This window comes from Gallinula chloropus, assembly GCF_964237585.1.
Source record: "Gallinula chloropus genome assembly, chromosome: 21".
Lineage (NCBI taxonomy): Eukaryota > Metazoa > Chordata > Aves > Gruiformes > Rallidae > Gallinula > Gallinula chloropus.
Window position 1 is genome coordinate 9,103,398 of NC_140106.1, and position 128,502 is coordinate 9,231,899.

General features: G+C 54.4%; 7 protein-coding genes across 7 annotated transcripts in view; 5 read left to right on the forward strand and 2 right to left on the reverse strand.

Annotated features, from left to right (window-relative positions):
• Window positions 1–3,101, forward strand: part of TACC1 (transforming acidic coiled-coil containing protein 1) — a gene marked incomplete at both ends in the record, with an annotated part of 21,525 nt that extends 18,424 nt beyond the window's left edge. Inside the window, 5 exons of the mRNA XM_084273923.1 lie at window positions 20–63; window positions 165–325; window positions 771–877; window positions 1,750–1,870; window positions 3,033–3,101. Coding sequence (XP_084130049.1) covers window positions 20–63; window positions 165–325; window positions 771–877; window positions 1,750–1,870; window positions 3,033–3,101 — 502 coding nt within the window. The remainder of the gene's footprint in view (window positions 1–19; window positions 64–164; window positions 326–770; window positions 878–1,749; window positions 1,871–3,032) is intronic.
• A 20,920-nt stretch (window positions 3,102–24,021) lies between these two features.
• On the forward strand, window positions 24,022–37,587 carry PLEKHA2 (pleckstrin homology domain containing A2; the record flags this gene model as incomplete). The annotated part of the gene is made up of 11 exons (XM_084273824.1): window positions 24,022–24,162; window positions 25,084–25,140; window positions 26,864–26,912; window positions 27,714–27,811; window positions 30,500–30,646; window positions 33,171–33,317; window positions 33,502–33,570; window positions 33,721–33,791; window positions 35,010–35,073; window positions 36,164–36,241; window positions 37,153–37,587. 11 exons carry the CDS (start codon window positions 24,022–24,024, stop codon window positions 37,495–37,497), a joined length of 1,266 nt encoding a protein of 421 aa, XP_084129950.1. The 3' UTR covers window positions 37,498–37,587.
• A 4,576-nt stretch (window positions 37,588–42,163) lies between these two features.
• TM2D2 (TM2 domain containing 2) lies at window positions 42,164–44,556 on the reverse strand. The gene is made up of 4 exons (XM_084274043.1): window positions 44,338–44,556; window positions 44,099–44,186; window positions 42,989–43,104; window positions 42,164–42,806 (listed from the first exon to the last, which is right to left on the reverse strand). The coding sequence occupies exons 1-4, from the start codon at window positions 44,541–44,543 to the stop codon at window positions 42,593–42,595; spliced, it is 624 nt and encodes a 207-aa protein (XP_084130169.1). The 5' UTR covers window positions 44,544–44,556; the 3' UTR covers window positions 42,164–42,592.
• Window positions 44,557–49,994: 5,438 nt separating this feature from the next.
• Window positions 49,995–80,186, forward strand: LOC311199894 (disintegrin and metalloproteinase domain-containing protein 9-like). The gene is made up of 22 exons (XM_084274033.1): window positions 49,995–50,123; window positions 58,623–58,720; window positions 60,516–60,580; window positions 61,598–61,676; window positions 63,603–63,679; window positions 64,357–64,546; window positions 65,297–65,362; window positions 65,939–66,010; window positions 67,218–67,387; window positions 69,204–69,285; window positions 70,610–70,743; window positions 70,951–71,122; window positions 71,244–71,336; window positions 71,580–71,775; window positions 73,003–73,108; window positions 73,664–73,847; window positions 74,837–74,917; window positions 75,398–75,503; window positions 76,458–76,596; window positions 77,542–77,635; window positions 78,406–78,527; window positions 80,012–80,186. The coding sequence occupies exons 1-22, from the start codon at window positions 50,021–50,023 to the stop codon at window positions 80,124–80,126; spliced, it is 2,544 nt and encodes an 847-aa protein (XP_084130159.1). The 5' UTR covers window positions 49,995–50,020; the 3' UTR covers window positions 80,127–80,186.
• A 2,357-nt stretch (window positions 80,187–82,543) lies between these two features.
• LOC311199776 (disintegrin and metalloproteinase domain-containing protein 18-like) lies at window positions 82,544–94,352 on the forward strand (the record flags this gene model as incomplete). The annotated part of the gene is made up of 23 exons (XM_084273907.1): window positions 82,544–82,580; window positions 82,727–82,791; window positions 82,990–83,051; window positions 83,310–83,388; window positions 83,504–83,580; window positions 84,221–84,302; window positions 84,761–84,826; window positions 85,080–85,151; window positions 85,596–85,762; window positions 86,354–86,435; window positions 86,595–86,731; window positions 87,135–87,321; window positions 87,604–87,693; window positions 88,035–88,233; window positions 88,412–88,520; window positions 89,007–89,187; window positions 89,560–89,640; window positions 90,532–90,649; window positions 90,749–90,899; window positions 92,140–92,144; window positions 93,685–93,830; window positions 93,945–94,002; window positions 94,336–94,352. 23 exons carry the CDS (start codon window positions 82,544–82,546, stop codon window positions 94,350–94,352), a joined length of 2,268 nt encoding a protein of 755 aa, XP_084130033.1.
• Window positions 94,353–103,523: 9,171 nt separating this feature from the next.
• On the forward strand, window positions 103,524–106,779 carry VDAC3 (voltage dependent anion channel 3; the record flags this gene model as incomplete). Its single annotated transcript, XM_084273908.1, has 5 exons — window positions 103,524–103,597; window positions 105,121–105,348; window positions 106,155–106,304; window positions 106,419–106,484; window positions 106,734–106,779. 5 exons carry the CDS (start codon window positions 103,524–103,526, stop codon window positions 106,777–106,779), a joined length of 564 nt encoding a protein of 187 aa, XP_084130034.1.
• Window positions 106,780–107,351: 572 nt separating this feature from the next.
• IKBKB (inhibitor of nuclear factor kappa B kinase subunit beta) lies at window positions 107,352–121,660 on the reverse strand. The gene is made up of 21 exons (XM_084274019.1): window positions 121,541–121,660; window positions 121,345–121,439; window positions 118,956–119,073; window positions 118,238–118,307; window positions 116,680–116,768; window positions 116,505–116,594; window positions 115,701–115,825; window positions 115,267–115,374; window positions 114,860–114,989; window positions 114,234–114,428; window positions 113,911–114,025; window positions 113,447–113,570; window positions 113,105–113,256; window positions 112,929–112,990; window positions 111,851–111,960; window positions 111,238–111,287; window positions 110,092–110,191; window positions 109,743–109,890; window positions 109,416–109,543; window positions 108,433–108,523; window positions 107,352–107,951 (listed from the first exon to the last, which is right to left on the reverse strand). The coding sequence occupies exons 1-21, from the start codon at window positions 121,643–121,645 to the stop codon at window positions 107,883–107,885; spliced, it is 2,274 nt and encodes a 757-aa protein (XP_084130145.1). The 5' UTR covers window positions 121,646–121,660; the 3' UTR covers window positions 107,352–107,882.
• Between the last annotated feature and the right edge of the window lie 6,842 nt (window positions 121,661–128,502).

A 128,502-nucleotide genomic window follows, 5' to 3' on the forward strand; every position in this document is an offset into this window, starting at 1 on the left:
TTCCTTCCTTTCCTTCTAGGAAAATCGTGGCTGAGTATGAGAAGACCATTGCCCAGATGATAGGTAAGGTGCCATCACCCAGCTGGGTGTGTGGGGCAGGGGGCTGGCTGCTGCAGCCATCCCCACTGGGTCACTGTGTCCCCACTCCTTCTCCTCCCTCGCAGAGGACGAGCAGAGGACAAACATGACATCTCAGAAGAACCTGCAGCAGCTCACCATGGAGAAGGACCAGGCTCTGGCAGACCTCAACTCGGTGGAGAGGTCACTGTCGGATCTCTTCAGGAGATATGAAAACCTGAAGGGCGTCCTGGAAGGCTTCAAGAAGGTTCTTACCTTGGTTCCCTCTTCCTCAGTCCCTGGGCTCAGGGTTCCTGTGCCAGCCTTGCCCCTGCTTCACCCCGTGCTGCAGCTCTGTGGCTCTCCCATCCCTGCTCCAAGTGCAGGGATCCCTGATCCTTGCTCAGAGGACCACTACCTCCCTTTCCTCTGCCTGCTCTCTGACAGACAACCTCTTTGAGCCTTTCCCATGCCAGAGGAAGGCATTGCTGAGAGCCTGCTTGCTCCTCCTGAGCTGCCAGCAGTGGGATGTCACATCCCAAGCAGGGAAGAGCAGCTTCCAGGGCACTGTGTCCTGGGAAAGCCCAGCTCCACCTGCATAAGGGAAAAGCTGAGTGAATTTAACCCCTTCTTCTTTCATGCTCATCCCATCAGAGCAGCTGGGTCCCAGCACAGACAGATGCACTTTTTAACTCACTCATCTTTCTCCCCAGAACGAAGAAGCCCTGAAGAAGTGTGCTCAGGATTACTTAACCCGGGTCAAGCAAGAAGAGCAGCGTTATCAGGCCCTGAAAGTCCATGCAGAAGAGAAATTAGACAAGTAAGGTCGTGCAGGAGATTGCTGGGAGCGCTGAGGAGCTTCCTGGGATGCTGAAAGACCTTGTTAGGGCAGCGTGGCTTTCCTGAGCTTGGGAAGCAGGAGTTTATTGATGGGAACAGTGGCTTTTTCCAACCTCAGGCTCAAGCAACTTGAAACTGCCATACCTGAGCTGGTGCAGCAGCCCTGGGTGGGCTCTGGGCTGGTGCACCAGCCCTGGTTGGGGTCTGGGCTGGTGCACCAGCCCTGGGTGGGCTCTGGGCTGGTGCAGCAGCCCTGGGTGGGCTCTGAGCTGGTGCAGCAGCCCTGGCTGGGCTCTGAGCTGGTGCACCAGCCCTGGGTGGGCTCTCTGATCTCTGCCTCTTTTTTTTTTCTCCCACTGGGGAAACTGAGGCTCACAGTCAATTTACAGCCACTTAACAAGTTCCCCCCCCCCAGTTCAGCATGTGGGATGAGCAGTAGCTCACCAGCCCATGGTAGCTCCTAGTGAAGTAGGTGAGGAATTGGCTTGGCTTTGCTCTGAGAGAGCAGAGTTCCCATGCAGGGGTCTGGAGGAGCCGAATTAATCCCACTCCACGCAGCTTTTTCCATATGGAACAGGCTGCCCAGGGAGGGGGTTGAGTCACCCACCCTGGATGTGTTTAAGAAAGGGCAGATGAGGCGCTCAGGGCTCTGTTTCAGCACAGGATGGGAATGTTTGGACTTGATGATCTTAAAGGTCTTTTCCAACCTGGTGACGCTGTGCTGGACAATCCACCTCTTGGTGCATTCCAGGAGCCAGGCTCTGCCGGTGCCATGCGGTCCTGGCGTGTTGCTGTGCTCCCCAAAGACCTGACCCCTCTCCCCTCCTCTCCATCCCCCTCCACCCCTTGCAGAGCCAACGAGGAGATCGCCCAGGTGCGCACCAAAGCCAAGGCGGAGAGCGCGGCGCTGCACGCCGGGCTGCGCAAGGAGCAGATGAGGGTGGAATCCCTGGAGAGAGCCCTCCAGCAGAAGGTACCGGCCACCCTGCCTCACCCCTGACAGCTGTCAGGGCTTTGCTCTGGGTTTCCTGCCTTTGAGCATCCTTTCTGTGTTCTTCACTTGTTTTATGGGGTTGTTTTTGGGGGGTTTTTTGGGGGTTGGGGTTTTTTTGGGGGGGTTTTTTGGGGGTTCGGTTTTTTTTGGGGGGTGGTATTTCTTCACTTGTTTTATGGGGTTGTTTTGGGGGGTTTTGGGGGGTTGGGTTTTTTTTTGGGGGGTTATTTCTTCACTTGTTTTATGGGGTTGTTTTTGGGGGTTGTTTTTTTTGGGGGGGTATTTCTTCACTTGTTTTATGGGGTTGTTTTTTGGGGGTTGGTTTTTTTTGGGGGGTTATTTCTTCACTTGTTTTATGGGGTTGTTTTTGGGGGGTTTTTTGGGGGGTTGGTTTTTTTTGGGGGGGGTATTTCTTCACTTGTTTTATGGGGTTGTTTTTGGGGGTTGTTTTTTTTTGGGGGGGTATTTCTTCACTTGTTTTATGGGGTTGTTTTGGGGGGTTGGGTTTTTTTTTGTGGGGGTATTTCTTCACTTGTTTTATGGGGTTGTTTTTGGGGGGGTTTTGGGGGTTGGGTTTTTTTGGGGGGGTATTTCTTCACTTGTTTTATGGGGTTGTTTTGGGGGTTTTTTGGGGGTTGGGGTTTTTTTGGGGGGTATTTCTTCACTTGTTTTATGGTTTTGGGTTTTTTTTGGGGTTGGGTTTTTTTTACTTGGGGGGGTATTTTGGCTGCTTTGTTTTCTTGTTCTTGATTGTGTGTGGTGGTGGGGGATGGGGGGTGGGGTGGGTGTACATCCTCTTGTAAGGGAGGAGGGGTGAGCTCTGCCCAGGCCCTGCTCAAGGCTGGTGTGTGTTTGCTGACTCAAAGCATGGGCAGGACCCCTTAACTGACACAGAGCTTGAGGGGGGGGCTGCAGCTGAGAGGGGGGGGTGTCTCTGTGCAGCACTGGGATGTGTTGGGGGCAAGGAGGGGTGACCACAGGGATCCTTGCAGCACCTGGATGATGCGCAGAGCAGCTTTTTGCAAGGGCTGGGGGAGGAACCAGCCACCCCATCCTGCACTGGCTGGGTGGCAGATGGACTGGGGTGTTTATCCCCCATCTGTGCCTCTGCAGGGATCCACAAGGTCTGCTTTTCTTCCAGAACCAGGAGATTGAGGAGCTGACCAAGATCTGCGACGAGCTGATCGCCAAGCTGGGCAAGACAGACTGAGTGACCCCCCCTACCCCCACCCCCCCACCCCCCAATGCCCCTCGTCCAGCACTCTGCACTTGGCTGCTTTCCTCGTAACGTCAAGCACCTTGCCTTATCACCCAGGAACCCCCCCACCCCCCCAGCAGAGAAGCACATGTGTCCAGCTGCCTGCTCCCCTTGGCTGCCGGACCCCACACCCCTCCCCACTCCCCCCCACACTGAGCAGAGCCCAGCCCTGCCTCAGTTTCCCCAGGTCTCTAGGCACTGGGTCCCTCCCTCCCCACCCCAGTTTGGCTGGGGGGGTGTGTCCCTCCTGGTCTCAGCAGCAAGTGGCCACTGTGCCATCTGTCTGTTGGGGGGTGACACCCCCCAGCTCTGTCCCCCTTGGCTGGGGTGGGTTTAGCTGTGCCCTTACATGCTCTGTCACTGACCTCATGGGTGATGCACAAGGGAAAGGAGACCTGGCACGTGGGGAGGCAACACAGGGGCTGTGGGACCCCACTGTAGGTGGTTTGGGACCACTGGTGTGGAGCCCCTGGCTGCAGCAGCCTGATAGGTTTTGGGGGAGGCAGCTGGTCCCAGTCTCTGGCACGTGGGTGATGCGTGGCACGGCACATCCTTGCCCCTGGCCCCGCTGGCCTGGGAGGAAGGAAGCCATCATCTCTGCATTGGTGCACTTTATTAGCATTCATGAGCACTCAGCCTCTCCCCTGGCTTCTTCCACCCCCCCCCCCTACATGTCTCAGTTCACCCAGGAGCACGGATATGTGTAGTAACTTAAGTCCTCTCCAAGGAGAGCCTGGCCAAGGGGAGCGCAGGAGCCTTCTGCTCCGAGGGTCTGAGGCAGGGGGAGAGCTTGGCTCTGCAGAGCTGGGACTTGTCCATCCTCCCCACACACACCCTGGCACTGCCCAGGGCTCGTTAACCTGGGGTTATCAGTCTGCTTTAACAGGCACAAAGCCAAGCCCCCCCCCCCCCCCCCCCCCATGCCCCCTCCTCACCATTGGTCCCCACTCTGTGGGGAGGTGAGTTCTCTGCTTTGGATGTTGCAGGGGGAAGGAAGCAAACCCAGAACTGCTTCCCAGTTCTGCTGACTGGGAGCTCTTTTCCCCTTACAGAGAAGCAGGGAGGAGCGTGGCACTGCCCTGGGTCTGGTGCTGCTGTCAAAAAATACCCTTCCAGCACTGAATATTGAGAGAACCACACAAAAAACCAGCCTTTTACAGGCCAAGGCAGAGCCAGGCAGTGGCAAAATACGCTTTGAAATCCCTCTGGATGTGGCCCAAACCCTGGCATTCCATGCAGAGGGGTGCAGAGGGGTTCACTGCTCGGGATGCTCCCAGCTCCAGCTGACACGCTGAGGTTGCTTTGCACTGTGCTGGGATCCAGGATGGGGTGTGTGGGTGGGTGTGTGTGGAGGGAGGGGGTTGGCTCAGCTTTAGGGCATTTAAATCCATGTGTGGATGCCACGCTGTGCCCCCCCATACCTTCCCCCAGGCCCTCCCAGTAACACCACTGCCCGCACCAGCCTTGCCCAGTGCATCTTGCTGCTGCACACACCACTCAGCATCACCTTTTCCTGGCGTGCTGAGGGCTGGGTGCTGGTGCTCTGGGCACGGTTGTGCCATGGGTGCTGCACCCGGTGTCAGCACAGAACCATCCCCACCCCATCCTGCCCAGGGCAGGTGGATGGGATGGGGCAGTAGCTGTAGTGTTGGACAGATCACCATGAAGCAGCAAATAAGGGGAATATTTGCTCTTAGGACCCGTTTCCTACCCAGCCTGAGGCTTTCACAGACCTTTTTTTTGCTGCTACGTGTTTTGTAAAGGAATTGAGCTGTTCCCCTGGTATTTTCTAATCCCTCCCCCAACCCCCCCACCCACCCCGTGCTCGGTGAGCAGTGTGGACCCCTTAAAACCAGAGCTCTACACCTGATAGATATTTTTATTAGTTAGATGATGTATAGAGAGAGTTTATCACAGGCAGAAGCAGACAAGGATGCTGGCAGCCTGCCCTAGCACGCGGAGCCCAGGCCTGTTTACCTTGCTCCCAGTTCTCCCAGTGACCAGACTGGTAAGCTGGTGAGGAGGAAGCCGATGGCTGGTGCTGCTTGGAGCAGAGTGCTTGCAGAATATATCCCCCCTCCTCCTTTAGGCAGCTGGCACAAAGGGAAAACCTTTATTTCCCCTCTTTTTTCCCCTCCTTTTTTGGTGCTTATTTTCCTTTATCCCACTCCCCACCCAACATCCCACTAATGGGCTGGGTGAAAACCCCCCTGTCTGATCTACAAAGATGATTTCTGCCTGGGGAGCCCCCAGCCCGCTGCAGCCTGACTGCCCCATCCCCTCCCCTTTGCCAGCCTTTGGGGTTTGCAGCGTGTGGCATCACATCGCTCCCCTCTGCGTGTCCAGCTCTGCCTGGCTCCCAGTGGCCCTTTGCTGGGCTTCAGGAGGTGCTGCCCCACAGGACCTCCTGGGGGGGGGTGTGTGTGTGTCTGTACAGGTAACACACCCCCTCCCCAACCCCAGGCTTCCTGTGGGAGTTGGGTTTTCCCCTTTGAGCAGGAGGGAGCCCACGGGGCTGTGCGGGCTCTCGGTGCTCCCAAGGGGTTTGTTTGGGGTGGGGGGAGTTGAGGTCCCAGCAGGAGGCTGATGGAGGCAGTTCCTTGGGGGGGGACTGTGTGTCACAGCATCCCTCAGCCCCATCCTCTGTGCAGGACCTTTATGTGAGGTACTACAACCCCCCCAGTCTGTCTGTGCAAGCGTTCCCCTCCTGCTCTACCCAAGGGATGAAATCTGGTTCCTGTGGCCAGCCTGGGCCAGGGCTGCTCGGTTCTGGGGGTGCTCCAGAGAACACAGCATCTGGCTCTGGGCGTTGGGCTCACTGGGAGCCTGACCTGAGCCTGTTGGAGCTCAGTCTCTCTCAGGAGGTGTGGGGGGTGTCATTTTGGACCTTGGAGTTGGCAGAGCCCCTGATGCCACCCTAGCACTGACCCAGCCCCCCAGCCTTGCACCCAGGGTCTTCCCTCTCCATCCAAGAGGCGCCACCTGGAAGTCCAGGCTGTCCATGGGGAGCAGCTCTCTTGGCAATACCCCCCCTCCTCCAGAAGTACCCCACCCCTCCCCTGCTCTGCTCCCACTGTCTCCAGCGGTCGCTGCCGCTCTCACCCCGGTGCCGTTGTGTTCCCGTGCCTCTCAGCATGCACTTCCAGTCTGGGCAAAGAAGATTCCTAAGGAATGATTTATTAACTATAATATGGTTATAGTTACATTATATATAAATATATATAACGGTTATAGTTCTCTCTTAGAGGAGGTGTGTGTGTGTCTGTAGCTGTCGGCGGGCAGGGCTCTGGCAGCATCATCGGCGCTCGGTGACCGATGGCATCGGGGCAGGAGGGATGCTCAGGCCATTCCCACTGGGATAACGGCGTTCCAACTCCACTGATCCAGCTGAGGTGGTGTAACCCAGCGCAGGGATACTCCCTGCGTGGAGGGAGGGGTTGGGGGGTGGGTGTGTGGTGTGTCCCAGCTTGGTTGTGGTTGTTGTTTCTAGTGGTTCCCCCTTTTCGGCAGCGGCGGGGACCTGCCCGTAGCCCTTAGTGATGCTGTTTCATTTGCCACCAGACCTCTGTCTATGACAAAGTGCCAAGGAATAACCACCCTGACTGCAAAATACTTCCCTCTGCCATGCCCCCCAGTCCCCCCCCCCCCCCTAAAAAGGCAGGAACTTTCTCTGCATTGACTACTACCCCCCTTGCTTTGTACCATGGGTGTAACTCCATCGCCATCGATTTTCTATGTACAATACTTTCCCTTTTATATGTCAGGTAAATATTTGTAAGAGTTATACTCACACAAATGAGATTATTATAATGATTACTAATATATTTTTTCCCCCCCACGCCACCACCATGGTTCGTTGCCTGAATAAAAACTCTGGTTATCACTCTTGAGAGCTTTTCTGGGTGTCTGTGAGGATGGGGAAGGGGGTTTTGGGGCACACTGGCTTCTTGGTGAAGGGTTTTTGGGGCACACTGGCTTCTTGGTGAAGGGATTTGGGGGAAACTGGCTTCTTGGTGAAGGGTTTGGGGGCACACTGGCTTCTTGGTGAAGGGTTTTGGGGGCACACTGGCTTCTTGGTGAAGGGTTTTATTTGGGGCACACTGGATTCTTGGTGAAGGGGTTTTGGGGCACACTGGCTTCTTGGTGAAGGGTTTTGGGGGAAAGCTGGCTTCTTGGTGAAGGGTTTTATTGGGGGAAGCTGGCTTCTTGGTGAAGGCTTTTATTTGGGCACACTGGCTTCTTGGTGAAGGGTTTTTGGGGCACACTGGCTTCTTGGTGAAGGGATTTGGGGGGAAACTGGCTTCTTGGTGAAGGGATTTGGGGGAAAGTTGGCTTCTTGGTGAAGGGATTTTGGGGGAAAGTTGGCTTCTTGGTGAAGGGTTTTATTGGGGGAAGCTGGCTTCTTGGTGAAGGGTTTTATTGGGGGAAGCTGGCTTCTTGGTGAAGGGTTTTATTGGGGGAAAGTTGGCTTCTTGGTGAAGGGATTTTGGGGGAAAGTTGGCTTCTTGGTGAAGGGTTTTGGGGGCACGCTGGCTTCTTGGTGAAGGGGTTTTGGGGCACGCTGGCTTCTTGGTGAAGGGGTTTTGGGGCACGCTGGCTTCTTGGTGAAGGGGTTTTGGGGCACGCTGGCTTCTTGGTGAAGGGGTTTTGGGGCACGCTGGCTTCTTGGTGAAGGGGTTTTGGGGCACGCTGGCTTCTTGGTGAAGGGGTTTTGGGGCACGCTGGCTTCTTGGTGAAGGGTTTTATTGGGGCACGCTGGCTTCTTGGTGAAGGATTTTGGGGGAAAGCTGGCTTCTTGGTGAAGGGTTTTTGTGCCAAGCTGGCTTCTTGGTGAGGGGTTTTGGGGGCATGCTGGCTTCTTGGTGAAGGGTCTTATTGGGGCACACTGGATTCTTGGTGAAGGGTTTTATTGGGGGAAGCTGGCTTCTTGGTGAAGGGGTTTTGGGGCACACTGGCTTCTTAGTGAAGGGATTTGGGGGCACACTGGCTTCTTGGTGAAGGGTTTGGGGGCACACTGGCTTCTTGGTGAAAGGTTTTTGGGGGAAAGTTGGCTTCTTGGTGAAGGGTTTTGGGGGAAAGTTGGCTTCTTGGTGAAGGGATTTTGGGGGAAAGTTGGCTTTTTGGTGAAGGGATTTTGGGGGAAAGTTGGCTTCTTGGTGAAGGGTTTTATTGGGGGAAGCTGGCTTCTTGGTGAAGGGTTTTATTGGGGGAAGCTGGCTTCTTGGTGAAGGGTTTTATTGAGGGAAGCTGGCTTCTTGGTGAAGGGTTTTATTGGGGGAAGCTGGCTTCTTGGTGAAGGGTTTTGGGGGGAAGCTGGCTTCTTGGTGAAGGGTTTTTGGGGCACGCTGGCTTCTTGGTGAAGGGTTTTATTTGGGGAAGCTGGCTTCATCAGCCGTGTTCCTCCTCACCTCGATGAAGATGATGATAACGTGGCTGGTTTCAGAGAAGCAGAGATACCACCTGAAATCTGTGTTCAGACCTGAGAGAACCTGGCTGCCCCGCTGACTCCTGTGATGCTCCCAGCAGACTCCGTCGAGCCGTGGTGAGTTTGGCTGGGGTAGGGAAGAGCAGAGGGCAGTGGTGAGGTGTTGGGTGGTGGGACTTGGCTTAATCCCTGTGCTGACCCTGATACCTTTGGTGGCTTTGGGGTAAATCCCCCTGTAAGGATGGAGACCGCCCTGCCCAGCTGCAGGATGGGGAGTTGGTGAGTACAGGGATGGCTCTGCTGGGCTCCCAGCCCCATAAGGGTCTTTGGTTGCTTCTCTTCTGGGTGGGTTGGATGCTTTGGAGAGATTTTCCTCTGATGAGGCTGCTGCAAGCAGCAGGAAAGAGGTTGTTCTCAGGATGGAACGGATGGACTTGGGCAAGACCTTCAAAAGCCAACCCAGGTAACACATCCAGAGATGGAGAGGGTTCCCAAAGCAGGCACAGTGCAGAGCCCAGCCTGGTGAGCATGGGCAGGTCCAGCTGCCTCCACTTGCACCGTGCAAATGCCCAGGGCTGGTCTGTGTCCTTGGGGAATCACACCCTGTCCTCCCCAGCTAAGAAGGCATTAGCCAGGGGCTGCAGTAAGTGTGTTATCCCCAGCCCAGTGATCCAATCACCCAAGCAGATTAGCTGTAAGACCTTAAGACAAAACACAGGCTTCATGCCCTGTGCTTCACACTGCTGGGAAATGTCCACCCTGAAGACCCTCCTGGCCCTGGCCATCGTCACATCCCTGGCTGGAGAAAGTAAGTGTCTCATGGCTCAAAGCAGATGCTTGGCTGGGTAAATCGCTGTACCTGCTCTTCTGCTTGCTGGCTGCCCATCTCTGCCACCTCCCTGCAGGCTTGTGTGTGTCCTTTGCACCCCTGCCCCATGCTGCTCCCATCCCTGCAGAGAAACAGAGGGATTGGAGGGGTGGAATGGTGGCTTTCCCCCACCCCTCAGAGCATCCCTGCCCCTCTCCTCTGCTGCATGCACAAGGCACGGGCATGTGGTGCACATCAGGGACCTCAGAGCATCTTGGTCTCTCTCTTGGATGGAGCCAAGGAGGTACCTGAGCCAAAGAAAAGCAGCTTCTCAGGGCTGGAGGGGTGTTTCCCAGAAAAAAAAGTGGGTTTCTCAAAGGCAGAACGACCAAAAAAAGCCTGCTGAGGGTGATGCTGGGAAGTGTGGTGGGGTCACAGATGCTTCTCAGCACCTTTGCGCCAGGAGATGGAACCACAAACCGTTCGTAGCTGATGGCAAACGAAAGGTGGTACCCTGGCTGCAAAGAACCACAGAGGAGGAGCAGGAGCTCAGCAGTCCCGTGGTGGGAGTGGGGGTCAGAGTGAGTTACAGGCAGGTGTTTGGCCCGTGAAATCCCAGTTTCCTCCCAGAAGTGGGGTTTTTCTTCCTTTCCCATGTGAGATGGAGGTGGGGAGATCCACCACCCTGCTTGCCAGGAGAGGGCTCTGCCCCACAGCATTGCGGTGGGAATTTATCCATCACTGTCCCATGGACAGACCCTCAGCCTTGGGTTCTTTGATGGTTTTTGGAGGGGGGGGGGTGTGGTGGTGCCTGTGCCTTTTGTCTGCAGCTATTTAAACCAGAGCTGCTGTTTAAAGCCTCTTGCTGATGATAACGATGCTTTCACATTTGCTCAGGAGGTTTCTAAACTCAGCTGGGACCTCAGGCAGCTCCCACGTTTCCTCTCCCAAAGGCTCAAGCTGCCCTTACTCCTGTCAGCAGCTCTGATGCTGGTAGAATCATAGAATCATAGACTGGGCTGGGTTGGAAGGGACCCCAAGGGTCACAGAGCTCCAACCCCCTGCCACAGGCAGGGACACCAACCTCCAGCCTGGAGCTACACAAGGTTGCCCAGGGCCCCATCCAACCCAGCCTTGAACACCCCCAGGGATGGGGCACCCACCCCCTCTCTGGGCAGCCTGTTCCAGCCCCTCACCACTCTCTCTGCAAAGAACTTCCCCCCAATATCTCATCTCACCCTTCCCTCCTCCAGCTTCACTCCATCCCCCTTGTCCTGCCGGTCTCTACCCTCTTAACCAGCCCCTCACCTCTGCCCTTTTTATCACCCAACGTGCTTTTGACCCCCTTTGAGGACAATTCAGAAGGTGACTTGTCCTTCTGTGGGGCACTTGTGTCCCCCCACCCCGGGGCTGTGCCTCTGGGTGTGCTTTCAGAGCCTTGGCACGGGGGAGCTGCTGGACTTCAGGCACACAAATGCACAGGGCTGGCTTTCCCCCCTCCAAAAAATGCTCATTAAAATGAAGTTTGGCACAAGAAGAACAAGGTTTAGGGCAGTTTTGGTTTGTTTTTTTTTTTTTTCTTTAAAAATATGATGCATCCCTGTTTTGACAATAGGAGAGACACCTCCTATTGCCCAGGGAATTACAAGCTGCTCAAGTCTCCAGAAGTTTCTGCAGAGCCAAGGACTCAGCAGAGCCAGCCTTCCCAGTTTGGCTCCTTGGTGTTTTGACTCATGCTTGGATAAAGCCTTGCATGGATTTCAGGGGCAGGACAGACTCCCACCCTGAAGCCTTGCCAATCCCTGTGGCTGGTGGGTGCTGCCTGGCTCTGAGCCCTGCAAACCCTGGCAGTGGGACCGTAGAGCCCCCTTGGAACGCCAAGAGCTCGTGGGGCTGCAGGAATGGCACATTGCCTCTGCTTCTACCCCTTCCTCCTCTTCCTCTTCCCCTTCCTTGTGCAGGTAAAGGGCTGAAATGCCACAAATGTGTCGCATCCAACGAGAACGACTGCAACAAGCAGGGGTCCCACAGCTGCCCCCAGTACGCCGACGCCTGCTCCACCATCACTGCGCCCAGTAAGTCCCTTGGTCAAGGTGGGGGGCACAGAGGTGCTGGGGAGGGGGCTTGAAGGACCGTGGAGAAGCAGAGAACCTGCTGGGACAGACCAGGAGCTGGTTTCCTCTCATCCCCTGGAAGCAGGGAGGAGCCAGCTGCTTTTCCCCCAAGTTCTCAGTGCTCAGAAGCAGGGGTTTGCCCCACAACAACTCGCAGATCCTTCCCTGCCAAAGGGAAGGGCTGCTCTGGGGTGTGATGCTCCCACCCTCCAGAAATGCTCCACCACCCTCAGCACAACCCTGTGGCTGCAGGGGAGCAGGAACAGTTCCCAAAGCCACCCCCACCCCCCAACCTCGCTCCCCTCCACCCCATAACTTGGGCCATGGCTACAGATGCATGGCTGCTGTCAGGAATGGCACGTTGAGTGTGATGACTCATGATTATTATATATATATATAATTAGCATTGACTATATTATATTGTATATCATTGACTATATTACATATATCACAGAATCACAAGGTTGGAAAAGACCTTTGAAGATCATCAAGTCCAACTATTCCCATCCTTTGCTAAACCAGATCCCTAAATACCTCATCTACCCTTTTTTTGAACACATCCAGGGATGGTGACTCAACCCCCTCCCTGGGCAGCCTGTTCCAGGCCTTGACAACTCTTTCAGTAAAGTTTTTTTTCTAATATCCAATCTAAACCTGCCCTGGGGCAGCTTGAGCCCATTGCCCCTTGTCCCATCTCCTGTCCCCTGGCTGAAGAGACCATCGCCCACCTCTCTACAACCTCCCTTCAGGTAGTTGTAGGTGGTGAGAAGGTCTCCCCTCAGCCTCCTCTTCTCCAGATCATTGACTATATTATCTCCATATCATTGACTATATTATCTATCTATATATATTGATATAATAATAATGAGTCAAAACACCAACTCACAGGGGCTGAGTGTGATGCTCCAGGGTGACTTGGAGCAGTGTGACCCTGAGGATCATTCCCTTGGCTGCTGGGTAGAAGGGGAGACCCTCATCTTCCCCATGGACAACACAACCTGCCAGGACACCCCTCCTCTTTCTCCCTTTCCTCCCACAGACTAACGAGGGGTGGGCAAGGGGGAAGGAGGGGGGGGGGGGGGGCAAAGCCCCCAATTGCCTGTAACCACCTGACCTTCCCCCCTGCCTTGTGCACATCTCTCCTTGCAGACAGCATCATTAAATCTTGCTCCTACAAATCCTTCTGTGACCAGGCACGGCGTGGCAGCTCTGGCTCAGCCACCCTGAAGTGCTGCTTCAGTGATGACTGCAATGGGCCCCCCCAGGGCTCCCGAAATGGGGGGGGGGCCAGGCTGCTGCACCTCCCCAGTCTGCTGACTGCCGCGCTGGTGGGGAAGCTGCTGCTGAGCTGGCTGTGAGGGTCCCAGGTGGGATTTGGGGGGGTTAGGGGGGGTGTGGGGGGGGGGTTGGCCAGCCTGGAGTAGCTGCTTGCTGCCATAGCCTAGGTGGGTGGCTGGTGAGAGGCTGAGCTGCTGCTGGACTAATAAATGCTGTAGGTGAAACTCATGTTCCCTCTGGCTGCTTCTCATTCCCAGGAAAGCCAACGACCTCTGGAGAATGGATTCAGCTTCCCGGGGTTCCCCACCCCCATGGCAGCTCACCCACCCTGGGAAGCTTGGCCAGGTGGAGCCCTGGGGGACCTTGGGGCAGAGTGGTCCCCCCCCCCCCCCGCCTCCCAACACGCTGCACGAACAGAGATGCTAAGGAGAGGTGCAGGGATGTGGGGAGTGGGTTTCTTCCCTCCTGAGGATGCAAAGATGCAGCCATGGCCAGAATATAAATGGATTTGGTGTGGAATATCATCTGAGCCTGCCCAGTGCAGCCATTTGGGCTGTTTCACAGAATCACAAGGTTGGAAAAAAGACCTTTAAGGGTTGTCAAGTCCAACCATTCCCCATGTGGTGGGAGAAAACCATCCACTGGGATCCCATCACCCCCGAGGTGATCCCTGGGTGCTGGGATGGGTCTCTCCAGGGATGAGCAGTGCCCCGTGCGTCTGCAGTCACAGAGATCAAACTTTTGGGTGACTAATTCATCCCCCAGCTGCCACCACTGCTGCTGCTGGGACATGTTGCTTGTCCCCTTCTGCCTGGCAGGGTGTGTCTCACAGGCTGCTCCCTGCTCGAGTGGGGTCTTACATAGAAGCCCCCCCACCCTGCAGCCCAGAGACCCCCAGGGAGGGTCTGATGTAGGTACAGGGTGTGTGTGGGGGTTGGTTTGGGACATTTTGCTGTCTGAGGAGAAGCAAAGCAGCGCCTGGCTGAGGTAAGGAGGAGATGAAACCGGGGAGGGGGGTGGTGGGGTGGATGCAGGGTGTGGTGGGGGGGTCTCTAGCAGAGCTCATGAGCTGGGGGAACCTCAGCTGTATGTTGGGTTAAGATCCAGCCTTCCAAGGCTTGCTGGGGGCTGGTGGGGTGTCCAGGGCCAGGCAGCAAGCAACCCCCTTTCCTGCTGATTTTCAGTGGCTGCAGCGAGCCAAGCAAGGACCAGGGCTCTGTTTGCTGTGGGGGGCAAGAGCATCTTGGGGGAAGTCATCCCAGGAGCAGTCAGCCAGGCACAGGGAGGCTCCTCTTCCCCCCCACACCATGGGACTCCTTGGGGCAGTGAGGTTCTGGGTTAACCAGCTGGCCTGGTGCTCTGCAGAGGGGGGCACTGGCATGGGGCTGGCTCTGAGATCTGGGGCTGATCTGCTGCAGAGACCCTCCCCCAGCAGCGTTGTTCTTGTAACAGAGAGTGGTGAGAGCAAGTGAGGAGGAGAGAAAGGGGAACAGTGGAGGGAGGAGACAGAAGGATGGCTGGGAGCAGGGTGAGGGGAGCAGGGATTTAACTACAAGGAACGTGATGCTGGGCAAGGCAGCAAAGTGCTGACTGGAAGCCCAGGGGCTGCTCCTCAGGCTCAGCAATCTGCTGGGAGTTTCCCTGAGTCATAATGCAAGAAAAAAAAAAAGGGGAACAGGTACTGAAACTGAAAAGAGCAGATTCAAACAGAAGGCAAGAAGTCATTCAGGGAGCTGGGGTCCAGCTGTGGAACTCCCTGCTGCAGGATGCTACCCAAACACAGACCTTCCTGAGTGCTGGAGGGTCAAATGTCTCTGAGAACGTGGATATTGAGTCTGGCTGGGGGTTAACACCAACTAGGGGGGGGTGTGAGGGGCGTGTGGCTCCTGCAGCTAGTGGGGAGAAGGCTGAAAGCTGAATATTCCATGCTTGCTGTGGGCCCTGCTCCTTCCCTGGGGCACATGAAGGAATTTTCCAGCTGGGGACCCTGGTGGGATCTCCGAAGGAGAAACGTTCCCTGCTCTGGCAATCCCCTCCTGGCCCTGGCTCTGCTCATGGGGTGGCTCTCTGAGTCCGAGGGGCTGCTCACAACCCCCCCAGCCAGGCTAAGAGCAGCCAAACACATTGAAAACTACAGGAGGAGAACTGAAAGGCTCCCTAAAATAACGGAAGAGCAGCAGTGTGACTAGCTGCCGTGTGACCGTGCCCAGAGCAAACAGAGCTGCTTCAGAGCCAGGCTCTGGGGCAAGTCACACGGTCCATGAGAGATGCTCCAGCACAGAAATATTCCATGGAAGAGTTTAGTGTTTGAAAAGGAAGCAGGGATGGGGATGGGGAGTGGGTGGGGGGGGAAACAGGGTAAGGGTAGAGAGAGCTCTGGGAGGGAGGGCACAGATGGGTGAGGGGTGGAAATCCCAGCATGGAAGCTCTGCCTCTTGCCTCTGCTGCTCTACCTGCACCTCGGGGAGGGGGAGATGTGTGTGTGTGTGGGGCGGGGGTTGTGATGCTCCAGGATGTGGGAATACCCAGCCTGCTCCATACAGGCACAAACATGGCTTCAGCAGGTTGGTGGGCATCCACCTTGGCTTGCCTGGGCATGGTCCAGTCCTCATGCTGTGGGGTGGGCAGTGCTGCTTTGAGGCAGCAAAGCTGCTTTCCCCACCACCTCATTTGCTCATTATTTGCTTATTTACTTCTTGGTTGGCTGGTTTTTGGGTGGTTTGAGGGGTGTTTTTTTTTTTCAAGTCTAAGTATAACCCAGTTGCTGTGGCCACGTGTGTTGCCAGAACTAGTGGCTTGTCATGCATCAGGTTTTGGTTCCCTTCCAGCACCAGCTCCGTCAGGGTCCGTGGCTGGGTGAGGATGGGCTGCAGGGTCCTGTGTGGCGTGGGCAGTGCTGGGAACACCACACCAGCTGCCCTGTGTGATGGTCCTTCCCTTCCATAAGAGGCAAGGCCAAATAAAATCCTGCTCCATCCTGCAGAGGGGAAGGAGCACGGGGGCCAAAGTCACCCTGGGTGTAACGGCGTGCGATTAATCACACCCAGCCCCGCTCCGTGGGGCTCTGTGGGAGTGTTGGCAGGAGGAGATGCAGAGGGCTGTAATCGCTGCTTTTCTCCTGATGTAATTAATGAATGATGGGCTTTGGGCTGCAGTTTCTGGGTGGGTGGTGTGGCCGGGCTTGGATCCCTACGGTGGAGGGGTGAGAGCTGGGCTGGGGTGGAGGCTGCTCCTCCGACACGTGGCGGCCGGACAGTGCGTTTCAGGGCACTGGATGTTGTGCTTTGAATGAGGGTAGATGAGGGAGGGGGGAAAACCAGCCCTGGCAGGGTCTGCAGGGAGGGAAAAAAAACCCCAATAACCTCTTGTGCAAAATGCTGGGGTCACAGACACGGTGTCTGTGGGAGCAAGGCTCCCTCCGCCGGGATCGGTTTCGCCCGCGCTGGGAGAAAGTGCTTGAGGGCCAGAGGCAGCTCTAGAGAGAAAGTGGGGACTTCCCAAGGGTGCAGCCGCAGGGTCCCCACGCTGGCCTGGGTGCTAAGGGCTTGAGGGGATGACACCAAGTGTTTTGTGCTCCCCAAAACCACCCCAGCTTTGGCACCAAGGGATGCTCCTGTGACCCAAACTGTGTGTCCCCATTCGAGACTGCTCTCTGGCACGTGGGGGGAGTGGTGGGAGTGAGCCCTGGGTGGCTGTGCTCCATCGTGCTGTGTCTGTGGTGGGCTGGACCTGCTCTCTGCTGTGACAGACTGTGGTTTGCCTGCTCCTGGGGTGCTGGCACAGGGCAGAGCTGCGTAGCACCAAACACGCATGGTTTCGGTAACAGTGTTTGGGTGACCTTCTGAACACCCCCCCCCCCCCCCCCCCCCATTTCCCCCCTCCCCCAAACACCTTTCCTAATGACCCAGGTCATAGGAAATGCTGGGGGTTGGGGCAGTGTGGTGACTTAACACCACCTCACACAGCAAACTGTGCGCAGTTGCTTGGGGATGAGGACAGGGGGGTGGGGGGAGCATCTTCAACTGCATAGTGCTGGCTCCTTGAAACTCATCTGCGTTTAAATTGAGGAGGAGACCTCCAGAAACACCATCAGTGAAGGCATGGACCTGGATGCTGGGATGCTTCACACTGCCTGGGGATGAGGCAAAGCTGGATGCGGGCTCTAGGCAAGGACCCTGCTGAGCCCATTCCGGAGGGGGTGGGAGCATCGCTGACTTTCTGTGCCTGCATGATTTAGGTAGGAACTTCTCAGGTGTGTGTGTGGGGGTGTGACAAGGTCAGATGCTCGACTGACAGGCAACCATGAGGTTTTTCTGGGTGCTGGGCTTTAAAGTGAGGAGCAGCTTGACTCCAGGCACGATGCCAGAGGTTCAAGGAGGCAGCGAGGAAGGACCCTGAGACTGTCAGAGAGGGGAAGGGTGATTTGCACCTTCAGTGGGCTGCCCCCCTCAAAGCATCAACCGTGACCTCCAGGCTTTATCTGTGGAAGGTTCTCTGGTGAGGAGGAGCCATGGGGCTGGCTGAGCCTGGGCGCTGTGACACACCAGTAGCTGCTCACAGGTTTCACTGCTGGCTCACCAGACACCTCGCCCACTGTTCACCAGAGTTCTGCTGCACACCAGGGTTTGGACACCCATGGTAACTGCTGCAGGGTTTACCCCTCACACCAACCCCACTGGCTGCTTGTTCCTTCCCAGCAGTGCTGCTGCTGGTGGTACTGGTCCAGAGTGGGGCTCATCCCCTCCTATCTCCCTCCCTGCTCATGGTGCCGGCTCTGAACTCAAGCAGGAGATTGGGGTGCATCCTCAGGCTGGTTTGATATCACCCAAGCTCCCACCAACCGCTGTCTCGGGGTGAAACTCACAGGCGTTGCTGGGTTGACAGGGCGGGGATGGGAACTGCTGACAGACGTGGTGCTGGTTGGCTGAGCCTGACGCGGAGGCTGCGGCAGTTCACCGGGGACACGCGCTGCGCCCACCCACTCACTCCGATGCTGCTGTGTCCAACCTTAGGTGCTGTAATAAGGCCTTGGGTAGCCCCAGTGCCCTGTGATGTTTGTAGTGTGGTCAGTAGGTCTGGGGAGGGGATTGTGCCCCCTGGACTGGGCACTGGTGAGGCTGCACCTCGAGTGCTGGGTCCAGTTCTGGGCTCCTCACCATCAGAAGGACACTGAGGTCCTGGAGTGAGTCCAGAGAAGGGCAACCAGGCTGGGGAAGGGGCTGGAGGGCAAATCCTCTGAGGAGCAGCTGAAGGAGCTGGGGGTGTTGAGCCTGGAGAAGAGGAGGCTGAGGGGAGACCTTCTCCCCACTTCCCCTGCCCTGCCAGGAGGGTGCAGAGAGGTGGGCGATGGTCTCTTCAGCCAGGGGACAGGAGATGGGACAAGGGGCAATGGGCTCAAGCTGCCCCAGGGCAGGGTCAGAGCAGATGTGAGGGGAAAGTTCTTCACTGAAAGAGTTGTGGGGCTGTGGCACAGGCTGCCCAGGGAGGGGCTGAGTCACCCCCCTGGATGTGTTTAAAAAAGGGCAGATGAGGTGCTCAGGGATCTGGTTTAGCACAGGACAGGGACAGTTGGACTTGATGATCTTAAAGGTCTTTTCCAACCTGGTGATGCTGTGATTCTGTTTGGAAGCCCCGGGACTTGGTGGCCCCGTGGGGACTGAACTTTGCACGAGAAGCCACTCCCCTCTCCGAGCACCCCAGCTGCTGGCCAAGCTGCGGGCCGGGGTCGCCGATCTCAAGGGATGCAGGTTCACATGGGGGGGATGCTGCCGTCCCCGTGGACACCCAAGTGGCAGCTCACAGGACAGGCATGGGAAACTCTGCCGAAGCGTCCCCGGTGATGGAGCGGGCGTTGCTTGGGGGCCGCTGATTTACTGAGCAGCTTTCTTACTGAGGGTTTTTTGGGAGGGAGGGGGCTTCTGCCAGGCAGGACCCCACGCGGGGGCTCTCGGAGGAGCTCCCCCTCCCCGCTCAAGGCGAGGACGGGGCTGCTACCCCCAGCCCCGCTCCGAAGCGGGACCACCCCCCCCTCCCCCGAGGGCACGGACCGAACCGGTGCCGCTGCAGGTGCGCCAAGGGGAGGGGGTGGGAAAGGCGGGCAGCACCCCCAATCCCCCACCCCCTCCCTCCCTCCCGGAGCTGCCCGGGCTCCCCGCACTCACATCCGGGGCCGGGTTTACTAATGGGAGACGTAATTAACCCGGAACAAGCGGTGGCTGAGCAGCCAGGGGCACACCTCCTCGGCCCTGCCCTCCCCTCGCCTCCCGCAGCCCCCCGCCCGCAGCCGCTCGCCATGCGCGGGGCGCGCAGCCCAGGGACGCCGCGGGGTGAGTCTCGGGTACCGCGTCCCCCCCCCCGCCCCCAGCCCCGTGGGGAGCCGAGCCCTCTCGGAAGGATCCCGTGGGGAGGGTTGGGGACCGCGTCCATCCTCCTTCCGTCCCCTCCCCGCGGGGGCTGCCTGGCCGGACTCCTCCTGCCCCCTTTCCCCTTCATCCACCCCCTCCCCACCCCTCTCCCCAACCTCCACCGCCGGCCACGGGGTTGGGGCGACCGGAGGCAGCTCCGCCGCTTCCCAGCCTGTTCCCGGCTCCTCCCGCCCTGGGATGGAGCAGCCGGTCCGTCGGTCCGGGACTGTGGCAGTGTGTCCTGGCTCAGCGGAGGGCAGCATCCATGCCTGGCCCGGTGTGTGGGAATGGGGGGGGGTTTGGGGGGTCTCCTCTCCCCTCCGCAGGGGTTTCAGCGGTGCGGGTGGTTTCTACACCCAGCTGAGGATGGAGAGAGCTGCAGGTGGGGGGGGGGGGACCGCTCCGGGTTTGGGGAGCGGGGTCGCTGTGGGGCACTCGGGGTGCTGCATTACATCCTTCCCTGGCTCTGGGGGATCGGTGTGGGTACAATTCGGGACCCGCAGCTGCTCAGCGCGTTCCCCTGGCTGCATCGCTGCTGTGAGATGAAGAAACGCACCCTGGCCACTCCCAGCCTGCTTTTTTCAACAGGTTAATTACTTCATTAAGGCCAACGTCTGGAATTAGCTGGAGTTTCTTGCTGGGTGCTGCCTACGCCGTCTGCCTGGCGTGTCAGCTGCCGGAGAGACGTTGGCAGGGTGAACCCTGGAAACTCCTTTTGCAAGGCCAGGTAGAAGGAAGTAGGGCTGCAACCGCCGTGGCTCATCGCAGCCATCATCACCCTGCATAGCCAGGGCTGCCTCAGAGCTGTGTGGGGGCAGGAGGCATCACAGTTTGAAGCCCTTCAGGGGGTCACCCTGCGCCCCTAACCAATACCCAGGGCAGCTCGGACAGGCGAGCGTGAGAGAGGAAGAGGAGGAGGAGGATGCTGTGGCTGCCTGCAGGTGTACTGGGTTGTGTGGGGGGAGTGAGGTGGATGCTTGGAGGATGCTGGGTGTATCAGGTCTCCTCTTGCCTTGGCTTTTTCTGCTGTGGGTTTCTGTGGGTTGGCTGCAGGGTGAGTGCTGAGAGCTGGGCAAAGTAGGGCAACGGGCAGCCGTGGTGGTGTGGTGAAGCCCTGGCCATCCTGTGAGGTGCTTCCTGGAAAGTCTGGCTGTGTGGCTGCACACGAGGCCTTTGAGCCAGCGGTGACCACAGGGACGGGCTTGGGGGTGCTGTGTGGATGGTGCCTCTCCCCTTCTGCATCCTCCTTGGAGGCAGCCAAGAGGGTATTTCTTCTGTAAACCTCCTTCTCTACCTTAATTGCTCTTGCCAAGCAGAAAAGGGAGATTCTGACTCTGAAAAAGCTGGGAAGTGAGTTGCTTTAGTGGTGGGGAAGAGTCCAGGAAGCCTCCGATGTGCTTCGCTACGGATGGGTGGGAGTTCATAAAGGGGAGCTGGTTAATGAGCTCCTGGGGACCTGGTTCAGTGCAGCGCTCAGGAAGTTCAAGTCCTATTTCCACAGAGGATGTCCTCCTGTCCTCCTCTCTGTGCAGCCTTCAGGGACTCATCTGTGCTTTTAAATGATGCTGTCTTTCTGAGAGGTCCCTCTTCCTCTCCCCCCACTCAGGTTTAGGGTTGTGTCCTTCCTGCAGCAAACACAACTTTGGGTCTCATATACAAGTATTTGTACTTGGAGTTTACAAAGGGATGTATGAATAGGAGATGGTAATGCCAAGGGAGGGGTTTTCTCACCCTCTTGGAGCTCCTGAGCAGGAGAACCAGGTACCCATGTGCTGGTGGAGCTGGTGATGTTGCTTTTAGCCTTTTTCCTCTAGAAAAGTGCAGTTCTCAGTGGCTGGTTGAGCACTGCAGGCAGGGGATGCCAGGGGACAGGGAGCCTGGCTGGCTGAGGGATGCAGATGGGGGCAGGGCTGGGAAGGGGATGGAGGGCAGTTGCAGTCCCTCCTGCCCAAAGGTTTTTGCATATCCAAGTGCAATCTAAGGTCAGTTGAGCTAGTTTGGGGGCTTTTCAGTTGAACCTGTATTAATTCAGGGTGGTGGAGTGTCCCATGAGGGGGTCTGGCACCGCAGCCCCCAGGGGCTGGGGGCTCATCCCTGCGCTGCCCGTGGCACAGCTCAGCTCTTTCTCATCCCACTCACAAGGGGAAATCTCTGGACTTTTACTAGCAGCAGGAGGAAGAGGTAATTTATGAGGCTCGGGGTGGCTGAATACCCTTGGGGATCTGCTTTCTGCGTGCATCCCCCCCCTCCCACCCCCATCCCCCAACCAAAAAAAAAGCCGTAAAATGCAAAGTGCCCCCACCACGCCCCCTCCCTCGCATCAGGGCAGATGTGGTGGTTTCAAACAATCCCTTTCTACTGAAGCAGTATGATTTCCCTCTCAGAAAAGCCCCGATACCCATCTCTCCGCGATGCTGGTGATAAAACTCTTGAGATCCTGACAACAGGTTGAGCTGTTTTCTGCCACCTCCACCTTTGCAGCTGCACCACAAGCCTTGCGCAACCTTCTGCCTCTCAGGGCCCCACTCCACTGCAGCTATTCGGCTCAAAAATAGTATTTCCTCCTTTTTTTTTTTCTGCATGAGTTCTTTTTCATTTGTGTGTGGCCTCTGCTGCTGCTTCTTCTTCTTCTTCTTGGTGGCACCTGCAGGAGTCACCCCCTCTTCTACCGGACAAACCGCCCTGGGTTCAACTCGCATCCTTTCGGTAACTGCTGTCCCCATCCCTCCCTTGCCTGTCCACCCCAAAGCTGTGGTGAGGTTGGGGGGGGCTCTGCCCTGGGTGCAGGGATGCACCCTGCCTGCCCACAGCTCTCAGTGCTGCTCTTCTTCCCCATACGGGGCTGGAAGTGATGGTGCAGGCACCCAGTCTGCTGGGCAGCCCCCATACAGGGGTGCTGGGGTGGGGAATGGGTGGGTGGGTGGGTGGGGAGGGGGGTTCCCCTCCCTGTGGCTCTGCAGCTAGTTCTGTTGTGTGAGGTGGGTGGGAACTGCTGCCAAATTCAAAGTGTGCCCACTCCTGCTGACTCAAAGCAGGCTTAAAGCGATGCTCAGGCACCCTGTGTCGTGCACCCACGGGGGACACTGGCAGAGCCCCATTTAGGGTCTCCACAGCTGCCATGCTCCCCAGTCTGGCTGCTTGGGGCTGTCATGCTCATGCCATGGTCCCAGCAGACAGCATTTCTCCCTGCCTTTGCAGCATGGGGGCTGCCTGGGATGTCAGGGTTGCAGCCCAGCTCCTCCTCCCATGCAGCCCATGTGAGCTCAGATGAGACCTCCTGGCTGGGGGGGCAATGCTGGGGGTATGTGTGTGTTTGAGGGGGGGGGGGGGGGTTGTGGGTGCCCACAGCAGACCTGGTGACACAGCTTGGCCCCACGGGGATGGGTCATTGTTTTCCCTGCTGACTCAGCATCCTGGCTGCACAGATTTTTCTGCTGGAGTTGCAGATTGTTTCCCATTTCCTGGGAGTGTGCTTGGGCTCTCTCTCTCTCTCTCTCTCTCTCTCTCTCCAGCACACAGTCAGCTTTGGGGCTATTTTTTTTTCTTACAGTTCCCAGGGCCCCTGGTGTCTCCCATCAAACCCTCTGTGGCTACTTTGGTGTCCCTCCATGGGCTGAGCTGTGGCACAGGGCAGCCCAGTGCAGCAGAACTCTCTGCAGGGCATCCCCCACCGCTGTGACAGGGCGGTTTGAGACCCAGGGCTGTCACTCCATGTCAGGCTGTTGCTGCTTTTGGACATCCCCCGTGGCTGTGGCACTGCCCTGTGTCATGAGTGGCCCCGGAGCTGGGCTGGTGAGTGTTCACTCAGCAGCGTGCCAGTGATGGAGCCCATCTGCATCTCCAAATTCTCACTGAGCTATTTCAGTCTGATCTGACCTGCCCTGTGCCTGGGCACGCTGGGCACCCTCTTATCGCCGCGGCGTGATGGGTGGTTGGGGGTGTTGGGTGGCTGCAGGCTGAACATGAGCCAGCAGTGTGCCCAGGCAGCCAGGAAGGCCAATGGCATCCTGGCTTGTGTCAGAAATAGTGTGGCCAGTAGGTGTGGGGAGGGGATTGTGTCCCTGGACTGAGCACTGGGGAGGCTGCACCTCGAGTGCTGGGTCCAGTTCTGGGCTCCTCACCATCAGAAGGACATTGAGGTCCTGGAGTGAGTCCAGAGAAGGGCAACCAGGCTGGGGAAGGGGCTGGAGGGCAAATCCTCTGAGAAGCAGCTGAGGGAGCTGGGGGTGTTGAGCCTGGAGGAGAGGAGGCTGAGGGGAGACCTTCATCCCACCTCCTCTGCCCTGCCAGGAGGGTGCAGAGAGGTGGGCGATGGTCTCTTCAGCCAGGGGACAGGAGATGGGACAAGGGGCAATGGGCTCAAGCTGCCCCAGGGCAGGGGCAGAGCAGATGGGAGGGAAAAGTTCTTCCCTGGAAGAGTTGTGGGGCTGTGGCACAGGCTGCCCAGGGAGGGGCTGAGTCCCCACCCTGGATGTGTTTAAAAAAGGGCAGATGAGGTGCTCAGGGATCTGGTTTAGCACAGGACAGGAATGGTTGGACTTGATGATCTTAAAGGTCTTTTCCAACCTGGTGACTCTGTGTTGGTGGCACTTGGCAGCTCCCTGCAGCCCCAACTGTTTAGCTTTGCTTTTCCTGGGGGCAGTGGGGCTGCAGTGGGGGTTGGGGAGTGATGCCCTGAGCTCTGTGGGGAGGAAGCTGTTTATGCAAACATGTTTTCCAGCCAGGGGAGGCAGCCGAGGCGCTCACTGGGGTCAGGCAGCACCCTGGGGGTGGCTGAGGGAGCAGAGCACCCACCTCTCCCTGGCTGTGTCCCCTCTGCAGGGTGATGTGAGCAGAGCCCGGCATGCCGTACTTGGATCGACAGAACCGTATCTGCGGCTTCCTGGACATCGAAGAAAATGAGACCTGCGGCAAGTTTCTGCGGAGGTATTTCATCCTGGACACCCAGGCCAACTGCCTCCTGTGGTACATGGACAACCCTCAGGTAGGCTCCCTTCTGAAGTCCTCAGTGAGGCTTTAGCTGTGTCTCATGCTCTGCCTGGGAGGAAGCATCCCCCTCTGGGTCCCCGAGGGATGCTGCTGGCTGTCTGGGTCTGCCATAGCTGTGTGTGGCCATGACCAACCTCCAGCAGAAGGAACCCCCCCACCCTGTGACTTCCTTGGTTTCCAGGAGTGTCTCAGCATCATCTTACACCTCCAGGAGCCATTGGCACCCCAGAGGAGCATAAAGAAGTGCTGTGGCTATGTGAGGTGTTACATGTCCCTAGTGCCTTAGCTTAGAGATGGTGATAAGGAGTGAAAGAAGAGCTTATCATAGAAACACTTATCACCCTGGAAGCAGGGTCGTACAGCAGAGGCATTTAGACCAGGAGCTGGGCAGCTGGGGTAACTGGAGTCTGGGCAGGTTGTACCCAATATCTGTGGGAGCTGCCCCTGTGCTCGTGGATGAGCTGAAAAGAGCAAAAGCCAAAGCTCAGCTCTAGGAAAACGGTCCTGGAAACCCTGCCGTGCCTGAGCACTGCTTGTAGGCTGGGGAGGCACCAGCCTTCCTGAAGAGCATCTCACAGCAGGTTCTTCACTGCCCTGTTAAAAGGGGAAGAAGCAGCACCCGTCTGCCCTCCTGCAGCCTCCTGGCTGCTGCTGGCACAAACTCCTGCTCTCTGGGCCGTGCAGGGTGGGAGTCAGAGCCTGTCTTGCACCAGAGGTGCCTCTGCATGGGGTGGTGAGTGGGGCTGGCAGGTCAGAATGGGACCGAGCGTGGCCCATCCCAGCTGCGTTGCAGGGTTGTGGGGTGAAGGGAAGCGGCTGAGGCTGGCGGCGTGTCTGAGCCCAGGGATGCTCAGTGACAGCCTGGCTGGCCTCTTCCACCTCCTCCCTTGTCATCTGCTCCTTAAATGTCTTGCAGAACCTGGCTATCGGCGCGGGCGCTGTGGGATCTCTGCAGCTGACCTATATCTCCAAGGTAATGTCGGGCTGGGGGTGGAGGGAATGCTCCCTGTTTCTCCAGCCTTCCCAGGATGGGTGATGCTCCTGCCCGAGCCTGTGTCATCCTCCCTGGGATGGGCCCCTGAGTGGGTCTGTGGGAGCGGGGAGCATCCCCCCCCAGCCCCCAGCATGTCCCATACGGGTGTTTGCCTTCACCCATGGACCAGTGCAGGATGGGCTGTGAGGTCAGGGTGCAGGAGGAAGAGGAACTACCCTAAGGAAGGACACGGCGCAGCCGGGGAGGTGGGGATGGGAGCGGGTGTCAGGCTGAGCTGGACGCAGTGGGGGTCACTGGAGCAGTGGTGCTGCTCTGGCACTGGACTGAGCCAGGGCAGAGACTGGCAGGACAAGGGGGATGGAGTGAAGCTGAAGGAGGGAAGGGTGAGATGAGAAATTGGGGGGGAAGTTCTTTCCAGAGAGAGTGGTGAGGGGCTGGAACAGGCTGCCCAATGAGGGGATGGATGCCCCATCCCTGGGGGTGTTCAAAGCCAGGTTGGCTGGGGCCCTGGGCAACCTTGTGTAGCTCCAGGCCTGGAGGTTGGTGTCCCTGCCTGTGGCAGGGGGGTTGGAGCTCTGTGACCCTTGGGGTCCCTTCCAACCCAGACCAGCCTGTGATTCCATGATTTGCCCTTGTACTGTGGTGCCACTCTCCCTTTGGCACTCAGTGCCTGTAACCCCCAGCATGGTGCATCCCACAGTCTGCAGGAGCGTCCTCCCCAGCCCCAAAGAAGCTGGGCAGGCAGAGGGAGGTCCTGAGGTCTTTTGAATGGGTTCAGAGTGTCCCCACCCCATCACCATCCTGTTCCTGTGGATGCTGCTGGGGGGGAGCAGAGCGGGGGGGGGGAGCTCAAGGCTGCCAGGTTCAGCTCCGTGTCGGAGCCGGATAAAGAGCTGGACAGATCTCCGTGTTCCTGCTGAATCATGATTTATAAATTAAGCACAGATGAAGCAACACCAGGAGGCTGAGCCTTCCCCATTTTGAAAAGAGCCTCACTTATAATTTATATACATTTCCCTCTGGATGGAAACTGCTCCAGGACAGACAGTGTTTGGGTCGGGCTGTGCCCCAGCGGCTCTGGCTGTCAGTGTGCCAGGAGGATGGGGGTTTGCTTGAGAAAACATATTTAAAGCATTAAAGACTGACTCTGAAGGAGGAATCCTGTCAGAGTAAATACTCCCTGAATGCTCTGCTCTGAGCCCCCAGGGTGTATTATTCTTATATAAACGATCCTGGCTCTTTAGGGAGAAACCATGGCTGTTTTCCCTCTGTTTCCTTAATTGCTGACAAGAGCGACTGTGTTTGCCCAGCAGAAACTGGGGTCCTTGAGACCTTTGAAAGCTTTCCCTTTGCTTTACCATGCAGCCAGCACCAGGGGGGGTGGGACGTGGGGGGACAGCAGGAGATGAAAGCCCCATCTCCATGCTGACCTTCACCTTGGGACCCCACGTTTGCTGCCCACAGCATCCTTGCAGTGTGGGAGCAAAGGGAGGGGTGGGGGCTGCTGTGAGTGGGCTGTGTGACATCCCATACGAGCCGGTTCCTGAGCTGCAGCTCCTGGACTCAGAGTCATGGATGTTGTCCTTGTGGGTGTGGGTGGGATGCCAGCACTCCAGGGTGGGAGCAGCACCCTGTGGGCACGTGGCAGGGCTCTGAACGGGGTGTGCAGGGTTACCCCTGACTCTCACTTGCTCTGTTGCAGGTCAGCATCGCCACCCCGAAACAGAAGCCTAAAACCCCCTTCTGCTTTGGTGAGTGAGGGGACCCCAGACCACACAGTGGGGGTCTTAGGGGGTGGACACCCCAGCTCAGCTGCCTCCCCATGGGCTCCTGGCCCGCCTGATCCACAGGATCTGCCCACAGCATCCTTGCAGTGGGGAGGTGAAGGGAGGGGGAGGGTCTGCATCACACAGTGCAATACTTCAGGGGGTTCTTTTTCCTTCTTGATTGCCTCCTTGAGCTCCCATTAGTGTGAGGAGGAGGTGTCCATATCCAGTTCCCCCACAGCCCAACCCACGCTGGTGTAGCCCACCAGAGAGGCCAGCCTGAGTGCCCGTTGTCCCAAGGGAACAGCATTCCCTTTCTGGTACTTTACTACCAGGGATGTAGCCCATGACAAAGACCTGAGCATGTGGCACATCCCTTGGGGGTGGAGGGGGTTCACAATGCATATTTGGGGTGAAGGTTAAAACCCCAGTGCTGAGTGAAGCAAGTCCCAAGGGGGGGAACCCCACAAAGGGGCTGCCTTGGTACGAGGTTAAGCCCTTGTTTGAGCCATGCCACAGCCTTGGTTTCAGCCTTAGTTTCAGCCTGACTTCAGCTTTGCCCTCCCCAAGCTCTGCTCCAAGTATCCAGCCACTGCACCCCCCTTCCTTTGACACCCTTGGCCACTTCTCCATGCGAGGGGTTATGAGATGATACCCTCAGGTAGCTCAGGGAGCAGGAGCTGAGAGATGCTGTCCTGCTGGTTGATGGTTTGATGTGCTTCAATAAAGCAAAGCACTCAGCTGGGTTCCCTAACTCCTCTGTTCGTTCACTCCCTCCTCCCACAGTCATCAACGCTTTGTCTCAGCGGTACTTCTTACAAGCCAGTGATCAGAAGGACCTGCAGGACTGGGTGGAGGCGCTGAACCGGGCCAGTAAGATCACGGTAGGTTGTGTTATGCTCCTCTCTGGTGTTGCTGTGGCCTCCGTGGGCTGCTTGATAAGCACCTGGGAGAATCACAGCATCACCAGGTTGGAAAAGACCTTTAAGATCATCGAGTCCAACCATCTCTGTCCTGTGCTAAACCAGATCCCTGAGCACCCCATCTACCCCTTTTTTAAACACATCCAGGGAAGGTGACTCAGCCCCTCCCTGGGCAGCCTGTTCCAGACCCTGACAACTCTTCCAGGGAAGAAATTTTCCCCTCACATCTGCTCTGCCCCTGCCCTGGGGCAGCTTGAGCCCATTGCCCCTTGTCCCATCACTCAATGTAAGGGAAGACGATGAGGAGCAGCTCAGGATCAGGTCCTGTCTGGTACCCTCTGCTCCTTGCCCTTTTTTGTGTTTAAAATCACTCGAGTGTTGGGTTGTCTCTGTGGGAAACACGTCTGTGAGACCAGACCTGCCTGGTAATTTGTTTTTCTTGGGTGTTTTTTTTTTTCTCCTCTCATCTCTTCACATACATTAAACGTGACAACCGCTGGGCCTGAAGCCACCAAGCTGCCTGCGCAGGTTCCTGGCTTGCACCTTCTCTTTTATGGGTTTGGGTGATACTGGCCACATAAAACCCCCCCCAGCACCTCCTAAACCTGGGTAGGAGATGCAGCCAGCGCCTGCCAGGGATGTCTGTGTACTTACCACTGGGGTAGCTGACTGCAGGCAGCTATCTGCCAGGCTGGTTGATGCAGGAGCTGGTGTGGGGGTAAGGAGAGACACATCTTTTGGTTTCCATCATAAACCACTGTGATTTTTTTCATAGCCTGATGTCAGCCAGCCCTGCCTGATTCCAGCTGCATCCCGGCTGGCTGACCGGCTCATCCAGCCCTGCAGGGAGGACTTAATGCAGCAGGGATGCAGGGTGACGCTGCTCTGCCCTGCGTGGGAAATCCCTCTTCCCCTCTGAAAGCTCTGAAGCTTTCCTCTAGGTCTGTTTGCACCTGGGTTTCCTTGGGCTGCTCCGAGCTGTGGCAGGCGGCTTCCTCACCTTGGCGTGGGTGGAGGGGTGCGGAAGGGCACAGGGTGATGTTCTGGCTCTTGGCAGGCTTTGGGCTCCTACCAGCCTCTGGCTTTGAGAGGTCTCCCTCTTCTTCCCCTGGGCTCTGCAGGGCAGGTGGGCTCCTGGGTGTGGGGCGTGGGGGGTCCTCCCACCAGGCTGGCTGGTGCCTCCTCGCCGCGGTGGGACAGGAAGGATGGGGCAGTGGTTTAGGGTATTGCTCCTGGCCTGGAGATCCAGGTTTGGCTTCCGCTTCTCACCCAGAAGACTTCTCCTCTGCTCTTGGCAAACGGGTTCCTGTGTTTCCTCACCACACCCCCCCCCTCCCTCCTTGCACGCCGCGTCCGTAAGCGGTGGCTGAAGGCACGGGAGGTGTGTGGCTGGCAGGGTGGTGGCACTGAGGTCTCTGAGAGGATGGAGCTGGCAGCGGCGCTGCCCCACGCCAGGCACCCAGCAGCATCTTTCCCCCCCACCCTGCCCCTTCCCTGACGCTGCTGCCCGCAGAGAGAGAGAGAGAGAAAGAGAGAGAGAGGCGGCTGCTTCTTCCCTCTGCCCCCACGCACGCGATGTCTCTGCATCTGCCTTGTGAAACCGCTTCCTCCGGCCGGGCTGTCTGCACCAGCTCCCCAGCCTCGCCGTACGCCCACACCGTGCTCCCCTCAAGGTGCTGAAAGCCAGTGGCCGATGCTTACTGGTCCCCGTGGGTGCTCTGCCCTGGACTCTGCAGCCAGACGTCATCTGGCCCCTCATTCTTGTGGCAGCATCTCTCAAGGAGGAAGTGATGATGCCTGAACGTGCTGCCACAAGTCCCGTGTCCCCCCCCCCCCTCCCCACCCCCTGCCCACTGCAGAGCACGTGGGGCTCATGCAGGCGGCGTGGCTGTGGGGTAAATGGTGTCTCAGCCCTGCTGGCCTGTCACCCCCTCTTCCAAAACCTCTGCACCCCAAAGCTTTACCCTAAGCAGGAGCACAGCCATCCACCTCGAAGGGTCTCTGCTCTGCCCAGCGTGGCTCTCCTGGAGAGGACCACCAGTCGCTCCAGTGGGCTTTGCAGTGGGGAGGGGTGGGTTGTGGCCACAGTCTCCAATTAATGGCATTAGAGACTCAGGAAGGGAAGATTGGAAGCCCACCTTTCCGGCCAGAGCTAGGCGCTGGAGGGAAGGAGCTGGGAGTGGGGTGGATGCCGGTGCTGGGAGCCAGGTCCCCGCAGTGAGCCCCTGCCCCAGGGATGCGGGGCTTGCTCACAGCAGAGGCACAACCGCTCCCCGCAGGCGTTCGGGGTGAAAATAACGCCTGGCTGCCCGCTGCGGCACATCAGCCTCGTTAGGCAGACAAAAGCTGCTCATTAAGCTCGAGTTGTTAAGTGGAGCGGGGACAATTAAAGAGGCGAGCGTCCCACAAACTCGCAGGCTGGAGAGGATGCTCCATTATTCAGCACCTCTCATCTCCCATCTGGTTGCCTTCCGAGAAGTGTCTGGGTGGGGCCCGCACCCTCCCTAATTGGGGTGGCTGGTTCATTTAGGCTTTTTAAAGGGATGTGGCTGCATTTAGGGAGGATGGAGATGCTGGTGCTCGCTGTGGGCGTTGGGGCTGCACGGCGTGGTCGCGCTGGTGCCCTTCATCCCTTTCTTTCCCCTGCAGGTACCAAAGGGTGGCAGCGCCCCACCTGCTGCAGAGATCGTGAAGCCACCCGTGTTGCCCCAGGCCCAGGAGAGGAAGCCCCCCGTGGCTTACAAAACAGAGATCATCGGGGGGGTGGTGGTCCACACGCCCATCTCCATCAACCAGGTGAGCTGGCAGGATCCACGCACCATCCCACATCCCTGGGGGAGGGGTAAAATCCCTGAGACAACAGTCAGCACCTGGCTTTGGAATCCCTGCTCCTTGTGAGAGCCACTCCAATGGGGAGAAGCAGAATAGGTGGCAGCATTCCCACCAGGTCCTGCTTGGATGTTCCCACTCCTCGCTGCGGGGTGCCTGAGCTTTGAGGGGTCCCACTGGGTTTGTTGCCTGGCTCCTGCTGCTGTCGTTGCCAGCAAGGATGTGCTGCTGCCTTGGAGTTGAGGGTGGCCAGGTCTGCAAATCGCTTGTGGGAGATGATGCTCAGGTTTGTGCTTTAGGAAGGGAGACCATGGAGGGAGCAAGTGTGGGGTGATGTCATTGCTGCAGCATCCTGCTGTGCCCCTTTGGTACCGAGCAGGGCAGGGGGTGGAAAAACACTGTTAAGGCACGGTAGTGATGGGCTCTGTCCTACTCTGACCCTGCAGCAGAGCTTACAGGCATTGGCCCCCTGGCATGGCACTGGGCTGGGGTGTGGGGGGCTCTGGAGGGGAGGCTGGGGTCTGGGGGAGGCCCAGCCGTGGGGCTGGAGACAGTTGCTGTTGGGGACACTGCTTTGTGCTTTCATCTCTGGATGCTGGCTGGGTGGCTGCAAACCCTTCCTGCTCAGGGGTGTATAAATAGCTGCTCTTAGCACCCTGGAGCTCCTCTCCTTTGGCTCTCAAGTGCCCTGTGAGGGGGAGAAGGGGAGGAGGGGAGGAATCTGCTTGCATTAGCCATCCCGCACCATCCACCCGCCCATCCTGGGTCCAAATCCCTCATCAAGGTGCCAGGGGGCAAAGGGACCCCCACATTGCCACCTGGTCAGAGCAGCCAAAGGGATTGATGTGTCCCAAAGGCCCTGCTTGCTGTGACTCCGTGTCCCTTCCCTATCCCTGGCTGTGTGTGTGGCCTTTGGGTGCTTGTCTGGCTCTGGGTCACACTTCAGCTCTTATCTCTGGCAGCCCTAAAAATAGAGCTTCAGAGAGCAGAGCTCCTTGGGATGGGTTTTTCCTGGCAGACACTTCCCATGGCTTCCCCAGTGTGTCGGGATGCTGCGTGGTGCTGAGCTGTGTGGGGTCACTGGGCTGGTACCCCAGGGGTGGTGGGGAGGAGGATGCTGTGTGATAACTGCCCTGTGGGATGCTGCTGGCCCCTCAGCCCTGTGCATAGGAAGGGCAGAGAAGGCTCTGCCTCCCCACCCCGTGTCACACAGCCCAGGCAGTGTGGTTGTGGGCTCGCAGAGCAGCAGCCAACCCAGTGACTTTCCGCTTTCATTTCAACCAGTTCAAGCTGCTCTTTCCTCCCAAATCCTGTGTGTCTCCTCCCTCTCCTGCCCCACCACTGCCTCCCAAGAGCCACGAGCTCCACCCTCAGCCCTCCCCCAGCTTCTTTCTTTCACTGGGGGGTTTTTTGGAGGCGCTGTGTGAGCTGCAGGACTATTTTTCCCTTCTTTCCCTGCTCACCCCCTGTGGAATGGCTATTCCTCTGCTGCAGCTTCCTGGGTGAGCCCGTGGCTTTCCTCTCTGTCCCCCAGCCAGTGCTGCCCCTCTGCAGGGAGCCGGCTGCACCCCCAGCCCAGCCAGCAGCATCCCCTCATCCCCCTGGGTGTAACAGCCCCAGTTACAGCAGCATCCCCATCCCCTCGCCCGCTGCTGGGCGCGTTGGGCTGCGATGCTCAGCAGAGCTGGTGCAGCCGAGGAGGAGCAGGAAGGTTTCCCCTTCCTGCTGCTCTGCAGCTCCAAGGCTCTCCAGCCGTTTGGGATCAGGTCAAAGGGCTGCTTGGCTCTGGCCTGGAGAAGCTGAAGCAGCATCTCAGAGGAGCTGGGAGGAGCAGCACAGGCAGGTGGCTGGTTAACCACACCGGCAGTCGCTCTGGTGTGGGTACCATATAAGGCTACCGGTGACAAGAGGCACCCTGGCTGCCATGGCAATTCTCAAACCTCAGCCTGGAGCTGGAGGAAGGGGTTGGAGGGACCTGGGTGGGGAAGGAGATGGGCGGGGATGTTTCACCTCAACCATCCTGAGGGGGAAGGAAGGAGGGAGGGAGGGTGCTGCTGGGGATGATGGGGGAGGGTGATGCTGGCAGCAGGGCAGAGCCTGGCCTTTGGGTTGTGCTCAGGGTGAGCAAGGAGATGGGTGCTGGGTGCACAGCCTGGTTGTGCTCGATGTGTTTGGGGAGAGGCAGCTTGGGGCCAGGGGAAGCAGGGTTCTTTTTCTACCTGGGCTCCAAACATCACAGCTACACTGGGGAGAATTTGGCAATACAAACGTGGAGTGGAGACTTTGCACCTTTCCTGAGCAGTTTATTCCTGTGATACATTGCCTTCTCCAGTTGGAAAGCATCCCTGCTATCCCCAGCTAGCCCTTGGCACGCAGCACCGCTCATTTCTGGATGCTTTCCCCCTCCAGCTCAGCCATCCTACCTTCCAGCAGGGAATTCCCCTCCCTGCTCTCTCCCTGCTCCCTGTAACAGCCTGTGTTTTGGTTGCAGAACGGGGGCCAGGGAGGGGAGGGCAGCGACGTGGCCGCCCACCCGCTGCTGCGGCGCTCCCAGAGCTACATTCCCACCTCGGCTGCCAAGCCGCCTGCTGGGCCCCCCGTCCTCAAGAGTGGCTACTGCGTGAAGCAGGGGAATGTGGTGAGTGCTGGGGGACCCCTGCGCTGCGGGCTGGGGCGGGGGGTGGCTCAGCTGGGTGGGTGGCCTTGGGCTGCCCATTCCTGGGGGGTTGGGGATGCTCCAGGATGCTCTGGGATGCAGGACATGACAGTGTGGGGGGAGCATTGGAGCCCAGCGCTGAGCATTTCCTCCTCTCTTTTTCTAGAGGAAGAGCTGGAAGCGTCGGTACTTTGTCCTGGATGAGTTTTCCATCAGTTACTACAAGTGTGAGCAGGTGAGCAGCCCCCCACCTCCACCCCCAGGACTGGATGCCCTTGACCAGAGGTCTGGGGGGCTGGCACTGGGGGCTCTGTGAGAGGCACATCCCAGCGCTGCCAGCCCCAGGGACCAGCAAGCCCATCACCATCTCCTCTGGTCTCTGCAGGACAAGGAGCCCTTGCGTTCCATTCTCCTGAAGGACGTTTGCAAGACCCACGAGTGTCTGGTCAAGTCTGGGTAATGCTCCTGTCTGTGTTTCCTGCCACAGCTCTGGGTCATGCTGGGGGGGCTGGAGCAGCCAAAGGGAGCTCTGACTGCTGGGGAGGGGGGGGAAGCAGCTCCCCAAGGAGCCTAACCAGGGGAGGGCAGGAAGGAAACTCTACTCCCTCCTTTGGGGAAGCCCAGAGGGCCCCAACCAGCAGCTTCTGCTGCCGGACGGTGCCAGGCTGAGCTGTGCTTTCATCTCCCAACCCCATGACTGAACCATCATCCTCCTCAGTTTGCTTCCAAGAAACTTCTTCCCCTCCAGCCCACCCTTCCCTGAGCAGAGCAGGATATTGCCCATCCCTTCTTCTCTGGGTGCTGATAGCCCATCTCTGCTCCTCCAGCTCTGCTCTCCGTAGATAGAGGAGCACGGGGCCCCAGGCAGCAAATAGCATCATCTGGTGGGAGAGCAAAGGTCTCTCTAGAGCAGCCAAGAGCCATAAATAGGTGTTTTCCTATGGTGGCTGTGTAAAGTCTTGGGAGTCATTTCCACTGGTAAGATGGAAGCAGCTCAGAGGCTTGGAGAGAAAAACCAAACTGAGGACACAAAGCTCTTGGCTGCAGTAAAACCCGTGTGCTGGACGTGTCTGGGAGTTGATTGTGCTTAAGTAGCACATAGAAAGCTCCTGGTTTGGATGAGCTGGAAATCACAGCATCCCAAGGTTGGAAAAGACCTTTAAGATCATCAAATCCAACTGTTCCTGTCCTGTGCTAAACCAGATCCCTGAGCACCTCATCTGCCCTTTTTTAAACACATCCAGGGGGTGACTCAGCCCCTCGCTGGGCAGCCTGTTCCAGGTCCCCACAACTCTTTCAGGGAAGAACTTTCCCCTTACATCTGCTCTGCCCCTGCCCTGGGGCAGCTTGAGCCCATTGCCCCTTGTCCCATCTCCTGTCCCCTGGCTGAAGAGACCATCACCCACCGCTCTGCACCCTCCCTTCAGGTAGTTGTAGGTGGTGATCAGGTCTCCAAATGAGATGAGTGCTTGGGGCAGGGAAGGGGGTTTGCCAGGGGAGGCTGGAGCGTGTGTAGCAGAAGGTCTCTGGGGAGCTGGGGTCTTCTCAAAGCCCTGCTGAGATCTGCAGTTTGCCTTCACGCTCAAGAGATGCAGATAAACACAGACCTTTGTTCCCCCTCCACCCCACACTGACCTCTGGGTAGTGACCATCTCTCTCTCTCTCTCTTTCTAGCGACCTCCTGATGCGGGACAACCTCTTTGAGATCATAACAAGCTCCAGAACCTTCTACATCCAGGTGAGGCAGCCTAAGGGAGACACACTTGGCTTGTGCACATCACGGTGCCACTGGTGGGCTGCTCCCCTGGCAGCCCCTCCCCAGCAAACACCAGCAGCTGAGTCTGTAACGGCTTCGCCCAGGGCAACCAGGGAGAACCACCAGCCTGTTTCACTTCTCCCCTTGGGCCTATTTATAAAGAGCAGCTATTTGTGTGAGCAGGAAGAGGCAGAAGCCAAAGCACAGGGTGATCTGAGCACCCTGGGTGCACGGGGCTGTGTCTGCAGATGTAGCTGGTCCTCTGCGGTCCAGAGGGTCCTTAATTCTGAGCCAGTGGGAGGAGGCAGGGCTGGGGATGCTCTGCACAGAGCTCTTGGTGCTGGCAAGACCCTGTGGCACGTGCATGTGCCCAAATTGCTGCATGGCCCCATGTGCGCACAAGCAAAACCCCCAAACCCTGAGAGCTGGGCAGGATGCAGACCCCCAGCCTCTGCTAGGGCAGGGATGGTCATAGAATCCCTCACTGGTTTGGGTGGGAAGGGTCCTCAGACCCCTCAGTGCCCCCCTCAGAACACCATTCAGAACACCCCCCACCAGCCCAGGGTGCCCCAAGCCCCATCCAACCCAGCTCTGAACCTTGCCAGGGATCCTGGGGCAGCCCCAGCTTCTCTGGGCACCCTGTGCCAGGGTCTCCCCCCCTTCCCTGGGAAGGATTTCTGCCCCCCAGCCCCTCTCCATCCCCCTCCTGCAGCTGAAGGCTGTTCCCCTGGGCCTGGCCCCCCTGCCCTGGGCACCAGCCCCTCTCCAGCTCTCCTGGAGCCCCTTGGGGGGCTGGAAAGGGGCTCGGAGCTCACCCCACAAGCATCCTTCTCTTCTCCAGGCTGAGCCAGCCCATTGCAGAGGTGCTCCAGCCCTCTGAGCATCTCCCTTCCCTCCTCTGGTCACACCTGGACAATTAATTTTTCCTCCTTAAATTCTTTATCCATTCTTGATAGAAAAATGCTGTGGTGTGGAGAGCCTGTCCCTCTGTGTGTCCGTGGGGAGGGTGGGGGGGGATCAAGTCTGGCTGCGTGGGGGGCAAAATCTCACTTGGGTTTGGGGTGTTTTGCAGGCAGACAGCCCTGAGGACATGCACAACTGGATCAGAACCATCACAGGGGCAGTCCAGGCCCTAAAAAACCGCCCCAGGGTAGGTCACATCCTTTCTGCTTTGTGTTTCAGTGTCAAACCTGTGCTCAGCTCTGGGGAGGCTGCACCTCGAGTGCTGGCTTCACGTTTGGGCCCCTCACTCCCAAGACAGACATCAAGGCCCTGGAGTGTGTCCAGAGATGGACAACCAGGCTGGGGAAGGGGCTGGGACACAAGTCTGATGAGGAGAGGCTGAGGGAACTGGGACTGGCTCAGCAGAGACCTCCTTGCTCTCTCCAACTCCCTGAAAGGAGGTTGTGGGGAGCTGGGGCTCAGCCTCTTCTTGCAGATATCCAGTGACAGGATGAGAGGGAATGGCTGCAAGTTGAGCCAGGGGAGGGTCAAGGTTGGAAATGAGGAGAAATTTCTCCTCAGAAAGAGAAGTTTGGCATCAGAACCGGGTGCCCAGGGAGGTGGGGGAGTTGCCATTGCTTGAGGTGTTTATGGAAGGGTTGGATGAGGGACTGGGGGATGTGGGTTAGTGAGTGGTGTGGGTGATAAGGGGACAGTTGGACTGGATGATCTTGGAGGTCTCTTCCAAGCTCAGTGGTTCTGTGAAAGGCTGATTCTGACAGTGAGGAAGATATTTAGGGGGGTGGCTTGTGTGACTCTCAGTTAGCTCAGATGAGATCCGGGGCTGCTCTGTGCCTGTTGGCCAACTGCTGGCTAAGTTTCCTTGAGGAAGATGGAAAAGTGTGATTCAGGGGGTGATCTGGGTCTGCTTGAGCCCTGTTCTGCTCCAGGGCATGAGTGAGAGCCCGAGGGATGCCAAAGGGCAGTTTAGCTCTCCCCCTTGTTTTGCTCCCTGGTTTTCTTCCTGTTCTGCAGAGCGTGTCGAGTGCCTGGGCCGGGTCCCCAGAGCTTTGCAAATCACTCCAAGCACAAAGCTCACCCTTGTGTGTGTCCTTGCAGGAGATGGCCTTCATGAGACCCACCTCCTTGGCCAAGGCCGGGGCCTCCTCAACCCCTTCCCGCCAGAGGCCGGCAGCAGAGGAGCGCAGAGCGTTGTGTAAAGCCCCTTCTTCCACCTCTTCCTGGCAGCCTTGGACGCCGGTACCACAACCAGAAGGGAAGCAGGAGGAAGAGGTGGCTGCTGCTGTGCTCAGAGACTCGGTGTTTGCAGCGGCCTTCAGGGAGCGCGACGCTGGGGCCGCGCCGGGCAAGCGCCTGCGGCACAAGTCGGAGCCGCAGCACGGCAAGGAGAAGGCGTTCGCCTTCAACCTGGACGATGAGAGCATCCGGACCTCTGATGTCTGACTGGGTGTCCAGCCAGCCCCCCTAACCCCCCCCCCCCACCACCACCACCCTACCCTGGCTCCATGTGCTGAACTGCTGGGGGGGGGGTGTGGGGGTGTCCCTGAGGGGTGTTTTTGGGGTGGTTGGGGTCTGCTCTGTGTGAGCAAGCTCACCCCATCGCCTTCTAGAGGGGGTGTGGGTGTGTGTGTGGGTGTGTGTGTGTGTGGAGTGCCCCCTTCCCTCTGCTGCCACCCTCCCCTGTGATGCTGCAGGATCCAGCCAGACCCATATCCTGGCATCCCGCTCAGCCAGGGAGCGGGGTCCCTGCTGGATCCTTGCCTGGGCTTTGCCTCTGTGTTTTGGGAGCTTGCTGTGTACAGGGCAGGGAGCACTGGTCCCAGCACAGCCTGGATTAGGGGCATCCTCTTCTCCCACCCCATGATTTCCTCCAAGGCTGGAGGAAGCGGTGGGAGCTCTCAGAGGTGTGAAGGGGAGTGTGGCTGTTCTTGTGTTTGGAAGGACACTTTCCTCCCCTTTTGTGCTGCACTGGGCAGCTGGGCAGAGCTGGGGAGATGCCAGCCTGCAGCTGCCTCCCTAACCCAGCTCTTCACCCTGCCCTTATCAGCAAACCTCTCAGTGTTTAATTGTGGCTTTTTATATCTCTAGCCAGTGTTACTCCCCAGCACTGGCAGGCTCCCTGCTCAGCCCCTCCAAAAAAACCACTTCTGAGCAGGACCCTGGGCAGGCAGCTGGTGTGACAGCAGCTCCCAGGGCTGGGAGGATCCTCAGGTCCAGCATCAGTTTTGCACTGCATCCATCTGGGCACCCAAAGCTCTGCCTGGCTGGTGAAGGGCTTGTAGCAAAAAGGGCTTGAGCCTGGGAAGACTTGTCCAGCCAAGTATCCTTCCTGGTTTATATCTGCCTGGTAATGAAAACGAGTGATGGGAACATGTTATTTCCATAACCAAATCAGCTCCTGGAGGAGGGGCTGGTGGGTAAAAAGATCAAGATGATTGGGCACTGCCTAAGCAGTGAGATCATCTTGATCTCTTTACCCTGCAGCACATGTGGTACCCAACAAGGATGCACATCTCCATCCCTGCTGCTGGTGTGACTTCATGGGGTGGGGAATGGGAGGGAATCAATGCAGGTGGTGCAGGGCGAGTGTTAATGTTCATTATCTAATTGCAGAGGACTTGATGGCTCTGTTCCTTTTTTCTTCTCCTTTTTTTGTCCAGAGAAGGGCTATGGAGATGCTCAGAGGGCTGGAGCAGCTCCCCTACAGAGAGAGGCTGAGGGAGCTGGGGTGGCTCAGCCTGGAGAAGAGAAGGCTGTGGGGGGACCTCATTGCAGCCTCCCAGTCCCTGAAGGGAGCAGAGGAACAGGAGGGGAATCAGCTTGTTAAAGGGCAGAGACTGGCAGGACAAGGGGGATGGAGTGAAGCTGAAGGAGGGAAGGGGGAGATGAGGTATTGGGGGGAAGTTCTTTGCAGAGAGAGAGTGGTGAGGGGCTGGAACAGGCTGCCCAGAGAGGGGGTGGGTGCCCCATCCCTGGGGGTGTTCAAGGCCAGGTTGGATGGGGCCCTGGGCAACTTTGTGTAGCTCCAGGCCTGGAGGTTGGTGTCCCTGCCTGTGGCAGGGGGGTTGGAGCTCTGTGACCCTTGGGGTCCCTTCCAACCCAGACCAGGCTGGGATTCCATGATTCTAGCTTTATTTGAAATGGATTCTCTTCCATAGGCTGCCAAGCTGTTTGGCTCCTAAAACTTGGTGTTTCAGAAGTGCTTTAGCAACTCAGTCCATCGTGGTGATGATGCTCTGACCTCATTTCTGGAGAACATCAAAGGCAGAGGGATGATGGTTCCTTTGTGCAAGGCTTCCAAACCACCCAGTACCCGAGTCCTTTTGTTGCTTGGTAATTGCAAAGTCTCCTCCTCAGGCCTGGGCTGGTAAAGGCTGAAGCTTGTTGCACAATTAGGGTTAATTATCTGGGAGGAGAAACCACCAGTGGCTCCAGCACTCTTGTGACATTCCTGTTTCTCATTCCCACCCTCCTGCATCCCCAGGATGGCTCCCAGGGTGAGACTGAAACGTGGAGGGGTTCAAAGTCGAGCTGAGCTCTGAACCCACCCATGATGCAGGTGGTGGGGTGGGAATGTCATCCAGGCAGATGCAGTTGGACCTCAGTGGAGCTTTGGAGTGTTTAGAGCATGTTGGTAGCCCCTCTGCCTCCAGGCTCTTGAGTGTGGGGATGGATGTATCCCCCCCCCCACCTCTACAAAGAGCTGCTCCCATTTGAAAATGAATTTGGTGAGTGCTGGCTGTGGATTTCAAGTGCCCTTAGGGCTGGGGTACCTCCCAGGGGAGATGCTCCCAGCCCCTCTCCGATGGATGCTGGCTGCAGGAGAGGGATGCTGGCTGCAGGAGAGGGATGCTGGCTGCAGGAGAGGGAACCCTTTTCCCTGTGTTTTAAATAAAGAAGGAAATCCCAGTTGCTTTTCCAGGCTGCCTGCTGGTGTTGTGGATCTTGGGTAATTATTGCTGGGGTTGGGGTGGTTCAACACTGGCCCTCATGGAGGGTGGGGGGACTGGTGGGTGTTCCCCACCCTGTGCAAGGGGCACGTGTGCTGGGGGAGCTTTAGGGATGTGGCACAGAGCTGCCTGAGTCTGGGGAGGTTTTTGCAGCAGAGCTACAGCCAGCTGGGCTCACAGACACCCTGACAGACACCCTGACAGACACCCCAACAGCCACCTCGGCCCCACAGTCAGCAGCAGCAGGGAAAAGCACCAAATGGGGGGGTTGGGGAGGGGGCAAAAGGGAACCTCCAGAACCTCCCTGGGGGAGAAGCATCCCTTGTTCCCAGCACTGGTTTGGTGAGGACCAGGACATCTTGGAGCAGCAGCAGAGCATCCCCTTCAGATGATGTGCATCCTCCCAGCCCAAGGAGCACGTTGAATTTTAGCACTGGTGGTGTTAAGTCCCCTCCAGCGCCCACTTACCAAGGTAAGAGCATCCCAGCACAACTCCTGCTTGAAGTGTTCACCCTTCTAACTGCTCTTTCAGCATCCCAGGGGTGCCAGCAGGGAAGCCAGGACTGTCTTTGCCTCCACAGGCAGGCAGGAGGAGAGCTGCCCTGGCATTCCTCTGTGTGTTGATGACAAGCTTGGCTCATCCACCCAAGGAATTTGAGGTCCTGCTGTTAGTTGGCAGCTGCTGGGCTGAGGACAGTGGGGAGATGTTAATGATGATGAGCTTTTGTATGTGGAAGTGTTTGTCCTTTCTGGCCCCCACAGGCTCCTCAGCTCTGTTGCTGCACTGGTCTGAGGAATGCTGTAGTTATGAAGCTTTTCCCCCCATCCCAGTGCCCTGAGACCTGATGGAAGCTGCCAAATTCACACTATGTGTGACCTAAATGGGATATAAACCCCTTTCCCTGGGGGGGAGGAGGAGCTGTTGCAATAAACCACAAACCCAAACTGGAATAGGCAGAATTCCCAGCTGGCCAGGACCCTGTTGTAGCTTCCTCAGAGAAGTAACAGGCAGAAAATTTCCAAGTGAAGGCAGCTGGAGGGTCCCAGGTCTGGTTCTGACTTAGTGCAGCTTCCTTTTCCCGTTTTCATTCAGCTGGGTAAGTTTTCAGACAGCATCTTGTGGGGCTTCCTCTTTTGGGTGTGAGGCTGCATGAAGCTCCCAGTCATTTCAGTACCACCCACACCCCCTGCTGTGGGTTGGGGAGGGGGGGGTGACCAGCACACAGACCATGGCTGCTCTGAGCCCTTCCCACCCCTCTGACAGCTCCTGGCTGCTCCAGATGGAAGAGAGCCCTGGAGATAGTGGAGCAAAGCTGCTATCAGAATGTCAGAGGTTGGGGTTATAAAGAATACACCACTGTCTGGTGGCAGGGAGAGGGACTGGGACCTGCTGGCCCAGGCAGCATGAGGGGGTCTTTTGTGAAAGCACTTATTTACTACTCATTTACTACAAAGGGCAGGGGATAGGAGGAGAAACAGGGAGTTTTCATAGAATCATAGAATGGTCTGGGTTGGAAGGGACCCCAAGGATCACAGAGCTCCAACCCCCCTGCCACAGGCAGGGACACCAACCTCCAGGCCTGGAGCTACACAAGGTTGCCCAGGGCCCCATCCAACCTGGCTTTGAACACCCCCAGGGATGGGGCACCCACCCCCTCTCTGGGCAGCCTGTTCCAGCCCCTCACCACTCTCTCTGCAAAGAACTTCCCCCTAATATCTCCTCTCCCCCTTCCCTCCTCCAGCTTCACTCCATCCCCCTTGTCCTGCCAGTCTCTGCCCTTTAACAAGCTGATTCCCCTCCTGTTCCTCTGCTCCCTCCAGGGACTGGGAGGCTGCAATGAGCTCCCCTCACAGCCTTCTCTTCTTTAACCAAACACATGTCCTTTGGGGGAGCTGCAGAGCCCTACAGTGGACCATTCTAGAATATGAGCACAGCAAGGTGGATGCAAGAGCTTGGAGAGACCTGTACAGTCACTTTATTTGCTGCCCCATGGCTCTCTCTCCGCCTGCAAGAGCAGCAAGTGATGTTCTCTAAAGGTCACAGCTCTATTCCCTCTAGCCCAGCTCTCCCTGCAGCTGGTGAACATGTTTTTTAAATGAATAACACAGAATTAGAGCTCATTGTTTTGCCAGGGGCTGTTTGACCCTCATGCTGGGGTTACCTCAAAGGTTTGCAAAGTCTAGAAACACCAAAGCACGTGCCAGCTGCCTCCAGCTCTCTGTATTTTACTCCTACTGAAAGGACCTGGAGTCAGCTCCTTCCAGACTTTTATTAAGAGTTGTTTTGCCCACCTAAATTTGCAAGATCTGGTTACTTAAAGTGTCACTGCCTGAAAGTGGGGGGGTGGTGGTGGGGGAATCCAGGTTATTTGAAACAAGCAAAATATATACTGGATAATTTTATATCCTGGGTTTGTACAGAGGAATTAATTAACAGGAGTTAACTGTTGTGCAGATGAAGTTCCAGCTCTGTAAATCCACCTCTGTAGGAGGCAGAAAGTCCTTTCCAGCGCTGGGGAAGAAGCAGAGTCCATCTCCAACCCGGTGGAGATGCCGTGAGGCTCTTCGGGGTGCAGCTCTGCCCCCTTTCAGTACACCGTGCACCAGTTGCTGCCATCGCTGGGCATGAGCCCACCGGTGATGAGGAGAATCAAATCCACGAACCACCAGATGCCCAGTCCTCCCAGCGTCAGCAGCTTCCCCACGGCGGTGCCGGTGTGGCCCAGGCAGAACCGATCCACCCCGAAGCAACCCAGGAAGAAGGAGTAGAGCAGGGTGGTGATGAAGTAATGCCCAGTGTACCTGCAACGGGAGCGTTCCCAGCTGGGCAGGGGGCAGCAGGGAAAGAGGGGGGGGGTAAAGGGTTGGGGGGCTGAGGGTAAAAGCCGGGTTGGCCCCCGTTCCTTGTGGCTGGGGGGGTCCCTCCCGTGAGGGGCCCAGGGGGTGGGTTGAGGGGGGAGAGGGGCCCTCCCACCCCGTCCTACTTGACGCAGGGCCGGCTGCCCCGCAGGAAGCTCCGCGGCTCGGCGCACTCGATGCCGTCCAGCGCCCGGCACTGCACCCGCGTACGGTCCACCTCGCCGTAAGCCTGGCCGCCGAACTGCGGGCAGCGCGGGTGAGCTCAGCCGCGGGCAGGGCCCTTCCCCCTGCTCCTGCCCGTCCCTTTCCCATCCCCCCCGTTCTCCTTCCCTTTCCCATCCCCTCCCCTTCTTCTTCTCTTCCCCTTCCCCTCCCCCTCCTTCTTCTCTTCCCCTTCCCCTCCTTCTTCTCTACCCCTCCCCTTCTTCTTCTCTTCTATTCTCCTTCCCTTCCCCTCCTCTTCTTCTCCCTTTCCCTTCCCCTCCCCTCCTTCTTCCCTTCCCCTCCCCTCCTTCTTCCCTTCCCCTCCCCTCCTTCTTCCCTTCCCTTCCCCTCCCCTCCTTCTTCCCTTCCCCTCCCCTCCTTCTTCCCTTCCCTTCCCCTCCCCTCCTCCTTCCCTTCCCCTCCCCTCCTCCTTCCCTTCCCCTCCCCTCCTCCTTCCCTTCCCCTCCCCTCCTCCTTCCCTTCCCCTCCCCTCCTCCTTCCCTTCCCCTCCTCCTTCCCTTCCCTTCCCCTTCCCTTCCCCTCCTCCTTCCCTTCCCCTTCCCCTCCCCTCCTTCTTCCCTTCCCCTTCCCCTCCCCTCCTTCTTCCCTTCCCTTCCCCTCCCCTCCTTCTTCCCTTCCCTTCCCCTCCTTCTTCCCTTCCCTTCCCCTCCCCTCCTTCTTCCCTTCCCTTCCCCTCCCCTCCTTCTTCCCTTCCCTTCCCCTCCCCTCCTTCTTCCCTTCCCTTCCCCTCCCCTCCTTCTTCCCTTCCCCTTCCCCTCCCCTTCGTCTTCCCTTCCCCTCCCCTTCGTCTTCCCTTCCCCTCCCCTTCGTCTTCCCTTCCCCTTCCCCTCCCCTTCGTCTTCCCTTCCCCTTCCCCTCCCCTCCTTCTTTTCCCCTCCCCTCCTTCTTCCCTTCCCCTTCCCCTCCTTCTTCCCTTCCCCTTCCCTTCCCCTTCCCCTCCCCTCCTTCTTCTCTCCCCTTTCCCCTTCCCTTCTCTCCCCCTTCCCTTCCCTTCCCCACCCGCCCTTCACCTTCACGCAGCCGTGGCCCAGCTCCTGCTGCGCCGTGGCGTTCCCGCCGTGGTCTACCGGCTCCTCGCACTCCACGAACTCCTCGGGGCTGCGGGGAAGGGAAGGGAAGGGAAGGGAAGGGAAGGGAAGGGAAGGGAAGGGAAGGGAAGGGAAGGGAAGGGAAGGGAAGGGAAGGAGCAGTGAGGCGAAGCCCGTCCCAGCCCGTCCCGCTCCCCCCTTTCCCCCCGCCCGGCGCTCACAGGTAGGTACAGAGGACGAGCGGCGCCCGCGGGTCGGTGTAGGCCCAAGAAGCGGCGGGCGGGCCCGGGCCGGGCTCCTCGGTCTCGGTGCCGTTGTTGGGGAGGCCGCGGGAGGCGCCGTGCAGCAGCAGCAGGTTGCCGAGCAGCAGCAGGGCCTGGCCGCACAGCAGCGCGTAGCCCACCGGCCCGCCGCGCCGCGGCGCCATGGCGGCGCCCGCCCCGACCTCCCGGCCGCGCCGCCGCCCCGCTGCCTCCAGCCAATGAGCGGCCGCTTTCTCGCCTAAGGGGGAGGGGAGTAGGCGCCTCCAGCCAATCAGAGCGGAGGTGGAGGAGGCTGAGAGGTGGTGAGGTGAAGGGATGAGGTAGCGGGGTTGGGCGTGGCCTCTCCGGGCCCGGCCCCGCCGTGAGGCCCGGCCCCGCCTGCCTGGCGCTCCCCGGGGGCCGGGCCCAGGCCCAGCTCGGTGTGAGGTGCTGGGCCGCGGTGGCAGCTGTGTGCCGCCGGGCGGGAGGAAGGGAGCTGGCCGGGGCCTGGTTGCTGGCGGAGCGAGGCCTCCCCTCGCCGCCCTCGCCTGAGATCCCGGGGTGCCGGTACCGGAGGATCCTTCTCTCCAGGCGGCCCCGCCCCGTGTTTCCACCTCCTCCTCCTCCTCCTCCTCCTCCTCGCCGGGGCTCTGCGGGCACCGCTGCCGCCTGCCGTTCGCACCGGGGGAAGGCCTTGCCTCGGCCTGCTCGGCCTTGGGTCATCCTGCCGCCGATACCCGGCAGGGACAGGCTGCCCGAGCCCCCAGGCTGTGGCGGGGGGTTCGGCGTGAGGCAGCAGCCCCGGTGCCCGGAGCCGCTCTGGGGGGTGCGGAGAGCTGCGAGTGAGGGTTTAATACGAGCAGACCCAAAGGACCCCCCCCCCTGCTGTGGGGTAGCACCGCCTTTCCTGAAGGAACCGGGGCTGTGGTGGTTCCCTGGTAGCTCAGGGGCTCTCTCGTGGGGCTGGGAGGCTCCTGCGGTGGTGCTGCCAGAGGGGGATTTCCAGAGAGCTGCAGGAGGACTTGGTTGGTTTGCTGGGTGTGGTGGCCAGCTGGCCCTTTGAACCCTTCTCCAAGGGTTAAGAGGCTTCCAAGTGGCTTAAAGGTTCCATAGCCTGTGGGGTGGGCAGCACATTTCACTCACAGCAGCAGTGGAAGGCACAGAGAAGCGTGGAGAGTGTGTTTGTTTTACTCTGGTTTCACGCTGCTCCATCAGCACAAAGCATCTTTGAAATGGGTGTCAATAAAACTTCAGGGCCTGATGTTTCAGACCTTACTACATTCATTGCCAGGGAGAGGTGGTGTCCAAAGGGGCTGGGAATGCAGCCTGAGATGAGAGGTGGTGGTAAGGAAATAGCCAGGGCAGCAGCAAGTCAAGGTCCAGAGGAATCTGGACAGCCAAGTGCTGCTTGGAAGAGGCTCAGAGCCAGGAGAGGTGAAACTTGTGCCCTGTGTTCCCTGGAGCATGACTCTGGAAAGGGGACTCAACCCCCTGAGCAAACTTTGACCCAAAGGAGAACAGGGAAGGGATTTCAGGAATTGCCTGGCCCATCTCCCTGCCCAGAGGAAGAGCTACTCCTGCTTGGATAGGCAAGTAGCAGTTTCTTATTTTTTAATCCTAGCTGCCCTACCCTTTGTACAAAGTGATTGGCATGTAGACATCCACCTCTGAGTGCTTTCTGGATTGACCCAGTCATTGACTGAAGAGAACAGCATGCTCAGCTACATCAGAGTAGAGAGTTGGAGCCTGGGATCCTGCTATTGACCCTCTACACATGCACAAGGTGCTGCCTGTTTCCATCAGCTTTCTTCTGCCTTGTTTAATCCCCCCCTCCCAGTGTCTTGAGGTCACTAGATTAGAAATGCCAAGCCTGGTTTGAGGCAGGTGCAGTAACTCCAGCTGGAGCCCAGGCAAAACTGTAGTTCCAGAAGAATCCCTTTGGGAGAGAGCCCTTCCTGGGGTTCCTGGGTGCCCGTTAGCCAGGCCTCTGCTTCCTGAGCCAGCTGGGCTGTTCCTGGTGATGTCAGTTGAAGGCAGAAGGAGATTTCTGCATCCAGGATTCTTCATCTGCCTTAGAGTGCTTCTAACAAGCATATGTGGTGTGTGGAGAGGCTGGAGGAGCCAGCAGGGCTGAGGCTGGAGGAGGAACACGGTGTGTCTGGCTTGGCTGTTTCAAGCCACTGTTAACATGTTCAGCCACTTGAGTTGGAGTCCTTGTGCCCCTTCAGTCTGGCACAGCCTGACTAGAAAAGGGAGGGTAATGGCCAGCCCCAGCAGGAGGATTTCTGAGAAACATCTTTTCTTGCTGATTCCACAGCTTTGTTTCAAACAACTGTGGAAACAACGAGCAGCAGCTGTTGTTTGGGTGATTCATTCTGTAGCCTTTCCCCTGGACTCGCTCTCCTCCTCAGCACCACATGGCTCTCTAAACCACAGCCCAGCAGCATCTCTCTTGTCCTGCTCATGAAGTGTCAGTGGACTCTATGAATACCCTGGCTGTGCTGTCACTTGTTTTGTGTCATTGGCCTTGTACCTGGAGTGTTGTGTCCAGTTCTGGGCTTCCTAGGATAAAACAGACAGGGATGTCCTGGAGAGAGTCCAAAGGAGGGACACAAAGATGCTGAAGGGCCTGGAGCATCTCCCCTGTGAGGAAAGGCTGAGGGAGCTGGGGCTGTTCAGCCTGGAGAGGAGAAGACTAAGGGGGGACCTTATTCATGTTTATCAATATCTGAAGGATGGGATGCAGGGGGAATGGGCAGCCCCTTTTCAGTGTCTGTGGGGACAGGACAAGGGGCAATGGCTGCAAGTTGGAGCACAGGGAGTTCCACAGCAACATGGGGAAGAACTTTTCCCCAGTGAGGGTGAGGGAGCCCTGGGACAGGCTGCCCAGGGGGTGTGGAGTCTCCATCTCTGGAGAGATTCCAGACCTGTCTGGACACCGACCTGTGTGCCCTGTCCTAGGGAGCTGCTTTGGCAGGGGGTTGGACCCCATGGGCTCTGGAGGTCCCTTCCAACCCCTGTGATTCCCTTTAGAGACCAGATGAATGTTGTAAAGCCCCCAGAGGGGATGGGCAGCAACAAAACCCAACAGAGGAACTCCCTCTGTGCCAGGATTTACTGGATTGTTTCAGCTGATTCTTCTCCAAGACCATCTACTGCTGTGTCTGATGGCTCTACTGATGGGGGCACTTCAGGTGTCAGATGAGCAGTTCTCCAGCCTTTTTGTTCCCCAAGTTGGGAATTTGACCCAAACTGTGTGTTCAGGAGCTGTCCTTGTTTTCCTGGTTCATTTCTGGAGCGTTGAGGTGTGTTGTCTTCAATTCCTTGTACTGCAAGGATGCTGTAGTGGTGCTGAGCAACAGAAGTCAAGGGAGATGGATTGCTAAATATGTTTCCTCTTGCTAAATGCAGACCTGGGAATCTCACGCCCCACAGGCAGCAACTGTGGGGTCATTCATGTTTGTGTGTTGTTTGTACAGTGGTATCCATGTTTGATCCATGGTGGTATCGTGGGCTTGTTCAGCTTGGAGAAGAGAAGGCTGTGGGGGGACCTCATTGCAGCCTTCCAGTGCCTGAAGGGAGCAGAGGAACAGGAGGGGAATCAGCTTGTTAAAGGGCAGAGACTGGCAGGACAAGGGGGATGGAGTGAAGCTGGAGGAGGGAAGGGTGAGATGAGATATTAGGGGGAAATTCTTTGCAGAGAGAGTGGTGAGGGGCTGGAACAGGCTGCCCAGAGAGGGGGTGGGTGCCCCATCCCTGGGGGTGTTCAAGGCCAGGTTGGCTGGGGCCCTGGGCAACCTTGTGTAGCTCCAGGGCTGGAGGTTGGTGTCCCTGCCTGTGGCAGGGGGTTGGAGCTCTGTGATCCTTGGGGTCCCTCCCAACCCAGACCAGGCTGGGATTCTATTATAATCCATGGGAAGCCTCCTGTAACACCCAGTTGATGGGAAACTGGCTCAAACACTATGTGCAGCTTCCATAAGGGATGGAGATAGAAAAACCTCTGCTGCTTCTATCATCAGGTGGGAATAAAACCCTCTGTCCTGCCTTGCAGCGCTCTGTGATTCAGCGTGCCAGCCTCCTGGGCTGCTTTGTGGTTTGGTCTGTCAGGATACAGAAAACTGGCTCCTTCCAACAGGAACAAGAGGTTTTCTGGTTGCTGGAAGCTGTGATGAGGGGGGTAAAAACCTGAGTTGTGGGTCATCTTCCTACAGCTCCTGCAAAAACCAGATGCAGTTTGGGGATGTGAAGGGCCAAATGATTCTTCCCTCTTGACTTGCTCAAACAGCAGTATAAACCTCTTCTCAAATCTTCCAAGAACTCATGGTTAAGGAGAGGGGGAAGACCTGTGCCAATTGCTCAGCCTGTTAGGTGGGTATTGATGCCAGCTTCTGCCAGATGTGCCTTCAAAAGCATGATGTTTCTAACACATCATAGGTGTTGGTGAGAGCCCTGTGAGAAACTGGGCTCTGTAGGGATGCTTCTGGCTGAGAACCCTCGAAGGGCACTCACATGCTGCTGTCTGTGCTGATGAGGTGTGTGGCTGGTGGGGTAGGTCTGGCTCTGGGGCTGTGCTGAGGGATTTTGCTGCATCTGTTTTGTTTGAGAGCAGCGACCTACGAGGGGAGAAGAACGTGGATGCTCGAAGCAACCTGGGAAGTACCACAGCCAGAAAACAAGAGAGGTTATCAGTATATCAGAGTGCTGTTGTTGGTAAAACTGGGGTTTATGGTGAGGCAGATAGAGCCCTGGGACAGGCTGCCCAGGGGGTGTGGAGTCTCCTTCTCTGGAGAGATTCCAGCCCCGTCTGGATGCCGCCCTGTGTGCCCTGTCCTAGGGAGCTGCTTTGGCAGGGGGGTTGGACCTGATGATCTCTGGAGGTCCCTTCCAACCCCTGTGACTCTGTGATTTGTCTGGGTTCTTGTATGCTGCTTATCACTGTGGCATGAGGGTGCTTCCCCATCACCCTTCCCTAACGTGACCGATGCCTCACGTGTTGTTTATTCCTCCTCCATCCTGAGGAAGACACCGTGTTGTTTATTCCTCCTCCATCCTGAGGAAGACACCGTGCTCCCAGGAAGGGTGTTTAATGGGTTCCTGTGCTGGAGCAACACACGTGATGCTGGGACCAGAGGGCAAAGCCCACGATGGTGTCTCCATGCCGGGGAGGTTCTGTCTTACCCACCCGCACCCCGCGGGGTTGTGGGGTGATATAAGGTGAAGCCCGGTCTCTGCACGCTTCACATACACCGTGAGGGGGCTGTGGGAGAAGGCAGAGGGGCTGCAGGGTGTGGGCCGTGCTGGCAGCCCTTCCCTTCGGCCAGCTCGCAGGGAACTGGCTGGGTTCATCCCTGGGGGCTCCGCCGGCCTCTGCCACACGAGGAGGGGTCGCTGGGTACTTGGCACGGCCGGGCGAGGGGATGGAGCCCCGGCGGGCGGCTGGGTGATGTCCTGCAGCCCCCCAAACACACACATACACCAAGGCCCGGGGCTACCGCCGCCCTTGTCACCCTCCGTGAGCCGGGGCCGCCCCTTGTCCGCCGCGTTCCGAGCGGCAGGGGCGGGCGGAGCGGCCCCGCCCGGGGGCGGCGCGGCGCAGGCCCCGGCCCGGCTCCATAAGGCCGCGGGGCGCCGGCCGGACCCAGCGCCCCAGCCGGGAGGGGAGATGCGGACGCCGAGAGACATGGCCTGGGCCCGGGCGGAGTGGAGCTGCCTCTGCCTCCTCCTCCTCCTGCTGCTGGCCGCGCCCGGGCAGCCGGGCCGAGCGGGTGAGTGAGGCGGGGACGGGGCCTGGGCCTGCCGCCGGCCTCCGGTAACCCCCCCCCCCCCCCCGCCCCTTCTTCGCCTCCTCCGGCCTCCCCTTGCTTTCCCGGTCCCTTTTCCCAGCCCCTCTGTAAGCGCCGGGCCCCCTCCCCATCCTCGCAGGGCCCGGCCTAGCGCTGGGTCTGGCAGCCCCTTTCCCTTCCTCGGGGCTGCCGGGGCCCAGCCTGGCCCCGAGGGCGGGTGGGTGGGTGGGAGGGAATGGGGCAGCTTCTCTCCCCTTCCCTTTGCCGGAGCTGGGGGTCCTGCTTAGCTGTCCCTTCTCCTCGCCCCGAGAGTGGGGGGTCTCCCCCTTTATGGGCAGCCCTGGCAGTACGTGGTTATGGTGTGTGTGGGGGGTTACAGGTGGCTGAAGGGCTCTGGTGAGGAGGGTGCTGTGTGGTGACACAGCCTGGGCCCTGTCCAGGACCGTCCCTTCCAACATGCCCTGCTAAATATTGCTCACATTCAGAGGGCCTGAGAGGACAGCAGAGCCTTTGTCTTAACCCTGAAACGTGAGGAGCCAATCTGGGCCGGTGAGCTGCTGGGGTCCCCTTACACCTGCTCTGAGATTGCTGGTGTCCAGGGAACGCTGCTGCTGGGCTCTCCAGCCCTCCTGGCCAGGCTGGACAATCTCTCCAGGTGCTTTTCTGGGCTCTCTTAATGGGCTTTTTATGAGTTGACGTTGTGCTCTCTTTATGGGCTGTGCATAAATTGAAAGTGTTCCATTTATAGGCTTTTATGATGCTGATTCTGATGTGATATACATACGTGATAGACAGAAATGTCTCCTCTGTTGGCATTTCCCTCCCCCTGAAGGGATATATGCATCGTGTTAAACTTGTGCATTTATCATTAATCCATAGTTTATAATCAGGACTTCCTAACTGAGGAATCTTCTAAACCTCATTTTGATGCTGAGAAACAGTGCTCTTGTGGTGGGTATCCCTCCCTGAAGGATCCTGTGCTGCACATCTCTTCCCCTCTCACTTGGTTTGCTGTCACAGGCAGTCGTGAGCCGTGTGCTAGATGAACACCAAGCTTTGAAAGGTGGCTGCTGGCTTGTGGCAGAGGTAGGGTGCTGTCCTGGAAACTCTGTGCTGAGGTGGGAAGTCCTCAATGATGCACCTCCTGACAGTGGATGTTTGTGCTTCCAACAGAGCAGTCGGTGTTGAGGGGGTAATATTTTAGCTCCTACCTGTGGGTGGGAGGAACCATGGTTCACTGTGTCACTGGTGGTGGCTGGTGGGGTTTCTCTCTGCCTTCTGGAGTCTCTGGCCTGGCTGAGAATGCCAAACCTGTGATGAAAGTTCAGCTGTTCATCTGGACCTTCGTGGACTCGGGGCTGAGCATGAAGGAGGGGAGAAACGAGTGGCCCTTTTTCAGTTTATCCAGGAACTTCCAGCTTTTGGAAGTGCTGAAAATACCTGAATGAACATAATCATACAGTGGTGAGTAGCCTTAAGGGGTTTGGATAGTGTAGCCTTTCCCCTTCTAGTTGTGGCCTCAAGTGTTTGGCTGTGTGGATACACATAGAAAAGGTCTGTCAGGGACTCTGGTTTTTGCTGCTCTGTCCCATTCCTGATACTTGGTGTCATGCACGTACTGGGATGTTGCAGCCCTGCTTTATCAGCTTTTAAAGGAATCCTTAAAGCTTCTAATCACTTTGGGTTGAATTTTCTTGGAAGATGTGATGTTTGGATAACTCCTTTGTTCAGCTCCTGAAAAACACAGCGCTGCCTCACCCACATTTCAACGAATCTGGGACAATCATTCAGCAGAGCCAAGAGGGTTTTGATGGTTATTTCCTCAGTGTGAAGAGTGAAAAGAGAAAAGACATTTCAGCATGGCTAATCTTGCCTCTGGTAGTGCTTTATTTTTGGAAAAAAGGAAGTTTGAAATGTGACTTTGTAGTTTCCATGCATCTCGATCATTATCGTTTCTCAAGATAAAATGAAAAAGAGAAAGAGTTTATTTGCTCAACTCTACTGAGTTCTGTGATTGAATTTGTTTTGTGTGGTTTCCTTTGGAGGCCAAATTTAAAGATAGCAACATCTCTGAAGATGAACTGTTCCCACGAGCCTTCAGTGTGTGAAGAGAGTTGACAGCCGCCCAGCTGCGAGACGTGGAGGAAGCGAGTGGGCTCAACGTGTGATGAGCTGCAGTCTGTGGGCAAAGCTGTCCTGGGTGGGAGGGCAGAGACTCCAGGACCATTCACCCAGAGGGAAATGTGTCCCAGTGAGATGAATCCTCTTGGAATAGAGGGCTGTGTGGCAGCCAGGAAAGCCAATGGCATCGTGGCTTGTGTCAGAAATAGTGTGGCCAGTAGGTGTGGGGAGGGGATTGTGCACCTGGACTAGGCACTGGGGAGGCTACAGCTTGAGTGCTGGGTCCAGTTCTGGGCTCCTCACCATAAGAAGGACATTGAGGTCCTGGAGTGAGTCCAGAGAAGGGCAACCAGGCTGGGGAAGGGGCTGGAGGGCAAATCCTCTGAGGAGCGGCTGAGGGAGCTGGGGGTGTTCAGCCTGGAGGAGAGGTTGCTGAGGGGAGACCTTCTCCCTACCTCCCCTGCCCTGCCAGGAGGGTGCAGAGAGGTGGGTGATGGTCTCTTCAGCCAGGGGACAGGAGATGGGACAAGGGGAAATGGGCTCAAGCTGCCCCAGGGCAGGGGCAGATCAGATGTGAGGGAAAAGTTCTTCCCTGGCAGAGTTGTGGGGCTGTGGCACAGGCTGCCCAGGGAGGGGCTGAGTCACCCACCCTGGATGTGTTTAAAAAAGGGCAGATGAGGTGCTCAGGGATCTGGTTTAGCACAGGGCAGGAACAGTTTGATTTGATGATCTTAAAGGTCTTTTCCAACCTGGTGATTCTGTGATTTGCTGCTTCCTCTTGTAAGGAGGTTCCAGAGTGGAGAGGATGTCGTGACAGTACCAGAGGAGAGGAGCAGGGGTCCTTTCCAAGGAAAAAAGAGGAGCACTTGTCTTGCAGACAAATTAGCATGGCTTTAGGCAGGGCAGAAGGCATAGTAAGAGTCTAGACAGGAAACACTTACAGCACTTGTCAGGATTTCAGCAAGAGGAAGGTAAGAATGCTTTAGGAAATGTTGCTGTAGAAGAGCCCAATATGCTCATTAACGTCCAACGCCTCCTGGAATATTACTAATAAAAAGGATGTTAACTGTTCTTGCCAGCTTTAATGTGAAAGGAATGTTCCAGGTGAGGAATAAATCAAGTTAGAGGAATTTGCTTCTCTTGCTGTGATAGTTGGGTCATCTTTTCCTACCTTCTAAACCAGCACTGTGACACAAGGGAGACCCCTCTGTGCTGTTTGTTAGGGAAGATGAACCTGTGGAGATACATGAACAAGTGAACTTTGATGCTTGTGAGGTCTTGCTGGGTGGTTGTGTCCTGTTTGGGATCCTTTTTCAGGACAGGTGTGGCCTAACTGGAGAGTAGAGCTGGTAGAGCCTAATGGGACTGGTCAGAGATCTAAGGACTAGAGTGTGCAAGGAAGAACTCAATCTTGGCCTTTCCTTAGTGGAAGGAAAGGGGAAGGAGGATGTGACAACAAGCTTTGAAAGCCTAAAAACCTGTAGGCATGCAGAAGGGGAATAAACTGCCCACCTCCTTTGGAAAAGAAAGATGCTATTTCAATCACAGTGAGGGGAATCTGTTGGACATGGGGGGGTTGTTGGGGCTGCTTGGAGTAGAACTGGTCCAGCCCTGGGCCCAAGGATGGACTAGCTGGCCAGCTTTTAGTCCTGCCTAAATGTTGGATGACTGGTGTGTCAGACCTCATCTGTTAATTGAAATTGATCATAACAGTGGCTAATTTAATGAGTCTGTGTATTTAATGCTTTAGCAATGTCTATCTTCTGACTCAGGCATGCCCATGGCTCGTAGGAGAGTAAAGCTCATTGCTGCTGACTGATGCTCTAGGTTGAGTGTGGTTTAGGTCAAGCCTTACACTTACAGTAAAAGGACTCAGTGTTTCTAGGGGGAATGCAGGTGAAGGGAATGTTAACATCATCTTCTGTGCAGTGCTGGGTTTTTTTCCTGGCTCTATTTCCACTCTCACTTGGGGATTGAGGAGATGGAAGTGGGTGAATGCAGGTAAATGGTCATACTGGGTGTTGCTGGTAGACAGCTGCGAACACATCTGGGTAGTGCCAGAGGGATTCCAGTGTCTGCTTGTTGTAGGGGATGATGCTCTTTGGTATTGTGTGATGCTGAAAGCAGCAGGGGATCCAAGAAGGGTTGGTGGGAGCAGAAATTGAGCCTCACAGCCATCACTGGCAGGCTTAGGTGGGGTGGGCTTTGAGCTTTATCACCACAAATCCAGTCCTGGCTGTGGGAAGGGTGGCTTTTGTGCACGTTCCTTGTTAGTGTCTCTCTGCTGCCAAGCTGGTCACATGCAGACAGGCTTGTTTTCATGGAATGAGTTCCTATTGTGGTGTGATAGGCTGCAGCCTCAACTTTCCCATTTCTGCTTTGGTTTTGGTTTTATTTTTGCTTTCTTTGAAGGGTGTATCTTTCACTTCACTTTACCAGGCTGGGGAAAAAAGACCTGTAGTAAAAGAAGGGTGATAATTGGGGTGAACTGATGGGTGTGGGTGGATGGAGCTGCGTGCTGTGTTTCCCTAGCTGAGCCAACAGTCTGTGAGCCTGCCAAGCTCTGTGCAGCCTGGAGATGCAGCTTGACTCTTGCTGAACAGAGATCCAACCTGTCAGGGAGTGAATACCCAACCTTGTTGATGGTTTTCAAGCTCCCACATGCCGTGGAACACGCACCGAATTCCTCTGCTTGTGGATGTGGGGTGGGGAAGGGAAGGTGATTCACATCTTCCTAATGGCCTCCAATGTTTGCTAATTAAAGGCAGTCTTTAATGAGACAAGATAAATAGAGGATGCAATTGGGCTTCTCTTTTTTTTCCTCCTTGGAAATACGATCCCAACTGGTGTCACATCCGGGAGTGACTGATAAGAGACGTGACATCAGTGGTGACCTGTAGCAGAGCTCAGACAGCAGCTGGTGGCAGGAAGCACCTCAGTACAGGGAGTCCTGCAAGGTACTGACATATGTTTTGAAAGCCACTGTGCTGGACAACGGTATCGACTGGACTGGAGAAAAAGCTACCAAAATACCTTTTTCTATCAAAAAAAGCTACATAAATAGTGTCTTTCAGGAGAAACACCTAAATATCTTCACACCTGCAGAACCAGATGAGTATCTGGCTTTGGTTTTCCCTCTCTGCTTTCTCCCAGCAGCAGCCTTTGTAGAGGAAGATTTAGGGACAGGGTTGTCTCCAGCATGTTCTAGTTCCTGCTTCATTGCACTTGTCCCTTTCATTGGGTTTTTGATTAACTGGCTTGGTGCCCCTCTTTGAGGGCTGCCAGTGATGTGTGAAATACCACACAGGGCAGTGGACATGGAAATAGGCTCCTTAGAAATTGAGGGTTGAGGAATGGGGGTACTTGCTGTAAGGGGTGCTTTTGTCCTGGGGGCTCTCAGCCACCACTGAATGGTTTTGTGGTGGTGAGAATCCCACAGGACAAACTCTTGTCTCTTCTGTACATCAGTGGGCTTGTGTTCAATTCGATCTGTGCTGGAACTTAGGGAGAGACAGGATGTTTTTGCCAGAAAAAGAAAGAGTTAAAGGGGAAGAAGAGAGGCTGAGGGAGCTGGGCTGGTTCAGCCTGGAGAAGAGAAGGCTGTGGGGGGACCTCATTGCAGCCTTCCAGTCCCTGAAGGGAGCAGAGGAACAGGAGGGGAATCAGCTTGTTAAAGGGCAGAGACTGGCAGGACACTGCCTCCTCCTCCTCTGAGTTTTGCCCACAATGAAGGGAAGAATAAGGCTTTGTACCTACACCTGCCTTCAGCTGAAAACTGAATGCTTTTAGTGCTGTTTCTCTACAGGAAGTAGACAAGTCCTTCTGTGGGAAGTCCTCTGAGTTGCACTCTTCACAGAAAGCCCCTCCTGGTTTTGCCAGCTTCATATAGTGAGTCACTCCATCATCTTCTGCTCCCAAGCTGCTTTTGGGGAGTCCTGCTGCTTTCAGTGCTGCAAAGATCAGCTGTGTCCTACTGTTTCCATAGCCTGTGTCCTAAGAGAGTCTCCAGAACTCTGTCTAGAGGTCCCAGTGTAGCATCCCAGTGCTTCTGGGTGGGACTGGGGAAGTAACAAGTGCAGAGCAGCGACGTGTGAGAGCTCGGGGCCGGATGTGGGGAGGAAGATGTGGTTGGAAATGACAACTGTAGAGAAGTGATTTACCTGACTGTGCTTGTGGTGGTTCATCCCAGGGAAGGAAGCAGCCCTTCCCTCCCCTACTTCTGGGCCAAGGAGGTATTGCCACTGTACTTTCTGTAGCCTGTGAACACAAGGGCTATTTTCAGGAAGCTTCTCTCTGCTGTTTTTAATACCTTTTATTCCAGTAATTGTTGTAATGAATGAAACTTCTGCTGTGGTCTGTGTACTGCCTGATTTCTTGAGAAACAGCACAGCTCTGCCTGTGCCTGTGTGACACAGATGCTGTGTGGCACATAGGTGGGCTGGGATGCTCTTGTGTGCTCCAAAGGGATGGGTGTACGTGCTGCAACGTGAGAGAGCTTGAAATCAGTCAAGCTGCTTCGGCTTCCACTTCGGGGATGTTGGTGGAAAGGGTGTGGAGAAGTGGGTGTCCTTTTCACTGGGACAGCCACTTACTGGGATGCCCAGTTTGAGGTGGTGCTCGTAGTGTTGGGGATGAGAAGAGACCCACTGAAAGCATCTGCAGGAGGCCCAGTAAGGTCTCTGGGGAGACCTTCTCACCACCTACAGCTGCCTGAAGAGAGGGTGTAGAGAGGTGGGCGATGGTCTCTTCAGCCAGGGGACAGGAGATGGGACAAGGGGCAATGGGCTCAAGCTGCCCCAGGGCAGGGGCAGAGCAGATGGGAGGGAAAAGTTCTTCCCTGAAAGAGTTGTGGGGGCCTGGAACAGGCTGCCCAGAGAGGGGGCTGAGTCACCCACCCCTGGGTGTGTTTAGAAAAGGGCAGATGAGGTGCTCAGGGATCTGGTTTAGCACAGGACAGGGACGGTTGGACTTGATGATCTTAAAGGTCTTTTCCAACCTTGCGATTCTGTGATTCTCAGTGGCACTGGCTTTGGGAGATGTTTGGGGAACCTGTGGCATCCTGAGCCTGTGCAGGGGCTCCAGCCTGTTTCCCAAACAGTGGAGCAGGCCTCCCTGGAGGCTTTGAGCCCACGTGCCACTCACAGGCACCGTTGGGGTCTCAGTGTGAGTTTTGGCAGGGCTGGGTTGTAAGCGAGTGCAGCGTCACGGTCCCACCCTGAGAGATTTTGGAGGACCTCAGAAACTAAACCATCCCCTCACCACCCCCTGCCTTTGGCAGCTATTTCTGGAGACACAGGCGGTGCTGAGAAGGAGAACTGTTCCCTTCCCCCTACCTTTGGGTCGGGGAGTTGAGGCTCCTCTGATGAGCTCACTGATTCCATTGCCATGAGCTAGTAAAACTGTTGCTCTTAATCCTGCCGCAATCCCTGGCGACCCACCTCCTGCTTCCCCTCCCCAGCCAGGCACAGGCAGACAGCAGCCCCTGATGGGAAAAGTAATTTACATGTGGAGTTTGTTGTTGTTAACAGAGTGGATACAGAACCCTTTGCTTGCAAAAAAAAAAAGGGTGCCTCATAAGGGAAACTTGGACCTGAGCCTTTTGTTTGCTTCAGAGGATCTATCTGATGTTGCAGATGCGAATCATTTCTAGCCTGCTCTGCAAAAGGCTGCTTTGTTGCCTGCATTTGTTTCACCTCCCTTGTTTTTATAAGGTCCTTAAGAGCTGTCTAAGAACATCATGAGTAGTACTGGCCCAGTGTCAGAGGTTTAGCTGTGGACATAACACAGCTCTGCTGGGCTGGCGTTGCTGCCGTGCCGTTAGGAAGCACAGGGGCTGCTGGAGCCCCTGGGAGTTAAACTGGAAGAGGCTGCGTGGCCAAGCTGGTGTGGTTCTGCAGCTTTGCAGTGTAGGACACCTGATTTCTATGCTGCCTTTCTGTGTGTCCTTGAAGAAGCTCTCTCTCTGCTGACCTGCTTTGTTAAACGCTCTGATTCCTGCTGATGGAAAGCCATGGTGCACCAGGCAAGTTTGGAAAGCAAAGCTTTTGATTTGAAACCTGCTGGAAATTTTGGTGCTTCTCTGCCCTTTTACCACCCAAGCCAAGTGTGCTCTGCTCCAGAATTTGCTCTGTGCTCTCCTGTGTACATCAGGGCCTTTGGCCTTTCCCCTGCCAGTGGCAGAAGGTTCTGCAGACCCACGCTGAGCAGCCCAGCTTCAGAGGCTGTGGTAAGCTGGATACCTGAACGGGAATCCCAGGCTTCCTACTGAAGGGGCTTTTCCTGAAATACCCTTTTCTCCCTTGTGCCTTATCCTTCTGATTGCCTTGTTTCTTTAACCAGTGCTTCTGTTCTGCTGTCTAGGTTTCCAGCAGCTCTCTCAGTTGTCTTCCTATGAAGTTGTGATCCCGCAGAGGTTGGGAAGAGAACGGCGAGAGGCTTCCGACGCCTCCTCAGTGCAGGTACTGGGCAGGCTTCAAAATCCCTTCAGTTTAGTGTCAGCTTCCTGGTAAGATCCACCCAAAACTGACCTGAAATTCTCACAAAACACTGTCAGGCTCCTGTAGCAGCAAACATGTGTCCATTCTTACATGAGAGTATTACATCAGCAGTGCCTTTAGCTGACTGAGAGCGAACACCTCCCTGCTCCAGAGGTTACAAGTTGCTGCAGAGGGTTTTTGATACAGATGTAGAAGTTGCATAATGAGACTTACTAAGCACTGGAACAGGTTTTGGAGAGCTGGGGGAATCGTTATCTTGGGAGATGTTCAAATTCTGACTGGAGGGCCATGAAGATGATCAGAGGGCTGGAGCAGCTCCCCTATGGAGAGAGGCTGAGGGAGCTGGGCTGGGTCAGGCTGGAGAAGAGAAGGCTGTGGGGGGACCTCATTGCAGCCTTCCAGTGCCTGAAGGGAGCAGAGGAACAGGAGGGGAATCAGCTTGTTAAAGGGTAGAGACTGGCAGGACAAGGGGGATGGAGTGAAGCTGAAGGAGGGAAGGAATTACATATCAGGGGGAAGTTCTTTGCAGAGAGAGTGGTGAGGGGCTGGAACAGGCTGCCCAAAGAGGGGGTGGGTGCCCCATCCCTGGGGGTGTTCAAGGCCAGGTTGGCTGGGGCCCTGGGCAACCTTGTGTAGCTCCAGGCCTGGAGGTTGGTGTCCCTGCCTGTGGCAGGGGCGTTGGAGCTCTGTGACCCTTGGGCTCCCTTCCAACCCAGACCAGTCTGGGATTCTATCGAGGAGGCCCTGGGCAGCCTGGGCTGACTCTGCAGCCACTTTGAGCTGGGGAGGGGAGTAAGATTAAGCAAAACTCCAGCAGTACTTTCCAGCCTGTATGATTCTGCTGTAGCCACGTAACTAAAGAATTCAAACTTCAGAGAATTTGGATTAGACTGACTGTGTTTAGTCACAAATCTTACAAACATTGGCAGAATGTGTTATTAACAATAATGCCTTGCAGGCTTTTACAGTTGTTGGCTAGTACTCCTGCTGTGATATTTAATGTCATGGTCAGGTGATTCAGCTGATCCACTTCATATTTAAGGGCCCCAATTGCTGTGTGTAGAACTTGGCTAGCTCAAGGCTATGGGGGTACAGCCTCACTGAATGTTCAGTATTAAAACTGTGTTTTCCTTTTCCAGCTGTAACTGAGGGTTTTTCTAGGGAAGCCTTAGAAAACAAGCAATAAGAAAACCACAAAGCTATTTTGAACTAGCTGCCTTCACGTGACTTCTCCCCAGTTACACAGGAAGGGATGCCAGGTTTCTGGAGGTAGGGACAAGTATAAAATAGGTTTCAGGCTCACCCACACGTGATTAATTCCTGGTTTGGGTTTAGAAAAGTAAGTTTATTAGCTGGCAAGTTTGGTGTGGGCACATGGGATGTGAGGGCAAGTCCTGATGGCTGCAGTCAGCTTCTCATTGCAAAGCTTTGTTGGCTCAGTGAAGTTGGCAGGAGCACAAGGAACACCTGCTCCCTGGTTGGGCCACCAGCAAGAACTGGGATGGGAGAGGCAGCTCAGATTGAGGGGAGGGAGGGCTGCTCTGGGTTTGAATTTTGTTGGTATGAGCTTCATCACCAGCAACTGCAGCTGTATCTATACAGGCTGACTGGCCCTGAGCTACAGGGGTGATGGTGCTGATCTGAATGCAGCAGTGATGGAGCTTGCAGAGACTGCTTTCTGCCAAACTCTTATTGATTTCAAAGAATGTTTTATTCATTAACATGAGTAAAATGCAACTTTTTTTCTTATATTCAGGACAAGGTGTCATATGTTATTGAGATAGAGGGGAGAGAACACACGATTCATCTAGAAAAGAACAAGTAAGTGAAGAATTTCCTTTGATTTGTTGAATTCTCTCTGTTGTGTCCAAAGAATGAGTTGGTAGGTAGTGTGTGAGCTCTGATTCTTGAGATTCTTTACGTGCTTGCTCTGAAATCTGCAAAGAAAGAGGATGAAAGTGGATTTGGTCACAGTCTTGGCTATCAGCCAGCAGCCCTGGTGATTCCTCTCCCTGAAGGAAGCAATAGTTTACTCAAAGGGTATCTGAAATGACTCTCTCCATCCACATCTGAAAATAAACAAACTGAACTATATGTCAAGTAAATATTTTCACTTTCTCCTGGGTTTTGTTTGTTGTTTCACGGTTTTTCTTCCCCTGTCTCAGTAGCACAAGAATACTAATAAAGGAGAAGCTGGCTATATCCAAGGTGTTAATACCCAGACCTTACAGGCAATATAGCTGTTGTCTGGCTTGAATTTAAGGCTATTGTTTCTAAAAACTGCCCTGATAATAGACAAAAGATGTAACTATTTAAGTGTAGAAGTCCCTGCGGATCTCTGGCTGCCACTTGCCAAGCCCCCTAACCCTGGGAAACATGCTGCATCAAGGGATGTCCCAGTATGTGTCAGCAGTCTTAACCATGGGAGACTTTCCTCATGTACTTCCTCCCAAAGCTGGGGAAAAGAGAAGTTGTATGCAGCAGACTGACTGCTGTGATTTTTAAAAATTGCTTTTATTTAATTGTTATTCTGCATGAAAGCAAGCTTTTTTTAGCACAGCTTAATGGGTCTTGAGGCTTTTCTTGCTTACCTGGGCTGGGGTGATTTGATTCCATTTCACTAACATTTCCACCATTCTGATATCATAGATTTTGCCATGGAAATGCACCATTTCTTTGTTAACTGTGGCTTTTTTTTTTCCCCTCCCTTTTGACTATTTCCTCCTTTAATTGTATGTACTTGTGACAGTTTTGATTGAGGTCATCTTGCTGCTCTGCTACAGTGTCATAGTCATTCCATGAAATTCCTCCTTCTATCCTTCTCCCCTTCCCTTACAGAGAACTGCTGCCCAAAGATTTCACAGTTTATACCTATAACAAGGAGGGGAAGTTGCAGACCAAATATCCAGACATCCAGGTAGGATTTCTTTCATTGGATACCCTTACTTGAAGGTGACTTGAACACTGAGCAGTCCTCATACAGTGCAGAGCACACAGGCTGTGCCTCTCAGGCTGGGCTGGGCTAGTGACTGAATATCCACCTTTAATTTTGCACACAGTGGTCTTCCAGATGAGTCAAAATGAATAGTCAGCTGCTGACCCATCTTTTCAGTTGTGTGATGCTGCCTGTTAGCAACTAGGAATTCTGTTAGCCCAGAATTTTTGGGAGCTACTGAAAGGGATGAATGAGATCAAGTCTGGAGAACTCTTGAGAAGGATTCTCCCTGCATGGCACTGGAGTTATCCCACTGAAAAAAGCAGTTGCAGCCCTCCCTTTCTGCACAAGCAGGCTGCCTGATAGGTTATCTTTGAAAATGTAATTGCTTTTGTGGAATAAGAGTAAAATAAAGCAGCTGATGTGATACAAAAAGTATGAGTGTGTTTCTAATGGCTTCACTCTTCTTATGTTTAACCTTTAACCCTTTGCTCCTTTAAAGGGAAGTGTTAATCATACATGATTCATAGGATCTTGTGTTTGAAAATAGCATGCTGGAGCCAGCTGGGCTTTTATTTCCTGCTTAAAAGTGATGGGCTAAGAGGAAGAATGCTGCTTCTGCAGGAAGTCAGGAGTGTCCCTTCAGTGGCCCTGAAGGATTAACATATGCCTTCAGTGCTTTCTGTGGTCGTTGCTGAAACATGAGGTGACAGAATCTACCTGACCCCTCTAATGATGTTCAGAAAGGTGCTTGCCACAGAAAATGGAGTGTATTTGCCCCATACCACCCCCTTGTCTGGGTTCCACCATGTGTAGATACAGAGGATGAAATGGAAGTACTCTGTCTCATGTGCTGATGAGGGATGTCCTGTGCCACCAAAGCCTTCCAGCAGCACATTCTGGTGAGGATAGCACCCCCTTTTCTTGCCAGGGAGAGTCAAATGTTCTGTGGAGCAGTTTTCTACAAGACTTAAGGGTGATTTGACCCAAATTGGTAGGCAGGGGCTGCCCTCACAATATTTGAGGCAGGGTGGAGGACAGAAGTTTAGTGTAGGATGGCTTAAGGTCAAGCTGAGACCAGTTGCTTGTCTGAGCCCTGCTTGCCTGGCATTGTGACACTTTGGCTGTGCCAGCTCTGAATCCAGCCTCAGGCAGAGTGACTTGAGAGGGTGAGGGGGATTTTAAACTGAAATCTGAAGGAACTGCATGCCCTGTGGAGTTGTGAAGGGCATCTGCTTTGCAGGATGAAGAGGCAGGGATCTGCCTGAGACCCCCTGAGGTCTTGATTAGCTTTGTATATCTACATCCCGTGGTGCTAAGGCAGGTGAGGAGTGTTTTCAAGGCATGTCAGTGAATGAAACACTGTTCAGGTTTGTGCCCCTTGCTCCAAGACAGACATTGAGGTCCTGAAGTGTGTCCAGAGAAGGGTAGTGAGGCTGAGGAAGGGGCTGGGACACAAGTCTGATGAGGAGAGGCTGAAGGAACTGGGACTGTTTGGTCTGGGAGACTTTCTTTCTCTCTCCAACTCCCTGGAAGGGGGTTGTGCTGAGCTGGGGCTCAGCCTTTTCTTGCAGATAATGGTTCTGTGATACTGTGGTAGAGCTGGAGGCGTGTTTGAAGCTGGAGATAAAAGTCATGGTAAATTTATCTTAAAACTTATTACATTATCATGGAATCACAGAACAGTTTGAGTTGAAAGGGACCTCAGAGATCATCTAGTTCCAACCCCTGGCCATGGGCAGGGACACTCTCATCATACCAGGGTGCCCAAAGCCCCATCCAACCCGACCTTAAACATCTCCAGGGATGGGTTTTGTTACCAGTTTATAACTACTACTGGTCAGGGTGTAGCAATTACCCACTAGATGTACAGCTATTTGTGTGTAACTCCCCTGTTTCCCTGTGTAGGATCACTGCCACTATCAGGGCTACGTGGAGGGGACCCTGGATTCAGTGGTTGCTGTCAGCACTTGCTCAGGGCTCAGGTAACAACACATCCTTTGTCACAGGAGTCTCACAGGTCACTGAACCTGAAACAAAATTCACACTCTGGTTTTAAATGCTGTTCACCCAGGTGGGGATTGAATTCCCAAGCTGCAGTAGTGTATGTGCTGTTGCACAGCCTTTCTGTGGTACCTTTTCTTCAGGCAGCTAATAGGTATTTGAAACACCATTAAACAAGTTACAGTTTGTTATCAGAGTGCAGTAAGTCATCCTTTGATACAAATTTTGGCTTATTTTCTAATCAGGGTCTGTGGCCACTTCAGAGAACTGCACACAGCATCCAACTTCCCATTTCTGCACTATGCAAACTGGACAGAACTGGCCCTAAAACTTGTGCACATCAAATTTGCTGACAATTTTTTTTCCTGCTTTGGGCTGATTTCTGTCATTTTGGGGTCTTGGATGATTTTTTTCCCCCCCCCCTAGTGCCATATCAGCTGCCAGAGTGCCAGTAGGAATTGAACCATTGCAAACTCTTACCCAAACATTTCAGTTGCTGTCTTTGTGAAGACCCTTATCCAAGGCAAGGCTGCTTCCTTGGGGTGCAAGGACTGCCCTACAGACATGCCTTTAGTTATCTGTTGCTTTACTGTAGAAACCTGGATAACAATCTCCCTGCTTAATGCAAGAATTTCTCATGCACCCTGCCCTGTTTTAGGGGGTTGGTGACAATAGAGAACATCACCTATGGAATTGAGCCCATGGATCCCTCTTCTGGCTCTAAGCACATTGTCTATCGATTGGATAATGTGAAGAAAGAGCCCACAACATGTGGGGTAAGCACTGAAGAGCATGAAGGGGAAGGTATGGAGGAGGATCACCACCCCAGTATGACTCAGCTGCTGAGAGTAAGTACTCCAGTGTTTCCTCCACAGTCCCCTTGTGAGTATTCAGCTAAGAATATGGAAGCAGCTTACCTGATTTGTGGGGTTTAACACATACCTCTGACTTGGAGAGTGTTCTACACTGCTGAAAGCCTCAGTTGCTTCAACAAAGCAGTTGCAGTTTCCTTCTGCACACAGCAGAGAGTGGAGTGATGGTTAGATTATTCACAGGCAGAGCTTTTTTGGGGGGCTTTTAAGGGCAGGAACAGTACCCCTTGTTGGAGAGGCTCATTAACAAAGTATCAGAAACCAGCAGAACATTGTGTTTATTCTGTTCTCTGGGTAGCAGCTTGGTGTGAAGGTCCCCCTTGCCTGTTTAGAGCCTGGCTATCTGGGGAACAAGGCTGCAGTAAAAGCAGGACAATGAAAAACATCTCATTTCAAGGTGGTTGACTTTGCTGCTTGGTAGCTTTCTGCTCCTTTATAAAGAGTGTATGTCCTTCCAGAGAAACCTGTGTGGAAAGTAAGGTTTCTCACCCTTGAAATGCAGGAAATCTTTGTGCAGCAGCTAAATTTTAATGTGAAATACTGAAGAATTGTCCTTGTGTTGGATTATACTTGCTGGCTGTGTTCTGTTTTATTCTTGGCACAGTGTGCTTTGGGTGTGGTTGTATCAAGTGAAATAGGACAATGCTGAGATGGGGGGGGGAGGCTTTGCTTACACTTGAATTAATAAAATTGTCTGAAACTCTTGGGTTTTTTCTTTCCCTGCAGAGCAAGAGAGCAGTGCTGCATCAAACAAGATATGTGGAGCTGTTCATAGTTGTGGATAAAGAGAAGGTAGGGATGGTGTGTTGCTTGCCCCTCCTCCTCCTCAGGCTTCCTTACTCCCAAAGGAATTGTTGACAGACATGGATGCTCTAGCCAAGGTTTTGTGAACATGCTAGCCTGAAGCTGAATAAACATGTGCTGTGCAGTACTCAGAGAAGAGTGAACTGTCAGATGTGGAGAGTTTCTATCATCAAGGACTCTAATAATGCAAGGAAGAAAACTTGTTAGGTGGCAAAACCCACTGGTGCCATTTTCTCCTGAACACTGAGCTGCTGAACAATGAAAATGCTGTTGTCTTATCATAGAATCACAGAGTGCTTTGGGTTGGAAGAGACCTCAGAGATCATCTAGTTCCAACCCCCTGCATGAGCAGGGACACCCTCACTAGTCCAGGCTGCCCAAAGCCCCATCCAGCCCGGCCTTGAACACCTCCAGGAATCTGGGGGCTTTTGATTAGCAACATTTGGAGAGGAGATTTGGAGCTGGGCAAAAATGGTTTTGATGTTACTGGTTTTAAAAGGTTTTTGTTCCTTTTTTGTAACTTGTCTTTATCTCTTCATGACATTTCTTTATTTGGTCTCACAGTTTGAAGATTTTGGGAAGAGTGAAACAGAAGTAAGAGAACACATGGTGCAACTGGCAAACTTCCTTGACAGTGTAAGTTAAAACTGTGCTTGAGCTTAGGGAGGGAATTATGGAGCATCTCCCCTATGGGGAAAGGCTGAAAGAACTGGGGCTGTTCAGCCTAGAGAAAAGAAGGCTGAGAGGAGATCTTATTAATGTTTATAAATATCTCAGGTGTGGGACACGGGGGGACATGGGCAGCCTCTTCTCAGTGTCTGTGGGGACAGGACAAGGGGCAATGGCTGCAAGTTGGAGCACAGGGAGTTCCACACCAACATGGGGAAGAACTTTTCCCCAGTGAGGGTGAGGGAGCCCTGGGACAGGCTGCCCAGGGGGTGTGGAGTCTCCTTCTCTGGAGAGATTCCAGCCCCATCTGGACACTGACCTGTGTGCCCTGTCCTAGGGAGCTGCTTTGGACCTGGTGGGCTCCAAAGGTCCCTTCCAACCCCTGTGAGTCTGTGAATGATGCTGTGTGTGGCTCTGCAGCCCTGTGACTTGTGTAAACTCCCACTGTGGAGTCTGTTCAGTTATCACTTTGCTGAGAATGAAGCAAAAGTCTTTACTAAGCCAGGAGCTGAGCCTGTGCCCTTGGCTCTCATGTTGGAGACGGGTTGAGCTTGGTCGTGCCTGCACGTTGTGCCTGAGGAGCAGGGGCTGCAAAGTCAGGGCAGCATTTACTGACAATGGGCTTTGAATGCATCACTAGGAAAGCTTTTCCACCTCTAAATTCATCTGCAATCATGATACCTGGGAATTAATTTAAGGAACTGTCTTCCAACCTGCACTGCACACAGAATCAGGAGGTTGGAAAAGTCCTTTAAGATCATCAAGTCCAACCATTCGTGTCCTGTGCTAAACCAGATCCCTGAGCACTTTATCAACCCTTTTTTAAACACATCCAGGGAAGGTGAGAGATGGGACAGGCAGCTGCAATTCTTAATTTGTCAAGGTTAGAGAAAAAGCATGGCTTTCAACTTGACCACGCTGTTTGTCAGGACTGACGCTCCTTTTCATTTCTGGTTTGGATTTCTCATTGATCCTGTAGCTAATGAGGGTCAGAATCTCAGGGAAAATGAATCCTGGTGATTGAATTGCATACCAAATTAAAAAAAAAAAAGCCAAAACCCCTCCAAAAGCCCTCAACCAAAGTAGATTCTTGCAATAAGATCAGTAATACCAGTCAACACGTACTTATCTGCGAGCCTTCAGAGGTATTTCTGCTTTGTTTTTTCCTCCCCAGATGTACATCATGTTGAACATCCGCATTGTGCTGGTTGGACTGGAGATTTGGAAGTATGAAAACATCATCAGCACGGATGGGGGTGCTGGTGATGTGCTGGCAAACTTTGTACAGTGGCGAGAGAAGAACCTCGTTCAGCGCCGGAGGCATGACAGTGCCCAGTTTGTTCTGTGAGTTGCTGTTCCCTCCCTTGGACACTTAAGAAGCTTATTCTATTCCTGTCTGCTCAGCTGTGCTCTGGTGTCAAAAGTAGCTGTGGGATTTCAGCAGTGCAATCTGCTCTGGTTTAGCTACCTGGGGGAACATTCCAAGTCAACATAAGCAGGTTTCTATGGTCTTTGAATTTAGTCTCCTCTCTGGCAGGTACATTGCTAAATAACAGTATTTCTTCCTGTCCTGTGGTGGTTTGTGTTGTGTAAAGCTTCCCTTCAGACAATCCTTTGTCAGACTTGTAATCTGGGGCTTTTCCTGCTTGAAAATGAGTGCAAACATGGTGCAGAGTGGTGTTTAAAGTGGTTTCTGCACCCAGTATCCAGAAGCTAGCTCCATGGCTTGAGCTTTGACATGTGCTGTTAATCTGTCATAGAATCACAGACTGGTCTGGGTTGGAAGGGACCCCAAGGATCACAGAGCTCCAACCCCCTGCCACAGGCAGGGCCACCAACCTCCAGGCCTGGAGCTACACAAGGTTGCCCAGGGCCCCAGCCAACCTGGCCTTGAACACCCCCAGGGATGGGGCACCCACCCCCTCTCTGGGCAGCCTGTTCCTGTCTGTCCAATCTATCCCTCCCTACTGCCATAAACCAGCACAGAGCTTTCTGAGCTGTCATCTCTGCCCTGATTCTGGGCTGCCTGCCCTGTGCACTTCCTGCTCCTGCAGATAGAGCAGCCCTTAGGAAGTCACTGCCCACGGTGTGAGGAAGGGCAGAGGTGAGAGCACCGCTACACACGGGGCAGCAGCTCAGCTCTCCTTCCCACAGGAGCTGGCAGCCTCTTCTCCAAGGCAGCTCAGCACCATTCAGCTCAGGAGGGTGAAATGGCTGGAAAAAGAGTAGCTTTTAAAACCCCTTGCTATGAAGTACTGCATTGTGCTGTTGCCCTTAAGCTTTAAGTAGTGTGTAGGAAAGAATCAAGATAGTAATGAAAAGGAAGCTGATGAGGAAAGAAGTCTTTGGAGTTTGGTGGTAGCAGAAAGGCAGCTAACAGCCAATTAAAACAAACAATTATAAGGGTGGACCATTTAGCTCATTATATTGAGAGGGAAGATGGGGAAGGGAATAACTTTCTCTGTAAACTCTTTTTTTTTTATTTAAAAGAACAGTGAGCAGAAAGATAAAGCTGAGCTGGTGCATTTGTACCTGCAGTCAGTAGTGGTGCTCCTGGCAGGGCTCCTGAGGTAGTGTCTGAGAGCAGGAGAAACAGTTTTGTGACCCATGAGCAGAAGTGACTGTAGAATCATAGAATGGTCTGGGTTGGAAGGGAGCCCAAGGATCACAGAGCTCCAACCCCCCTGCGTTCTTTCTTGCACTGGGGACCCCAGCTCTGGCCACAGGACTCCAGCTGGGGAGGGCAGAGCAGAGAGGGACAATCCCCTCCCTGTCCCTGCTGCCACCCCTCTGCTGATGGAGCCCAGGATCCTATCCCCCTTCTGAGCTGCAAGAGCCACTTCTGGCTCATGGGGAGTTTCTCACCACCAGAACCCCCAGGTCCTTCTCAGCAGGGCTGCTCCCCAGGAGCTCTTCTCCCAGGCTGGATCTATGGCTGGGATTCCTTCCAAGTGCAAGACCTGACACTTTGCAGTGTTGAACCTCATGAAATTCACCCAGGTCACCTTTCAGACGTGCCAAGATCCCTCTGGATGGATTCCTTTCCTTCTGTTCTGTCAACCAAACTGATGCATTGAGCGTCTGTGTGGCTGAACATTGTGTGTGAGTGTGTGTACAGGTGGCATGACAGCCTTTTTCCTTGTTCTCCCTGTGACTGTAGGAAGAAGGGGTTTGGTGGCACAGCTGGAATGGCCTATGTTGGAACAGTATGCTCCAAGAGCCACGCAGGAGGCATTAATGTGGTGAGATTCCTTTAGTGATGCTGGGAATGGGATTGACATAAGGGTTTCACACTCCAGAAGTCTTCCTGGAGTCTTCAGTAACAAAGCTGAAGTGGCTTTGGGGGGGCTCTGACGTGGTCCCCACCCATGTCTGGCACTTCTCTGAACCTGGATCACACCTTTTCTGTCGTATTCTGCATCCTCTGCTCAGCCTCCCCCCTCCTCAGTGTGAAAAGGGACGGCACTTCTCTGCTGGCCTTTCAAGCAGCCTTGCCTTGAAAGTGTGGGAGCTGTGGGTGTTCTCAGGTCTGTTCTCTGGTGTCTGCTTGGCCTCCCCAGCTGGGAACTCCTGGAGCAGTGCTCTTGACTGCCCTCTTCCTGTGAAACTGCAGAACACTAATGAACCTAATTCCTGATCCCAGATAACTGGCAGTCCCAGTGATCTTGTTTTCTTGGACTAGTGACAGTAACCCTGGAATTGGAGTTTGCATATTTAAGGAGGTTTGGGCTGCTGTGGAGAACTCTAGTTTTTGTGTTAATGTTGCAGCTGTGCTGGGAAGTAGAGGTTGTTAGGGAGTGTCCCAGATATGTTTATCTGAGGGCTCTTATTACTAAGCAAATGACACGTGCTTGCTTGGAAAGCAGACATGCTTGGTCTGAGAATCCTGTTAATGTCAAGACAGAATCACAGCCTGGTCTGGGTTGGAAGGGACCCCAAGGGTCACAGAGCTCCAACCCCCCTGCCACAGGCAGGGACACCAACCTCCAGCCTGGAGCTACACAAGGTTGCCCAGGGCCCCATCCAACCTGGCCTTGAACACCCCCAGGGATGGGGCACCCACCCCCTCTCTGGGCAGCCTGTTCCAGCCCCTCACCACTCTCTCTGCAAAGAACTTCCCCCTGAGAGCTCATCTCACCCTTCCCTCCTCCAGCTTCACTCCATCCCCCTTGTCCTGCCAGTCTCTGCCCTTTAACAAGCTGATTCCCCTCCTGTTCCTCTGCTCCCTTCAGGGACTGGAAGGCTGCAATGAGGTCCCCCCACAGCCTTCTCTTCTCCAGGCTGACCCAGCCCAGCTCCCTCAGCCTCTCTCCATAGGGGAGCTGCTCCAGCCCTCTGATCATCCCCGTGGCTCCTCTGACCCCTCTCCACCAGCCCCACATCTTCCTTGTGTTGGGCCCCAGCTCTGGACACAGGACTCCAGCTGGGGAGGGCAGAGCAGAGAGGGACAATCCCCTCCCTGTCCCTGCTGCCACCCCTATGAAAGACATGTCCTTTGGGCAAATAATCACCAACTTTCTCAGTGTAAGCTCCCCACTAAGTTTCTTCTGGCTTGTTCTCATGCAGTTTGGAAGAATCAGCATACAGATGTTTGCATCAATTATGGCTCATGAGCTGGGACATAACCTGGGGATGAACCACGATGACGAACGTGTCTGTGACTGTGGAGCCAGCAGTTGCATTATGAGCTCTGGAGCATCGTGAGTATCTGACAGAAGAGAAGGTGTTTTCTGAGGGGCAGAAGTCCCCAACCACATACTTAATTTTTACCCCTTGTCTTCAGAGTACTCCTGCATGCAAAGATTTGTGTCCTGCTTGCATGGGGAAAGCAAGCAGAACCCTCATCTGCAAACTGGGGGGGATGCTTGTGGGTTGGCTTAAATGTGAGTTCATGTTCTCTGTGGCAGGGGATCGAGGAACTTCAGCAGCTGCAGTGCAGAAGACTTTGAGAAGCTGACTCTCAACAAAGGTGGCAGCTGCCTGCTCAACGTTCCCAGGCCTGATGAAACCTATAGTGTGCCCTACTGTGGGAACAAACTGGTGGATGCTGGGGAGGACTGTGACTGTGGTTCACCAAAGGTTAGAGACTTGTGTGCTTTACAAGTGCTCCCAGGGTGGCTTGGCGTGCCCCTTGCTGGAGAGGGGACTCTGTGGGGCAGAGGGTGTGATTTCTTGGCATTCATGGCACTTCTGTTTCCAGGAATGTGAAAATGATCCTTGCTGTGAGCCAGGTACTTGCAGGCTGCGGGCCGGTGCCCAGTGTGCTTATGGTGACTGCTGTAAAGACTGCCAGGTCAGAGGCTCGGGTCTGTTACTTGGGAGTGTTCCTCAGGGGTTAAAAATGGAGAGCACTGGCCTAACCAGTGTGCATCTCTGAGGGGCAACTGTCACACACATAGCACCCACCCCATATGAAGGCTTCAGAGCAATGCCATTTTTTGGGGGGGGTGGCCTATTGTGAGGTGGGTACATTGACCTTCCCTACTGTAAAAAACCCATTTCCTGACATGCTTCTGCCCCATCCCTGTCTCTCCAGCTCCTTCCTGGAGGAACTGAGTGTCGGGCCAGCAGCAATGAGTGTGACCTTCCAGAGTACTGCAACGGCACGTTCCAGTTCTGCCAGCCAGACTTCACCGTCCAGAACGGTCACCCCTGCCACCATGGGGAAGCCTATTGCTACAACGGGGTCTGCCAGTACTATGATGCCCAGTGTCAGCACATCTTTGGCCCAAGTAAGGAGGACAACAGTGTAACAGTTGTTGTAGGAGATGTAGCTGAAACAACATGCTACGTTTGTTCAAGCTTCTATTTTACTTGGTTTCCTGTGAGGAAGAGCAGCTGGCTTTGGCAGAGGGTTTGAAGGAGTGGTGTTCATGGCTTAGCCTTCACACATTCTTTCTTTGTTACATTTAATGCCCTGCTGGTGAGCCAAGTAGTAATTTTCTTGGGCTGATCGTTCCTGTTACAGTGGGGCTCCTGGCATGTAGGGCTGTAAAGAATCACAGAATCACCAGGTTGGAAAAGACCTTTAAGATCACAAAGTCCAACCATTCCTGTCCTGTGCTAAACCAGATCCCTGAGCACCTCAGCTACCCTTTTTTAAACACATCCAGGGTGGGTGACTCAGCCCCTCCCTGGGCAGCCTGTTCCAGGCCCCCACAACAGTACAGCTCAAGAGAGAATTTCTCCAGGCTGAACACCCCCAGCTCCCTCAGCCGCTCCTCAGAGGATTTGCCCTCCAGCCCCTTCCCCAGCCTGGATGCCCTTCTCTGGACTCACTCCAGGACCTCAATGTCCTTCTGATGGTGAGGAGCCCAGAACTGGACCCAGCACTCGAGGTGCAGCCTCACCAGTGCCCAGTCCAGGGGCACAATCCCCTCCCCAGACCTACTGGCCACACTATTTCTGACACAAGTCAGGATGCCATTGGCCTTCTTGGACACCTGGGCACACTGCTGGCTCATGTTCAGTTGCAGTCACCCAACACCCCCAGGTCCTTCTCTGCCTGACAGCTCTCCAGCCAGTCTCCCCCAGCCTGTAGTGCTGCAGGGGGTTGTGTCCCATGTGCAGGACTCTGCCCTTGGCCTTGTTAAACCTCATCCTGTTGGTCTCAGCCCATGGGTCCAGTCTGTTCAGATCCCTCTGAAGAACCTCCCTACCCTCAGGCAGATCAACACTTCAAGAAGCCATGAAGAGATATCAAATGTGATAACTGACTCAGCATTAAATGACTGTTTCTCTTAGGGTTTTTTTGTTCTTTCTTGGCACCCCATAGTGCTGCCTTTCCCACCTCCTTCACTGTTCTACTCAAGTCCTTAAGCTCTCTGTACTGCATAGGAAACTCTAGGCATAGCAGGAGAATTGGGCTGGGTAAAGGCAATGTGATAATAATAAGGTGTTTCTGTCCCTATTTACCTTGGCTCCTCTGTCTGGGGGTGGGGGGCATCTCTTGTTTGCAGAAGCCAAAGCAGCCCCCAGCGCTTGTTTTGTTGAAGTGAATTCCAAGGGTGACAGATTTGGCAACTGTGGTTTCCATGGCCATGACTACAAGAAATGTGCCAGCTGGTGAGTTGAGCCCAGTGCATCCAGAAGTTCCTAAATGTATAGGAATATAGTATAGAGAATCCTTATATGGGTGCTGTAGTATTAATTTGGGGTGTTTTTAGCAAGTGCACTGGGGAGAGGTGTTACCCCATCACCTCACCTTACTGTGCATTGTTCTGAAACACATTGAGAGAGGTGATTTCCCCTTATTCCTGAAACTTGAGTTCTGTGGCCTTGGGATGTGTGTGTTCAGATGTGGGGCTGTGGCAAGCAGAGCATGTTCCACATCTCCTGTCACCCATTGCTCTTACCCTACGGTGTTCACACACAGAAAAACAAATGGCAGCTTGTTGTGTTGTCCTTAAAGGTCCCAACAGCTTATGGAAAGAAGAGATAAATCCATCCTCTTGCAGCTGAAATGAGGTTCAGCTCGATTTTATTTAGCAAGCTGCCTCAATTTTATCTTCAGATAGTCTCTTACCAGTAGAAAGAAAACATCATCTCGACTGTGTGTGATAGTTGTCTTCTCAGAATAAATTGAAGTGTCACTACAGTGTCTGTATGTTGATGTTGTAGGAATGCCATGTGTGGGAAGCTGCAGTGTGAAAACGTGAAAGCTATGCCTGTCTTTGGAATTAAGCCAGCAATTATCTCTACTCCCATTAGAGACACCAGGTGCTGGGGTGTAGATTTCCAGCTAGGCTCTGACGTCCCAGACCCAGGAATGGTGAATGAAGGTACCAAATGTGGTACTGGAAAGGTAATCAACAATTAAAAAGTGATTTCTTAAAGTAATTCCGGGGGGTTCATGTGAATAAAAGTTTCAGGAGGACAGGGAGGGGATTGTCCCTCTCTGCTCTGCCCTCATGAGGCCCCAGCTGGAGTCCTGTGTCCAAAGCTGGGGCCCCAGTACAAGAAAGATGTGGAACTGTTGGAGAGGGGTCAGAGGAGCCACAGAGATGCTCAGAGGGCTGGAGCAGCTCCCCTATGGAGAGAGGCTGAGGGAGCTGGGCTGGTTCAGCCTGGAGAAGAGAAGGCTGTGGGGGGACCTCATTGCAGCCTTCCAGTGCCTGAAGGGAGCAGAGAAACAGGAGGGGAATCAGCTTGTTAAAAGGGTAGATAATGGTAGGACAAGGGGGATGGAGTGAAGCTGAAGGAAGGAAGGTTTAAATTAAATATTAGGGGGAAGTTCTTTCCAGAGAGAGTGGTGAGGGGCTGGAACAGGCTGCCCAGCACTCGAGGTGCAGCCTCACCAGTGCCTAGTCCAGGGGCACAATCCCCTCCCCAGACCTACTGGCCACACTGTTTCTGACACAAGCCAGGATGCCATTGGCCTTCCTGGCCTCCTGGGCACACTGCTGGCTCGTGTTCAGCCTGCAGCCACCCAACACCCTCAGGTCCTTCTCTCCTGACAGCTCTCCAGCCAGTCTCCCCAAGCCTGTAGCGCTGCTCAGGGTTGTTATGTCCCACGTGCAGCACTCTGCCCTTGGCCTTGTTAAACATTCAGACTGGGGACAAAAGACTTCAGTGACAGCTCAGTCACTGTACTGAGAAGCCTTTTGTAGTGTTTCTGTAGAGTTGGGGTTCATCACACTAAGAGCACGAGGCTTGCTTTGTGCTCAGCCAGCACAGAGTGGCTTCAGCACCCTGTGCTGCTGGGAGAGCACAGGGAGGTGGGGGGGAAGATGAAGGAGTAGGTGGGTGAAATGCCACCTTCCTTCATTTGTGTGCATCTCCCAATTCTCCTAGATCTGCAGGCACTTCCAGTGTGTGAGTGCCTCTGTTCTGAACTACGACTGTGACGTGGAGGGGCAGTGTCATGGACATGGGGTAAGCAGAGCCTTTTGCTCTTGTGGGTAATCTTCTTGGGCTGTAACTGTGGTATAACTGGCAGTAATTCTACATGAGACCCTTGGACATCTTTGTTACAAGAACACTGGGGGTTTTTCAAGCCATCTAAAGATACTTTTGTTGCTGGGCAAGAATAATTCCCATTTCTGGTATTACTAATGTAACATAAAACTCTGCATTTTACCAAAAATAATAGAGAAAAAAACATACTCTTTGAGCCATTGGGATAGCTAATCTTTGGAAGCTCATCCTGTGCTTGCTGAGACCCACAAAACCTTCAGTTGCCTGGCCAAGGAGTATTTAGAATTGATGTGGGAGATACTGGTTAACATTCTCCAGGCTGAGTGATACAGAAGGGACAGAGCCGAGGGGTGGTGGCTGCTGCATGGTGGCTTTTCAAGTACCTGGAAACTCAAGTTAGCAAACAGAACTTCACTGTGGTGTTTGTGTTTGATACAGGTGTGCAATAACAACAGGAACTGTCACTGTGAACCAGGCTGGGCCCCTCCCTACTGTGACACTAAAGGCTACGGGGGAAGCGTGGACAGTGGCCCTCCCTATAACGGCAAGTAACCCCCAGGGAACTGGGAGCCACCAGCCTGTCCTGTGGCAACGGGTGCTGGGCTGGGTGCTGAGCACCCATTTGCTCTGGAGCAGTGGATTTTGTGGTGCTTGGGCTCTTTGGCAGTTCTCATTTGCAAACTGATGCTAGTTAGGGTTCTGGGCTCGAGGTGTTGCCCTTGGCTCTTCTGGCGTGTTGGGGAATCTGTAAAGAAACAGGGGTGGGGTTTGGAGGGTTCTTTGTGGGGGGTGGATTTGGAGGGCCCTTGGGGGATTTCTACCACTGTGGATCAAGATCCCCTTGGACTTCTCTGCAGCCAAGCTGGGAGAGTGATCTTGAAGACTCTCTTTTCATAACATAGTGTGATTTTGGGGGAAGTGTTTAGATGCTGTATTGATGCAGCAACAGCTGGGGGAATCACACAGAAGCCTTGAGTCATCAGACAAAAAAAGGAAAAGCTTCTCCCTTCTTCTTTTTGTACAGCCTGCAGTGGAGAAATTTGCTGCATATAAAAATGTGGAGATCATTAGGAACCTGAGTTCTTTGCCTCCAGCAAACAATGGGAGAAGGAGGAGGTTTAGGATCAGACCAAAGGGCAGAAATTCTGTTTTCCTCACTGTCAGATGAGCTCATAAGATCTTCTCAGTGATGTAGTAGAAGAAGAGTTAGGTATTGATCTAGTAATTCAATATGCTGTTACAGCCCTGGGTGTCACAGCATATACAGTTCTTCCATCTCTTACTAGGCCATCCCAGTGAAAAGATAACCAGAAGAGAAGAATATATTTGGGCATATATCTTGCAGCTTTATTAGATTATTTAGGTTTTTCTATGAAGAATGGAAAATAGTTGTAGCACCAGCTCTCCTGAATATTCACTGCTACAATGAGCCAAGTGGTGGGGACACCAGGTAATACTTTTTTTTTTTTCTTCTTCTCTGTTGTTTTGTCCCCATCAGACAAAGACACCTCACTGAGAAATGGGCTGCTGGTGTTTTTCTTCCTGGTCCTCCCACTCCTTATAGCTGCTGTCGTGGCATTTGTAAAGAGAGACAGGCTGAAGCGATGCTATAGAAGGTTAATGTCACGCTGCCATTCGTAAGTACAGTCGCTCTTTTACTGTCTCCTTTGCCCTGTAGTGCACAGAGCTTTGGTCACACAAACCTCTACCCAAGTACAGAGGTGTGTATTCCAGGCCAGGATGGCAGGTAAAGGCTCCTGCATGGAATCACAGAATCACCAGGTTGGAAAAGACCTTTAAGATCATCAAATCAAACTGTTCCCGTCCTGTGCTAAACCAGATCCCTGAGCACCTCATCTGCCCTTTTTTAAACACAGCCAGGGGGGTGACTCAGCCCCTCCCTGGGCAGCCTGTTCCAGGCCCCCACAACTCTTTTAGGGAAGAACTTTCCCCTCACATCTGCTCTGCCCCTGCCCTGGGGCAGCTTGAGCCCATTGCCCCTTGTCCCATCTCCTGTCCCCTGGCTGAAGAGACCATCGCCCACCTCTCTGCACCCTCCTGGCAGGGCAGGGGAGGTGGGGATAAGGTCTCCCCTCAGCCTCCTCTTCTCCAGGCTCAACACCCCCAGCTCCCTCAGCTGCTCCTCACTCAGAGGATTTGCCCTCCAGCCCCTTCCCCAGCCTGGTTGCCCTTCTCTGCACTCGCTCCAGGACCTCAATGTCCTCCTTATGGTGAGGATGTGTGTACCCTCCCCTGGGCAGTGATGGAAAAGATAAATTCATCTTAAATTGGGGGAGCAGAGTACTTTGGTTTCACCATTCTGCTTCTCTTGTGTGTGTTGGTGATGGGTGTTATATTTTTGGCTCCCATCTTTGGCATAAAATGGCAAAATAAACCCTGAAGAGGAAAAGGGTTCTGCTGTTTGTTAGACACATGGCAGGTAGGAGCTTCCTGACGTTGATAACATGCTGAGGTACAAAGTCTGAGTGTACCATCCACCTGAGGGATGGGAAGTGCTCACATTCATAGCCTGTGTAGTCCTTCTGCCAAGATCCTGTGCTCACACCTCACTTGGGTTTCAGGTCTCCACCTCCTCGAACAGAAGCAGAACCCAGAGGCTACCACCAGAGAGGCTTCTCCCACGGCGTGCCCTACGCTCCAAGAGGTGCACCCATGGTAGGAATGATCTGCTCTTCATTAGCTATCATCTGTTACTCTAAAGTAACAGCTGAAGGTGGCTTATGTACTTCTTTTTGCCCTAATAGAACCTTCAAAGCTGCTTTGCTTTTTGGCAAAAAAAGGAAACAGGCTTCCTCTTTGCCTGTTTCCTAAGGTGTGGGTGGGGAACTGCCCAGTTTCTCACCATTTATGCTGTTTTATGGGCTGTGCTTGGCTTGGCAAGTGCTTTACCTTCTCTTCTCCCCCCTTTCATTTATTCTGCAAAGGGAATCCATGCAAGAAGAGCATCCCTTGCCAGTTGCAGACCAGTTCTCTCCCTGGATGCAGTAACTACCCAAAGCAGCTTGCAGAACAAACCATGAGCAGCCTGAGTTTCCAAAACACTGTACTCTTCAGGCTGGTGTGGCTTCTTTCTCCTGAGTTTCTCAGAAGGAAAGAGCAACTCTGACACTTCCAGATTTACAGAATCACAAGGTTGGAAAAGACCTTTAAGATCATCAAGTCCAAACGTTCCCACCCTATGCTAAACCAGATCCCGAAGTACCTCATCTACCCTTTCTTTAAACACATCCAGGGCAGGTCACTCAAAAATTTGAGTTAGTTAAGTGAGATTTAAGACCACTTGCAAATAAAAACTTACAGGATTTGCCCTCCACTTACAAGTTTTTATTTGCAAGTGGTCTTAAATCTCACTTAACTAAGGAAATGGGGATTTCAGTTCCCTAAGCACAGACTTGTACAACGTTCTCATTATGCTTTCTTCCTAGGATATGGAACCCAACACCTTTCCTGTTCCATCTTACCCACTGAACCAGCACCCTCAGCAGGCTTACCACCAGTCTTACTACCCGTCTCCACAATACCAGGCACCGCAGAAGCTGCCAACAAGGTCAGTAGAGTTACAGCAAATAAGTATTGGCAGTTCTGCTGATGTATATAGATTGCCATTGCCCTCACCTCAGTGAGAATTAAGGTGTGAGCAGGACCTTGTCTTGCAAGCAGGTTCCACTCTGTGTCACGCTGTGGAACTGGAGTGCTGTTACCTGTAGTGGTGGTTTCGTTACAGCTCCGTTCTGATTAACTTGTCTCAGATGCTTTTCTGGGGCCAGATCAGCCCTGCACACAGGTGAATAAAATGCTTCTCAGAATAGGCAGCTTGAAAAGAAATTACTCAAAAAATCTGTTACTTTGCTGATCTGTGAATGTTATTGCCAAGTTCACAGAATCACAAGGTTGGAAAAGACCCTTAAGATCATCAAGTCCAACTGTTCCCGTCCTGTGCTAAACCACATCCCTGAGCACCTCATCTGCCCTTTTTTAAACACATCCAGGGAAGGTGACTCAGCCCCTCCCTGGGCAGCCTGTTCCAGGCCCTGACAACTCTTTTAGGGAAGAACTTTCCCCTCCCATCTGCTCTGCCCCTGCCCTGGGGCAGCTTGAGCCCATTGCCCCTTGTCCCATCTCCTGTCCCCTGGCTGAAGAGACCATCGCCCACCTCTCTGCACCCTCCTGGCAGGGCAGGGGAGGTGGGGAGAAGGTCTCCCCTCAGCCTCCTCTTCTCCAGGCTGAACACCCCCAGCTCCCTCAGCTGCTCCTCAGAGGATTTGCCCTCCAGCCCCTTCCCCAGCCTGGTTGCCCTTCTCTGGACTTGCTCCAGGACCTCAATGTCCTTCTGATGGTGAGGAGCCCAGAACTGGACCCAGCACTCGAGCTGCAGCCTCACCAGCGCCTAGTCCAGGGGCACAATCCCCTCCCCAGACCTACTGGCCACACTATTTCTGACACAAGCCAGGATGCCATTGGCCTTCCTGGCCTCCTGGGCACACTGCTGGCTCATGTTCAGTTGCAGTCACCCAACACTCCCAGGTCCTTCTCTGCCTGACAGCTCTCCAGCCAGTCTCCCCAAGCCTGTAGCGCTGCAGGGGGTTGTTGTGTCCCATGTGCAGGACTCTGCCCTTGGCCTTGTTAAACAGGACACAAGTTACAGGATCGTTTCTCATTAACTTTGAACAGGTTTTCCTTTCTTTTGGGTTTGACTTTTTAGTCCTGCTCCTGAGGTGGAATCCCTCTGCCACAACGTGTGTGTCTGGAGAGCGCAGGGTGTCAAGAGGGAACACTTCAAAGCAGCTCGTGTTGGGGGGGGAAATTTGGGGGGGGTCTGTAGCCTGTTTGGGGGAAAGAGGTGTTGTTAGCGAGGGGAGGATGGCAGGAGGTGATCAGCAGAGTCTGGCCATTGATGGGAGCCTTTGGGGAAGGAGCAGAGGTGGGGAGAAGCAAAGAGTGGAGGGTGTCTCCACAGCGCCAGGCGAGGGCAGAGCGATGCGGGTCCTGGATCTGGTCACCTGGACTGATGATTTCTCTGTCCCCTTGTAGGCCACCACCTCCTCAACAGAGATGCACACCTCAGGGACCTCCTCCATCCCAGCAAAAACTCTTACCTCAGGGACAGTATTTCCCTTCTCGACCGGCGCCTTTGCCTCCCAAATAGCTTTTGGCTTCTTTGGGCTCTTCCCACGAGCAGACCTGTTCGCTGAGAGCTGAAACTGCAGTTACCCTTCTTGCATCGAGCGGCCCACAGCAATCCCAGACAGCCTTCCTTCTCCAGCCCAGGAACAAGGTTCAAACAAGGAATGTAAAACTCCAAACTAAATACCTCTACCAAAGCTACATCTGAGACCATCAAACCCGTTTCAGCTCTGAGTATTGTGGCTTTGGGAACCGTGGCAGCGCTGGGAGCGGAGCAGCCCACAGCTAAATCCTTTTAAACCTACAGCACTTGGGAGTTGCTTTTGGTTTCCCACCCCAATAATAGGGAATTACCCAATTTATTGTCATCTTCCCCAAAACCTACAGCAAGGAGTCGAAGTGACCTCTTCCAAAGTGTGGAAATCAGGCCAGTTGATTCCAGAGTAGTTTATGTGGAGTGGGAAACGTTACCCCTTCCCACCTCAACGGCACAGGTGAAGCCATGCAGCAGTGTGCTTGATCAGAGGAAGATAAATGTGCTGTAAACATGTTCATGCATGTTCTCTGTGTGTGTTGATGTGTAGTGATGCACTTAAAATTCTTACCTTCATGCTGACTGACACTAAGCCGTTGCTAGACAGAGTTTAATGGCTTTTCAATTAGTGAGTTGCTAAATGAGGATCCTGTACTAATGTCCACTAATCTCAATGGGTACGAGAGACACACAGCTATATTTTGGGTTTTAAGAACATTGGGGGTGCCCTCAGCTCGCTCTCTGGGTCTGGAGACTGTGCAGGAATCCCTGCAGAAGGAGTGAAAAAGGGGTTCTGCTGCTTGGAGCAGTGTAAACAGGAACCAGTTGGCCAGTGCAGCCCTTTGGCCTAACCCTCAGCCCTCTTTAGTGTCAGTCAGGATGCTTACAGGCTAACCTGTGCCAGATGGGACTGCCAGCCCTGCCCTTGCTTGGAGTTAATCTCTCTCTGCAAAGGAGCACTGGGGAGCTGGTGGTGATGGGGACCTGGCACTCAGGAGGCAGTGGTGGGGACCTGGTGCTCAGGGACTGGCAGTTGAGGGGGGGACCTGGTGATCAGGATGTGGTGGTGGAGACCTGGCATTCAGGGGCTGGCAGTTGGGGAGGACCTGGCACTTGGGGGCTGGCAGTGGCAGGGACCTGGTGATCAGGATGCAGTTGTGGGGGGCTGGCAGTTGTGGGGGGCTGGCAGCTGGGGGGACCTGGCACTTGGAGGCTGGCAGTGGCAGGGACCTGGTGATCAGGATGCAGTTGTGGGGGGCTGGCAGTTGTGGGGGGCTGGCAGTTGTGGGGGGCTGGCAGTTGTGGGGGGCTGGCAGTTGGGGGGACCTGGCACTTGGGGCTGGAGGGGACCTGGTGCTCAGGCTGCAGTTGTGCTGTGGGTAGGAGCTGGATGCTGGGGGGGGTCACAAACAGGAGCCTGTTGCACAGACTTGCTGAGAAGTGAAACGAGGAGTGAAGAGAGTGCTTGGCTTCCTCCCCGTGCTCTTGCCACCAAGTGCAAACTCACTTGGTGAAATCCCCTGTAATATTGCCAAAAAAAAGAGACACTATTTTCCTCTGTAAATACACATATAAATATATATATATAGTGTTTGCATTCGCAGTATTACAATACTTGAACTCCTGTGACTTCCTGTAAACTTAGACTGAGATTTATAACACTATTAGAATAACATAAAACATCACCTAGAATATCATCAGATGGGGAGGGGGGCTTTTTTTTGGGGGGGTGGGTGGTTCTGTTTGTTCCAAGATAATCTCTTCCTAATCCTTGGTCGTGTTCTGCTGGCTTGGGGCTGGCTGTAACCACTCGCTCTGCAGAGGGAGGAATCCAGGGAATGAAGTCATCTGAAAGGGGGGGGGGTACTTGATTGTATCTGAAGCTGTACGTGTGAACTCAAACTATGCTGAAAAATGGTGCCTTTTAATCGATAAAAAGAGTTTTTATACTTCCACTAAGTGGCGATGCTGGGCAGCGGGGGCCTGTGGGGAAGGAGGGAGCTGGGCTTTGACCCGTGTTGGGACCTGAAGATGACTACTGACTTTTTTTTCCTTTTTCAAAGCCTCTGCTTATCCCAGCCCCCCCCCGAGGAGAGCTGGAGAAAGCAGAGGCCACATCCCCGTCCCAAACACGTTCTCAAACCTTTCCTGTGCTCTGGCAGGACCCATCCCCGCTGCGCCCCGGTGCCGGCGGGGGGGCTGCTGAAAGGGCTTGTTACCGACCCTCTTTGTAAAGAAACCAGACGAGCAATAAAGATGCCGGTTTTGTACGAAGCTGTTTGTTTTCCTCTGTCTCTGCTTTCTCGGCTGGGGCGGGGCCGGACCGCACCCGCGGAACCGGCGCGGTGGGGCGGTTACTGGTGCGCTGGGGCGGATACTGGTGCGCTGGGGCGGTTACTGGTGCGATGGGGCCGGGCTGGGTGATGCCGCTGCTGCTGCTGCGTGAGTACGGGTCGGGTCCCCCCCAGACCCCCCTGCTGTCCGTTCCCCCCCCCACCATCACCATCACCTCCCGCTGTCCCCTCACCCTGCCCAGTCGCCGGACAGGGGCGGGGTGGGGACGCTGCTGGTCTCTGTCCCCTCCCCAGACTGGCAGGCGCTGTCCCAGGTTACGGTCCCGCTCCAGCTGCCCACCAACGCGATGGGAGAAGCGGTACGGGGACAGGGAGGAGTAGGGGGATATGGGGTGGGGTGTGGGGGGGCTGGAGGGCCCCCCTCAGGGACCGGGCTGCTCCTTGAGGCAGCACTGAGCTCTTGGGGTACGTGCACCACTGAGCACCGCGCTGGGTGCCTGTATCTCCCTCAGAGCATCCTCTAACCCTCCCTTTCTCTGCTCTTCCTCACACACAAGGACACGGTGTCCTACGTGCTCAGCATAGAGGGGAGGTCCTACACCATCCGCCTGCAGCAGCAGTAAGTCAGCCCCTGGTTCCCAGTGGGTGCTGGTCCATGGGCTCTGTCCCCAGCACGGGATGGTGCTGGGCTGTGTGGGGTGATTCCCAGTGTGTGTGTGTGCCACAAGCCTGAGGAGTGCCAGGGGCTGGAGGGGGTTTGGGGATGAGGGTAGCAGCAGGTTCTAGATCTGCCCTTGTGACAGGACCTGGAGTGAGCTCAAGGTACTGGGTAAGAGATGCTGTTTTCAGTGTTTCTATTCCCACCCTTCTTTTGCAGTGTCTTTTTATCAGATGAGTTCAAGGTTTATGTGTCCAACGAGGAGGGATCTGGCTTCTCTAGTCTGCCCCATGTTAAGGCAAGCTGGGATTGCTTTGGGGTTTGTTGCATGGTCGCTGCTGCCCAGTGTGGGCAGTTCTGCAGGGAATTGCCTCACAGCCATGGGAGGGGATCCTTGTCCTGTCGTGATGTAGGAAGGCTGCCACTACCAGGGGTACATCGATGGCTTCCCCAGCTCAGCAGTGACCCTCAGCACCTGCTCAGGGCTCAGGTAATGAACTGCCACCCGTTGGTGCTGTGGGGAGCTCAGGGATGCTCCGGTAGCCTTGCTAGAAGGTGGCTGGGGATGAGGATGGAGATGGAGATGGGGATTGGGATGGGAATGAGGATGGGGATGAGGATGGCCCTCAGCACATGTTCAGGGCTCAGGTAATGAACTGTCACCCGTTGGTGCCATGGGGAGCTCAGGGATGCTCCAGCAGCCTTGCTAGAAGGTGGCTGGGGATGAGGATGGAGATGGGGATGGGGATTGGGATGGGAATGAGGATGGGGATGAGGATGGCCCTCAACACCTGCTCGGGGCTCAGGTAATGAACTGTCACCCGTTGGTGCTGTGGGGAGCTCAAGGATTCTCTGGTAGCCTTGCTAGAAGGTGGCTGGGGATGAGGATGGAGATAGGGCTGGGGCTGGGGATGGGGATGAGGATTGGGATGGGAATGAGGATGGCCCTCAGCACCTGCTCGGGGCTCAGGTAATGAACTGCCACCCGTTGGTGCTGTGGGGAGCTCAGGGATGCTCCAGCAGCCTTGCTAGAAGGTGGCTGGGGATGAGGATGGAGATGGGGATTGGGGATAAGGACGGGGCAGCCTCCCTGATGCAGCTGCCAGTGTCCAGTGCTGTCACCTTGGCAGGGGCCTGCTGCAGTTTGAGGACGTCAGCTACGGGATCGAGCCCCTGGGTTATTCTCCTGCCTTCAAGCACTTTGTGTATCGAGTGAGTGAGGGGAACACAGCGGGTCCCCTGGGGACCAGCAGCCCCCCAGGCGCGGCGGCAGTGCAGGAGACACTGGGCAGAGCAGGGGGAGATGGTGAGGTGAGTGTGTGTCTGCTCTGGCTGTGGTGTGATGTCCCTGTTGGGCAAGGGGTGGGGGGTCTGATGCTGCAGGAAGCTTTGCTGGTGGCACCTGGGTGGGCAGAGTTGGGAGGGGGGACGACAAGGGGGTGTTTTTAGGAGGGCTGATGCTTGTGGTGTGGTGTCACCCAGAGTGTGACTCATCTGGTGAGTGACCTGAAGCCCTCAGCAGGCTCTGGAAACAGTCAGACAGCTTCTGATTGAAGGGGTTTTTTGGAGTCACCATGGAAGTAGGACTTGGGAATGGACACCTGAGTTGTGTATCACCCTGTGGGAATGATGTGGCTACAGGAAGTGTTGGAGACCCTTTTCTTTTCCAGCCCCTCCCAGCTGCAGCACGAGCTCCCAAGCACCTCCACGTGTACGTGGTTTTGGACAAGCCCCTGGTAAGTCCATGCCAGTCTCCTTGGCTTTGCCCAGCTCCTGGGAGTGTCGTTTCCCAGCTTCCACCTGTGCTTTCCCTTTGGAAAAGTCGTGGGTGCTGTGGATTTAGTGGGAAAGGGAGGTTTTCAGAAGGAGAACTGGTAGCTGTGGCCTTTGTGGAGTTGGATGTGGGGAATCATTGCGGTGGTTCGACCTTGTTCCACTTGGGAGGGAGAAGCTTTCTCTGCTCTTACGCCCTCTCGTGTCACTTCTCAGTACCACTACATGGGTTCAGACGCGGATGCTGCCACGCAGAAGATCATCCAGGTCTTCAGTTTAGTCAATAACGTAAGTTTGAAATCAGGTTTGGGTTGCAGTTAGATCGTAGAACCCCAGCCTGGGCTGGGTTGGGAGGGACCCCAAGGGTCACAGAGCTCCAACCCCCCTGCCACAGGCAGGGACACCAACCTCCAGGCCTGGAGCTACACAAGGCTGCCCAGGGCCCCAGCCAACCTGGTCTTGAACACCCCCAGGGATGGGGCACCCACCCCCTCTCTGGGCAGCCTGTTCCAGCCCCTCACCACTCTCTCTGTAAAAAACTTCCCCCTAATATCTCATCTCCCCCTTCCCTCCTTCAGCTTCACTCCATCCCCCTTGTCCTGCCAGTCTCTGCCCTTTAACAAGCTCTGTGACCCTTGGGGTCCCTTCCAACCCCAACCAGTCTGGGATTCCATGAAATCCTGCTCGGAAGCAGAGGTAGGTGAGCAGCAGTTTCCTCTGCCACACTTCCAGGTGTTTAACCCGCTCAATGTAACCGTTGTGCTGGCCTCCCTGGAGCTCTGGATGAAGGAGAATAAAATACCCACAGCAGGGGGGACAGGGGACCTTCTCCAGCGATTCCTGCAGTGGAAACGCTCACATCTCGCCCGGCGGCCGCACGACATCGCTCTCCTCTTGGTGTAAGGCAAAGGCTCCCTCACTCCTTAGAGGTTACGTGGTAAGACAGCAGTTAAACCCACGTTGGCTGGACCAGAGGGATTCCACACAGAAATGTTGGGTGATTTGTGGGGTTTTTTTTTAAGAAAGAAACATAATTCTTCCATATTTCCTAATTCCTTCAGGTTCTGGAAGTGTTTGTCCCCAGGCACACCTTCTAGGTGGCCCATCAGTGGTGATGTAGTGTGGGTGATTGTGCCAATGGGCGCTGGCAAGGGGATGGATGAGGAACCAGTCCCTGCCTGGCAGTGGCACCGGTTGCCATGCAGACCTGGCCACAGCTCCCCTGGGCTGGTGGGGACATGGAGAAGCTGAGGGGGACTCATCAGACCCGGGATCCCCCCACACACACACACTTACCCACAGTGCCAGCGCATCCCAGGCTGGGTGGGCAGTGAGCTCTGCGTGTTTCAGGTACAGGGACACATCTCCCCTGGGCTGGTGGGGACATGGAGAGGCTGAGGGGGACTCATCAGACCCGGGATCCCCCCCCCACTTACCCACAGTGCCAGGGCACCCCAGGCTGGGTGGGCAGTGAGCTCTGTGTGTTTCAGGTACAGGGACCGAGCTGCAGACGTGGGCGCGACGGCTCCGGGAAAGACCTGTCAGAGAGACGGTGCCGGCGCGGTGGCCGTGGTACGGTGCTGCCTGTCCCCACCTGCCCCCCTGCCCCTGACACCACAGGCCCCAGGGACGGGTGGGAGCACCCACAGGTAGAGCTGCCAGGCAGGGAAAGCGCTGCCACAGCAGCCTTGCTCCCTCCTCCTCCTCCTCCTCCCTCCCTCCCCCTCCCAGTACCAAGAGACCACGACGCTGGAGTCCTTCTCCATCCTCCTGGCTCAGCTGCTGGGACACAGCCTGGGCATGAGCAATGATGAGTCCCGGGACTGCCGCTGCACCAGGCGTGTCTGCATCATGAACCCAGAGGCGCTGTGAGTTAGCCAGGTCCCATCCTGGCCAGGGAGACAGGGTGGGTGGGCTGGGTGCGTTTGGGGGGAGCGGGGTCCCTGGCAGCAGCACCCATCGGGCTTGTATGGCTGCGTGTTGCCTGCTGCCCAGCTGAGCCAGAAATAACTGCTTTGATTCCTCAAAGAAAGGGGAAAAAAAGAGAAATTAGGGGTTTTCTACCGAATTTGGAAAGCTAGTCCTTTTCTCCCCAGCCATACAGTGCCTCTGGATGCTTCTCAGGCTCAGTAATGCCCTCTGAACCCAGGTTTGGTGAGGGAGGAGAAAGATGCTCCAGGGACCGTTGCGCCCACACGAGCCTGTGAGACTGGGACAGCATCATCAGCGGTAGGTGCATCGACACAGCAGTGGAGGATTGTTTCCTTCCAGGCATGTCGGTGGGGCCAAGGCCTTCAGCAGCTGCAGCCTTGGGGATTTTGAAAGCTTCCTGAAGCAAGGAGGAGGCGAGTGCCTGTTCAAGGGGCCCCGCTGGACCGGGCTGTCCTACCGCAGAGCCGCCGGCTGCGGCAACGGCGTGGTGGAGCCCGGCGAGCAGTGCGACTGTGGGGCAGCCAAGGTGGGTGCCCTGGGGATTATAGCTCAGTCTGAAGGTCTGTACTCTTCATTACATGTAGGATAAGGAACCATTGAGGCTAAGGGGCTGCAGGGAGCAGCCCAAGATGGGTTATATTGGGTCCTGGGTCGTTTCTATGAGGGTGTTGATCCGGTGGGAGTTTTGCTCACTGTCTTCTGTGGGGGTTTGGAGGGTGTGTGGGGGGGGAAAATGAGAGCCTGTGAGAGAAAAAATCTCCAGGAGAACAAAGCAGCAGCCTAATGTGGCTTTGCCATGTGTGCCCAGGCATGCTCGAAGGATAAATGCTGCACTAGAGACTGTCGGCTTAAGCCAGGGGTGAAGTGTTCCTCTGGATTATGCTGCAGGGAATGCCAGGTAAGGTGTGTTTTTATCCTCATTGCAAGGCTCTTTTTGAAGAAAGGGCGTGTTCCCCTGCTGAAGGAGGGGGACAGACCCTCTGTGGTGCCATGGGAGGTTTCTGGGTTGGGGTTTCCAGCTCAGCCGTGCCCCAAAAGCCCCAGGAGGATCCTTTGTCGGGGTGGGAGGGGGGGTTGGAGGAAGGTGTCTCAGGCAGCATCACTGCCTGGTGACCTTGGAGGTGGTCTCAAGGGATGGGCACAAGTCTTGGGAAGGACTGGGTGGGCCAGGCAGGGGAGGGGAGCATGCTGGTGGTGCAGAGGGGTGGCAAAGAAGGGTCCTTCCTCCTCCTCTGCCAGTTCAAGCAGAAGCACTCGCAGTGCCGCCCCGCCGCCGACCCGCAGTGTGACCTGGCCGAGTTCTGCAACGGGACATCAGCCTCCTGCCCCCCTGACCTGTACGTGCAGGACGGGCAGGACTGTGAGCAGGGCACCGGCTACTGCTACAAGGGACGGTGCCAGTCCCCAGACCTGCAGTGCCAGCGGCTCTACGGGCCAGGTAGAGCCCTCACGATGCTCCCTCAAGTCTGGGCTCGCTCGCTGCCTTCAGGCTGGTCTTGCTGTGTCCTTCTGGCCTGGTTTGGGTCTTATTAACCTGTTTTCAGAGTGATTGGATGCTGTAGGATGTCCCTTTGTGTTCTTTTAAATGGAAGTAAGCTTTCTTGCTGAACTCCTAGGCTCAAGAAATGCCCCTGTGGCTTGTTACGAGGAGCTCAACAGCCAGAGGGACAGATTTGGACACTGCGGGTTCCATCCCAGACAAGGCTACAAGTCCTGTGCTTGGAGGTAATGGAAGGGCACCTAAACCCATGTGTTTAATCAGGACTCCACAGGTGAGGAAAAGCCTCGAGACTCTGGTCAATAGGAAGAGTCACAGAATCACACAGTGGGTAAGGTTGGAAGGGACCTTCAGGGGCCACCTAGTCCCACCCTGTGGTCATAGAATCCCAGACTGGTCTGGGTTGGAAGGGACCCCAAGGATCACAGAGCTCCAACCCCCCTGCCACAGGCAGGGCCACCAACCTCCAGGCCTGGAGCTACACAAGGTTGCCCAGGGCCCCATCCAACCTGGCCTTGAGCACCCCCAGGGTTGATGGAGAGCATCTCAGGGCTGCTCTCTAGTTCCTTGTGCGCTCTCCACACCGGTAGCACTGGGTGTCCCTTACCCCACAGCTCACCTCTTGGGCTTCCCAGTCCCACTTAGGTGGGTTTGTGCTGCGCTGTTTCGTGTTTCCAGGTAGAGATGTGTCCTACACAAACTGCTTTTTACAGGAATCTCAGATGTGGGAAGCTAATCTGCACCTACCCCTCCAGCACTCCCTTCCCATCAGACGCCGCCGCCGCGTACGCCCGTGTCCGCAAGCACCTCTGCGTATCTTTGCACTACCTGAACGCACCAGCAAGGCTGGACCCTCTCCTGGTGCCACCAGGTACAAAGTGTGGCTCTGGAAAGGTGAGGAAACCTTTTGAGAGTTGCCTAAAATGCTGGGTATGAATCGTAAAGCTTCGTTTTAGAAAGACTTGCTCCTTGGTAAGCATAAGGGAGCCTGATACTGATGTTACCTGGAGGCAAACAGGGTGTGAGAGGCTCTGCAAGGTGTGAGCACTGGACATAACCCAACCCTGGGGTAGAAATTGGAGCTTTTATTAAATCACCCACGTTGTTTCTTTATAACCCAACCCTGGGGTAGAAACTGGAGCTTTTATTAAAGCACCCACGTTGTTTCTTTAGAAATAGCTGCTTTTCCCTGGTGGGAGGTAAGGTTGATGTGCTGAGAGCTGAGCAGTGCTGGACTGGAACTGTTGTGGGTTTTTTTTTCCTTAGGTGTGTATAAACCACACTTGTCACCCACTTTCTGTCCTTGGATACGACTGTGACAGCCAAGTGAAGTGCCACGGCCACGGGGTAAGTCAGGGCACGTGGTGCTGGGGGGGCTTTGCTGTAAATCAGTCCTGGTTAATACCTTCATCAGTCACCTGGATGAGGGAACAGCATCCACCCTCAGCAAGTACCTGATGATACAGAGCTGGGAGGAGTGGGTGACAGGCAGGACACTGCGCTGCCATCCAGAGAGACCTGGACAGGCTGGAGAGCTGGGCAGGGAGAAACCAGATGAGGATCAACAAAAGCAAGTGGAGAGTCTGGCACCTGGGGAGGAATAACTGCTGGAATCAGTACAGGCTGGGGGTGACCTGCTGGAGAGGAGCTCTGTGGAGAAGGACCTGGGGGTGCTGGTGGGTGACAGGGTGGCCATGAGCCAGCAGTGTGCCCTGGGGGCTGAGAGAGACAATGGGATCCTGGGGGCATCAGGAGGAGTGTGGGCAGCAGGTGACAGGAGGGGATCCTCCCCCTCTGCTCTGCCCTGGTCAGGCCCCACCTGGAGTGTTGTGGCCAGTTCTGGGCTCCCTGGGATCAAACAGACAGGGATCTCCTGGAGAGAGTCCAGAGGAGGGACACAAAGATGATGAAGGGGCTGGAGCATCTCCCCTGTGAGGAAAGGCTGAGTGAGCTGGGGCTGTTCAGCCTGGAGAGAAGAAGACTAAGGGGGGACCTTATTAATGATTATAAATATCTGAAGTGTGGGATGCAGGGGGAAATGGGCAGCCCCTTTCCAGTGTCTGTGGGGACAGGACAAGGGGCAATGGCTGCAAGTTGGAGCACAGGGAGTTCCACACCATGAGGTGCTCGGGGATCTGGTTGAGCACAGGATGGGAACGGTCGGACTTGATGATCTTAAAGGTCTTTTCCAACCCTTGTGATTCTCTAAACGTGCCACCCTTGCCCCTGGATGTCCAGGTGTGCAATAACAGGGGGCAGTGCCACTGCCACGCCGGCTGGCAGCCCCCCAACTGCCTCAGGAAGGGACCCCGCCTCGGGGGAGGCATTGACAGCGGCTTCCAGCACGTGGATGATGGTCAGTACACACAGAGGAGGTGGGGACGGGCGCTGGGCTGGGGTCCCTGGCGTGGGCAGGGCGAGTGTCAGCCCCACAGCCCTGCCCATCTCCTGCCAGGCCTCTTGCTGCAGCGGGTGCTGGAGGATGCGGCGCTGGTCGGGCCGATGCTGGGCTCCTGCCTCCTCCTGCTCATCCTGGCTGGAGCTGCCTGCTTGGTGCTGTGGGGACGGGGCTGGTGCTGCAGGAGGCAGCCCCACAGCACCAAGAGGTGAGTGAGTGGGGCTGTCCCTGCCAAGGAGCCCAGGGTGAGGGGGACACATGGGAGGGGGGGTGGGGGATGGTGATTTTGGGGAGAGGCTGAGGGGATCTGCAGGTGGAGGTGATTCCCTTGGGATTGTGGGGTGATTCCAGGGGGGGGATGTCCAGAGATTACCCAGGTTGGGGTGGTACCAGAACCAGGCTGGGGCTGAGGCACCGCTCCATGTCCCTGCACAGCTCCATCGAGGAAGGAAGCGACTGCTCAGACCTGGAGCAGGACCCAGAGGAGGACTCGCAGCTGGAGGGGAAGCAGGGGCAGTAATAAAGCTGTTGGCTAGAGCTGTGTGTCTGCCTGTCAGTGGGGTGGTGAAAAATTACCTAGGGCAATCTTAGGACAGTTCCCTTGGCTGTGAAAACCCAGAGCCTTAAGGTGAGAGAGGCTGGGGAGGATTCAGGGCAGGTATGTCTTTCAGCACAAAGGCTGATGGCTCCTTTCAACAGCACAGTGATGGGACAGCTCCTTTCATCCCTACAGAATTGGACAGATGCTTCCAAAACTCGGGTTCTGAACAGTTCCTCTCAGCACCAAGGTGATGGGCTGCTCATTTTTCTCGAGCGTGTGGAGCCCAGAAATGTACCTAGGGAAGTATTAGGAGGGTCACCTGGCTGAGGAAAGCCCTGAGCCCCAGGGTCAGAGGGGCTGCTGGTGGGGTCCCTGGGGGGGTTTCAGGCCAGGTGTGTCTTTCAGTCCTGGCTGCTTTGGTTTGGGAGCTCTGGCTGGATGTTCGGCATGGTTGGAATTGGAGGCATTCCTGGCTTTTGCCTTGCATTTTTATTGCTTTTTCTTAGGTCTTTTTTTCTATGAAGTTTCACACTCTCTCCAATATTTCCTGTCCATATGTTAGTGAAGTGATGGGGATTTACACACCCGGCTGAATCATCACCAGAAACATTCTGCAGAGGATGTTTTCAGGGAGAATCCCTTTCCCCAGGCAGCATCCCACCCCTGACACACCCCTCGTGTCAGCAGAGCCACACCTGCTCCCCCAGCTGCTGTGAATCCTTCATCAGGCAGCATCCTCCCCTTTCCCAAGGGACTGTGGGAAGGGCAGTGGGTGGGACCTGGGGTATATGAGGCACCTGCCTGGGCTGGGGGAGCTCATTCTGCTTTGGGTCTCCTGTGGGAGGGTTGTGGTTTCCCTGCTGCAGTTGGAGTGGTGGGGGTGCTGCTCTCCTCCTGGTTCCTGCAGTTCAGGTAAGGGCTTTGCTAAGGGTTGTGCAGCTGGTGAGGTGGGACGTGCATCCCCCACGGGAGTGGGGGTTTGGCAGGAGCAGGAGGGTGAATTGGCATCTCCTGGGTGGTGGGTGCCACGCGCGGTGACAGCGAGCTCGTGCCTGGGAAACAAGCAGGTGGCCTGAGTGGCCTGTCCCTGTTGAGAGGGGCAGGGTGTAGAGCTTGGGGTGACCTGTGAGACGCTGACTGATGGTGCTGTTCTGTTTTCCTGCCTGTCTTTATCCCAGAGGCTGAAGAACAACGCGGCAGCTCCAGGAACATCCCGTGTGGCCTCCGGAGGGATGCGCTGTGTTCCTGGAGGATGGAGGGAGATGCCCAGCGGTCTGAGAGCCGAGCAGAGGGACCAGGGCCGGGGAGGGAGCAGGAGGAGGTGAGGAATGACTCGGTCCCGAACAGGATTACAGCCGAACTGAACAGTTTATTACACGAAGGGAGGCAGCAGCCGGCGCTGGGGGTGCCGGGAGGCTCCGCTCCGCCCAGGCGCTCGCTGGGCAGCTCCAGTCCCGGGCGATGTGTCTCCCCGGGACAGGCTCATCTCCTCCCCACGCTGCCCTCTTCCCCCATCTGCTGGAGGTTTTGGCTTCACCCGACCCGCTGGAGCGCGGCCAGGCGACCCCCCCAAGACACACCAACCCGATACCCCTTCCCCTGCCCCTCCCAGCCCGTGGCCACTCACACCCTGCAGGGCTGACACCCATCACTTCCTAACGACACCATCTCCACAGCCTTGGCTTAGGGTGTTGTTATGAAGTTTAACACTCTCTTCATTTCCCATCCACGTTTTAGTGAAGTTCTGGTTATTTACATCCCTGGTTCACTCATCAGTGTAAAGATTCAGCAGAGTGAGAATGTTTTCAGCCAGAATCCCTTTCTCCACTCAGCATCCCTTCTCTGATAACCAGCTCAGCTCAGCAGAGCCCCCCCTGCTCCTCCAGCTGCTTCTCATCCTTCTGCAGGCAGCATCCTGCCCTTTCCCAGGCTGCTGTGGGAAGGGCAGGGGGTGAGGCAGGGGGTATCTAAGGCACCTGCCTGGCCTCTGGCAGCTCCTTCTGCTTTGTGTCTCCTGCTGCAGTGTCCTGGTTTTCATTCTGCAGTTGAAGCATTGGAGTTGCTGCTGTCGTCTTGGTTCCTGCCCTTAAGGTAAGTGTTTCCCAACAGGCTGAGTGTGACCAGTGCCTGCCCAGTACTGACTGGAGCAGCTTTGCTCATGTGTGGTTGGTGTGTTTTGCTTTCCCTTCTCAGGGTCTCTTGAAGGCAGCTCAATCCTGTCTACTCAGCTGTTGGTGTTTTGCTTCTGGGTGCCCAGCATTTCCCCAGCTCTCCTGGCTTTGCACAGGATGGGCTGTTGGGGTTATTTCCCCAGCTTTGCTCTGTACACTGGGAGCTGTTGGGACTGGAGCCCAAGGCCACAAGGAGCTGGGCTGGCCAGAGGGGTCGGTGGGGTCAGGGGGTCGGCGGCTCTGGCTGTTCCCAGACTCAGGTCTGTCTGTCTCCTCTGCAGATGGGAAGCCAGGAAGGAAGAGGGATAATTCCAGGGGAGGCAACTCCAGCCAGCTGAGTTCCAGGGCTCACAGTGATCCTGCATCTCTCAGCGCAGCAGGAACCCCCAGCGCTGGCAGCCAGCACGTCTGTCTCTGGGACCAGCAGGTGAGTGGAACCCCACATCCCTCTGGAGAAGGGCAGGGGGAGTTGGGGTTGGGGTCCAGGTGCCCGGTGCTGCCTGCACAGTGTGGGTTTGTGTTCTGTGTGTCTCTGTTTCAGATGCTGAAGAACGAGGTGTCAACCACCAGCACATCCCAGTCAGCCCACGCAGGGGATGGTGTGTGTTTCCTTCCAGGACAGGGGAGGTTCCCCAGTGGCCTGAGAGCTGAGCTCTCTCCTGTGGTACCACTCTAAGGCACCTGCACTGTCCTGGTGCCATAAAGCTGCATCTCTGCCACAGGAGGCATTTTCATCACGTGAGGTTGTCACGTTCCTGCTGTTTGTCCTCCTGGGGCAGGAGCTGCCCTGCCTGGAGGTGTAGCTGTAGTAAAGAGGGGGCAGCACCACCTTACAGCACAGTGGTGATACATGGCTGTGCTACTCTGGAACGGGCTATACAGGCTTTCTCTGTTGAGAGCTGTCACTGAGTTCTTTTCCTTGTGTTTGGCAGGTGCTGGAGTGGTGTAAGGGCTACCTTGGAGCAGCAGCTCATCCCCATGGAGGACTCACTGCCAGTGCCATGGAAGTGCCGGTTGGAAGCAGGGAACTTGCCTCGCCCCATGGATTTGGGTTCTGCAGCTGCAGATCAGGAGTCCTGAGCTGGAGGCCAAAGGAAGAGGCCAATTTAACTGGCCAGTGGAGGATCAGAGGAAGGCTGGATGGCATCCACCCTCAGAGCATCACTGCCGGTATCAATGGGTGCAGTTCTGCACCCTCCAGGATCACTGTCACACTTGAGCCTGGCTGTCCTGTCACCCAGCCCCTCGACCGTCTGTCCTCCTGCTCGGAGTCTGAAGGTTTCACAGGGCAGAGGTGACACTGCAGAAGCGTCTGAGCCTGAGCTGGAACAACCCCTCTGCTTCTGGAACTTCAACCTCTGGAGTTCTGTGCAGCCCCCAATCACTGCTCACTCACCAGCGTCCTTGACTGGTTGGCTTCCTGGAAATGGGTTGATCTGGTGCTGTACTGCACCACAGCACTCTGTACTGGTTTGCACTGGTGTCTGAGACCTCGGCAGCGTTGCGTCCTCTTGGATTGTCGTGCCTAGTAGGGCTTTGCCTTGGGGTGGTGTCTCATGCCCCATCATTCTGTAACAGGGCAGTGTCATCCCCAGCCCTGACACACCCTGGGACGCTGTCTCGCGCCGTCTGCCTCTGTATGAGAACTGTGTGTTGTACTGTGTGACTGTAATGGGGTGTAATCTGTAGCATTGTCCTGTCCTGGGGTGCTGTCTGTCCCTGTATGTGAACTGTGTTTCATGCTGTGTGACTCTGTAACAGGCTGGTGGAATCCCAGCACTGTCCTGTCCTGGGATGCTCTGGCACTGCCTGTCCCTGTATCCCAGGGGGTCTCCCAGGGTCGACTCAACCTCGACTGGGCGCTCTGTGGGGTCTGGCTTGGTGCTGGGATGGTGTGATCGATGGCAGGGTTGTATCAGGGGGTTGTCAGTTGCTGCCTGGCTGTGGTTTTGGACTGTCTTGCATTGTGTGACAGGGTCTGGGGTGCAGTCTCAGGCTGTGCAGTGTCTCTGCTCGGTGTGTGTCCTGCCAGGCACCGCAGGGAGGTTTGGATCCTGCAGCAACTGTTCCCAGAGTGGGGGTTTCAGAGAGCAGCAGGAGGTACCTGTGCTGCAGGTAGGGAAGTGGCTTCCTGGGCTTTGGCTTGTGCAGCCTGACACTGCAGTGTCCCAGGGATGGAGCAGTTGGGAGGGGGAGTCCCTGCCCAGCACGGCTGCAGCCTGGGGGCGACGGCTCTGGGGTAGGTGCATCAGTAGGGTGGGCAGGGTGTTGGGGAGTGAGTGTGGCTAACGGTGTGTGTGCTGCTTCTGTTTCAGGTTTCCTTTAGCCTCAGGAATTGGAGATTTAGAATAAAAAAACCCCAGCCAGGGGGGTATTTTTTTTTCCCCCCTGACTGGGGTTTTTTTCCCCCAGGTCCCGGCCGGTCTGCGAGGCGACTGTTGTCGCCAAAGTTTGGGTGCAGCCGGTGCTGGGACGGGGTTTTCCAGGCAGGGTGAGGGTTTTGGAGGCCCCTGGGGACCCTGTTCCCAGGTGGTGCCTTGCAGGGCAGGGGGGGGGCAGAGGGAGCGATGGAGAGTAAGCATGGCTAATGTGGGGGGGGGGGTGGATGGGTGTGGGGTGTGTGTGTTTGTGTGTGTGTGCTGCTTCTGTTCCAGGTTTCCTTTAGCCTCAGGAATTGGATATTTAGAATAAAAAAACCCCAGCCAGGGGGGTAATTTTTTTTCCCCCCTGACTGGGGTTTTTTTCCCCCAGGTCCCGGCCGGTCTGCGAGGCGACTGTTGTCGCCAAAGTTTGGGGGCAGCCGGTGCAGGGATGGGGTTTTGTCAGGCAGGGTGAGGGTTTTGGTGGCCCCCAGGAACCCTGTTCCTGAGGTGTGCTGTGCTGCTGGGTTTTTTCATGCTGTAGGGGTTGTGTTGTCCCTGGTGGGGTTGTTTGGCTGGTCACAGCTCCGAGTCCTTGCAGGAAGGTCTGTTGGTTTGAGATGGTTACAGGGAGAGACTGGTGGGATCAGTGGTGGAAGGGCAGGGAGTTCTCCTAGAAGGATGGCCTGAAGAATGTATTGGTTTTGGCCCTAATTGGGTTGTGACCCAGGAAGCTCTTGCAATAGGGTTTGTATTGTAATTTGTGCTGTAAGTTTCTCTGTTTAGTTTAGGTGTAGGGACAGGGGGCAACAAGGTGTCCTGCAGAGCAGAGCTGTAACCTGTTTCCCAGGGGGAAAAAGAAAGAGCAAATTGGAGTTTGAGGCACAATAAGGCTGCCTTTAGGGGAATAATGAGCAAAGTTCAAGGAAGAAGTGCAGTGCTAATCTGTGTGTGTTGGTGAGCACCATCCCCTGTAACCAGTGACTTGTTCACAGTGAGCTTTGGCTCTAGCAGAGTCCTAACAAGAAGTCCTCAGTAAGAGCTTGAAAAATAGAGGCACCAAGCAGGAGCCATAATAAAGGATGTGTGGTCTGTGGGGTGACTCTCTTGTGCTGTAGCTGGTTTCTTTGCTGCTGTTTGCAGGGCTTGTTGGCAAAACTGTGATGATGGACAGGCAAGAAGCTGCCTTCCAGACCTCACCATGGAAGGATGCAGGGAAAAAGCCTTGGGATGTGAAAGCAGGTGAGTGGAGAGCAGAGCTCCCTCCAGAGCCAGCGGTGATGCTGCAAGAGAGGACTGACCAGAACCTTCCAAGATGTGAGGACAACCTGGGCAAATCCAGAGGAGCCCCGTGGGCATTGGAGACCCTGGAGACTGTTTCTGAGGGACATGCTGACACCCGGGGAAGGACTAAGACACACCGAACAAGTGTGAAGACAGACCTGGACTGGAGCTGCCCTGCCTGGCACAGCACTGACAAGTGAGCTGCTCCTCCCTGTGCAGCCTTACCCAGCCTCTCCCCCAGCCCTTGCTCTCTTCTCCAGCTCCTTTGGCTTTTGGATTCCCAGACTCCTCAAAGCTTGCTTTCTTCACAGGACAGGATGTCTACTGGCTGTCTGCTTACTTGGGATGCCTGTGAAGTTAGATGTGATGGTGTCAGTGGAGTACTAATCCTCTCTTCTACAAGATGCCTGCTCAGAGACCAGCACTGATGTCTGGCTTAGACTTTGGTCTTTTTTCCTTAGAGACGGGAGAAGCTGTCCATCCAGCCCCATCTCAGCTTGTGTAACAGGTGCTGATCCATTTCCAGATGGTGCCCCACTTGAGCAAGGCAGCAGACAGATTCAGTCTTGCTTAGAGCCTGAGCGCCCTAGAAGAGTCTGTGAGGGGTCTGCTGTGGTCACAGCTAGCAAAGCCCAGAGTTGTTGTGGAACAAGGCTACCTATTTGCCTAGAGAGCCTTCTTGGGAGAGGCTTGCCTGACCCCAGCTGAAGTCCCAGGGAGCAGACAAATCTTCTCCTTGGGCTTGTTGACATGATGCTCACAACCAGCTTTGCTCTACACTGGGGAGGATCTGTCTGGAAAATGCCTAGGCCCAATAGAGGACTGTCTAAGGGGGTTCCAAGAGGGCCAGCCCCCCCCCAAACAGTACTCCCACCAGCACACAGCTTGAGGTCAAGCACTCCAGTACCTAGATCACATGTACACTGTGCACCAAGCATCATGTATGGGTGTCAAACAGGTCTACTTTACCAAGCCCAGAGGCTCATAGAGTGACACCACATGTCCTGCCAGACTCCTCCTGAAGCAAGCAGCAGCATTGACAAGGCATTATAATTGCCAGAGTGGCGGAGATGACTCTGTCAGCTGGGTGAGGTTTAGACAGCCAGACTGCTGTACCTTCCTCCACAGAGGACTGCTACTGGGTGGAAACACCACACATAAAAGAGGACACTAAGCAGAGACCAGGGGGATGGACCAAGAAGCAGGGCTGTATGACACAGTGGACACCTATAAAAAAGGGGTGAAGCTAGGACAGAGAGGAACCACAACCCCAGGGAAGGGCAAGAGGGGGACAAGGGGCAGAAACACAGAGGGAGCCAGGAGGAAAACCACACCAGAACAATCAAGGAGAGGCAGGGAAGAGACACAAGAGATGGGGACAAACAGGGGAGAGAAGGAGGGGTACAGAAAGACTGAGAAACAAACAGTAGTAGGAGAGGGAGACAAGACAGTTTCTTTCCCCTGAGCCCTCTAACAGGTACAGAGGCTGGGGGCAGACAAAGACAGATATACACAGGGAGAGGACAAGAGACTCAAAATAAACCTCCGAAGCCCCACAAGAAAGGGACACTGAACACAAAATTTCTTTATTGTTTCAATTGTATACATAATAAAGACATGATGAGGATCATGGAAGTATGGTGTTTACAAGTCTCTGAACTGTCATCTCCCAGGCTACTAAAAGACACATCAACATACCATCTTTACTCTCATACAATCACATGTGTTGGCCAAAAGAATTTTCCTTGAAGTAGAAATAAACTGACATCCCTGACAGGGTCTGTGAGGGCCAAAGAGGGGCCCTGCTGGAAAACTGGCTGCACAAGGGGGCAAAGGGGATAGGTTAAAATTTACCTCAAGTGCTTCCTAGGTCACAACCCAATCCCAGTAAGCAGACATCCTGTCATGTGAAGAAAGCAGGCTTTTGGATTCCCAGACTCCTCAAAGCTTAAGTAGAAGGAGCTGGAGAAGAGAGCAAGGGCTGGGGGAGAGGCTGGGTAAGGCTGCACAGGGAGGAGCAGCTCACTTGTCAGTGCTGTGCCAGGCAGGGCAGCTCCAGTCCAGGTCTGTCTTCTCACTTCTTTAGCATGTCTTAGTCCTTCTCTGGCTGTCAGCATCCCCCTTGGGCACAGCATGTCCCTCAGAAATGGGCTCCTCTGGATTTGCCCAGGTTGTCCTCACGTCTTGGAAGGGTCTGGTCAGTCCTCTCTTGCAGCAGCATCATCGCTGGCTCGGGTGGGAGCTCTGCTCTCCACTCACCTGTTTTCACATCCCAAGGCTTTTTCCCTGCATCCTTCCATGGTGAGGTCTGGAAGGCAGCTTCTTGCGTGTCCATCATCACAGTTTTGCCAACAAGCCCTGCAAACAGCAGCAAAGAAACCAGCTACAGCACAAGAGAGTCACCCCACAGACCACACATCCTTTATTATGGCTCCTTCAAGTTCTTACTGAGGACTTTGTGTTAGGACTCTGCTAGAGCCAAAGCTCACTGTGAACAAGTCACTGGTTACAGGGGATGGTGTTCACCAACACACACAGATTAGCACTGCACTTCTTCCTTGAACTTTGCTCATTATTCCCCTAAAGGCAGCTTTATTCTGCCTCAAACTCCAATGTGATCTTTCTTTTTCCCCCTGGGAAACAGGTAACAGCTCTGCTCTGCTGGACCCCTTGTTGCCCCCTGTCCCTACACTTAAACTAACAGAGAAACTTACAGCACAAATTACAACACAAACCCTATTGCAAGAGCTTCCTGGGTCACAACCCAATTAGGGCCAAAACCAATACATTCTTCAGGCCACCATTCAAGGAGAACTCAATCCCCTTCCACCAATGATCCCACCAGTCTCTCCCTGTAACCATCTCAAACCAACAGACCCTCCTGCAAGGACTCAGAGCTGTGACCAGCCAAACAACACCACCAGAGACAACACAACCCCTACAGCATGAAAAAACCCAGCAGCACAGCACACCTCAGGAACAGGGTTCCCAAGGGCCTCTAAAACCCTCACCCTGCCTGACAAAACCCCATCCCAGCACCGGCTGCACCCAAACTTTGGCGACAACAGTCGCCTCGCAGACCGGCCGGGACCTGGGGGAAAAAAACCCCAGTCAGGGGGGAAAAAAAAAATACCCCCCTGGCTGGGGTTTTTTTATTCTAAAATCTCCAATTCCTGAGGCCAGAGCCAACCTGGAACAGAAGCAGCACACACACCGTTAGCCACACTCGCTCCCCAACAGCCTGCCCACCCTACTGATGCACCTACCCCAGAGCCACCCCCCTCCGGCTGCCGTCGCCCTCAGGCTGCAGCCGTGCTGGGCAGGGACTCCCCCTTCCAACTGCTCCATCCCTGGGACACTGCAGTGTCAGGCTGCAGAAGCCAAAGCCCAGGAAGCCACTTCCCTACCTGCAGCACAGGTACCTCCTGCTGCTCTCTGAAATCCCCACTCTGGGAACAGTTGCTGCAGGATCCAAACCTCCCTGCGGTGCCTGGCAGGACACACACCGAGCAGAGACACTGCACAGCCTGAGACTGCACCCCAGACACTGTCACACAATGCAAGGCAGTCCAAAACCACAGCCAGGCAGCAACTGACAACCCCCTGATACAACCCTGCCATCGATCACACCATCCCAGCACCAAGCCAGACCCCACAGAGCGCCCAGTCGAGGTTGAGTCGACCCTGGGAGACCCCCTGGGATACAGGGACAGGCAGCGCCAGAGCATCCCAGGACGGGACAGTGCTGGGATTCCACCAGCCTGTTACAGAGTCACACAGCATGAAACACAGTTCACATACAGGGACAGACAGCACCCCAGGACAGGACAATGCTACAGATTACACCCCATTACAGTCACACAGTACAACACACAGTTCTCATACAGAGGCAGACGGCGCGAGACAGCAGCCCAGGGTGTGTCAGGGCTGGGGATGACACTGCCCTGTTACAGAATGATGGGGCACCAGACACCACCCCAAGGCAAAGCCCTACTAGGCAAGACAATCCAAGAGGACACATCGCTGCCAAGGTCTCAGACACCAGTGCAAACCAGTACAGAGTGCTGTGGTGCAGTACAGCACCAGATCAACCCATTTCCAGTAAATCAACCAGTAAAGGACGCTGGTGAGTGAGTGGGGATCGGGGGCTGCACAGAACTCCAGAGTCTGAGCTTCCAGAAGCAGAGGGGTTGTTCCAGCTCAGGCTCAAACGCTTCTGCAGTGTCACCTCTGCCCTGTGAAACCTTCAGACTCCGAGCAGGAGGACAGACAGTCGATGGGCTGGGTGACAGGACAGCCAGGCTCAAGTGTGACAGTGATCCCTGAGGGTGCAGAAGTCCCCCCATTGACACCGGCAGTGATGCTCTGAGGGTGGATGCCATCCAGCCTTCATCTGATCCTCCACTGGCCAGTCCAATTGGCCTCTTCTTTTGGCCTCCAGCTCAGGACTCCTGAGCTGCAGCTGAGAAACCCAAATCCATGGGGCAAGGCAAGTTCCCGGCTTCCAACCGGCACTTCCATGGCACTGGCAGTGAGTCCTCCATGGGGATGAGCTGCTGCTCCAAGGTAGCCCTCACTCCACTCCAGCACCTGCCAAACACAAGGAAAAGAACTCAGTGACAGCTCTCAACAGAGAAAGCCTGTACAGCCCGTTCCAGAGCAGCACATCCATGTATCACCACTGTGCTGTAAGGTGGTGCTGCCCCATCTTTACTACAGCTACACCTCCAGCCAGGGCAGCTCCTGCCCCAGGAGGACAAACAGCAGGAACGTGACAACCTCAAGTGATGAAAATGCCTCCTGTGGCAGAGATGCAGCTTTATGGCACCAGAACAGTGCAGGTGCCTTAGAGTGGTACCACAGGAGAGAGCTCAGCTCTCAGGCCACTGGGGACCCTCCCCTGTCCTGGAAGGAAACACACACCATCCCCTGCATGGGCTGACTGGGACGTGCTGGTGGTTGACACCTCGTTCTTCAGCATCTGAAACAGAGACACACAGAACACAAACCCACACTGTGCAGGCAGCACCGGGCACCTGGACCCCAACCCCAACTCCCCCTGCCCTTCTCCAGAGGGATGTGGGGTTCCACTCACCTGCTGGTCCCAGGGACAGACGTGCTGGCTGCCAGCGCTGGGGGTTCCTGCTGCGCTGAGAGATGCGGGATCACTGTGAGCCCTGGAACTCAGCTGGCTGGAGTTGCCTCCCCTGGAATTATCCCTCTTCCCTCCTGGCTTCGCAGCTGCAGAAGAGACAGACAGACCTGAGTCTGGGAACAGCCAGAGCCGCCGACCCCCTCGCCCCACCGACCCCTCTGCCCAGCCCAGCTCCTTGTGGTGTTGGGCTCCAGTCCCAACAGCTCCCAGTGTACAGAGCAAAGCTGGGGAAACAAACCCCAACAGCCCATCCTGGGCAAAGCCAGGAGTGCTGGGGAAATGCTGGGCACCCAGAAGCAAAACACCAACAGCTGAGTAGACAGGATTGAGCTGCCTTAAAGAGACCCTGAGAAGGGAAAGCAAAACACACCAACCACACATGAGCAAAGCTGCTCCAGTCAGTACTGGGCAGACACTGGTCACACTCAGCCTGTTGGGAAACACTTACCTTAAGGGCAGGAACCAAGACGACAGCAGCAACTCCAATGCTTCAACTGCAGAATGAAAACCAGGACACTGCAGCAGGAGACACAAAGCAGAACGAGCTGCCAGAGGCCAGGCAGGTGCCTTAGATACCCCCTGCCTCACCCCCTGCCCTTCCCACAGCAGCCTGGGAAAGGGCAGGATGCTGCCTGCAGAAGGATTAAAAGCAGCTGGAGGAGCAGGTGAGGCTCTGCTGAGCTGTTTATCAGGGAAGGGATGCTGAGTGGAGAAAGGGATTCTGGCTGAAAACATTCTCACTCTGCTGAATCTTTACACTGATGAGTGAACCAGGGATGTAAATAACCAGAACTTCACTAAAACGTGGATGGGAAATAAAGAGAGTGTTAAACTTCATAAAAACACCCTAAGCCAAGGCTGTGGAGATGGTGTCGTTAGGAAGTGATGGGTGTCAGCCCTGCAGGGTGTGAGTGGCCACGGGCTGGGAGGGGCAGGGGAAGGGGTATCGGGTTGGTGTGTCTTGGGGGGGTCGCCTGGCCGCGCTCCAGCGGGTCGGGTGAAGCCAAAACCTCCAGCAGATGGGGGAAGAGGGCAGCGTGGGGAGGAGATGAGCCTGTCCCGGGAGACACATCGCCCGGGACTGGAGCTGCCCAGCGAGCGCCTGGGCGGAGCGGAGCCTCCCGGCACCCCCAGCGCCGGCTGCTGCTTCCCTTCGTGTAATAAACTGTTCAGTTCGGCTATAACCCTGTTGGGGACCGAGTCATTCCTCACCTCCTCCTGCTCCCTCCCCGGCCCTGGTCCCTCTGCTCGGCTCTCAGAGCGCTGGGCATCTCCCTCCATCCTCCAGGAACACAGCGCATCCCTCCGGAGGCCACACGGGATGTTCCTGGAGCTGCCGCGTTGTTCTTCAGCCTCTGGGATAGAGACAGGCAGGAAAACAGAACAGCACCATCAGTCAGCGTCTCACAGGTCACCCCAAGCTCTACACCCTGCCCCTCTCAACAGGGACAGGCCACCCAGGCCACTTGCTTGTTTCCCAGGCACGAGCTCGCTGTCACCGCGCGTGGCACCCACCACCCAGGAGATGCCAATTCACCCTCCTGCTCCTGCCAAACCCCCACTCCCGTGGGGGATGCACGTCCCACCTCACCAGCTGCACAACCCTTAGCAAAGCCCTTACCTGAACTGCAGGAACCAGGAGGAGAGCAGCACCCCCAACACTCCAACTGCAGCAGGGAAACCACAACCCTCCCACAGGAGACCCAAAGCAGAATGAGCTCCCCCAGGCAAGGCAGGTGCCTCATATACCCCAGGTCCCACCCACTGCCCTTCCCACAGTCCCCTGGGAAAGGGGAGGATGCTGCCTGATGAAGGATTCACAGCAGCTGGGGGAGCAGGTGTGGCTCTGCTGACACGAGGGGTGTGTCAGGGGGGGGATGCTGCCTGGGGAAAGGGATTCTCCCTGAAAACATCCTCTGCAGAATGTTTCTGGTGATGACTCAGCCGGGTGTGTAAATCCCCATCACTTCACTAACACAGGGACAGGAAATATTGGAGAGTGTGAAACTTCATAGAAAAAAAGACCTAAGAAAAAGCAATAAAAATGCAAGGCAAAAGCCAGGAATGCCTCCAATTCCAACCATGCCAAACGTCCAGCCAGAGCTCCCAAACCAAAGGAGCCAGGACTGAAAGACACACCTGGCCTGAAACCCCCCCAGGGACCCCACCAGCAGCCCCTGGCATCCAGGGCACTATCAGCCTGCTCCTCTTGATCAGGGCTCCTATAGTACATACCCACAACAGTGTCACTCATATTAGTGTGGCCCTTGATTCCCAGTCAGGAACTGGGAGTGACAGAAGCACCGTGTTCTGTGTCTTCAGTGGAAGAGAAAGGAGGTTGGGGAGAGGATTAAGGAGGTGACAATGCTGTGTCTCAGTTACACTGACTTGTAATCAATGGCAAAATGAGCACAGAGATGTGTTGGAGAGAGAGAGGAAGAGGCTTCTCCAGAAGGACAGAAAAAGTCTGGCTAGGTGGGTGATGTCTGGAGGAGAGACTGGTGTCCAGCAGCGAAGGAGGAAGGAAACCAAGTGCTGTATGTGGAGGAACAGTGGAGAGAACCGAGCAGACAGAGCGTGACTGGAGCCCAGCAAGGCCAGCTCTTGGTGGGGGATGTCATGGGTGCTCCTCAAAGCAGCTGCTGATGCCCTAACACGTTGCAGTCACTTGTAGAGAAAACCAACCCAAACCTCATGGGTTTTGAAGCTTTAAGCAGAAACACTTTTGTCTTTTGAGGGAGTTTGAGATGGTGGAGGAAAATGTGGCACCGTGTAACTACATCCCATGCCCTCTCCAGCTGGCTTGAGTAGGCATTACAGTCACTTAATTAACTGGCTGTAAGGGACATAGATATGTGACTAGAACTACATCTAACATGTACCCTGCCAGGGATAAACCAGTGTATTTCTCTCTGCAGGAAGAAGAGTGGGAAGTTGAAGACCTCCTACAAAAGGGAGTATGTCAATCTAGGCTGCAACATAGACATTGACCTGGCTGGGCCAACCATCTATGGCTGGGCGGTGCTGGGCTACGAAGGCTGGCTGGCTGGCTACCAGATGGCTTTTGACACAGCCAAGTCCAGGCTTTCACAGAACAACTTTGCTTTGGGATATAAAGCAGGAGACTTCCAGCTACACACTAATGTGTAAGTGTTCCCAGAGCCTGGAAAAGCCTGATCAGAGGAGTCAGACTAGATGTACAGTGGGTGTTACTGCGGTTAGAGGGAAGGTGGGTGGGTGGAAGGGGATGCTGGTTTGTTTTAAAATAACTTATTTTTGGTGTTTTCATCTTTGATACAACTAAAGCAGGGGCAGCTTTTCCTGGCTGTCTTTTGAGACCTTGGTTCAGGGTAATTTGGGGGTTTGTGTGTATGAGACAGTGGCATAAAGGCACTTGATAACATGAGTTTGGAATGAAAACCTGCTCAGTTCTAGAAGTTAAAGCAGTACCTTCCCCAGCAGACAGGAAACTCTGAGGTGGAGGGTGTTTCCAGCTGTCAGCAGCTGTCATGCAGCGTAGCTCTAGTCTTGGCCTTCAGCTGCTGTGAGAGGCTTTGGGGATGGTGTACTGAACAGCCACAGCACAGTAATGTTGTTCTCAGTCCCCTCCTTCCCATAACTTCAGTCTCCTCCTGGATTTGCCCCTTCACACGTTACCACAGCCTGGCTGTCTTAAACAGGGACATGACCTGCTTTGAGGCTCTGGCAAAACAAACCACCCACCCACCTCAGCCCTTGGTAAATCTTGTTCTGTTCTGCAAGGAAAAATTAGGTTTTGGGTAAAAAACCTGAGCAGGACTCACTCCAGCTCCAGCCAGCAAGGAGATGAGCACTGGCCTAGGGAATTAATGGAGCTCTTGATTAATTAACGCTCAAATAATGAGGGGGGATTAACCTTAGGAGTTACTGGGTACTAACCAAGGTGTGATATGCTTGTATCTGTTCCAAACAGGAACGATGGCACTGAGTTTGGAGGGTCCATTTATCAGAAGGTGAATGATAAGGTGGAGACATCGGTCAACCTGGCCTGGGCAGCTGGCAGCAACAACAGGAGTAGCAAAGGGAGCCACGTTCCTGCCACCTCTAGGACTAAAGGTTCTGGGTATCTTACCTAGAACTCTTAGCTCATGGAAGTAAAGGATGTGTGCTTTCCTAAGAGCCAGCCAGGCTCAAGGAGTCGGGGGAGAGCGGCGTGCGGGGCTCTCAGGGTAAGCAGTGTCCTTGCTGCCTCCCCAGGTGTGAAGCTCACCCTCTTAGGCTTGGTTGATGGCAAGAGCCATCAATATTTAGACTTTATTTTGGCCCTAACATCTCCACCAAGGTCTGCAAGCAGCAGTAGCCCTGATCTCAGAACCTCAGCAGCCTCTCAGGGGTTAACTGAGCTTTAGGAGAAGGCTGTAAGCTGGCCCAACCTTCCCTCATTTTATTCAAGTCCAGTTTACACTATGCATTAGATCAGAATTAGGGAATTAAAAGGATGCCACCCCCTCTCACTGCCTTTGGGGAAGCACAGGCACCACTTTAGTGACAGCGCTGGAGGTCACAAAGTTGGGCTGGGATTTGAGCTGGAAGCTTAAGGCACCTGTGAGTAAAGCAGCACGTGGTGCTCTGGGAGCTGAAGGAGAAGGGTACCCAGTGTGTTTTGGCCTTAATCATACTCTGAAATTTCAACAAGTGTGAACTTTACTCTTCCAAAGAAGCATTTGAACCTGACAGTGAGGGCCAGAGAGCGCCAGCACCTCGCAGGGAGATACTTGAAGACATGCATGGAAGTTGTGATGTTCGTGCCACATTTCGCTTTGGTTTCCTCTGGTTGAAATCTGTTCCTAACCCAGAAATTCCCTCTTCTCCCCATTACTGTATTGGCTCCTGCATGTCCTGTACTTCACAGCCTTTGACAAGAGGTGGTCGCTGTCATGGAAATTTGGGGCTACACAAGGCTGAAATAAATTACTCACAGGTGGAAGGTAACGTGGGGGTGTCTTGGCTCTCTGTAAGCTTCAGCGAAGCTCTGCGCTCCCTGCTGTGCTGCTTTTTCATGGGACTTTAATAGGTAAGCTGCTAATGCTTCATTAAGCTACCCCTGTACCCCAGGGTGTCCCTTACTCCTCTCATGTTCAGACACCTGCACAACCAAAGCAGCTTTTTGTTTTCATTACAATGTTATTGGGGGTAACAAAAGGAGCAAACCAAAAGTTTACAGAGTTTAGATCGTTTCGTTCCCTTACAGGAAACAAAGTACCAGGTTAAGTCCAACTGTTACACTTTTGTGGGGGGGGGGGAAAGTGCAAAATAAGCCAAGTTAAGAAATAGAAAGTTCACAGTTGGGTATGTTCACCAGTGACTGTGTGAGCTGAGGGTAAGGACTGGCTGTTGTTCATCAGAAAGCCTGAATGGCAGCAAAACAGCCACAAGCGATGCCCAAGGGAAGATACATCAGGACAGGGGGAGATCTGCAGTCTCAAGGCACCATCAGGAGCTTTTCCCAAGCAGAACAGGCGTTTTCCTACTGTGTTTATGTGAAAAGTGCCTGAGAGGTGGGTAGTGACAGCCGGGCACACGGATCCCGTAGGCGGTAGGTGACGGCAGGAGGAGGCACTTGAACTTCTCTTCTCAGAACCAGCAGCTTTTCACAGTTGGCTTCCTGAAGCAGCTCATCTTCAGAGGCAGCCAGAGCCACTTACATCTGGGTTTGTTCTGGGCTGTTTGTTTCTTCAACCTGAAGCTGCAGCCAGCTCCAGTCCAGAGCCTGCAGAATAAAGAACCCCAACGTTCAGCACAGCCCTTGACAGGTGAGCTTTCTCCAGAGTAAAGCAGGAGCAGTTTAAGAGGTCGAGGTTTTACTGTGAACTACTTGGTCAACAGAGTTCTTAAACAAACCCCACAAGCTGCTACTCTCCTCTAATGCTCTACTTTCTGCCTGGTAATAGCTGCTCTGTTAAACCAGCAGCCCAGCTCCCCGCTGCGGTGCCACCACCACACAACCATCCTCCAGCCCAGCACTTTCCTCTCCCCTCTTGTTTGGCACAACTGGAGTGCCCAGCACAAGGCTCCTGTCCCCAGTGAGCTGGGAATGAACTTGGTCACTCCAGTGGGGGAGCAGGTTCTGCCTCCCACAACTTCTCCTCTTTGCACTGTGCAGGTTCCTGTTACCCATGTTCCTGGTGGAGCTGCACAAGCAGAACTTGAAGCCCTGAAGCCCATTTATAGGAGGATATCAACCACATTACCATGTAGCTCTCCTCCTGATCCTTCATGGTGTCGTGCATCACGTTTTCTAGCTGGGTACAGAGTTTCTGTGATTCCAGGAGCAGGTCCTCACTGCAAGGGACAATTAATCACACAAATTACTTCCCAAGGCTGATTAGTTAAAGGGAGAGGCAGCATCTCATCCAGCTGCAGAGCACTAAAGACTCTCAACCTTTACCAGTCAATTTGTAAGCTATTTATACTGCAACTGGGGAAGTCATTGGCATCCCCAGATTTATGTGGGGCAGGGAAGCACGGGCCAAGGTGGGTTGTTATGTGGAGTTTCTGTTGCTAGAGGAAAGTGCAGTGTAAGTTTATAAAGGAGTAAACACTCCAGGAATAAACCCAAGGTCTGTCATTCCAACTGGTGACTTGGTTCTTTTAAAGAAGCCAGACCTGCACGTGCTTGGTCACAGTGGTCTCTCTCAAGGCAGGTCCTGCCACTGGCCTGGGCAGGCACAGCCTCACTGGGCAAAAAACTGGCTGGTGGCTGGGCTCAAAGGGTGCTGGTGAATGGAGCTAAACCCAGCGTGAGGCCAGGCAGGAGTGGTGTCCCCAGGGCTCAGTCCTGGGGCCAGGCCTGCTCAATGGCTTCATCACTGACCTGGGTGAAGGGATTGAATGTTCCCTCAGTCAGTTTGGGGATGACACTAAGATGGGAGGACCTGTGGATCTGCCTGAGAGTGGAGAAGCTCTTCAGAGGGGTCTGGCCAGGCTGGACCCAGGGGCTGAGACCAATGGGGTGAGGTGCAACAAACCCCCTGTTACTGGGGCAGCAGGGAGTAATGCTATCTGTTACTCTGCTTTTTGTAAGGAAGAGCAAGAAGCCCCAGGAACCTCCTAGGTAAAAAAAAGACCACAAGCAAGGGAAGCTGAACACAAGGTGTAAGGTGTGAGGAAGCCTGTGTGCAGGAGCTTTGCAGCGCTACCAGGAGCAGCTACAGAACTCCAGCCTTTGCCTCACCTTTTCCTGAAGGACTCTGATAAACTGTAGGTTCCAGAAGGGACCTGGAGCAGCAGCTGCCCAGGGCTGCCCAGACGTGATGGGTTCATGCTCTCCGGGCTGCCAGTAACAGGACCACGTACTTTACTCTGAAGAAAATACATTAAGATTGAGATTGCAATTAGTTTCACTAATCCCCAGCAGCCATGAGTATGAGACAGCCCAGAACCTGGTGTTAATACTCATCCAAAAGAACCACAGGACATACTCAGCTTGCCCTGACCTGTTTCAGTAGCCTGTGCTACAAACCCCATTTCCAGGCTGACCTGGAGTTGTTGTTTTACTTACACAAGCGATTTTCAGCAAGTTCCACAGTTCTTTCTGTCGCTTCTCCTGAAGCCTCACGACCGTTTCCTCATCTTCATTCATCAGATTCATCACTTTCTCCACTCTGGGGAACAACTCCAGTGCCTTCTGCTTGCAAACTACAGTTTTACTATGAAAAAAAACCAACCCAAAACCCAAATCACACGTGGGCACCTGAACAGGGGAACACTTCCCAAGTTTCCTATTTCCCATGCCACTCTGGGATCCCACCAGCTGTGCACCCTGTTGTTTAAACCCCTGTCCCAAATCCTCCTGCTGGAAAAGAAAATGCTTTCTCTCAGCCCTCAGGAAGAGCTGACCCAAAGCTCACCTGAGCTGAGCGTAAATGACTCGGACTTTCTTTTCGAAGGTCTGGATCGCCTGGAGGAGCAGCCGGACGATTTCCTGGCTGTCACCACTTGTCCTCTGATCTGGAAGAGGAGTCAGAGCTTTGCACAGGCTTATGGGACAGAGGAGACTCAGTGGTTTGTTTCCTCTGCTGCTTCATAGAATCACAGGGGTTGGAAGGGACCTCCAGAGCTCATCGGGTCCAACCCCCTGCCAAAGCAGCTCCCTAGGACAGGGCACACAGGTCGGTGTCCAGACGGGGCTGGAATCTCTCCAGAGAAGGAGACTCCACACCCCCTGGGCAGCCTGTTCCAGGGCTCCCTCACTCTCAGTGGGGAAAAGTTCTTTCCCATGTTGGTGTAGAACTCCCTGTGCTCCAACTTGCAGCCATTGCCCCTTGTCCTGTCCCCACAGACACTGAAAAGGGGCTGCCCATTCCCCCTGCATCCCACACTTCAGATATTGATAAACATTAATAAGGTCCCCCCTTAGTCTTCTTCTCTCCAGGCTGAACAGCCCCAGCTCACTCAGCCTTTCCTCACAGGGGAGATGCTCCAGGCCCTTCATCATCTGTGTGTCCCTCCTCTGGACTCTCTCCAGGAGATCCCTGTCTGTTTGATCCCAGGGAGCCCAGAACTGGACACAACACTCCATGTGGGGCCTGACCAGGGCAGACTAGAGGGAGAGGATCATCTCAATCCCAGAACACCCCAAGTTCAGGGTGTGCTAGTTGGAGTGGGATGAACTGCACTAGATTTTAGTCACCTTCTTCAAAATGAAGCGGAAATCAGGGTTGGTAGGGTGGGTCTAATGCCTCGGGGCTCAGAGGAACAGACACCTCTTTCATCCTACCCAGAAGCAGCAGCACATAGCTTGCTCTGAGAAGAGCTCCAGAGGAGTTTCAAGAAAAGCTCTGAAGGTGCCAAGAAAGCAAGGCTGGCCTAGGTAGAACTGACTTCCTGACTCCACTCAAGGAGATAAAGGGATAAAAAAAGATCTGAGTTCAGTAGAGTCCATGTGCAGCTAGTGTAGGGCCTGGCCTCGAAGGCAGAGAGTTCTTAGCAGTCATTACTGCACCTCTGACTGTCCACACACAGCAAGCTGGCCTGGAGCTAAAGATGTCCTTTACCTCTTGGCTTCTCTCTCAACCTCCGGTACAGCTCTCTGGCTTGTTCTTCTCTAGAAGAAAAAAGAAACAATATATAGTTCAGTATCAGAGAATCACAGGGGTTGGAAGGGACCATGAGAGCTCATCAGGTCCAACCCCTGCCCAAGCAGGGTCCCTAGGACAGGGCACACAGGTCAGTGTCCAGACAGGGCTGGAATCTCTCCAGAGAAGGAGACTCCACACCCCCTGGGCAGCCTGTCCCAGGGCTCCCTCACCCTCACTGGGGAAAAGTTCTTCCCCAGATTGGTGGGGAACTCCCTGTGCTCCAACTTGCAGCCATCACCCCTTGTCCTGTCCCCACAGACACTGAGAAGAGGCTGTCCATGTCCCCCTCCTCTGTCCCACTCTTCAGACACTGATAACCATTGATCAGGTCCCCTCTCAAAACTCAAACCTTTCATAGACCAGTCTGCATTTCAGCCTGATGACAGGTAAGGAGTCAAAACACTGTCTTTTAGTGTGAAAATCCTCAGAGTTCCCCCACAACCTGTGTTGAAGAGCTAGCACTTCCCTGGTCCTGCAGTGAGTAAGCTCAGCTAGCAATGCTCCTGAAGTCAGAGGTAGTTCAACTCACAAGTCCTCCAGTGTTCCTCCTTGTTTTCGACCCAGTGGGCTTCTCTGCAGGTCCACAATGTCTGTCTGCAGGGCCATCATCTTCTTCACAAGCTGATCCACATCATCCTCCTGGAAAGTGGGGCAGAAGATAAGCAGTGGAACAGTTGCTCAGCACAAGACCCTGCCACTCACATCGGCTCCTCCTTTCTCAGTCACCTTTCTAAACACATCAGCGAGATGCAAACAGCAGCCTTGACAGAGACAAATGAGAACAAGAGTAATTTCAAGACAAGGAAATCAACCTGGTGCTCTGGGATAAAGAAACTCCCAAGAATTTTTTTACAAAGTGCCACTGAAGGGTCACACTTTATCCCTGATGTGTTGCTAGTTCCCAGGCCATCACACTCCGTTTTCCTTGGCTATTCCAGATCTCTCATCCTGCACATGACAGATTTTCCCCTTTTCCCCTCAGCACACAACCACATCCACTCCTGGCACCCTAAGTTCTGTTGAACTCATCCTCGTGCATCAGTTGCCACCTGTCAGCCAGCCATCCTGCCCTCTGCCTCTCCCAACAGTTGGAAAAGACTAAGATAGCAACTTCTCAGCTGGTAACGATGGTCCTTGGCCCTGCTCAGAGGGATTACACTGTCTCATGTCAGAAGATCACTCTCTACAGGGAGCAGGTGCAGAACATGCACCAGGAACAGGAGCTCACTGCCTAAAATCCTTGTGTTCCACCATCTAATCATTTGCCTTCCCATTCAGTTCAATCTGTGTTCCGTATCTTCCCTTCCTGGCTCCAGGATTGGGTTAGCAGGACATCCAAGTGCAACCACTGCAAAAATCTCCTCTCGCATCCCTTAAGATCTCCCCATTTCCCCCCAAACTGTGAGCTTCATGAAGTACCAACAATGGACAAAATGGTGCCACCCAAGCCAAGGCAGCATGATGTCTGGCATCAGCCCAGACACAGGAAGTTTCTGTTTAGGGGAGGAGAATGAAGGGGAAAGAAAACCCCACCAGGAAAAAACCCACCTCAGAAAAAAAAACAACCTCTTTTTCCTTAGGTTAAGCAGTTGGGTTTAGAAACATACCCGCCCACAAAGCTCCACAGCCTGCTCCATCTCCTTCCAGGCAAACAGCAGCTTCTCAGAAGCTACAGGAATGAAAGAAGAGAGATTGCTTTCCCTGGGCTTGCACAGGAAGATGTGGATACTGTGTGGGGATAAGGGGTGTAGAGAGACCTCTGCCTGCCAGATGCTGTACTCACTGATTCCAAATTCAATCTGCTCTTTGTACTTCTCCAGATCAATCTGGATACTTGTTCTAAAGAAGTCCAGCTTGGCTTTCAGCTGCTGGGAAAGGGAGGCCATGGAATTCTTCATCTTGGAGAGGGTGCTATTGTAACGCAAGAGATTCATCCTGCAAGGGCAAGGAGAAGGTCCTGTTACCCCCTGAACTACGAGCTGGGACCTCCACTTGTACCAGAAGTCGGTATTTGGGAGCGTAGCAGAGACACAAGAGCAGCTGGATTGGGAGGATGGAACTCCCAGCTCCACTCATGGGCTCCCTGGGGAGCAGAGAGAAGTGTCCCAGAGGAGCTGCCACCTACATGGCTGCCCGCTGCCCCTGCTGCAGCCGGTTGCAGTCCTCTTTCAGCATCCGGATCGTGTGCCAGATCTGGCCCCACACCTTCCTCAGCTGGAAGAAGTGGAGATTCTTCTTTGGATCCTGAACTGGAAAGAGGAGGGGAAAAAGGGGAAAGAAAAAACAGACATATCAGCACGGAGCCTCAAAGGAGGGTTATCACACCATGCAACAGGCAGGAGCATCGCTCCTGTGAAGGGCACATCACCCCCTGCCAGCTAACCTCCAGGCAGCTTCCCCACCACACCACAGGCAAGTGCCTCCTTCCCTCAGTTATTGGGAGACACCAATTAAACGTTACATCAGCCATGTTTTATGGCTTCTTCAGGCCAAACAGGCCAAAGCTCTCTGCTCTGCAGGTGACACAGGCCACAGGCAGCCCACTCAAGACAGACAACCCCGTGTACTGACGCTACCAAAGGCTCTTACGGATGCAGTCGACGCTCTCCGGATGAGGACGCAAGGCAACCTGAGCCTCATAAGCAACCTTCTGGTTGTCAAAGAGGAAGAGGAGGTCTCTCTCTGCACCTGCAGTATCATTCCCCTGCAGAAGACAAAGGACCCAACTAGGTTGTCTCAGAACAAGCAAGTTGCCAGCCAAAGAGCAACCAGCAAAGGCAAGAGGGTGCCTGTTCTGAAAGGTCAGTAGAAGAGACTGTGACAAAAGGCTGCTAGAGGAGCAGGGAGGACTCTGCTCCCCAAAAGAGAGCAGTGCCCACCAATTCAACAGTGAGGGAGTACCCCAGGCTCACCTTGCTCTCAGCTATATGTTTAGTGGCCAACTTCTGAGAGAACAACGCCAGCCCTGCTTCCTGCAGCAGCTCCTGGTCCTCTTCTGGGATTCCTGTGTCTGCCTGGATCCTGGCCTTCACAGTCTGCAGGGTCTCCTCCTCAGTCACAGGGTAGGTGTGTACAGTGCCCGTAACCATGTTTAAAACGTGAAGCAGCTACAAGAAGAGTAGTGTGACATGAGAAGGGTTGAAGTGACACTGGCCACTTTTGAGGCAGGGATCCCAGGACCGAGGCACTGGGCACCTATAACCTGGTCAAAGAACTCTGAGGCCTCAGGAAGTCAGCTACTTCATAAAGTTATGCCAAAGTCCTGCCCTCCATCATATGGAAGACAGGCCAGAGGGCAATCAAACAGCTTCAGCTGCAGAATCCTGTACCAGAACATGGAACCAAACACACAGAGAAGCTCAGGGACTCTTTGTCCTCAGATAAGCAGGAGGAAAGCACCCATCACTGTCAGGAGACAGCTACATGAGATTTTGTGCTGCACCTCCTCCTAGGTCTAGGACTCAAGCCTCTTCTCTCATGGGCTACAGGCAACCCTTCTCTCAAAAACTTCTCAGGGTAACACAGACCCCTCACTCACCTTCAAGTTCAAAATGTCATCCAAAGCTTTGAAGCACCCATTGGGTCCATAGGTAGGATCTGTACCCCTCTGCCGTGGGTGCCACATTAACATGAGCTGCAGCCATTTCTCCAGCCTCTCAGCCAAAACGCTGAAGGACAAAACCAAGAAGGGGATCAGAAGGGGTAAAAGAGCCTTTGCAGTCACCATATGACCAACAAACAACTTCCCCACCGGCCCTGATCACAAGTGCAGTGCTCAGAAGGTAGAACCAGAGCCTTGCAGCTACACAAGCCTGACAAGGGGCACAAGTGTTGTGTCCTGCACTCGATTCATTCCCAGGTTAACACAGCAAGGCACGTAACGAGCCTGATCCTTTCACAGACCAGTTTATCCCAGTGTGGTGTAACAGGATTTCTTGCCCTTACCTGTTCAGGTTGTTGGGGCAGGGCAATCTGCTAGAAAACTTGACTTCCCCACATAAGTCTTCTGAAACGACGATATCCAACTCGCTCTTCTGCCGCACCTTGGTATGCCTGGTGAGGTGAAGCAAGTACAGTGATGAAACCATCATCTCCCTCTCCCAGCCAGTGTGGTATCAAGCTCTTAAAGCTGCTCTTGACAGAATACAGAGGCTGCTTTGGTTTCTGCCACTTGCTCTGCAGGGGTCAGTCCTGATCCCAAAGAGCAAGTATCAGGAAGGCAGAACTTGCTCTGGTAGGTCGAACCCCTGTGAAGGGAGCCTGTCTCCATAAGGAGAAGGAACATAGGGGAATTACCCTGAGAATCAAGGGACCACACTTCTACCTCCCATGAACAGGACAGTAGCATCACATGTCCCCTCTTACCACCTCACACTCACCACTGCACTGGCTGCCAGTTGGGTAGGAAGGGTCGGAAGCCTGTAATGCACTCAAAGGCCAGCGTGCCAAAGCTCCAGTAATCCACTGTCACCGTGTACTTCTGCTGTTCCAGCAGCTCTGGAGCCTGAGACAGTTGACACACACTGAGACAATGCCACCCATCTCTTAGCTCTCTACCCCTTAGGAGCTCGTTAACATCTGTATGACAGATGGTGCTGAATGTTCTGTCTCTCCTGAGGTTTGAGATCCCTCAGGAGTGAGCAGCAGAGGTTCCTGGCACTCCTGCTTCCCATTTATAACAGACACGGGAGCCAGGGGTTGGACTCAATGATCCTTGTGAGTCTTAGGAGACAGGACAAGGAGAACGGGCTCAAGCTGCACCAGGGCAGGGTCAGATCAGACACTGGGGAAAAGTTCTTCCCTGGAAGGGCTCTGGGGCACTGGCACAGGCTGCCCAGGGAGGGGGCTGAGTCACCACCCCTGGGTGGATTTAACAGACGGGTAGATGAGGTGCTCAGGGATGTGGGTTAGTAGAGGATGGGCACAGTTGGACTCAGTGATCTCAAAGGTCTTTTCCAATTTCGTGATTCTGTGATTCCAGCTCAGTGTATTCCATGATTCTATAGCTAACAGACACTGTGAGAACCCACTGTCAGCAAAACCCAGTCACCTTTGCTAGCTGCAGCACCCCAGATGCACCCCACGCCAGGACAAGCGGTTCATCCCAGCCCAAAGCCTGGTAACAATCACCTCTACCCCACTATAAAGCAGTAGCTGCTCTTCTAGCCCAACTCCTTCCTTACCAAGTACTGCAGGGTCCCAACAAAGGACGTGCACAGGCTGCCCTGATCCAACTCCTTTGCATAGCCCAGGTCAATGATTTTGTGTATCAACTGAAACACACAACAGAGAACAAACCCACTGGAGAGAAGTCCTGGGACAAGCACAAATGGGCAGACAAATGTGGTTCCTGCTTACCCTCTGCTCTCCTTGCTGCAGCACAATGTTCTCTGGTTTCAAGTCCCTGTGGATGATCCTGTTCTCATGAAGGTACCTGAGGGCAGAAGCTAAGACACAGAAAAAGCCACGTGTAAAAGCATAACTGACAGTACCCAGCATGAGCTCAGTAAGGATCCACTTCTAACTGGTGAAAGCATGACCTTTGGATCAAGTCTTGAATGACCACAGGTACCACGAAACACCAAGTGAGCCAAAGGGACTTGCTTTTCTGCTCTCTGAGACTTTGTGTGCCTTCTGACAGCACTGTATTCCCAGGCAGAGCTCTCAAATTCAGTGCAAAACAATCCAGTTAGTCCAGAGTTATCAACAACAGAACTGTCCTTCTCCCAAAGGACAGTAACCCTACAACAAAACAACTAGGCACACACTGTGAGTGACAGAACAAGTTCTATCAGGAGAACAAGTTCTATCAATAGATCAAAATATTTCTTATCAGCTGCAGTGCAGACCAAGCAATTGAAAATTTGGGTCTGTCTCTCTTCCCTTTCACAAGTATGTGAACACAAACTTCACTCCAAACAGGATCTGCCATTGTCTCTGGTCAGCACTTGGTATCATTTCCTGATCCCTGAGGAGTGCAAGGACAAGGCAGCAGAACACAAGTGCTGTGGGAACACCAGTGACAGGAGGAAATGCCCAGCAGTGACCTGCAGCAAAAAGGAATGACAAATGCAGGGTTCTTGTCCTGCCACAAGCTCATCTCTTGAGCACACACCTGCCCCAAACACAACTCTGGAGATCTTCTCTCTAAAGCCTTCACACCTGTCCAGTTCTGCCTCAGACACAACTCAGTAAGATCACAGAATCACAGACTGGTCTGGGTTGGGAGGGACCCCAAGGGTCACAGAGCTCCAACCCCCCTGCCACAGGCAGGGACACCAATCTCCAGGCCTGGAGCTACACAAGGTTGCCCAGGGCCCCAGCCAACCTGGCCTTGAACACCCCCAGGGATGGGGCACCCACTCCCTCTCTGGGCAGCCTGTTCCAGCCCCTCACCACTCTCTCTGTAAAAAACTTCCCCCTAGTATCTAATCTTGGAGCCTCTGGACACAACTTGGCAATATTTGTGCCAGAACTGTCTATAAAGTGAAAGGATGTTTGCCCAAAATGCTAATGGAAACCTACTGACCTCACACTCACCCACTGAGTCCTGATCCATGAGCTGTTAAACTGAAACCAGAGATAAATGCACAACATAAACCAGAGCCACTTGTCAAGTGTTCAGTTATCCAGAACACTCCAGGAAATCCCAGATGGCATTTTTGCTTGGCAAAGAAAATCTGCCTCAACGTTTTCAAGGGAGAAAGATAAAGTTTTTTAAAAAATTAAATAAATAAAATCAAAGCCTGGCTCTCTCCCAGGGAGGGTTGGCAGGGCAAGATAGGAAACAAGTATACTCCTCAAAAGGTCAACCTAGGAAGGAGGCATGAAAGCCACTGCTGTGTATCCTTGGAGCAGCTCTGGCATTGAAAGGGTTTCCAAAGCCCAGACAAGTGAAGGTCCTGCTCCCACTTACCTATATCAGATAACAAGATGAGAATAGCTTCTTCCCTCAAGCCACAGCAGTTCTCCAGCTGGTTCAGGTACTGCAAGGAAACAGCAGAGAAATCAGTCTTTCCCTCTGTACCCTGAGTGAGGCTCACAGTCCCAACAAGCTCTCACAGATGTAAGACATTCCAGTAACAGCAATGACTTTCTCTAGAGGCACAAAGAACTGTAAGGGATTGTGACTGCTGGTAAGGGCATTACAGCTTCAGGCCTCCCTGAGGGAAGAGAGAAGAGTGGGTAAAATAAGTCAGTGTCATCCCCACCCTCCTCCTTCCACTTGCTCCATCCTTTGCAGTCATTTCCCTTGTGCCTGGCAACATCAGCTCAAAGATCTGGCTTTTTTAATCTATGGGCAGATTATAGTAAAAGTTAGAAAAACAGTGAGATTAGAATTAATGTGTGTTGTTTGTTCCTATGACAGACAGGATTTGATCACTTTCAGGAAGGGTATGACCCATGGATGTGCCCTGACCTTTGAGAGTCTGGGCCATTCACACATCCTGTTGCACATCCCTCATCCACTACGTGCTGTCCCTTGCAGCCAAAAAAATACCAAGAGGAGCAGGAAGCACTTCAGCCTGGGGAAGGACCAAACAAGAACTGAGAAGAGGCAGGATGTGGAAACAGAAGCCCTACTTCAGCTGAAGAGCTGATGCAGCCCTTGGTACCCATCCCAGGGACCTCACCTTGCGGAGGTCACCACCTTGGCAGTACTCCATGGCCAGCAGTGGCAGGTCGTTGGGAGCAAGCTTCTGCATCCCTTCAGGGACATCACGGGCAGCCACCACGTTGGGATGGTTCAGCCTGAGGAGCAGGAGACAAGGAACAGGTGATGAGCAGAACCAGGGTAACGGCGGAAAGACAATGGCTCTGCAAGAGCCAGGGCACCTCACGTGCTCGTGGCCACCAAGCTAAAGCCCTGCAAGGGCATCAAGCCTTCTAGCAACTGAGGAAGTGAATTCTAAAAGGTCTGTAAGTCACCCATCCTTTGTGGGCCCAGGCTCACCCCAACTCACAGACTGGTTGGGGCTGGCAGAGACCTCTGGAGATCATCCAGTCCAACCCCCTGTCAGAGCAGGATCATCTGAAAGGAAAGCATCCTTGGATTTTTCCTCACAATCTCCTCTAATTTCCTCTGTCACCTCAGGAGTACCACCCCAGTTGTGTGTGAAACAGCACTTTCATTACTATCATCATCTGGAAGTCCATTCTCCCATAAGAAAAGCAATCCTACAGCCAGCTTACACTGCAAGATGTGTAGCAAGTGTGTGTGTGAAATGGATTTTTCTCTCTTTTCTCCAAACATCTTGCATGTTTCTTCCTTTCTATTGTTTTTTTCTTTTTTCTTTTTCCACCCTTCAGCAGTGACAATAGAATCATAGCATCACCTGGGCTGGAAGAGACCTTTAACATTGAGTCCAACCACAGCCTGATCCTGCCCAGCCCACCTCTAGATCATGTCCCCAAGCACAACATCCACATGCCTTGGAAATCCCTCCAGGGATGGTGACTACACCACCCTCCTGGGCAGCCTGTTCCAAGGCAGCCTGTTCCAGACCCTTCTGGTAAAGACATTCTTCCTGATACTTAAGCTAAATCTCCCCTGGTGTAGTCTGAAGCCATTACCTCTTGTCCCATTGCTTGCCACATGACAGAAGAGACCAACCCCAACATCTCTGCAACCATCCAGAGGGCAGCTGTAGAGAGCGATGAGGTCTCCCCTCAGCTCCATTTCTCCAGACTGAACACCCCCAGCTCCCTCAGCTGCTCCTCACAGGACTTGTGCTCCAGACCCTTCACCTGCTTCATCACCCTCCTCTGGACACACTCCAGCACCTTCTCCCTGTGTTGAGGGGCCCAAAACTGGACACAGCACTCGAGGTGCAGCCTCACCAGAGCCGAGTACAACAGAACAATCCCTGCCCTGGCCCTGCTGCTCACACCATTCCTGACTCAAGCTGAGATGCCGTTGGGCTTCTTGGCCCCCCAGGCACACACTGCCAGCTCATGTCCTGCCAGCTGCCCACCAACACCCCCAGGTTCTTTTACGTCTTCTGGAGCACAGCCATTGAGTCAGTTGGGACTCTTCAGCCTTGAGAAGAGAAGACTAAGGGGGGACCTAATTAAAGTTTATAATTATCTTAAGCAGGGGATGCAGGGGGAATCAGCCAGCCCCTTTTCAGTGCTGTGGGGACAGGACAAGGGGCAATGGGTGCAAGTTGGAGCACAGGGAGTTCCACACCAACATGGGGAAGAACTTTTTCACAGTGAGGGTGACAGAGCCCTGGGACAGGCTGCCCAGGGAGGTGGTGGAGTCTCCATCTCTGGAGATATTCAAGACCCATCTGGATGCCTATCTGAGTGATATGTCCTAGGGAGCTGCTTTGGCAGGGGGTTGGACCCCATGAGCTCTGGAGGTCCCTTCCAACCCCTACAATTCTGTGATTCTCTGACTCTGTGATCTCTTCACACCAACTACCACACCGTCACCTTGTTGTGCCCCTTCCCCTTTATCCTGCTGTCACATGGACTCTTCATAGACCACCACAGAGCGCTGGGGGGTTGGAGGGACCTCTGGAGATGCCCCAGTCCCACCCCTAGAGCAGGGTCCACAGGGCAGTGCCCAGGATCACCGGGTTGTGAACGTCTCCAGAGATAGGAGACTCCCCAACCCCTCTGGGCAGCCTGGCCCAGGGCTCTGCCACCCTCCCAGCACAGCAGTTCCTCCTCAGGGTGAGGTGGAGCTTCCTCAGCCCAATCCTTGCCCATCGCCTCCTTGAGGTCCCAGTGGGGTCAGCAGGTCCCTTCAGCCGGCCTGTCCAGGGGCCGCAGCCCGCTCAAAGGCCCTTGTCGCTGCCCATTGCCACCCGAGCCGCCCTAAGGCCGAAGCCGGCGGCAGAAGGGGCAGAGAAGCGAACCCGAGACCCAGGAAACGCGGCTTCTCCCAGCGGCTCCTCCTCGGCCGCTCGCAGGCCCGAGGGCGGCGCTGGCACAACCCAGCCCAGCCCGGGCCGACCCGGGCCGGGGCACCGGGCTCCACCCGCCCTCGCCAAGGCCGGCGCCGGCCCGTCTCACCTCTTCATGATCTGGATCTCCAGCGCCCAGCGGTCGCGGTTGCGCGGGCTCAGCTCCTGCCGGCACTGCTTGATGGCCACCTGCTCGCCGGTCTCCTGCGCACACAGCACGGGCGCGGGCTGAGCGCGGCCCCCCCCCGGGATGGAGAAGGGGAAGGGTTGTGGGTGGGGGGGGGAACCATCGGCCGCCTGCCTACCTTGTTGTGCCAGCGGATGACATTGCCGAAGCCGCCGGTGCCCAGGCGCTCCTTCATCTCCCAGGGGCCGCAGGTCTGCGCCTGCAGGGCCGGCGGGCGGCTCATGGCGGGGCCGCTGCGCTCCGGCTCGGCGGGGCCCAGGCCGCCTTCCCCGACGTTTCCGGCTCCGGAGTGATCGACATGGGAGGCGGCTGCTGCCCGCCCGCCCTTAAAGGAGCCGCAGGGGCGCGGGGAAGGAGCTGCCGGCTCACGGAGCCGGGGGACTCGGGGGAAGAAGAGGCGAGCGGAGCTGCCGGCTCCTTCCAAGGCCGCCAGGCGCGCTGAGGCGAGCGGCGTGGGGCTCAGTGTCCCGGCCTCAGCACCCCAGCCTGGGGGCTCCGCTTCGTGCCAGGGAAACACACAACCCCGGGGCTGGAAGAGACCCTTTAGGTCATGGAGTCCAACCTGACCCCTGCCCAGCCCACCTCCAGGCCGTGTCCTCAGGGATTTCATCCACACGCCTTGGAAATCCACCCCCCCCACACCCTCCCCCTGCCCAGGGATGGTGACCCAGCACCCCCCTGGGCAGCCTGTGCCAGCGCCTGGCAGCCCTTTCAGTGCAGAAATGCTTCCTGATATCTAAAATGTAAATATATCTTTATAAATACATAAAGGGTGAGAGGCAGGAGGACAGAGCCAGGCTCTTCTCAGCGATGGCAGCGACAGGACAAGGGGCAACAGGCACAAGCTGGAGCAGAGGAAGCTCCATGGGAATGTCAGGAGGAACTTTCTCCCTGTGAGGCTGACAGAGCCCTGGGACAGGCTGCCCAGAGAGGATGGGGAGTCTCCTCCTCTGGAGACATTCAAACCAACTCAGGACTCTTTGCAGCTACTCCCTGAAGACAGAGGTTCCTCACACACCCTTTCTTATGTCTGTGCTCATGGTAAATTTCATCAGGAGCCTGATTTCTGGTGAATCAGTTCCCAAAAGACAGGACACATCTGTTGCTGTGCCAACTGCATCACTGACAGTTTTCATAACCCTCCGTTCAGCTCCAAAATGGATCATTCAGATTTGTCTCTGATAACCTGGTGCCTCGTGACCACACCCTGGTGAACACATCTGGACAGTTATCAGCAAACATTTAACTCTCTGGTCCCCAACAAGCTATTCCTTACTTCTGCCTCAGGATCCTTAGAAGTTTTGCTCATTGACCCCACTTCAGAGCTCACCTGGCCGTGTCTTCCCCCAGTAGCACTGCTCTGACATCCAGATCAGGGTCTCTCTGCCCAGGCTTCTCAACAGATGCTGTTCACAGCACAGCACACCGTGCTCTCCCTTGAAACAGGAGATGCTCAGTATTAGAACTAAGCCTACAAATTGCAGCCCTCTGGTTGTGTTAGAAATCACACACCTCAGAGTTCATCCTCGCATCCCTAGCAGTATGATGGGATGGTTCATCCCAAGGGATACACACTACTCTCCGGGCTGCTGAAGGTGTTCAATGGGGAGAAACTGGTTGGAAGACTGAATTTGAAGGCTGTATGGGGAGAAACTGTTTTGAAGACTGAGTTTGAAGGCTGAACGAGGAGAAGCTGTTTTGAAGACTGAGTTTGAAGGCTGAATGAGGAGAAGCTGTTTTGAAGACTGAATCCGCTCTCTGAGTGCAGGAGACAAAGAGCCAAACAAATAGGCTGGAAATCCAGCGTGCCCCCAGGCACTTCAGCAAGCAAACTTTCCCCCTGTCCTGCCCAGACTCACCCCCCAGAGCACCCAGGGCAGAAGCCACCCTGCTCGGGGCTGCCCGGGACTAGAGGGGTGGGGAGAACACGGAGTCTCCACCCCCTCGAGCAGAGTTTTAAGCAGGACGGGAGCTGTTCGGGGACCAGCTGGGCAGAGATCGCGAGCCAGGCTGGAACGGAAAGGAAACCATCATCATCATCACCATCACTGGGGGAATAGAGAAGAGCGATAGCACAAAGGTAGGTTCTACCCTGCACCCGTTCCACAAAGGGGCATTTCCCGCTTCCCACATCAGTGGCATTGCCATGAAATCCCGTGGGATGTCATTCCATAGTGAATCCCGCTGGAGCACGGGGGGGGCTTTAATTAACCCACCCATCGCCTTTCAAGCTTTTACCAGAGGAGATCCCTCATTCCCGGTGGAGCTGTGTCAGGGAGCTGCCAAGGCTCAGAGCAGGGAGGAGTCTCCTGCACAAAGAACACCAGCAAAAGACCTTAAAGCAAAAGAAGAGTCGCAGACAACTATCTCTGTGCTATGAACAGAGCCAGGGAGCTAGCAGGGAAAGGATAATTTATCGTCTTCCTGGGGTAATCAGGCTTTCAGCCCAGGCTCCCAACTAGAATAATGGAGGGACAAAGAGGAGGGAGGATCTTTTCCAGGGAGATTCTTTTCAAATCCTGCCAAAGCCACGGGGAATATTGAGGGTGATGCCCGAGTTTGAAATCAAACCCGACGCCTTCAAAGACCAGAGAATCTCACTTTTCTGGTTTGGATCTTTCCCCTACAAGTCAAAGGTCTGCCCCACAGTTGTAGTGTTTCTCCTTTTTAAAGAGGAGCCTGATACTCAGCTGCTCAGTTCGGGAAAGGGATACAGAAACACCTTCTCCAGAAGGTAGGAAAAGGCAGGAAGGATCCGTGGATCAGGAGAGCTGTTCATCAGCAGGAAAGCTGTTAGTGCTGCACACGCAGACCCAGCCAGGCTGGGTTATTGTGAGGTATGTTTGGGAGGAGAGACACTTTTCATTTCAATTAGTGACCTTTTGTTCGACCTTGATAAAGCACATCTCTTTTTCAGGTTGTAAAGGCAAGATACTACTCACAGCCTCACTGCTTAGAGGGGCTGTTGTTAATAATAAATTAATATGTGGGATTTAAAGTGTTCCTCCTGCTGCTGCTTCAGCAAAGAGAGATTAAATTTAGGGTATCCTGTGTCTTTATGTTTTAATGTACCTGGAAGGGTGAAGTCAGAATGCCACCTCTCAGCCTGGGGCTTATTCCTAGAGGTTTTGTGATCAGAGAGGGAGCAAAGAGTGAGAGCAGAAGGGACAGGCTGTTTAAGGGAGCCCTAGCAGAGAGCACGCTGCTTGCAGGTTTCTGCTTGGAGTCTGGTAAACACAGTGTTTTTCAAACAGCCGGATGGTTTCAGTTTGATAGGGTTTATCATCTGGAACATTCCAATGCCCTGGCCAAAGCTGTACCTTTCCCAAAGCGGAAAAGAAACATCTGGCAACATCTGTTCTCACTTTTCCATGTGTAGTGGGACAGCAGCCACTAGTGGATGGACAAGCATTCCCCCATGGAATAACAGATATTATGATATACAGCATTATAAAATAAGCTAGAATGAAGAAGGGCAGCAGAAATAAGTGGGAGAAAGGATGGCAGGGGGGGTTTGGAGCTCTGTGATCCTTGGGATCCCTTCCAACCGTGCTGTTCTATGAAAGGATGTGGCATCCGATGCAAGACAACTCAAGGGAGATGATCTGTCTCATTCTGCAGTACAATCATGTGTGGAATAGCAGGCTATGTGGGATAAACTTGATTATAACCATAACCTTGATGAAACTGTGCAGGTGCTTTTTAAGCAGGGACTCCTCCTTGCATGTGGCGGTGTCCAAGACCAGTTTTTTTTGTTTGTTGTTTTTAATTTAATAGATATTTCCTCCTCCCTCCTGAAAAGTAGCTACAGTTTCCTGCTGTTTCAGGCAGCTAGGACTTCCTCCAAGATATTAGTTAGGTCAGCTTTGCCATTCTGTCCTCCCACAGAAACATAGTAATTCAGATTTCATCAGTGTTGCCTTAATTTTGGGGTATCTCAGTCAGTACTTCAGAAATGAGGTCTTAAAGAGTTCTTTATGGAGCATTCCAGAGAAGAATTCAAACAAAGCAGCTCAACTCAGATAAGCAGCTTCACTGAATCAATGTTTCCTTAACAAGGTCTTAGCTAGCAGGATCACAGAATCACAAGGTTGGAAAAGACCTTTAAAGATCATCAAGTCCATCCATTCCCATCCTGAGCTAAACCAGATCCCTGAGCACCTCATCTGCCCTTTTTTAAACACATCCAGGGTGGGTGACTCAGCCCCTCCCTGGGCAGCCTGTGCCACAGCCCCACAACTCTTTCCTTTTCCCTCCCATCTGCTCTGCCCCTGCCCTGGGGCAGCTTGAGCCCATTGCCCCTTGTCCCATCTCCTGTCCCCTGGCTGAAGAGACCATCGCCCACCTCTCTGCACCCTGCGGGCAGGGCAGGGGAGGTGGGGAGAAGGTCTCCCCTCAGCCTCCTCTTCTCCAGGCTGGACACCCCTAGCCCCCTCAGCCACTCCTCAGAGGATTTGCCCTCCAGCCCCTTCCCCAGCCTGGTTGCCCTTCCCATTTCTTAAGGCTGTCAGGAAGAACTTCAAGTCTTCTCCTCAGCTAGCAGCAAAGATGAGCAGTGGTACTAACACTGAGCAAGTTAAAGCCTTGCTGCTGTGGGGTTCAGAACCCAAGCCTGCATAGCTCAGCTAATGAGCTGCAGGGAGTAAGGATAATATAACACAACACAGGGTTCTGGCAGCAGCCACATAACTCTGGGCAGCTGTTCACATCATCCACTTCGGCTTTGGGAACGCTGCTGATTTAGGTCAGGTTCAGTTGAGTCAATGCTTATTTGGAAATCACTAAGGCACGATGTAAAACGCTTCCTAGGAGGCAAGAAAGGGCTTGAAAGTACATACAAAGCATACTACTAGATCTGCATGCTGATGAGCTGTTCTGAATCCCAAGGATCTCAGCATCAAGAAGTAACCTAAAGACAAGGCTTGGACTAACCAACATCCTCAGAAGCTGTTCCCACGGATCTCTTTCAGTCTGATCTGCAGCTTAAGTCTCCCCTTTGTGCAGCCTAACACTGAGAAACCACAGCCTAAATTACCCCACTGTACTCCCAGTTCTGCTTCAGATACTCTGGTATTTGTGCCTTTTGCTTTTTCCTTTGAACAGATTGAAAAGAAAACCAAAACAACCCACACCAAACCCCCCCACAAACAATCCCTCTCCCTCTTTTAGCCTCGAATCCCAATTAATGACTCATTCATCTGTCATACTCCAGTTTCACCAGTCATTTATCCAGCTGCCTTCCCTGGCTGTGTATAAACAGAGCCTGAGCTCCTCATTTCTCAAAGTAGTAGTTTTCTCAAATAATTTGGTTAGCTTTCTACTTGCTACAGGGTCGTACAACGTAGATGGTAAAAAGTTGGTAGTGTGGGAGACTGTGCCTGAATATTACAGCAAAGATTTGGAACTGCAGAGCAACCCCAGAGATTGGGAGTGAAAAGACACCTTCTTGCTTGATGCTCTACCTCATTCCCAGCTCTTCCTTCGTACAGGAGGTGTATTTTTACAGGTAGAGAGAAAATGGGACCCCTGTCTCCAACACCACCCTTGTGATTCATCATCTCAGCCATCTAGAGTGGCTGCTGTAGCAGCCTTGGTTAGTGCTGAGGATGAAGCTCAATCTGTTCATCTGGTGATTACTCATGTCTTTCTTGTTCAATTCTAAAAAATAGCTACTATTGCTACATGCAAGAGTAGCTATTACTTCTAGGAAGAAAAATTCGGGGTCAAGTCAGGTAAGTCTGAGATTGAAGCCTGTCCTAGTAAGGCAGAGCTGGAAATAGAGCCTGGATGCTGCCTGGACCTGTTGGGTTTGGCCCTTAGGAATAGCAAACAGACCCACATGTTAGGAGTTGGACTTGATGATCCTTCTGTGTCCCTTCCAGCTCAGGATATTCTATATGTCTGTGAGCCTTTTAAGAGTTCAGATACACAGTAATGACAACTCCAGACCTGGTAATACTGTCCCAGGTTTTAATAAATGTATTGGCCCTTGCTATTTCATAGAGCCATAGAATAGTTTGGGTGGAAGGACACTCAGAGCCCCTCCAGTGCCCCCCTGCCATGGGCAGGGACACCCCACTCCAGCCCAGGGTGCCCAAAGCCCCATCCAACCTGGCCTTGAACCCTGCCAGGGATCCAGGGGCAGCCCCAGCTTCTCTGGGCATCCTGTGCCAGCACTTCATCACCCTCACAGAGAAGAATTTCTTCCTAATACCTAATCTAGATCTATCCTCCTTCAGCTCAAACTTAATGCCATGTTTCCAAAAAGTCCCACAGGCACTAAGTTTCTAAACCCCTGATGCTGTAATCATTTGTATCCGTTTTCCTAATAAGAGTTTTGCCATGAACAGCAGCATTTAACATCCTCAAGTTCCTCAACATCTCTAGATCAACACTAGGACTGTGCTAGCTACCAAGGTCAGGCTTTACTGGAGTTCTTAGAGTCATAGACTCATTTAGGGTTGGAAAAGACCTTTAAGTTTGCCAAGCCCAACTGCAAACACATACATACATTGCTTGGTCTTTTACAGTTACTGCAAGGTCCCCAAGAGAAAAGAATGGGAAAAAGACATCTTTTTGGGGATTTTTGCTGCAGGGATCAACACAACCCACTGCAAAGTGCCTTGCTTTTGTAGGCAACACCTCTGAAAGCCCTTCACTGCCTTTGTCTGTCACATCCAGTGTATTTTTCTGTATATATTTCAATATATCCAGTGTATGAAGATGAGATTACAAACAGCATTTAGTACAAGAAGAGGATAACCCCACGTTGCTTAATTTCAGCAGTAAAATTATACATATGCCCAAGACTATGCCATGTTATGAACACCCTCCCACTGCTCAGAATTTTCTCTCCACCCAGCAGCTGCCCCAAACCAGTCAGCACTTACACAAGGCTCTGGTGGAAGAAATTATTTTCCCTCCTTTGCCAGGAAACAGATGGAGGGAGGAGAAACCAGGGCACGAGCTGGTAGCATATCTCACAGCAGTCAGTGGCTACAGAAATGTAAATTCAAGCTTCTGCTGAGCAACTTGCCTGCTCAGAGCCAGGCAGGAATAAATGTAGCTATGGTGGGGAGA

Coding starts and splice junctions, on each gene's coding strand:
- LOC311199894 (XM_084274033.1), top strand. CDS start 50,021: ATGCGGACGCCGAGAGACATGGCCTGGGCCCGGGCGGAGTGGAGCTGC. Junction 70,744..70,950: donor ATTATGAGCTCTGGAGCATC/GTGAGTATCTGA, acceptor TCTCTGTGGCAG/GGGATCGAGGAACTTCAGCA. Junction 77,636..78,405: donor CTCCAAGAGGTGCACCCATG/GTAGGAATGATC, acceptor CTTTCTTCCTAG/GATATGGAACCCAACACCTT.
- TM2D2 (XM_084274043.1), bottom strand. CDS start 44,543: ATGGCGCCGCGGCGCGGCGGGCCGGTGGGCTACGCGCTGCTGTGCGGC. Junction 43,105..44,098: donor TGGGCCACGGCTGCGTGAAG/GTGAAGGGCGGG, acceptor CGCTGCCCGCAG/TTCGGCGGCCAGGCTTACGG. Junction 42,807..42,988: donor GGCAGCCGGCCCTGCGTCAA/GTAGGACGGGGT, acceptor CTCCCGTTGCAG/GTACACTGGGCATTACTTCA.
- IKBKB (XM_084274019.1), bottom strand. CDS start 121,645: ATGAGCCGCCCGCCGGCCCTGCAGGCGCAGACCTGCGGCCCCTGGGAG. Junction 119,074..121,344: donor GAGATCCAGATCATGAAGAG/GTGAGACGGGCC, acceptor CCTGCTCCTCAG/GCTGAACCATCCCAACGTGG. Junction 114,990..115,266: donor TGCCCCAACAACCTGAACAG/GTAAGGGCAAGA, acceptor TTTGTCCTTCAG/CGTTTTGGCTGAGAGGCTGG.